The following is a 144179-nucleotide window of genomic DNA, read 5'->3' on the forward strand; positions in this document are numbered from 1 at the left end:
GAATCGAAAACGAATGCTTTATCATTGTCGTTTTTGTGGTAACATATCCAATGCGTGCCTGGATTTTCTTGACCGTCCAAGTTGACTACTCCGCATTCTCTTCTTTTAACGCTTGAAGGTAACGAGTCGGACATGAAAACTCCTCTGAAGTGTTTGATTTGTAACGGTTCAATCAGAGATTCAATGTCTCGGTTGGTGAGTGCTTCTGTTTCTTTTTTTTATATTTCTTCAAAGCATCGAGGTTGCTTTTTTGTTTTTTGGTTATACCTTTCCCCTTCTTCTCCATGGCCAGGTTGTGACGTTTCTGTTCTTCCAATTCCGCCTTGTTCTTCTTCGAGTCGATGACGGTTTTCGCAATGGCGGCACTTCCGCCGGCCAAACTTCCAACGGCCCCCAATGCTGCCAGGATGGCCGGGATGCTGAATATGAAACCTCCGATCTTTTGCTGTTTCCGCGAACGCTGCAATCTTTTCAATTGAGGTGTGCTGAGCAGCAATTTCATTCCGTGTCCTTTCGACAAGCAAGAACGTTTCTTTTCGCGTTGTTTCTTGGTGAGTAACCCATCGAGAGCACCTAGATTTTTAAGATTGGAGTATGGTATCTGGTACACGACACCCTTGGGCTTCATGTTGATGCTCTATGTGTTATTTTCACGGTATGTTATTTATATATATATTCTGAGATTTTTTCTTGTGTAGTTTTTTTACGGTATGTTATTTATATATTTTCAAGGCTTCGCAGTCGTTACACAAATTCTATTACGTGCTTCGTTTTCTTACCAAGAAGTTCCTTTGTCCCCTTGTACACGATTCGAGTTTTGTTCTCGATTAAAATAGATAGCTTCTCGTCAGATAACATGTTAGCGTATCGATCTGGTAAAAATAGACTGTATTGTGCGTTGAGCAACAGGCGTACCTTGGGACCATACTGGGTAGAAACGATTGAACCGGAAGTTATCGTGTAAGATTTGTCGACTTCCAATTCCCGAATTTTTACATACTCAAATGACAAATTTAGCATTTGTTTTAATGCTTGGAGATCACTCATTTTTTCGGTTGTCATATCGAAGAAGAGAAAATTTTCAGTGTGTATGTTAGAGAGAAATTTAATTGCTTTTTTTTTCACGATGTGTGTTATTTATATATACCGAAGATTATTTTTTTCACGATGTGTGTTATTTATATATCAAGTTTTTTTTTGGCACGTATATATATTATTATTTTTTTAACGGAGGAAGAAAGTTCGTGCTTCGGAAAACGCGAGGATGTGCGTAAGGATATCTTCCTTCTCCTGCATAGACTTGTACCAATCATCAGTATACTGTCTTCTTCCCTGCATCGCCTCGTACAGTTCGTCCGACCTATCGTTTAATTTTTCCCCTGCAGCCGAAAGCAGAATGTTGAGATCATCGCACCTCAGGCCGCTGATCTCCCGAAGAAGGTCCTTGAGAACCATTTCACAAGGGATGCGAAATTCCGGCATTGTTTTTGCCATGCTTACAAGTTTATTAACATCTCCGTTAACTACTTTCTTGAATATTTTAGATAGTAGCTCGGGTGGCAAATTAGTTATGTAATCCATGTTGTTTTTTTTACGGTATGTTATTTATATACCCCACCCCAATTTTTGTTTCGTGTTCATGGCGATGGTGGTGCCTAGTGCGGCGACCCGTTCACCCAACGATGCGTCTCTGCTCACGAACCTTTCGAAAGCTGCATGTTCCAATTTTTTGTCTGCTTCGTGACGTGCATCCAGATCCGTCTGCGTGGTGTTGTAGGCGATGTCGTGATCTTTGCATGCCGCGTCCAACGGATTCACACCCTTGTCTCCTCTCTCCAATCTTTTCTCGAGTTTGGTACCCGGTCCGCAGTACTGGTAGCCAGGTAGATGCATCTCGAAAGGTAACTTGTTGATGATGTCGTTCACGAGTCCCTTTCCTTCGGCCACGTTCCAAAATTTCGGAGGCAGCGTGTTGATGATTTTGATCAGGTAACCTATGCCCTTGTCGTCGTTCACGATGAAGTTGGAAAGTTTCGTGCTGATCATGTCCACGATGCCAACCTTCTCGTTGTAGAAATTACGGTTGCCTGCATTCTCCTCGCCGGCTATCACCAACAATCGGTCCACGAGTTTCCTAACGTCGTCCACCCAAACGAATTCTTTGGGTAGCGTGTTGTAGCGTTTGACGCCGCTGCCCGTTTTGACCTGGTTCCAAATCGGTTTGATGAGATTCCTGTACTTCTCGCCGCTGCTCGATTTCACCCTATTCTGCGAGGCGTCGTTGTTCTGGTACAAGGCATCCGTCATGATCAGAATTTCCTTGTAACTTTGGTAATCTTCGTCGGTGTAATCTTTCGGCTGCTTTTTGGCGACGAGTTCCCACAGTCCCACCGTACCCGGATACCTGGTCCAACTATCCTTGTCGCCTAAATTGACTTTAATGTCGTTGCCTTCGAAGGTCACCTTCGATTTCCCAATCTTCCACACCACACCGCCGCCTTCGCTGGTTTCCATGCTGGGATACAATCCGAACACTTCATCCTTGTCGAATTTCCCCGTGCTCAGGTAGTCTCGTGCCAAAGGTCCCAACTCGATTTTATCCGAAGACGACGTGCTACCAATGGCTCGACGTCGTGCCGGTGCATCCTTCAGTTCGAACGGCGTCGAAGGAATGCTCGAAATGGGCGTGGGTACGGCGTAACTTTTAGCTGCGAGCGGTACGAGTTCATTAATCAAATTTTTATTTTGTTCCGTGACACTTTTAATTTCTTTACCTAGACTGCTGATGGCATCGATCACAGGTTGATCCTGACGTTTCTTCTCTTCGTAGAATCCGCGATTCTCGGATTTCCAACCTTTGAAGCGTTTCGCGAGGTATTTTCGCAACTTGAGATTTTCGTCTTCGATTTTTCGTTTCGTCATGACGTTATTTATATACGTCGTTTCTCACAACGTTGCAACGTTTAGAAAGTCGTTGATTTTGTTTCTGTATTTTCCATCGTTGGGTTTTCTCGTCATGTCGATCGTCACAAATCCGAAATCGTCACCGTTCCAGCAAGTAGAGCAGCAGCCTTCCGAAAATTGATTGTAGTTCATGTCTCCGCCTACGTAGTCATCGTACGCGTGCTTGAGGTTGGTGTGATCTTGACGAAACAAACATATGAAATTGGCGTTGTCGCGCACTAACTGTTTTGGAATTTTGGAAAACGTTTGAGCCAGGTAAAAACAATCCATTCCTTTGTGACGACCTTGCGTGAAAAAGTTGCGAATTTCATTTTGATTTTCCAGGATGGCGTCGTCGAACACAACGACTGAATTTTCACGACAATCGTCGAGTGGTTTTATTTCCGAGGCGAACGTTGCAATGTCCAGACCATCGTACAGTTTCATCAGTTGCTGGTATTTGGATTGCTCCAAACTTTTCGAGAACACGTACAGGTGCCTGTTCTTCCAATTTAACCAATTCGGTGCGAGGAGAAAATTGTCCACGAGCAGTGTCGTTTTCCCACACCCCGAAGGACCTACGATCAGACAGCGGATGCTGTCGGGAAGCAACTCGCCGTTCTTTTTCTTCGTTTGACTTTCCGGATCCGGTAGACGCTTCACCACGTTCCACGTACTCACAAGATCACTTCGTCCGCGTCGATCCAACTCTTTTCCGGAAGTCCCAGCCATTTGACAAACAGTTTGTCACCTTTCCTACGCAATACTTTCTCGATGAGGTACGTGTCGGGGTGTTTTGTTTTAGAGAGTTCCTCTTCGTAAAATCTTCCTTTCAAAATCTCGCCGCTACTATCTTTTATTATATACGTGTGTCGGTTTCCGGGTAGAACTCGAACCACCGTAAAGAGTTCCGTGCTCCAATTTTTTGTGAACCCCTTCTCGAAGGTGCGTTTGAATTTGCTGACCCTCACCTGGTCTCCAATTTTGTATTTACCTTTTTTTGTCGTGGGTGTGTACTTTGGACAGTAAACGGTAGAAATTAAACGCTGCTCGTCAGATTTCGTAACGTCGGCTGGCTTCATGCCTATCGTTCTGTGTACTGTATCATTATAGGTGTCGACGAGTTCCGGCAGGATGTCGACCCATTTGTAATTTCCCCGAAGCGTGAATCGTTTCCACATGTGTGTTTTCAAGGTTCGATTGAATCTTTCCACGATGCTGGCTTTGATGTGACTGAAGGTCGAATAATGTCGAATCTTGTGTTTTTGAATAAACTTTTGGAATACGGAGTTGTAAAATTCTTTACCGTTGTCCGTTTGCAGAAACCGAGGTCGTCTGCCGCCGCTTTCGCGAAAAATTAATTTGAATGCTTCCGTGACGCATGTCCCCGTTTTGGCTTTCAAAGGTAGAGCCCATGCGAATTTCGAAAACGTGTCTATGACGGTGAGGAGGTACTTGCTGCCCTTGTTCAATTTATGCACGTTTTTCAAATTGCCGCTACTCATCTCCACGAGGTCGCTTTGCCAGAGGTCGTCGATGCCCTTGGTTACCACAGCCAAACGTTCGTAGTTACGGCGTGCAGGTTTATGCAATTCTTCGACGATGGCTTGCCTAGACATTTTTTCTTAGAGATTACGTTTCAAGAGAAGCACAAGCGTGATGGGATTCAAAGAGGGTGGCACCTCACCTGTGTTTTGAATGATCAGCTTATCGCCGGCGCTCACGTCGAAAACGGTGAGATCTTCGTCTTCGTGTATTTCATATATGTTGCGCGTTTCGTTCCAACGTGCCAGAGGAATGTTTCCTGCTTTCTGGACACCACGATTCGATATCAAAGTCATGGTGGGAACGCTAGCTTTTCTACCGTGAGACCAGTACGAAAATTCGTTTATCTGAATCGTGCCATCGAGGAGAAACTTGTAGTACGGATGATAAGGATGCAACATGTACAGTTTGTTACCTTCGACGAACGTGGAGATTCTCTGTTGATTGGGTACGCTGTTGATTTCGATGGCTTGCAGAGAATGCAGTTTAGCGAATTTAGTGTCGACGCCGAGCAGATTACTGTGAACTTGTCCGAGTTTATTTTCGATGGGCAGCAAATGCTCGATTATGGTATCCGTTACGGCAGAAAACGACGGTTTGATTTTCACTTCCACGTTCAACTGCTTGTAGTTTTCGTTGAGTTCTTGCAACTTGGCACCGAAAGAGGCCAGCGTCGATTCCTGCGTGGATTCCAGCACTCCAACTTGATCTCTGATATTGACCACAATGTTCTGAAGGTTCTCAATTTGATTCAATTTCGAGCTCTTCTCGGTAAGATCGTTCACGATGCTTCGCATCTCTGTAAACTGCGTGTGAAGGTCGGCTACGCTCTGGGAAGTGGGCAGCGTCGACACCAGCGAAGCAAGTTCGTCTCGAATCTGTTCCACGTTCGCCGTTTCCGTTTCCAGTCGTTTCAGCATTCGAGATATGTTTCTTTTCAAAGCGTGCAATTCTTTGGAGGTGGGGAGATTGGCCACTTTACTCTCGAGATCGCTCAACGAACTTTTGATGTCGCTCGAATCTGATAGTGCCGTCACCGCCGTTTTCAATTTTTCCAAATCTTCGCTCGAAGGCACGCTCGTTCGTAACGATTCCAAGTCACCCTGTATGTTGTCCAGTACGTGATGAAAATGAGCGAGATTCGTTTCGACGTTTAAATTTTCTAAATATTCGATCTTCTGCTGAACCGTGCTCAACGTGTCTTGAATGCTCGTCAACGCTCTCGCTTCGGCGTGAATATTTTTAATTTCTTCGTTGATCAATTCCAAGGACGCCTGAAGTGTAGCGATGGTGGTTTGAATGTGTTCGAAATCTTGATAGGCCTCCAATTGAATTTTTATGTTCGCGACGCTTTTACCGATGACCTGCAGTTCGTCCGACGATGGTAGGTTCGTCATTGTATCTTCCAAAGTCTGCAACTTGGATTTAATTTCTTCCAACGTGCTGGTGAATTCTTCTTGTAATTTGGAAACGACGACATGCAAGCGTTCTGCGTCTATATCGTTCACCACGGTTTGAAGTTCAGAGAAATTCTTTTCTATTGCGGAAGTTCGTTCTTCGATTTCGAGTTTCAATTTTTCCAAATCTTCATTTTTCGATTGAAATTGCTGTAATTTGGCCAAATCATTTTGAAGCGAATCCACGCTCAACTGTATATTTTGAACGCTGTCGTAAGAAGGTACGTCGACATAATTTTTTATCAGCGTTTTCAGTTCGGAATCGATTTTCAGAATGGGGTCGAGACATTGCGTTTGGAGCGTAGCGATTTCCGACTCTAAACTTTTTTTTAAGGTTTCCTGCAAAGCGATCAAATCGGTCCTCAACTTCTTAACTCGAATGTCCAACATGAGAATCTCTTCTGCGTGGTCCACACGCTTGGTGTTGCCGAAAATGTCGTTAGGCATTTTGTTAACGGTTATTTATAATAGGATAGACGATTCGTAATTCTACGAAGAGAGGAATAAGTTTGTCGTAATCTCCGAGGAGTTCCATGTAAAAATAATCTCCTGCAGACACATCGTACGTAATGTTAGAAAGCATCTTGTCGTGCTTGATTCGAAAAATGTTCTTGCCGGTAGAAATTTTGATTTCGCCTGCGTTCACCGGATTCACGGTGATTTGAAGTTTCCCGTCGATCGGAATTTCGTAGAAATGTAAATTGTTATTAAAAACATAAAACATCTTGCCCAAATCGTCATTCAGTTTCGTCCAAATGCTGTTGAGATGAATGATCAACAGACCGTTGAGTTTAGGTAACACGGAAGGTAAGACTTCATGATCTGGTATGGTTTCCATAATGATCTGTTTTTTGAAACCGAACAAATTCATAGGCATGCTGGTTATTTAAGAATACGGTCAAAGTTTTTTTGTAATGACAGTCAAAGTGTTTTTTTTTTTTTTTTTTTTTTGTTTTGTTTTATGAATCTTCTGTTGAAGATGGACATATGTTGCAGGTTTTGCTTTCTTCTAAGCTATAGTGCCCCCACGGCAATGTGTGAATACCACACTTGAGGACGCACCTCTTATCGTCGTTGGGATCCAGGGCAATTTTTCTAACTTTGTTTGTGGTGATGATATGGTCGACGCTCTGGATACGCTGTTCTACTCTTAGAACCGACGATCTGGTCTTGAGGCAATCGACGAAGTCCTCGAATGCGAGATGCTCCCGAACCACCTGTCTGCCGACACCCTTGGCCTTCTTGGTAACGCTGCCCTCGGCTTTGATGGCATAGGCCTTGGCGCGAAGACCTGCAAACTCGAGAATTACATCACCGTCCATCTCGTCTTTGAGTTTGCCAGGTACTTTTTTGTTTCGGGGCAGGATGCCGTACTGGTTCGGCTGGGGATAGCCCGAGGTGTCGAAGAGGTTAACCAAAGATGGAACCGTGGCCATGTCCTTGTACGCGTCGGCTGAGTGGACGTGGTACACCAAGCTGTCCGTGTCCGTGTAGAGAAGCGAGATGTTGTGGCTATAATGTGGACGTAATATGTCGTAGTACGTCTCGAACATGTGCAGCTTGCTCAGGTCTAATACTGAGGCACCAACATAAATTGGCTTGTCGAGTTTTACCTCACCCTTCCTCATATGCACCAGAGCAAGCTGCTCGTTATAAATGGTCCTCGATTTGAATAACGGGTTCGCTACGAGCCTGCGACATTGTGCTTTCCTCGTTACCAATTTTATGTCCATACGATTCCGTACATTCTCCATAGTTTTGCCAAACACCGCATTGTTCATAAGCTTGAAGAAATCCTTATCAAGCTCGGACGTGGCTGCGGTGCGGTGTTTGGTGTTGACTTCAATATATGGCTTCAACCATGGAGAATGCTCGAACTTGAGGATGCGGTGAACTGCGCGGACTGCAACCCCTCGCTGCATCAACCACCGGAGATTCTGGTAGTGTAGGACGTAACGCTCTTTGGGCTCGAAATCCATGACGAGCTTCTTCTGGTTGGAATCGGGTGGACACTTGAACTCGGGTGCAGGGGGGAGATCGCTGAACAAATCCTGCAGCTTCTCGGAGAACTCAAGGTCCACCTCGGCGAAGAATCCATGTTCCGAATCGTCGAAGCTTTCGACGTCGAAGTTGGAAGGGTCAGCCCACTCGAAGCCTCTAAAAGGGAGTGACTGCATCATGGAGTGCCCGTAGAGGTTATTGACGTCCGTGTACATGATGTAGCTGGACGGTTGTGAGGGGTCGTAGCCGGTGGCCATGTGGTGATTGTTGGCGCGCGAGTGTCGCTGCGACACCTGGACCATTCCACCCCGCACGGCGCGTTCCACAAACAGCATCATGTCCACGTCCGAAAGAAGCTCCAGCTTGATCTTCGTCACCAGAAACATGGCTGACCACGCCAGTCCGGGGAGACTGTAGAAGTAGGCGGGGTCCAGCTTGTAGATCTTCATTGCGGTCGCACGGAACGTCTGGAACACGTCGGCGAGGAGCGTCACGTCAAGTCTGAGGTAGACGTCGTGGTAGTCCCCGAGAGTTCGACAGCCCAGCTCGCGCCACATGGACTGGGCGTGGTGATATTCCTCGTCGGTGATGTTCGACCCTCGCAGCTGACTGTAGAACTTCGCCTGGGGAGGTAGCGTCGTCTCCGCGAACTTGGAAGGGTCTGTGACGTATTCGTAGGGATAGACTCCCTTACGCTTGAAGAGGCCGGCGTCCAAGTTCGGAAAATTTCCGGAGGTAATAAGCATTTGCTCGTCGCTAAGCTTCCCTGCGAGAGCATCGAGGCTGGCCGGGAGGAACCTCAGGGAGTCGAGGAAGCGAAGCTCGACGGTGGAGTGTGATCCTGAAATTCGCACCCACTTGCTCACACTGATGTAACGCTCCTCGTTCTGCGCCAGGACGTTGATTCGCATGTCGTCGTACCCAAGATGCTTGACGAGGTGGTGGAAGTCGTATCCCGAGCCATTGTGAAAAAACACAGGGATAAATCGCGGGTCCCGGGCCATGAGGTTGCATCCGTTGCACCAAGGACCAACATACCTACCGTTAAAGTGATCGTGGTGTTGGACTTTACGGTTGTTGGTGGTGTACTCCTTGACGCAGACAGGGCAAGCGATGGCCTCGTCGTGTCTACGTTGATCGTCGGGGGACAGTGGGAGTATAGATTTGGGGGCCAACAGTACCTTCCCTATCTCGTTGGCCTCGACAACCATCCTCTCGAGGAAGTGTTTGGCTGCGTCGGGACCGCGATACACGTAGGGCTCGGGGGCAATGTGCTGGTCACGTCGCACCACAACGTATGCATAACTCGAAGCCTCGTGGAGTTGGTAAGGGGTGGTGGAAGAAACTTCAGGGTCGGGATCGCAAGTGGACAGGGGTTTGAGGAAGGCCTCGAAATCCGCGATGATGATAGCGGGGTGCTCCACCATGGCACCGTGCATGTGGAAACGCTCCACGGTGCCAGGTTTGGGCAAGACTGTCACACCCGGCTCGTTGGCATTGCAGTAGATCTTGTGGCTGGCAAGCTTCTCTGCAGCGATGTTGGGACCTCCGATGCGCTGGTAATCCTGCTGTTCTCGATCATCAAAAATTGACAAGCACCTGCGACAAACTTCTATGCTACCATGATGCTTGCTTTTTTGGCTCGAAACAAGTCTAGAGAGCGAGCGAATAAGAGTGTAGTGGTGATGGGTCTCGTCCTTGATAAGTAGGAGATGGATTTCCTGCGCACCATCAACGTTTACGTCACTCACCCGGATGGGGTACACCGCATTTTCGTCAGTGAGACCGTAAACGTTGATGGCCAACCGCGCACGAGCCTCGAACTTTCGAATATCCGTGACCTCTACCGGGTAGTCGATCCCAACCATCGCATCTTCCAGTTCCGACTCGTAGGGTAGGTAGTGGTTAACTCGGCGTGGTTGGTTTTTCCAGTGGACAGGGTGTAATGCTGCAAGCACCGACCAGAGAAAGCACTTGGCATCACTGTTTTGAATGTTCAGGACAGCCTTCTTTGCCGCAATGGTAGGTGGTAAGGGGACGTAGCTGGAGGCGGAGAGAGGTATGAACTTGCAAAGTTTGACGCACAGTTCGTGAGGCTCGCCACACAGCGAACCCCCCGAGCCTTTAGCTTGATGTTCTTCTTGTTTTGCCACCAGCTCATCGGCAAACTGGTTGTAGATGACCTCGAGGTTGTCGACATCCGCCAGATGCAGCGTCTTCGCCTTGGTGTTGTGGCAGAAGCTGTAAATTTCGTCGGACGGCTTCTTGTACTGGCAACGTAGCGATGCGTAGAATTTGGTGGAGTGCATTGCAAGCGCATCGCCGAGGATGGAAATGATTTTGGCTTGCACGTTCTCCAAAAAGCTACGCACGTCGCATGAGCCCTCCGAAGTGATGACAAAGTCCTCTAACAACCGCTCGAAAGCAGTCTGGTTAGCTTTCGCCACAGGCTTGACGCGTTTGGCGGATGGTGGCGAGTCGGCTTCCGCTTTCCTCTTGGTCGAGCTGGTCGACGGTTGGGGAACAGGTGCTCCGACGACAACTTTGCATGATGTTATATGCCTCTTCAAATTATTAATAGTAATAGGTATACCGCACCTGGGACATGGTTTTTTAGCGGTTACACGCTTACCAGGTGCGCAGGTACGACAATGTCTTGCAAAATGTGCGCTTGATATGGCTATCTTGCACACAGGGCAACTTTTCTCAGATTGCATCTTGTTGAAAATATTTGTGGGTATGTTATTATATATATATAGTGGAGTGCCACAAAATAAATACTGTGCAATAATTCACAATAGTGTTGGGTTTGATGGGAGTGTGCTATTTATGCTACTTCTTGCTTCTTAATGAATCCTGTAAATAATTGAAAAAAAAAAATAGTTAAGCTTGTGTATAGAAAACACGAAAATATTATGTGTGCATAATTCTACCAAACAATCTTTTTTTTTTCTAACCCTCAGCCCTCTTGGCGTATGAAGTATAAATCATAATTTCAGAAAACATGGTTATTTTCCGCTCGCCATTTTAAAAAATCAAACCATAAGCATTATTTATGTTTATAGTATTCGTCGAGCGATAGCAGATAGAGCAAGAATCGTTTTCCTACAACCCATAGTTGATGAATTACAAAACATCTTAGAAATTACATCTTGAAATTTTAATCCAAAATAACTCGAAAACAGCAGGCAGTAGTCATCATCCCTCCAATAAGTTGTAGAGTACTTCTAATTTTGTATCGAATGCTATTAAAATTTTCGAATTAGGGCAAAAACTAAGCCAGAAATCAAGTTTCTCAAAAAAATAAAAAATTGTCTGTATTTCCGAAACTTGAGGGGGTAGAAACGATTTTATTTGCTAGTCGAATAGTTATCGTCGAATCCTATCCAACAAACCTAAAATCATCATCCTAGCTCAATTAGGAGCCGAGAAAATCAATGTCTTGGAAAACGTCTTAAGATTTTTGTCTTAAGAAAATTTTCTTGACAGACCGGAAGTAACATCTTGAGATACCGGAAGTCGACTTTCTTAAAGATTGAGATATTTGTCTTAAGACATTTTCCAAGACATTGATTTTCTCGGCTCCTGTGAGGCCTAGAACCATGTAACTTTGATCTATGTATATACCAACACTTGCCCGACCCTGTGGCCGAGTGGTTAGTACATCACGCTGTGACGCCAAGGGTCCCGGGTTCGAATCCTGGTCAGGCTTGGTTGTTTGTGAATGTCCATTTCATCACTCATCCCCAATATTCGCAAATTAGCTAAGAGGCACAAAATGCGAAGTTAAAATAAACTAAATTAATCAATCATTAAGTTCGTGTTGTAATCATGAAATTAAATTTTAATTAATTTCTTCCTATCCATCTCTCAAATCTATATAGCCTGTTCATATTTGGCATGTCGACCATTTTGTTTACGTAGCAAAAAAAATCTCAAGCCATTTTTTGCGAATGCTCGTTGTAGCCATAAGTATATTTGGATATAATTGTCGGATTTTATTTAACATTAGGTTTAAAAATTAATAAGCCTGCATAAAAAAAAAAAACTAAATATTTTAAATAAATTAGATTCGAATAACTATGTACTTCCATTAGTTTTTGCAATGGTGTAGTGGTAGCATTGTAATCAAAAATTCGATATCCGCACAAGTGGTTTTTGAAACTGTAGGTCCAGTCCCGATTAACCTTACGTGCATAAAATGGACTTAAAACATCAAATCTATCAGTACTTCCACTAGCCTCTGCAATAGTACTGTAATAGTTTTGTAATTGAAAGTTTAATATCCGCACAAGTGGTTTTTGAAACTGTAGGTCCAGTCCCGATTAACCTTACTGTACATAAAATAGACTTAAAACATCAAATCCAACCCAGTGTACACGCGTCAATACTATCCACTATAAGTAAACTAACATGATCATAACTAACAGTTATGTTATTCGCAATGAAGAATAGTTTTTTTTTAAGCGCATGTTATATATGCTCATATTTTTTGTTTAGCATAATTTCGTTGTTTAATGAAGACAACACTTTCTGTTCACTGACACCACTTGCAATTATTATTAACACATACACATGTAAAAAATAATAAAAAAAACAAAACAAAACTTACCTACAAAAAGCTGCTAGCAATTTAACACACACGAAACAGTAGTATAATTGCGTAAATTTTAGTTTTATAGCTGGTCAAGCTACTTGTGTGTATATAACTTATGCTGATATGGTACACACCTGACAGACCAAACTAATTCGGTTTCTATTACACTTGATATTCCACTTGATATAGCAAACACTTTTATACGACTATCTAGTAGCAATACTCGACTGCAACTGATGTGCGCGAGGTTTCTAATAGAAACTTATACCTGCCGGCAGCTAAACTTTCAAGGTTGGTTCGAGCTATGCGTGAACGCCCTTTCCTAGAAAAAATATCGTTGACGCCCAGCTGTATTCTAGCGAAAACAAGTAGAACTTGTTTCGTGCACAATTTATGACAGCTGTGTGAGTGATTGCTTCCTGTAGTCACCCAGTAGATTTGAATCTTGTGTGCCCTTTAGTGCAATCCAGAAAAAAAATATCGTTGAGTTTATCGCACAGTCTGGGTGCGACTGCAGGAAGCTGTCAATCACATAGCCGTCGCAAAAGCTGAGAATTTGCACAGTTTCCGGCAGTAACAAATAATCTTGATTTTTGTCGAGTAATGATACCATCAACTCGATGGACAGCTTCCTGCAGTCACACCCCAGGCGATTGACAGCTTCCTGTTGTGTGATTGATGGTTTCCCATAGTTACCCGCCCAAGTTTCCACATAACATAGTTGAGTTGACCACAGATTTTCAGCTTATCCTGTCAGTCACCCCCAACAGTCGATGAAAATTGTAGATAGGCTGTGATTGATGGCTTCCCGCAGTCACCCACCCAAAGTTTTTACATGGTTGAGTTAACTACAGATTTTCAGCTTGCCCTTCAGTCACTTCAGTAGATGAAAATACAGAAATAAAGAGAAGTACGTACGTGTGTGTGTGGTGCATCGTTGTCGCGAGAAAGGTTTGCAAAAATCATGATATACATTGGCGCTCGGGACTTGGAAATAATACGTATTCGCTCACCACTGTTGCCAGCTTAGTCTCTCTCTTTATCTTACAGCAACATTGGCATCTCTATTTTTTTAGTTATAAGCGAGTTGCCAACACACTCTAGTTAATAATACTACATATTCCATCCATCCCTCTCTCTCTTTTACGGCAGTGCCCGCTTTCCTTGTTTAGTATATGTAGGTTGGCAAAAATTGCTTTATGCGCTGTAAGGCAAGCCTCAAGCAAAGTTGCCAGCCCCTTGCTTTAGGCTAGGTTAGACAAAAAAAAAGCTGTAGGTAGGCTGTCGGTTGTTTAACTCTTCCCTCCCTCTCTTCTCTCTCTTTTTTTGTAAAAAGCTATGGCAAAAGTACCAGTAGGTTGGCAACCTTGCTTTAGGTTACGTTAGACCAAAAACCTTGGTGATTTTTTTTTGAGTAAGATGTTGGTAATACTGTGTCCGAAAATAGGGGGGGGGTTATGTCTTACAAGAGCAAACCATTAAAGCAAGCCCCACAGAGCTTTACTTTCGGGTGTAGTGTTGCCAACACTGCGAGAAAAAAATTGCCAGCTCCTTGCTTTAGGTTATGTTACCCCAAAAACCTTGGTGATTTTTTCGAGTGAGGAGCTGGCAACACTGCGAGAAAAAGGTTGCCAGCTCCTTGTTTTAGGTTAGGTTACCCCAAAAACCTTGGTGATTTTTTCAAGTAAGGAGCTAGCAACACTGCACCATCAAATAGAGCTCTTGCCTTACAAGAAAAATCCATTAAGGCAAGCTCACCACTTCAGCTCACCACAAGAGGTTTGTGAACTCCCCCACTTGCACTACTAGTCTTGACATCCAATGTATTCCTGCAAAGTTTGGTGAAGATCTGAGTATGTAGTTTTTGACCTCATCTGGAACCTCCTATCTGAAAATTTGAAAATTCCTAAAAAATCCGTCCAAAATCTTGATGACCCCAATCTCTTGTTTTGTACGTTTTTTCCACGTGTCTTGACATCCAATGTATCCATGCAAAGTTTGGTGAAGATCTGAGTATGTCGTTTTTGACCTTATCTGGAACATCCTTTCTGAAAATTTGAAAATTCTTAAAAAATTCGTCCAAAATCTTGATGTCTCCAATCTCTTGTTTTGTACTTTTTTTCCACGTGTCTTGACACATAATGTATCCATGCAAAGTTTGGTGAAGATCTGAGTATGTAGTTTTTGACCTTATATGGAACCTCCTATCTGAAAATTTGAAAATTCTTAAAAAATTCGTCCAAAATCTTGATGACCCCAATCTCTTGTTTTGTACGTTTTTTCCACGTGTCTTGACACATAATGTATCCATGCAAAGTTTGGTGAAGATCTGAGTATGTAGTTTTTGACCTTATATGGAACCTCCTATCTGAAAATTTGAAAATTCTTAAAAAATTCGTCCAAAATCTTGATGTCTCCAATCTCTTGTTTTGTACGTTTTTTCCACGTGTCTTGACATCCAATGTATCCCTGCAAAGTTTGGTGAAGATCTGAGTATGTAGTTTTTGACCTTATCTGGAACCTCCCATCTGAAAATTTGAAAATTCCTAAAAAATCCGTGCAAAATCTTGATGACTCCAATCTCTTGTTTTGTACGTTTTTTCCACGTGTCTTGACATCCAATGTATCCATGCAAAGTTTGGTGAAGATCTGAGTATGTCGTTTTTGACCTTATCTGGAACATCCTTTCTGAAAATTTGAAAATTGTTAAAAAATTCGTCCAAAATTTTGATGTCTCCAATCTCTTGTTTTGTACGTTTTTTCCACGTGTCTTGACATCCAATGTATTCCTGCAATGTTTGGTGAAGATCTGAGTATGTAGTTTTTGACCTTATATGGAACCTCCTATCTGAAAATTTGAAAATTCTTAAAAAATTCGACCAAAATCTTGATGTTCCGAATCCTATGTTTTGTATGTTTTTTCCACGTGTCTTGACATCCAATGTATCCATGCAAAGTTTGGTGAAGATCTGAGTATGTAGTTTTTGACCTTATATTGAACCTCCCATCTGAAAATTTGAAAATTGTTAAAAAATTCGTCCAAAATCTTGATGTCTCCAATCTCTTTTTTGTACGTTTTTTCCACGTGTCTTGACATCCAATGTATCCCTGCAAAGTTTGGTGAAGATCTGAGTATGTAGTTTTTGACCTTATCTGGAACCTCCCATCTGAAAATTTGAAAATTCTTAAAAAATTCGACCAAAATCTTGATGTCTCCAATCTTTTGTTTTGTACGTTTTTTCCACGTGTCTTGACACATAATGTATCCATGCAAAGTTTGGTGAAGATCTGAGTATGTAGTTTTTGACCTTATATGGAACCTCCTATCTGAAAATTTGAAAATTCTTAAAAAATTCGTCCAAAATCTTGATGTCTCCAATCTCTTGTTTTGTACGTTTTTTCCACGTGTCTTGACATCCAATGTATCCCTGCAATGTTTGGTGAAGATCTGAGTATGTAGTTTTTGACCTTATCTGGAACCTCCCATCTGAAAATTTGAAAATTCTTAAAAAATTCGTCCAAAATCTTGATGACCCCAATCTCTTGTTTTGTACGTTTTTTCCACGTGTCTTGACATCCAAAGTATCCCTGCAAAGTTTGGTGAAGATCTGAGTATGTAGTTTTTGACCTTATATGGAACCTCCTTTCTGAAAATTTGAGAATTCTTAAAGAATTCGTCCAAAATCTTGATGTCTCCAATCTCTTGTTTTGTACGTTTTTTCCACGTGTCTTGACATCCAATGTATCCATGCAAAGTTTGGTGAAGATCTGAGTATGTCGTTTTTGACCTTATCTGGAACCTCCCATCTGAAAATTTGAAAATTCTTAAAAAATTCGTCGAAAATCTTGATGTCTCCAATCTTTTGTTTTGTACGTTTTTTCCACGTGTCTTGACATGCAAAGTATCCCTGCAACGTTTGGTGAAGATCTGAGTATGTAGTTTTTGACCTTATATGGAACCTCCTTTCTGAAAATTTGAGAATTCTTAAAAAATTCGTCCAAAATCTTGATGTCTCCAATCTCTTGTTTTGTACGTTTTTTCCACGTGTCTTGACATCCAATGTATCCCTGCAAAGTTTGGTGAAGATCTGAGTATGTAGTTTTTGACCTTATCTGGAACATCCTTTCTGAAAATTTGAAAATTGTTAAAAAATTCGTCCAAAATCTTGATGTCTCCAATCTCTTTTTTGTACGTTTTTTCCACGTGTCTTGACATCCAATGTATCCCTGCAAAGTTTGGTGAAGATCTGAGTATGTAGTTTTTGACCTTATCTGGAACCTCCCATCTGAAAATTTGAAAATTCTTAAAAAATTCGACCAAAATCTTGATGTTTCCAATCTTTTGTTTTGTACGTTTTTTCCACGTGTCTTGACACATAATTTATCCATGCAAAGTTTGGTGAAGATCTGAGTATGTAGTTTTTGACCTTATATGGAACCTCCTATCTGAAAATTTGAAAATTCTTAAAAAATTCGTCCAAAATCTTGATGTCTCCAATCTCTTGTTTTGTACGTTTTTTCCACGTGTCTTGACATCCAATGTATCCCTGCAAAGTTTGGTGAAGATCTGAGTATGTAGTTTTTGACCTTATCTGGAACCTCCCATCTGAAAATTTGAAAATTCCTAAAAAATCCGTGCAAAATCTTGATGACCCCAATCTCTTGTTTTGTACGTTTTTTCCACGTGTCTTGACATCCAATGTATTCCTGCAATGTTTGGTGAAGATCTGAGTATGTAGTTTTTGACCTTATATGGAACCTCCTATCTGAAAATTTGAAAATTCTTAAAAAATTCGACCAAAATCTTGATGTTCCGAATCCTATGTTTTGTATGTTTTTTCCACGTGTCTTGACATCCAATGTATCCATGCAAAGTTTGGTGAAGATCTGAGTATGTAGTTTTTGACCTTATATTGAACCTCCCATCTGAAAATTTGAAAATTCTTAAAAAATTCGTCCAAAATCTTGATGACCCCAATCTCTTGTTTTGTACGTTTTTTCCACGTGTCTTGACATCCAAAGTATCCCTGCAAAGTTTGGTGAAGATCTGAGTATGTAGTTTTTGACCTTATATTGAACCTCCCATCTGAAAATTTGAAAATTCTTAAAAAATTCGTCCAAAATCTTGATGTCTCCAATCTCTTGTTTTGTACGTTTTTTCCACGTGTCTTGACATCCAATGTATCCATGCAAAGTTTGGTGAAGATCTGAGTATGTCGTTTTTGACCTTATCTGGAACCTCCCATCTGAAAATTTGAAAATTCTTAAAAAATTCGTCGAAAATCTTGATGTCTCCAATCTTTTGTTTTGTACGTTTTTTCCACGTGTCTTGACATGCAAAGTATCCCTGCAACGTTTGGTGAAGATCTGAGTATGTAGTTTTTGACCTTATCTGGAACCTCCTATCTGAAAATTTGAAAATTCTTCAAAAATTCGTCGAAAATCTTGATGTCTCCAATCTCTTGTTTTGTACGTTTTTTCCACGTGTCTTGACATCCAATGTATTCCTGCAATGTTTGGTGGAGATCTGAGTATGTAGTTTTAGACCTTATCTGGAACCTCCTATCTGAAAATTTGAAAATTCTTCAAAAATTCGTCCAAAATCTTGATGTCTCCAATCTCTTGTTTTGTACGTTTTTTCCACGTGTCTCGACCTCCAATGGATCCCTGCAAAGTTTGGTGAAGATCTGAGTATGTCGTTTTTGACCTTATCTGGAACATCCTTTCTGAAAATTTGAAAATTCTTAAAAAATTCGTCGAAAATCTTGATGTCTCCAATCTCTTGTTTTGTACGTTTTTTCCACGTGTCTTGACATCCAATGTATCCCTGCAAAGTTTGGTGAAGATCTGAGTATGTAGTTTTTGACCTTATATGGAACCTCCTATCTGAAAATTTGAAAATTCTTAAAAAATTCGTCCAAAATCTTGATGTCTCCAATCTCTTGTTTTGTACGTTTTTTCCACGTGTCTCGACCTCCAATGGATCCCTGCAAAGTTTGGTGAAGATCTGAGTATGTCGTTTTTGACCTTATCTGGAACCTCCCATCTGAAAATTTGAAAATTCTTAAAAAATTCGTCGAAAATCTTGATGTTTCCGATCTCTTGTTTTGTACGTTTTTTCCACGTGTCTTGACATGCAAAGTATTCCTGCAAAGTTTGGTGAAGATCTGAGTATGTAGTTTTTGACCTCATCTGGAACCTCCTATCTGAAAATTTGAAAATTCTTAAAAAATTCGTCCAAAATCTTGATGTCTCCAATCTCTTGTTTTGTACGTTTTTTCCACGTGTCTTGACATCCAATGTATCCCTGCAATGTTTGGTGAAGATCTGAGTATGTAGTTTTTGACCTTATCTGGAACCTCCCATCTGAAAATTTGAAAATTCCTAAAAAATCCGTCCAAAATCTTGATGACCCCAATCTCTTGTTTTGTACTTTTTTTCCACGTGTCTCGACCTCCAATGTATCCCTGCAAAGTTTGGTGAAGATCTGAGTATGTAGTTTTTGACCTTATATGGAACCTCCTATCTGAAAATTTGAAAATTCTTAAAAAATTCGTCCAAAATCTTGATGTCACCAATCCTATGTTTTGTATGTTTTTTCCACGTGTCTTGACATCCAATGTATCCATGCAAAGTTTGGTGAAGATCTGAGTATGTAGTTTTTGACCTCATCTGGAACCTCCTATCTGAAAATTTGAAAATTCTTAAAAAATTCGTCCAAAATTTTGATGTCTCCAATCTCTTGTTTTGTACGTTTTTTCCACGTGTCTTGACATCCAATGTATCCCTGCAATGTTTGGTGAAGATCTGAGTATGTAGTTTTTGACCTTATCTGGAACCTCCCATCTGAAAATTTGAAAATTCCTAAAAAATCCGTCCAAAATCTTGATGACCCCAATCTCTTGTTTTGTACGTTTTTTCCACGTGTCTTGACATCCAATGTATCCCTGCAAAGTTTGGTGAAGATCTGAGTATGTAGTTTTTGACCTTATCTGGAACCTCCTATCTGAAAATTTGAAAATTCTTAAAAAATTCGTCCAAAATCTTGATGTCTCCAATCTCTTGTTTTGTACGTTTTTTCCACGTGTCTTGATATCCAATGTATCCCTGCAAAGTTTGGTGAAGATCTGAGTATGTAGTTTTTGACCTTATATGGAACCTCCTATCTGAAAATTTGAAAATTCTTAAAAAATTCGTCCAAAATCTTGATGTCTCCAAACTCTTGTTTTGAACGTTTTTTCCACGTGTCTTGACATCCAATGTATCCCTGCAAAGTTTGGTGAAGATCTGAGTATGTAGTTTTTGACCTTATATTGAACCTCCCATCTGAAAATTTGAAAATTCTTAAAAAATTCGTCCAAAATCTTGATGTCTCCAATCTCTTGTTTTGTACGTTTTTTCCACGTGTCTTGATATCCAATGTATCCCTGCAAAGTTTGGTGAAGATCTGAGTATGTAGTTTTTGACCTTATATGGAACCTCCTATCTGAAAATTTGAAAATTCTTAAAAAATTCGTCCAAAATTTTGATGTCTCCAATCTCTTGTTTTGTACGTTTTTTCCACGTGTCTTGACATCCAATGTATTCCTGCAAAGTTTGGTGAAGATCTGAGTATGTAGTTTTTGACCTCATCTGGAACCTCCTATCTGAAAATTTGAAAATTCCTAAAAAATCCGTCCAAAATCTTGATGACCCCAATCTCTTGTTTTGTACGTTTTTTCCACGTGTCTTGACATCCAATGTATCCATGCAAAGTTTGGTGAAGATCTGAGTATGTCGTTTTTGACCTTATCTGGAACATCCTTTCTGAAAATTTGAAAATTCTTAAAAAATTCGTCCAAAATCTTGATGTCTCCAATCTCTTGTTTTGTACTTTTTTTCCACGTGTCTTGACACATAATGTATCCATGCAAAGTTTGGTGAAGATCTGAGTATGTAGTTTTTGACCTTATATGGAACCTCCTATCTGAAAATTTGAAAATTCTTAAAAAATTCGTCCAAAATCTTGATGACCCCAATCTCTTGTTTTGTACGTTTTTTCCACGTGTCTTGACACATAATGTATCCATGCAAAGTTTGGTGAAGATCTGAGTATGTAGTTTTTGACCTTATATGGAACCTCCTATCTGAAAATTTGAAAATTCTTAAAAAATTCGTCCAAAATCTTGATGTCTCCAATCTCTTGTTTTGTACGTTTTTTCCACGTGTCTTGACATCCAATGTATCCCTGCAAAGTTTGGTGAAGATCTGAGTATGTAGTTTTTGACCTTATCTGGAACCTCCCATCTGAAAATTTGAAAATTCCTAAAAAATCCGTGCAAAATCTTGATGACTCCAATCTCTTGTTTTGTACGTTTTTTCCACGTGTCTTGACATCCAATGTATCCATGCAAAGTTTGGTGAAGATCTGAGTATGTCGTTTTTGACCTTATCTGGAACATCCTTTCTGAAAATTTGAAAATTGTTAAAAAATTCGTCCAAAATTTTGATGTCTCCAATCTCTTGTTTTGTACGTTTTTTCCACGTGTCTTGACATCCAATGTATTCCTGCAATGTTTGGTGAAGATCTGAGTATGTAGTTTTTGACCTTATATGGAACCTCCTATCTGAAAATTTGAAAATTCTTAAAAAATTCGACCAAAATCTTGATGTTCCGAATCCTATGTTTTGTATGTTTTTTCCACGTGTCTTGACATCCAATGTATCCATGCAAAGTTTGGTGAAGATCTGAGTATGTAGTTTTTGACCTTATATTGAACCTCCCATCTGAAAATTTGAAAATTGTTAAAAAATTCGTCCAAAATCTTGATGTCTCCAATCTCTTTTTTGTACGTTTTTTCCACGTGTCTTGACATCCAATGTATCCCTGCAAAGTTTGGTGAAGATCTGAGTATGTAGTTTTTGACCTTATCTGGAACCTCCCATCTGAAAATTTGAAAATTCTTAAAAAATTCGACCAAAATCTTGATGTCTCCAATCTTTTGTTTTGTACGTTTTTTCCACGTGTCTTGACACATAATGTATCCATGCAAAGTTTGGTGAAGATCTGAGTATGTAGTTTTTGACCTTATATGGAACCTCCTATCTGAAAATTTGAAAATTCTTAAAAAATTCGTCCAAAATCTTGATGTCTCCAATCTCTTGTTTTGTACGTTTTTTCCACGTGTCTTGACATCCAATGTATCCCTGCAATGTTTGGTGAAGATCTGAGTATGTAGTTTTTGACCTTATCTGGAACCTCCCATCTGAAAATTTGAAAATTCTTAAAAAATTCGTCCAAAATCTTGATGACCCCAATCTCTTGTTTTGTACGTTTTTTCCACGTGTCTTGACATCCAAAGTATCCCTGCAAAGTTTGGTGAAGATCTGAGTATGTAGTTTTTGACCTTATATGGAACCTCCTTTCTGAAAATTTGAGAATTCTTAAAGAATTCGTCCAAAATCTTGATGTCTCCAATCTCTTGTTTTGTACGTTTTTTCCACGTGTCTTGACATCCAATGTATCCATGCAAAGTTTGGTGAAGATCTGAGTATGTCGTTTTTGACCTTATCTGGAACCTCCCATCTGAAAATTTGAAAATTCTTAAAAAATTCGTCGAAAATCTTGATGTCTCCAATCTTTTGTTTTGTACGTTTTTTCCACGTGTCTTGACATCCAAAGTATCCCTGCAAAGTTTGGTGAAGATCTGAGTATGTAGTTTTTGACCTTATCTGGAACATCCTTTCTGAAAATTTGAAAATTGTTAAAAAATTCGTCCAAAATCTTGATGTCTCCAATCTCTTTTTTGTACGTTTTTTCCACGTGTCTTGACATCCAATGTATCCCTGCAAAGTTTGGTGAAGATCTGAGTATGTAGTTTTTGACCTTATCTGGAACCTCCCATCTGAAAATTTGAAAATTCTTAAAAAATTCGACCAAAATCTTGATGTTTCCAGTCTTTTGTTTTGTACGTTTTTTCCACGTGTCTTGACACATAATTTATCCATGCAAAGTTTGGTGAAGATCTGAGTATGTAGTTTTTGACCTTATATGGAACCTCCTATCTGAAAATTTGAAAATTCTTAAAAAATTCGTCCAAAATCTTGATGTCTCCAATCTCTTGTTTTGTACGTTTTTTCCACGTGTCTTGACATCCAATGTATCCCTGCAAAGTTTGGTGAAGATCTGAGTATGTAGTTTTTGACCTTATCTGGAACCTCCCATCTGAAAATTTGAAAATTCCTAAAAAATCCGTGCAAAATCTTGATGACCCCAATCTCTTGTTTTGTACGTTTTTTCCACGTGTCTTGACATCCAATGTATTCCTGCAATGTTTGGTGAAGATCTGAGTATGTAGTTTTTGACCTTATATGGAACCTCCTATCTGAAAATTTGAAAATTCTTAAAAAATTCGACCAAAATCTTGATGTTCCGAATCCTATGTTTTGTATGTTTTTTCCACGTGTCTTGACATCCAATGTATCCATGCAAAGTTTGGTGAAGATCTGAGTATGTAGTTTTTGACCTTATATTGAACCTCCCATCTGAAAATTTGAAAATTCTTAAAAAATTCGTCCAAAATCTTGATGACCCCAATCTCTTGTTTTGTACGTTTTTTCCACGTGTCTTGACATCCAAAGTATCCCTGCAAAGTTTGGTGAAGATCTGAGTATGTAGTTTTTGACCTTATATTGAACCTCCCATCTGAAAATTTGAAAATTCTTAAAAAATTCGTCCAAAATCTTGATGTCTCCAATCTCTTGTTTTGTACGTTTTTTCCACGTGTCTTGACATCCAATGTATCCATGCAAAGTTTGGTGAAGATCTGAGTATGTCGTTTTTGACCTTATCTGGAACCTCCCATCTGAAAATTTGAAAATTCTTAAAAAATTCGTCGAAAATCTTGATGTCTCCAATCTTTTGTTTTGTACGTTTTTTCCACGTGTCTTGACATGCAAAGTATCCCTGCAACGTTTGGTGAAGATCTGAGTATGTAGTTTTTGACCTTATCTGGAACCTCCTATCTGAAAATTTGAAAATTCTTCAAAAATTCGTCGAAAATCTTGATGTCTCCAATCTCTTGTTTTGTACGTTTTTTCCACGTGTCTTGACATCCAATGTATTCCTGCAATGTTTGGTGGAGATCTGAGTATGTAGTTTTAGACCTTATCTGGAACCTCCTATCTGAAAATTTGAAAATTCTTCAAAAATTCGTCCAAAATCTTGATGTCTCCAATCTCTTGTTTTGTACGTTTTTTCCACGTGTCTCGACCTCCAATGGATCCCTGCAAAGTTTGGTGAAGATCTGAGTATGTCGTTTTTGACCTTATCTGGAACATCCTTTCTGAAAATTTGAAAATTCTTAAAAAATTCGTCGAAAATCTTGATGTCTCCAATCTCTTGTTTTGTACGTTTTTTCCACGTGTCTTGACATCCAATGTATCCCTGCAAAGTTTGGTGAAGATCTGAGTATGTAGTTTTTGACCTTATATGGAACCTTTTATCTGAAAATTTGAAAATTCTTAAAAAATTCGTCCAAAATCTTGATGTCTCCAATCTCTTGTTTTGTACGTTTTTTCCACGTGTCTCGACCTCCAATGGATCCCTGCAAAGTTTGGTGAAGATCTGAGTATGTCGTTTTTGACCTTATCTGGAACCTCCCATCTGAAAATTTGAAAATTCTTAAAAAATTCGTCGAAAATCTTGATGTCTCCGATCTCTTGTTTTGTACGTTTTTTCCACGTGTCTTGACATGCAAAGTATTCCTGCAAAGTTTGGTGAAGATCTGAGTATGTAGTTTTTGACCTCATCTGGAACCTCCTATCTGAAAATTTGAAAATTCTTAAAAAATTCGTCCAAAATCTTGATGTCTCCAATCTCTTGTTTTGTACGTTTTTTCCACGTGTCTTGACATCCAATGTATCCCTGCAATGTTTGGTGAAGATCTGAGTATGTAGTTTTTGACCTTATCTGGAACCTCCCATCTGAAAATTTGAAAATTCCTAAAAAATCCGTCCAAAATCTTGATGACCCCAATCTCTTGTTTTGTACTTTTTTTCCACGTGTCTCGACCTCCAATGTATCCCTGCAAAGTTTGGTGAAGATCTGAGTATGTAGTTTTTGACCTTATATGGAACCTCCTATCTGAAAATTTGAAAATTCTTAAAAAATTCGTCCAAAATCTTGATGTCACCAATCCTATGTTTTGTATGTTTTTTCCACGTGTCTTGACATCCAATGTATCCATGCAAAGTTTGGTGAAGATCTGAGTATGTAGTTTTTGACCTTATCTGGAACCTCCTATCTGAAAATTTGAAAATTCTTCAAAAATTCGTCGAAAATCTTGATGTCTCCAATCTCTTGTTTTGTACGTTTTTTCCACGTGTCTTGACATCCAATGTATCCCTGCAATGTTTGGTGGAGATCTGAGTATGTAGTTTTTGACCTTATCTGGGACCTCCTATCAGAAAATTTGAAAATTCTTCAAAAATTCGTCCAAAATCTTGATGTCTCCAATCTCTTGTTTTGTACGTTTTTTCCACGTGTCTCGACCTCCAATGTATCCCTGCAAAGTTTGGTGAAGATCTGAGTATGTCGTTTTTGACCTTATCTGGAACATCCTTTCTGAAAATTTTAAAATTCTTAAAAAATTCGTCGAAAATCTTGATGTCTCCAATCTCTTGTTTTGTACGTTTTTTCCACGTGTCTTGACATCCAATGTATCCCTGCAAAGTTTGGTGAAGATCTGAGTATGTAGTTTTTGACCTTATATGGAACCTCCTTTCTGAAAATTTGAAAATTCTCAAAAAATTCGTCCATAATCTTGATGTCTCCAATCTCTTGTTTTGTACGTTTTTTCCACGTGTCTTGACATCCAATGTATCCCTGCAAAGTTTGGTGAAGATCTGAGTATGTAGTTTTTGACCTTATCTGGAACCTCCCATCTGAAAATTTGAAAATTCTTAAAAAATTCGACCAAAATCTTGATGTCTCCAATCTCTTGTTTTGTACGTTTTTTCCACGTGTCTCGACCTCCAATGGATCCCTGCAAAGTTTGGTGAAGATCTGAGTATGTCGTTTTTGACCTTATCTGGAACCTCCCATCTGAAAATTTGAAAATTCTTAAAAAATTCGTCGAAAATCTTGATGTCTCCGATCTCTTGTTTTGTACGTTTTTTCCACGTGTCTTGACATGCAAAGTATTCCTGCAAAGTTTGGTGAAGATCTGAGTATGTAGTTTTTGACCTCATCTGGAACCTCCTATCTGAAAATTTGAAAATTCTTAAAAAATTCGTCCAAAATCTTGATGTCTCCAATCTCTTGTTTTGTACGTTTTTTCCACGTGTCTTGACATCCAATGTATCCCTGCAATGTTTGGTGAAGATCTGAGTATGTAGTTTTTGACCTTATCTGGAACCTCCCATCTGAAAATTTGAAAATTCCTAAAAAATCCGTCCAAAATCTTGATGACCCCAATCTCTTGTTTTGTACTTTTTTTCCACGTGTCTCGACCTCCAATGTATCCCTGCAAAGTTTGGTGAAGATCTGAGTATGTAGTTTTTGACCTTATATGGAACCTCCTATCTGAAAATTTGAAAATTCTTAAAAAATTCGTCGAAAATCTTGATGTCTCCGATCTCTTGTTTTGTACGTTTTTTCCACGTGTCTTGACATGCAAAGTATCCCTGCAACGTTTGGTGAAGATCTGAGTATGTAGTTTTTGACCTTATCTGGAACCTCCTATCTGAAAATTTGAAAATTCTTCAAAAATTCGTCGAAAATCTTGATGTCTCCAATCTCTTGTTTTGTACGTTTTTTCCACGTGTCTTGACATCCAATGTATCCCTGCAATGTTTGGTGGAGATCTGAGTATGTAGTTTTTGACCTTATCTGGGACCTCCTATCAGAAAATTTGAAAATTCTTCAAAAATTCGTCCAAAATCTTGATGTCTCCAATCTCTTGTTTTGTACGTTTTTTCCACGTGTCTCGACCTCCAATGTATCCCTGCAAAGTTTGGTGAAGATCTGAGTATGTCGTTTTTGACCTTATCTGGAACATCCTTTCTGAAAATTTTAAAATTCTTAAAAAATTCGTCGAAAATCTTGATGTCTCCAATCTCTTGTTTTGTACGTTTTTTCCACGTGTCTTGACATCCAATGTATCCCTGCAAAGTTTGGTGAAGATCTGAGTATGTAGTTTTTGACCTTATATGGAACCTCCTTTCTGAAAATTTGAAAATTCTCAAAAAATTCGTCCATAATCTTGATGTCTCCAATCTCTTGTTTTGTACGTTTTTTCCACGTGTCTTGACATCCAATGTATCCCTGCAAAGTTTGGTGAAGATCTGAGTATGTAGTTTTTGACCTTATCTGGAACCTCCCATCTGAAAATTTGAAAATTCTTAAAAAATTCGACCAAAATCTTGATGTCTCCAATCTCTTGTTTTGTACGTTTTTTCCACGTGTCTTGACATCCAATGTATCCCTGCAAAGTTTGGTGAAGATCTGAGTATGTAGTTTTTGACCTTATCTGGAACCTCCCATCTGAAAATTTGAAAATTCTTAAAAAATTCGTCGAAAATCTTGATGTCTCCAATCTTTTGTTTTGTACGTTTTTTCCACGTGTCTTGACATGCAAAGTATCCCTGCAACGTTTGGTGAAGATCTGAGTATGTAGTTTTTGACCTTTTCTGGAACCTCCTATCTGAAAATTTGAAAATTCTTCAAAAATTCGTCGAAAATCTTGATGTCTCCAATCTCTTGTTTTGTACGTTTTTTCCACGTGTCTTGACATCCAATGTATTCCTGCAATGTTTGGTGGAGATCTGAGTATGTAGTTTTAGACCTTATCTGGAACCTCCTATCTGAAAATTTGAAAATTCTTCAAAAATTCGTCCAAAATCTTGATGTCTCCAATCTCTTGTTTTGTACGTTTTTTCCACGTGTCTCGACCTCCAATGGATCCCTGCAAAGTTTGGTGAAGATCTGAGTATGTCGTTTTTGACCTTATCTGGAACATCCTTTCTGAAAATTTGAAAATTCTTAAAAAATTCGTCGAAAATCTTGATGTCTCCAATCTCTTGTTTTGTACGTTTTTTCCACGTGTCTTGACATCCAATGGATCCCTGCAAAGTTTGGTGAAGATCTGAGTATGTCGTTTTTGACCTTATCTGGAACATCCTTTCTGAAAATTTGAAAATTCTTAAAAAATTCGTCGAAAATCTTGATGTCTCCAATCTCTTGTTTTGTACGTTTTTCCACGTGTCTTGACATCCAATGTATCCCTGCAAAGTTTGGTGAAGATCTGAGTATGTAGTTTTTGACCTTATATTGAACCTCCCATCTGAAAATTTGAAAATTCTTAAAAAATTCGTCCAAAATCTTGATGACCCCAATCTCTTGTTTTGTACGTTTTTTCCACGTGTCTTGACATCCAAAGTATCCCTGCAAAGTTTGGTGAAGATCTGAGTATGTAGTTTTTGACCCTATATTGAACCTCCCATCTGAAAATTTGAAAATTCTTCAAAAATTCGTCCAAAATCTTGATGTCTCCAATCTCTTGTTTTGTACGTTTTTTCCACGTGTCTTGACATCCAATGTATTCCTGCAATGTTTGGTGGAGATCTGAGTATGTAGTTTTAGACCTTATCTGGAACCTCCTATCTGAAAATTTGAAAATTCTTCAAAAATTCGTCCAAAATCTTGATGTCTCCAATCTCTTGTTTTGTACGTTTTTTCCACGTGTCTCGACCTCCAATGGATCCCTGCAAAGTTTGGTGAAGATCTGAGTATGTCGTTTTTGACCTTATCTGGAACATCCTTTCTGAAAATTTGAAAATTCTCAAAAAATTCGTCCAAAATCTTGATGTCTCCAATCTCTTGTTTTGTACGTTTTTTCCACGTGTCTCGACCTCCAATGGATCCCTGCAAAGTTTGGTGAAGATCTGAGTATGTCGTTTTTGACCTTATCTGGAACATCCTTTCTGAAAATTTGAAAATTCTTAAAAAATTCGTCGAAAATCTTGATGTCTCCAATCTCTTGTTTTGTACGTTTTTTCCACGTGTCTTGACATCCAATGTATCCCTGCAAAGTTTGGTGAAGATCTGAGTATGTAGTTTTTGACCTTATCTGGAACCTCCTATCTGAAAATTTGAAAATTCTTCAAAAATTCGTCGAAAATCTTGATGTCTCCAATCTCTTGTTTTGTACGTTTTTTCCACGTGTCTTGACATCCAATGTATTCCTGCAATGTTTGGTGGAGATCTGAGTATGTAGTTTTAGACCTTATCTGGAACTTCCTATCTGAAAATTTGAAAATTCTTCAAAAATTCTTCCAAAATCTTGATGTCTCCAATCTCTTGTTTTGTACGTTTTTTCCACGTGTCTCGACCTCCAATGGATCCCTGCAAAGTTTGGTGAAGATCTGAGTATGTCGTTTTTGACCTTATCTGGAACATCCTTTCTGAAAATTTGAAAATTCTTAAAAAATTCGTCGAAAATCTTGATGTCTCCAATCTCTTGTTTTGTACGTTTTTTCCACGTGTCTTGACATCCAATGTATCCCTGCAAAGTTTGGTGAAGATCTGAGTATGTAGTTTTTGACCTTATATGGAACCTCCTATCTGAAAATTTGAAAATTCTTCAAAAATTCGTCCAAAATCTTGATGTCTCCAATCTCTTGTTTTGTACGTTTTTTACACGTGTCTCGACCTCCAATGGATCCCTGCAAAGTTTGGTGAAGATCTGAGTATGTCGTTTGTGACCTTATCTGGAACCTCCCATCTGAAAATTTGAAAATTCTTAAAAAATTCGTCGAAAATCTTGATGTCTCCGATCTCTTGTTTTGTACGTTTTTTCCACGTGTCTTGACATGCAAAGTATTCCTGCAAAGTTTGGTGAAGATCTGAGTATGTAGTTTTTGACCTCATCTGGAACCTCCTATCTGAAAATTTGAAAATTCTTAAAAAATCCGTGCAAAATCTTGATGACCCCAATCTCTTGTTTTGTACGTTTTTTCCACGTGTCTTGACATCCAATGTATTCCTGCAATGTTTGGTGAAGATCTGAGTATGTAGTTTTTGACCTTATATGGAACCTCCTATCTGAAAATTTGAAAATTCTTAAAAAATTCGACCAAAATCTTGATGTTCCGAATCCTATGTTTTGTATGTTTTTTCCACGTGTCTTGACATCCAATGTATCCATGCAAAGTTTGGTGAAGATCTGAGTATGTAGTTTTTGACCTTATATTGAACCTCCCATCTGAAAATTTTAAAATTCTTAAAAAATTCGTCCAAAATCTTGATGACCCCAATCTCTTGTTTTGTGCGTTTTTTCCACGTGTCTTGACATCCAAAGTATCCCTGCAAAGTTTGGTGAAGATCTGAGTATGTAGTTTTTGACCTTATATGGAACCTCCTTTCTGAAAATTTGAGAATTCTTAAAAAATTCGTCCAAAATCTTGATGTTTCCAATCTCTTGTTTTGTACGTTTTTTCCACGTGTCTTGACATCCAATGTATCCCTGCAAAGTTTGGTGAAGATCTGAGTATGTAGTTTTTGACCTTATCTGGAACATCCTTTCTGAAAATTTGAAAATTGTTAAAAAATTCGTCCAAAATCTTGATGTCTCCAATCTCTTTTTTGTACGTTTTTTCCACGTGTCTTGACATCCAATGTATCCCTGCAAAGTTTGGTGAAGATCTGAGTATGTAGTTTTTGACCTTATCTGGAACCTCCCATCTGAAAATTTGAAAATTCTTAAAAAATTCGACCAAAATCTTGATGTCTCCAATCTTTTGTTTTGTACGTTTTTTCCACGTGTCTTGACACATAATGTATCCCTGCAGAGTTTGGTGAAGATCTGAGTATGTAGTTTTTGACCTTATATGGAACCTCCTATCTGAAAATTTGAAAATTCTTAAAAAATTCGTCCAAAATCTTGATGTCTCCAATCTCTTGTTTTGTACGTTTTTTCCACGTGTCTTGACATCCAATGTATCCCTGCAAAGTTTGGTGAAGATCTGAGTATGTAGTTTTTGACCTTATCTGGAACCTCCCATCTGAAAATTTGAAAATTCCTAAAAAATCCGTGCAAAATCTTGATGACCCCAATCTCTTGTTTTGTACGTTTTTTCCACGTGTCTTGACATCCAATGTATTCCTGCAATGTTTGGTGAAGATCTGAGTATGTAGTTTTTGACCTTATATGGAACCTCCTATCTGAAAATTTGAAAATTCTTAAAAAATTCGACCAAAATCTTGATGTTCCGAATCCTATGTTTTGTATGTTTTTTCCACGTGTCTTGACATCCAATGTATCCATGCAAAGTTTGGTGAAGATCTGAGTATGTAGTTTTTGACCTTATATTGAACCTCCCATCTGAAAATTTGAAAATTCTTAAAAAATTCGTCCAAAATCTTGATGACCCCAATCTCTTGTTTTGTACGTTTTTTCCACGTGTCTTGACATCCAAAGTATCCCTGCAAAGTTTGGTGAAGATCTGAGTATGTAGTTTTTGACCTTATATTGAACCTCCCATCTGAAAATTTGAAAATTCTTAAAAAATTCGTCCAAAATCTTGATGTCTCCAATCTCTTGTTTTGTACGTTTTTTCCACGTGTCTTGACATCCAATGTATCCATGCAAAGTTTGGTGAAGATCTGAGTATGTCGTTTTTGACCTTATCTGGAACCTCCCATCTGAAAATTTGAAAATTGTTAAAAAATTCGTCGAAAATCTTGATGTCTCCAATCTTTTGTTTTGTACGTTTTTTCCACGTGTCTTGACATGCAATGTATCCCTGCAAAGTTTGGTGAAGATCTGAGTATGTAGTTTTTGACCTTATCTGGAACCTCCCATCTGAAAATTTGAAAATTCTTAAAAAATTCGACCAAAATCTTGATGTCTCCAATCTTTTGTTTTGTACGTTTTTTCCACGTGTCTTGACACATAATGTATCCATGCAAAGTTTGGTGAAGATCTGAGTATGTAGTTTTTGACCTTATATGGAACCTCCTATCTGAAAATTTGAAAATTCTTAAAAAATTCGTCCAAAATTTTGATGTCTCCAATCTCTTGTTTTGTACGTTTTTTCCACGTGTCTTGACATCCAATGTATCCCTGCAATGTTTGGTGAAGATCTGAGTATGTATTTTTTGACCTTATATGGAACCTCCTATCTGAAAATTTGAAAATTCTTAAAAAATTCGTCGAAAATCTTGATGTCTCCGATCTCTTGTTTTGTACGTTTTTTCCACGTGTCTTGACATGCAAAGTATTCCTGCAAAGTTTGGTGAAGATCTGAGTATGTAGTTTTTGACCTTATCTGGAACCTCCCATCTGAAAATTTGAAAATTCCTAAAAAATCCGTCCAAAATCTTGATGACCCCAATCTCTTGTTTTGTACGTTTTTTCCACGTGTCTTGACATCCAATGTATCCCTGCAATGTTTGGTGAAGATCTGAGTATGTCGTTTTTGACCTTATCTGGAACCTCCCATCTGAAAATTTGAAAATTCTTAAAAAATTCGTCGAAAATCTTGATGTCTCCAATCTTTTGTTTTGTAGGTTTTTTCCACGTGTCTTGACATGCAAAGTATCCCTGCAACGTTTGGTGAAGATCTGAGTATGTAGTTTTTGACCTTATCTGGAACCTCCTATCTGAAAATTTGAAAATTCTTCAAAAATTCGTCGAAAATCTTGATGTCTCCAATCTCTTGTTTTGTACGTTTTTTCCACGTGTCTTGACATCCAATGTATTCCTGCAATGTTTGGTGGAGATCTGAGTATGTAGTTTTAGACCTTATCTGGAACCTCCTATCTGAAAATTTGAAAATTCTTCAAAAATTCGTCGAAAATCTTGATGTCTCCAATCTCTTTTTTGTACGTTTTTTCCACGTGTCTTGACATCCAATGTATCCCTGCAAAGTTTGGTGAAGATCTGAGTATGTCGTTTTTGACCTTATCTGGAACATCCTTTCTGAAAATTTGAAAATTCTTAAAAAATTCGTCGAAAATCTTGATGTCTCCAATCTCTTGTTTTGTACGTTTTTTCCACGTGTCTTGACATCCAATGTATCCCTGCAAAGTTTGGTGAAGATCTGAGTATGTAGTTTTTGACCTTATATGGAACCTCCTATCTGAAAATTTGAAAATTCTTAAAAAATTCGTCCAAAATCTTGATGTCTCCAATCTCTTGTTTTGTACGTTTTTTCCACGTGTCTCGACCTCCAATGGATCCCTGCAAAGTTTGGTGAAGATCTGAGTATGTCGTTTTTGACCTTATCTGGAACCTCCCATCTGAAAATTTGAAAATTCTTAAAAAATTCGTCGAAAATCTTGATGTCTCCGATCTCTTGTTTTGTACGTTTTTTCCACGTGTCTTGACATGCAAAGTATTCCTGCAAAGTTTGGTGAAGATCTGAGTATGTAGTTTTTGACCTCATCTGGAACCTCCTATCTGAAAATTTGAAAATTCTTAAAAAATTCGTCCAAAATCTTGATGTCTCCAATCTCTTGTTTTGTACGTTTTTTCCACGTGTCTTGACATCCAATGTATCCCTGCAATGTTTGGTGAAGATCTGAGTATGTAGTTTTTGACCTTATCTGGAACCTCCCATCTGAAAATTTGAAAATTCTTAAAAAATCCGTCCAAAATCTTGATGACCCCAATCTCTTGTTTTGTACTTTTTTTCCACGTGTCTCGACCTCCAATGTATCCCTGCAAAGTTTTTGAAGATCTGAGTATGTAGTTTTTGACCTTATATGGAACCTCCTATCTGAAAATTTGAAAATTCTTAAAAAATTCGTCCAAAATCTTGATGTCACCAATCCTATGTTTTGTATGTTTTTTCCACGTGTCTTGACATCCAATGTATCCATGCAAAGTTTGGTGAAGATCTGAGTATGTCGTTTTTGACCTTATCTGGAACCTCCCATCTGAAAATTTGAAAATTCTTAAAAAATTCGTCGAAAATCTTGATGTCTCCGATCTCTTGTTTTGTACGTTTTTTCCACGTGTCTTGACATGCAAAGTATTCCTGCAAAGTTTGGTGAAGATCTGAGTATGTAGTTTTTGACCTCATCTGGAACCTCCTATCTGAAAATTTGAAAATTCTTAAAAAATTCGTCCAAAATCTTGATGTCTCCAATCTCTTGTTTTGTACGTTTTTTCCACGTGTCTTGACATCCAATGTATCCCTGCAATGTTTGGTGAAGATCTGAGTATGTAGTTTTTGACCTTATCTGGAACCTCCCATCTGAAAATTTGAAAATTCCTAAAAAATCCGTCCAAAATCTTGATGACCCCAATCTCTTGTTTTGTACTTTTTTTCCACGTGTCTTGACATCCAATGTATCCCTGCAAAGTTTGGTGAAGATCTGAGTATGTAGTTTTTGATCTTATCTGGAACCTCCTATCTGAAAATTTGAAAATTCTTAAAAAATTCGTCCAAAATCTTGATGTCTCCAATCTCTTGTTTTGTACGTTTTTTCCACGTGTCTTGATATCCAATGTATCCCTGCAAAGTTTGGTGAAGATCTGAGTATGTTGTTTTTGACCTTATCTGGAACATCCTTTCTGAAAATTTGAAAATTGTTAAAAAATTCGTCCAAAATCTTGATGTCTCCTATCTCTTGTTTTGTACGTTTTTTCCACGTGTCTTGACATCCAATGTATCCCTGCAAAGTTTGGTGAAGATCTGAGTATGTAGTTTTTGACCTTATCTGGAACCTCCCATCTGAAAATTTGAAAATTCTTAAAAAATTCGACCAATATCTTGATGTCTCCAATCTCTTGTTTTGTACGTTTTTTCCACGTGTCTTGACACATAATGTATCCATGCAAAGTTTGGTGAAGATCTGAGTATGTAGTTTTTGACCTTATATGGAACCTCCTATCTGAAAATTTAAAAATTCTTAAAAAATTCGTCCAAAATCTTGATGTCTCCAATCTCTTGTTTTGTACGTTTTTTCCACGTGTCTTGACATCCAATGTATCCCTGCAAAGTTTGGTGAAGATCTGAGTATGTAGTTTTTGACCTTATCTGGAACCTCCCATCTGAAAATTTGAAAATTCTTAAAAAATTCGACCAAAATCTTGATGTCTCCAATCTTTTGTTTTGTACGTTTTTTCCACGTGTCTTGACACATAATGTATCCATGCAAAGTTTGGTGAAGATCTGAGTATGTAGTTTTTGACCTTATATGGAACCTCCTATCTGAAAATTTGAAAATTCTTAAAAAATTCGTCCAAAATCTTGATGTCTCCAATCTCTTGTTTTGTACGTTTTTTCCACGTGTCTTGACATCCAATGTATCCCTGCAAAGTTTGGTGAAGATCTGAGTATGTAGTTTTTGACCTTATCTGGAACCTCCCATCTGAAAATTTGAAAATTCCTAAAAAATCCGTGCAAAATCTTGATGACCCCAATCTCTTGTTTTGTACGTTTTTTCCACGTGTCTTGACATCCAATGTATCCATGCAAAGTTTGGTGAAGATCTGAGTATGTCGTTTTTGACCTTATCTGGAACCTCCCATCTGAAAATTTGAAAATTCTTAAAAAATTCGTCGAAAATCTTGATGTCTCCAATCTTTTGTTTTGTACGTTTTTTCCACGTGTCTTGACATGCAAAGTATCCCTGCAACGTTTGGTGAAGATCTGAGTATGTAGTTTTTGACCTTATCTGGAACCTCCCATCTGAAAATTTGAAAATTCCTAAAAAATCCGTCCAAAATCTTGATGACCCCAATCTCTTGTTTTGTACGTTTTTTCCACGTGTCTTGACATCCAATGTATCCCTGCAAAGTTTGGTGAAGATCTGAGTATGTAGTTTTTGACCTTATCTGGAACCTCCTATCTGAAAATTTGAAAATTCTTAAAAAATTCGTCCAAAATCTTGATGTCTCCAATCTCTTGTTTTGTACGTTTTTTCCACGTGTCTTGATATCCAATGTATCCCTGCAAAGTTTGGTGAAGATCTGAGTATGTCGTTTTTGACCTTATCTGGAACATCCTTTCTGAAAATTTGAAAATTGTTAAAAAATTCGTCCAAAATCTTGATGTCTCCTATCTCTTGTTTTGTACGTTTTTTCCACGTGTTTTGACATCCAATGTATCCCTGCAAAGTTTGGTGAAGATCTGAGTATGTAGTTTTTGACCATATCTGGAACCTCCCATCTGAAAATTTGAAAATTCTTAAAAAATTCGACCAAAATCTTGATGTCTCCAATCTCTTCTTTTGTACGTTTTTTCTACGTGTCTTGACACATAATGTATCCATGCAAAGTTTGGTGAAGATCTGAGTATGTAGTTTTTGACCTTATATGGAACCTCCTATCTGAAAATTTGAAAATTCTTAAAAAATTTGACCAAAATCTTGATGTCCCCAATCCTATGTTTTGTATGTTTTTTCCACGTGTCTTGACATGCAAAGTATCCCTGCAACGTTTGGTGAAGATCTGAGTATGTAGTTTTTGACCTTATATTGAACCTCCCATCTGAAAATTTGAAAATTCTTAAAAAATTCGTCCAAAATCTTGATGACCCCAATCTCTTGTTTTGTACGTTTTTTCCACGTGTCTTGACATCCAAAGTATCCCTGCAAAGTTTGGTGAAGATCTGAGTCTGTAGTTTTTGACCTTATATTGAACCTCCCATCTGAAAATTTGAAAATTCTTAAAAAATTCGTCCAAAATCTTCATGTCTCCAATCTCTTGTTTTGTACGTTTTTTCCACGTGTCTTGACATCCAATGTATCCATGCAAAGTTTGGTGAAGATCTGAGTATGTCGTTTTTGACCTTATCTGGAACCTCCCATCTGAAAATTTGAAAATTCTTAAAAAATTCGTCGAAAATCTTGATGTCTCCAATCTTTTGTTTTGTACGTTTTTTCCACGTGTCTTGACATGCAAAGTATCCCTGCAACGTTTGGTGAAGATCTGAGTATGTAGTTTTTGACCTTATCTGGAACCTCCTATCTGAAAATTTGAAAATTCTTCAAAAATTCGTCGAAAATCTTGATGTCTCCAATCTCTTGTTTTGTACGTTTTTTCCACGTGTCTTGACATCCAATGTATTCCTGCAATGTTTGGTGGAGATCTGAGTATGTAGTTTTAGACCTTATCTGGAACCTCCTATCTGAAAATTTGAAAATTCTTCAAAAATTCGTCCAAAATCTTGATGTCTCCAATCTCTTGTTTTGTACGTTTTTTCCACGTGTCTCGACCTCCAATGGATCCCTGCAAAGTTTGGTGAAGATCTGAGTATGTCGTTTGTGACCTTATCTGGAACCTCCCATCTGAAAATTTGAAAATTCTTAAAAAATTCGTCGAAAATCTTGATGTCTCCGATCTCTTGTTTTGTACGTTTTTTCCACGTGTCTTGACATGCAAAGTATTCCTGCAAAGTTTGGTGAAGATCTGAGTATGTAGTTTTTGACCTCATCTGGAACCTCCTATCTGAAAATTTGAAAATTCTTAAAAAATCCGTGCAAAATCTTGATGACCCCAATCTCTTGTTTTGTACGTTTTTTCCACGTGTCTTGACATCCAATGTATTCCTGCAATGTTTGGTGAAGATCTGAGTATGTAGTTTTTGACCTTATATGGAACCTCCTATCTGAAAATTTGAAAATTCTTAAAAAATTCGACCAAAATCTTGATGTTCCGAATCCTATGTTTTGTATGTTTTTTCCACGTGTCTTGACATCCAATGTATCCATGCAAAGTTTGGTGAAGATCTGAGTATGTAGTTTTTGACCTTATATTGAACCTCCCATCTGAAAATTTGAAAATTCTTAAAAAATTCGTCCAAAATCTTGATGACCCCAATCTCTTGTTTTGTACGTTTTTTCCACGTGTCTTGACATCCAAAGTATCCCTGCAAAGTTTGGTGAAGATCTGAGTATGTAGTTTTTGACCTTATATGGAACCTCCTTTCTGAAAATTTGAGAATTCTTAAAAAATTCGTCCAAAATCTTGATGTCTCCAATCTCTTGTTTTGTACGTTTTTTCCACGTGTCTTGACATCCAATGTATCCCTGCAAAGTTTGGTGAAGATCTGAGTATGTAGTTTTTGACCTTATCTGGAACATCCTTTCTGAAAATTTGAAAATTGTTAAAAAATTCGTCCAAAATCTTGATGTCTCCAATCTCTTTTTTGTACGTTTTTTCCACGTGTCTTGACATCCAATGTATCCCTGCAAAGTTTGGTGAAGATCTGAGTATGTAGTTTTTGACCTTATCTGGAACCTCCCATCTGAAAATTTGAAAATTCTTAAAAAATTCGACCAAAATCTTGATGTCTCCAATCTTTTGTTTTGTACGTTTTTTCCACGTGTCTTGACACATAATGTATCCCTGCAGAGTTTGGTGAAGATCTGAGTATGTAGTTTTTGACCTTATATGGAACCTCCTATCTGAAAATTTGAAAATTCTTAAAAAATTCGTCCTAAATCTTGATGTCTCCAATCTCTTGTTTTGTACGTTTTTTCCACGTGTCTTGACATCCAATGTATCCCTGCAAAGTTTGGTGAAGATCTGAGTATGTAGTTTTTGACCTTATCTGGAACCTCCCATCTGAAAATTTGAAAATTCCTAAAAAATCCGTGCAAAATCTTGATGACCCCAATCTCTTGTTTTGTACGTTTTTTCCACGTGTCTTGACATCCAATGTATTCCTGCAATGTTTGGTGAAGATCTGAGTATGTAGTTTTTGACCTTATATGGAACCTCCTATCTGAAAATTTGAAAATTCTTAAAAAATTCGACCAAAATCTTGATGTTCCGAATCCTATGTTTTGTATGTTTTTTCCACGTGTCTTGACATCCAATGTATCCATGCAAAGTTTGGTGAAGATCTGAGTATGTAGTTTTTGACCTTATATTGAACCTCCCATCTGAAAATTTGAAAATTCTTAAAAAATTCGTCCAAAATCTTGATGACCCCAATCTCTTGTTTTGTACGTTTTTTCCACGTGTCTTGACATCCAAAGTATCCCTGCAAAGTTTGGTGAAGATCTGAGTATGTAGTTTTTGACCTTATATTGAACCTCCCATCTGAAAATTTGAAAATTCTTAAAAAATTCGTCCAAAATCTTGATGTCTCCAATCTCTTGTTTTGTACGTTTTTTCCACGTGTCTTGACATCCAATGTATCCATGCAAAGTTTGGTGAAGATCTGAGTATGTCGTTTTTGACCTTATCTGGAACCTCCCATCTGAAAATTTGAAAATTCTTAAAAAATTCGTCGAAAATCTTGATGTCTCCAATCTTTTGTTTTGTACGTTTTTTCCACGTGTCTTGACATGCAAAGTATCCCTGCAACGTTTGGTGAAGATCTGAGTATGTAGTTTTTGACCTTATCTGGAACCTCCTATCTGAAAATTTGAAAATTCTTCAAAAATTCGTCGAAAATCTTGATGTCTCCAATCTCTTGTTTTGTACGTTTTTTCCACGTGTCTTGACATCCAATGTATTCCTGCAATGTTTGGTGGAGATCTGAGTATGTAGTTTTAGACCTTATCTGGAACCTCCTATCTGAAAATTTGAAAATTCTTCAAAAATTCGTCCAAAATCTTGATGTCTCCAATCTCGTGTTTTGTACGTTTTTTCCACGTGTCTCGACCTCCAATGGATCCCTGCAAAGTTTGGTGAAGATCTGAGTATGTCGTTTTTGACCTTATCTGGAACATCCTTTCTGAAAATTTGAAAATTGTTAAAAAATTCGTCCAAAATCTTGATGTCTCCAATCTCTTTTTTGTACGTTTTTTCCACGTGTCTTGACATCCAATGTATCCCTGCAAAGTTTGGTGAAGATCTGAGTATGTAGTTTTTGACCTTATCTGGAACCTCCCATCTGAAAATTTGAAAATTCTTAAAAAATTCGACCAAAATCTTGATGTCTCCAATCTTTTGTTTTGTACGTTTTTTCCACGTGTCTTGACACATAATGTATCCATGCAAAGTTTGGTGAAGATCTGAGTATGTAGTTTTTGACCTTATATGGAACCTCCTATCTGAAAATTTGAAAATTCTTAAAAAATTCGTCCAAAATTTTGATGTCTCCAATCTCTTGTTTTGTACGTTTTTTCCACGTGTCTTGACATCCAATGTATCCCTGCAATGTTTGGTGAAGATCTGAGTATGTAGTTTTTGACCTTATATGGAACCTCCTATCTGAAAATTTGAAAATTCTTAAAAAATTCGTCGAAAATCTTGATGTCTCCGATCTCTTGTTTTGTACGTTTTTTCCACGTGTCTTGACATGCAAAGTATTCCTGCAAAGTTTGGTGAAGATCTGAGTATGTAGTTTTTGACCTTATCTGGAACCTCCCATCTGAAAATTTGAAAATTCCTAAAAAATCCGTCCAAAATCTTGATGACCCCAATCTCTTGTTTTGTACGTTTTTTCCACGTGTCTTGACATCCAATGTATCCCTGCAATGTTTGGTGAAGATCTGAGTATGTCGTTTTTGACCTTATCTGGAACCTCCCATCTGAAAATTTGAAAATTCTTAAAAAATTCGTCGAAAATCTTGATGTCTCCAATCTTTTGTTTTGTACGTTTTTTCCACGTGTCTTGACATGCAAAGTATCCCTGCAACGTTTGGTGAAGATCTGAGTATGTAGTTTTTGACCTTATCTGGAACCTCCTATCTGAAAATTTGAAAATTCTTCAAAAATTCGTCGAAAATCTTGATGTCTCCAATCTCTTGTTTTGTACGTTTTTTCCACGTGTCTTGACATCCAATGTATTCCTGCAATGTTTGGTGGAGATCTGAGTATGTAGTTTTAGACCTTATCTGGAACCTCCTATCTGAAAATTTGAAAATTCTTCAAAAATTCGTCGAAAATCTTGATGTCTCCAATCTCTTTTTTGTACGTTTTTTCCACGTGTCTTGACATCCAATGTATCCCTGCAAAGTTTGGTGAAGATCTGAGTATGTCGTTTTTGACCTTATCTGGAACATCCTTTCTGAAAATTTGAAAATTCTTAAAAAATTCGTCGAAAATCTTGATGTCTCCAATCTCTTGTTTTGTACGTTTTTTCCACGTGTCTTGACATCCAATGTATCCCTGCAAAGTTTGGTGAAGATCTGAGTATGTAGTTTTTGACCTTATATGGAACCTCCTATCTGAAAATATGAAAATTCTTAAAAAATTCGTCCAAAATCTTGATGTCTCCAATCTCTTGTTTTGTACGTTTTTTCCACGTGTCTCGACCTCCAATGGATCCCTGCAAAGTTTGGTGAAGATCTGAGTATGTCGTTTTTGACCTTATCTGGAACCTCCCATCTGAAAATTTGAAAATTCTTAAAAAATTCGTCGAAAATCTTGATGTCTCCGATCTCTTGTTTTGTACGTTTTTTCCACGTGTCTTGACATGCAAAGTATTCCTGCAAAGTTTGGTGAAGATCTGAGTATGTAGTTTTTGACCTCATCTGGAACCTCCTATCTGAAAATTTGAAAATTCTTAAAAAATTCGTCCAAAATCTTGATGTCTCCAATCTCTTGTTTTGTACGTTTTTTCCACGTGTCTTGACATCCAATGTATCCCTGCAATGTTTGGTGAAGATCTGAGTATGTAGTTTTTGACCTTATCTGGAACCTCCCATCTGAAAATTTGAAAATTCTTAAAAAATCCGTCCAAAATCTTGATGACCCCAATCTCTTGTTTTGTACTTTTTTTCCACGTGTCTCGACCTCCAATGTATCCCTGCAAAGTTTTTGAAGATCTGAGTATGTAGTTTTTGACCTTATATGGAACCTCCTATCTGAAAATTTGAAAATTCTTAAAAAATTCGTCCAAAATCTTGATGTCACCAATCCTATGTTTTGTATGTTTTTTCCACGTGTCTTGACATCCAATGTATCCATGCAAAGTTTGGTGAAGATCTGAGTATGTCGTTTTTGACCTTATCTGGAACCTCCCATCTGAAAATTTGAAAATTCTTAAAAAATTCGTCGAAAATCTTGATGTCTCCGATCTCTTGTTTTGTACGTTTTTTCCACGTGTCTTGACATGCAAAGTATTCCTGCAAAGTTTGGTGAAGATCTGAGTATGTAGTTTTTGACCTCATCTGGAACCTCCTATCTGAAAATTTGAAAATTCTTAAAAAATTCGTCCAAAATCTTGATGTCTCCAATCTCTTGTTTTGTACGTTTTTTCCACGTGTCTTGACATCCAATGTATCCCTGCAAAGTTTGGTGAAGATCTGAGTATGTAGTTTTTGACCTTATCTGGAACCTCCCATCTGAAAATTTGAAAATTCTTAAAAAATTCGACCAATATCTTGATGTCTCCAATCTCTTGTTTTGTACGTTTTTTCCACGTGTCTTGACACATAATGTATCCATGCAAAGTTTGGTGAAGATCTGAGTATGTAGTTTTTGACCTTATATGGAACCTCCTATCTGAAAATTTAAAAATTCTTAAAAAATTCGTCCAAAATCTTGATGTCTCCAATCTCTTGTTTTGTACGTTTTTTCCACGTGTCTTGACATCCAATGTATCCCTGCAAAGTTTGGTGAAGATCTGAGTATGTAGTTTTTGACCTTATCTGGAACCTCCCATCTGAAAATTTGAAAATTCTTAAAAAATTCGACCAAAATCTTGATGTCTCCAATCTTTTGTTTTGTACGTTTTTTCCACGTGTCTTGACACATAATGTATCCATGCAAAGTTTGGTGAAGATCTGAGTATGTAGTTTTTGACCTTATATGGAACCTCCTATCTGAAAATTTGAAAATTCTTAAAAAATTCGTCCAAAATCTTGATGTCTCCAATCTCTTGTTTTGTACGTTTTTTCCACGTGTCTTGACATCCAATGTATCCCTGCAAAGTTTGGTGAAGATCTGAGTATGTAGTTTTTGACCTTATCTGGAACCTCCCATCTGAAAATTTGAAAATTCCTAAAAAATCCGTGCAAAATCTTGATGACCCCAATCTCTTGTTTTGTACGTTTTTTCCACGTGTCTTGACATCCAATGTATCCATGCAAAGTTTGGTGAAGATCTGAGTATGTCGTTTTTGACCTTATCTGGAACCTCCCATCTGAAAATTTGAAAATTCTTAAAAAATTCGTCGAAAATCTTGATGTCTCCAATCTTTTGTTTTGTACGTTTTTTCCACGTGTCTTGACATGCAAAGTATCCCTGCAACGTTTGGTGAAGATCTGAGTATGTAGTTTTTGACCTTATCTGGAACCTCCTATCTGAAAATTTGAAAATTCTTAAAAAATTCGTCGAAAATCTTGATGTCTCCGATCTCTTGTTTTGTACGTTTTTTCCACGTGTCTTGACATGCAAAGTATTCCTGCAAAGTTTGGTGAAGATCTGAGTATGTAGTTTTTGACCTCATCTGGAACCTCCTATCTGAAAATTTGAAAATTCTTAAAAAATCCGTGCAAAATCATGATGACCCCAATCTCTTGTTTTGTACGTTTTTTCCACGTGTCTTGACATCCAATGTATTCCTGCAATGTTTGGTGAAGATCTGAGTATGTAGTTTTTGACCTTATATGGAACCTCCTATCTGAAAATTTGAAAATTCTTAAAAAATTCGACCAAAATCTTGATGTTCCGAATCCTATGTTTTGTATGTTTTTTCCACGTATCTTGACATCCAATGTATCCATGCAAAGTTTGGTGAAGATCTGAGTATGTAGTTTTTGACCTTATATTGAACCTCCCATCTGAAAATTTGAAAATTCTTAAAAAATTCGTCCAAAATCTTGATGACCCCAATCTCTTGTTTTGTACGTTTTTTCCACGTGTCTTGACATCCAAAGTATCCCTGCAAAGTTTGGTGAAGATCTGAGTATGTAGTTTTTGACCTTATATGGAACCTCCTTTCTGAAAATTTGAGAATTCTTAAAAAATTCGTCCAAAATCTTGATGTCTCCAATCTCTTGTTTTGTACGTTTTTTCCACGTGTCTTGACATCCAATGTATCCCTGCAAAGTTTGGTGAAGATCTGAGTATGTAGTTTTTGACCTTATCTGGAACATCCTTTCTGAAAATTTGAAAATTGTTAAAAAATTCGTCCAAAATCTTGATGTCTCCAATCTCTTTTTTGTACGTTTTTTCCACGTGTCTTGACATCCAATGTATCCCTGCAAAGTTTGGTGAAGATCTGAGTATGTAGTTTTTGACCTTATCTGGAACCTCCCATCTGAAAATTTGAAAATTCTTAAAAAATTCGACCAAAATCTTGATGTCTCCAATCTTTTGTTTTGTACGTTTTTTCCACGTGTCTTGACACATAATGTATCCCTGCAGAGTTTGGTGAAGATCTGAGTATGTAGTTTTTGACCTTATATAGAACCTCCTATCTGAAAATTTGAAAATTCTTAAAAAATTCGTCCAAAATCTTGATGTCTCCAATCTCTTGTTTTGTACGTTTTTTCCACGTGTCTTGACATCCAATGTATCCCTGCAAAGTTTGGTGAAGATCTGAGTATGTAGTTTTTGACCTTATCTGGAACCTCCCATCTGAAAATTTGAAAATTCCTAAAAAATCCGTGCAAAATCTTGATGACCCCAATCTCTTGTTTTGTACGTTTTTTCCACGTGTCTTGACATCCAATGTATTCCTGCAATGTTTGGTGAAGATCTGAGTATGTAGTTTTTGACCTTATATGGAACCTCCTATCTGAAAATTTGAAAATTCTTAAAAAATTCGACCAAAATCTTGATGTTCCGAATCCTATGTTTTGTATGTTTTTTCCACGTGTCTTGACATCCAATGTATCCATGCAAAGTTTGGTGAAGATCTGAGTATGTAGTTTTTGACCTTATATTGAACCTCCCATCTGAAAATTTGAAAATTCTTAAAAAATTCGTCCAAAATCTTGATGACCCCAATCTCTTGTTTTGTACGTTTTTTCCACGTGTCTTGACATCCAAAGTATCCCTGCAAAGTTTGGTGAAGATCTGAGTATGTAGTTTTTGACCTTATATTGAACCTCCCATCTGAAAATTTGAAAATTCTTAAAAAATTCGTCCAAAATCTTGATGTCTCCAATCTCTTGTTTTGTACGTTTTTTCCACGTGTCTTGACATCCAATGTATCCATGCAAAGTTAGGTGAAGATCTGAGTATGTCGTTTTTGACCTTATCTGGAACCTCCCATCTGAAAATTTGAAAATTCTTAAAAAATTCGTCGAAAATCTTGATGTCTCCAATCTTTTGTTTTGTACGTTTTTTCCACGTGTCTTGACATGCAAAGTATCCCTGCAACGTTTGGTGAAGATCTGAGTATGTAGTTTTTGACCTTATCTGGAACCTCCTATCTGAAAATTTGAAAATTCTTCAAAAATTCGTCGAAAATCTTGATGTCTCCAATCTCTTGTTTTGTACGTTTTTTCCACGTGTCTTGACATCCAATGTATTCCTGCAATGTTTGGTGGAGATCTGAGTATGTAGTTTTAGACCTTATCTGGAACCTCCTATCTGAAAATTTGAAAATTCTTAAAAAATTCGTCCAAAATCTTGATGTCTCCAATCTCTTGTTTTGTACGTTTTTTCCACGTGTCTCGACCTCCAATGGATCCCTGCAAAGTTTGGTGAAGATCTGAGTATGTCGTTTTTGACCTTATCTGGAACATCCTTTCTGAAAATTTGAAAATTGTTAAAAAATTCGTCCAAAATCTTGATGTCTCCAATCTCTTTTTTGTACGTTTTTTCCACGTGTCTTGACATCCAATGTATCCCTGCAAAGTTTGGTGAAGATCTGAGTATGTAGTTTTTGACCTTATCTGGAACCTCCCATCTGAAAATTTGAAAATTCTTAAAAAATTCGACCAAAATCTTGATGTCTCCAATCTTTTGTTTTGTACGTTTTTTCCACGTGTCTTGACACATAATGTATCCATGCAAAGTTTGGTGAAGATCTGAGTATGTAGTTTTTGACCTTATATGGAACCTCCTATCTGAAAATTTGAAAATTCTTAAAAAATTCGTCCAAAATTTTGATGTCTCCAATCTCTTGTTTTGTACGTTTTTTCCACGTGTCTTGACATCCAATGTATCCCTGCAATGTTTGGTGAAGATCTGAGTATGTAGTTTTTGACCTTATATGGAACCTCCTATCTGAAAATTTGAAAATTCTTAAAAAATTCGTCGAAAATCTTGATGTCTCCGATCTCTTGTTTTGTACGTTTTTTCCACGTGTCTTGACATGCAAAGTATTCCTGCAAAGTTTGGTGAAGATCTGAGTATGTAGTTTTTGACCTTATCTGGAACCTCCCATCTGAAAATTTGAAAATTCCTAAAAAATCCGTCCAAAATCTTGATGACCCCAATCTCTTGTTTTGTACGTTTTTTCCACGTGTCTTGACATCCAATGTATCCCTGCAATGTTTGGTGAAGATCTGAGTATGTCGTTTTTGACCTTATCTGGAACCTCCCATCTGAAAATTTGAAAATTCTTAAAAAATTCGTCGAAAATCTTGATGTCTCCAATCTTTTGTTTTGTACGTTTTTTCCACGTGTCTTGACATGCAAAGTATCCCTGCAACGTTTGGTGAAGATCTGAGTATGTAGTTTTTGACCTTATCTGGAACCTCCTATCTGAAAATTTGAAAATTCTTCAAAAATTCGTCGAAAATCTTGATGTCTCCAATCTCTTGTTTTGTACGTTTTTTCCACGTGTCTTGACATCCAATGTATTCCTGCAATGTTTGGTGGAGATCTGAGTATGTAGTTTTAGACCTTATCTGGAACCTCCTATCTGAAAATTTGAAAATTCTTCAAAAATTCGTCGAAAATCTTGATGTCTCCAATCTCTTTTTTGTACGTTTTTTCCACGTGTCTTGACATCCAATGTATCCCTGCAAAGTTTGGTGAAGATCTGAGTATGTCGTTTTTGACCTTATCTGGAACATCCTTTCTGAAAATTTGAAAATTCTTAAAAAATTCGTCGAAAATCTTGATGTCTCCAATCTCTTGTTTTGTACGTTTTTTCCACGTGTCTTGACATCCAATGTATCCCTGCAAAGTTTGGTGAAGATCTGAGTATGTAGTTTTTGACCTTATATGGAACCTCCTATCTGAAAATTTGAAAATTCTTAAAAAATTCGTCCAAAATCTTGATGTCTCCAATCTCTTGTTTTGTACGTTTTTTCCACGTGTCTCGACCTCCAATGGATCCCTGCAAAGTTTGGTGAAGATCTGAGTATGTCGTTTTTGACCTTATCTGGAACCTCCCATCTGAAAATTTGAAAATTCTTAAAAAATTCGTCGAAAATCTTGATGTCTCCGATCTCTTGTTTTGTACGTTTTTTCCACGTGTCTTGACATGCAAAGTATTCCTGCAAAGTTTGGTGAAGATCTGAGTATGTAGTTTTTGACCTCATCTGGAACCTCCTATCTGAAAATTTGAAAATTCTTAAAAAATTCGTCCAAAATCTTGATGTCTCCAATCTCTTGTTTTGTACGTTTTTTCCACGTGTCTTGACATCCAATGTATCCCTGCAATGTTTGGTGAAGATCTGAGTATGTAGTTTTTGACCTTATCTGGAACCTCCCATCTGAAAATTTGAAAATTCTTAAAAAATCCGTCCAAAATCTTGATGACCCCAATCTCTTGTTTTGTACTTTTTTTCCACGTGTCTCGACCTCCAATGTATCCCTGCAAAGTTTTTGAAGATCTGAGTATGTAGTTTTTGACCTTATATGGAACCTCCTATCTGAAAATTTGAAAATTCTTAAAAAATTCGTCCAAAATCTTGATGTCACCAATCCTATGTTTTGTATGTTTTTTCCACGTGTCTTGACATCCAATGTATCCATGCAAAGTTTGGTGAAGATCTGAGTATGTCGTTTTTGACCTTATCTGGAACCTCCCATCTGAAAATTTGAAAATTCTTAAAAAATTCGTCGAAAATCTTGATGTCTCCGATCTCTTGTTTTGTACGTTTTTTCCACGTGTCTTGACATGCAAAGTATTCCTGCAAAGTTTGGTGAAGATCTGAGTATGTAGTTTTTGACCTCATCTGGAACCTCCTATCTGAAAATTTGAAAATTCTTAAAAAATTCGTCCAAAATCTTGATGTCTCCAATCTCTTGTTTTGTACGTTTTTTCCACGTGTCTTGACATCCAATGTATCCCTGCAATGTTTGGTGAAGATCTGAGTATGTAGTTTTTGACCTTATCTGGAACCTCCCATCTGAAAATTTGAAAATTCCTAAAAAATCCGTCCAAAATCTTGATGACCCCAATCTCTTGTTTTGTACTTTTTTTCCACGTGTCTTGACATCCAATGTATCCCTGCAAAGTTTGGTGAAGATCTGAGTATGTAGTTTTTGATCTTATCTGGAACCTCCTATCTGAAAATTTGAAAATTCTTAAAAAATTCGTCCAAAATCTTGATGTCTCCAATCTCTTGTTTTGTACGTTTTTTCCACGTGTCTTGATATCCAATGTATCCCTGCAAAGTTTGGTGAAGATCTGAGTATGTTGTTTTTGACCTTATCTGGAACATCCTTTCTGAAAATTTGAAAATTGTTAAAAAATTCGTCCAAAATCTTGATGTCTCCTATCTCTTGTTTTGTACGTTTTTTCCACGTGTCTTGACATCCAATGTATCCCTGCAAAGTTTGGTGAAGATCTGCGTATGTAGTTTTTGACCTTATCTGGAACCTCCCATCTGAAAATTTGAAAATTCTTAAAAAATTCGACCAATATCTTGATGTCTCCAATCTCTTGTTTTGTACGTTTTTTCCACGTGTCTTGACACATAATGTATCCATGCAAAGTTTGGTGAAGATCTGAGTATGTAGTTTTTGACCTTATATGGAACCTCCTATCTGAAAATTTAAAAATTCTTAAAAAATTCGTCCAAAATCTTGATGTCTCCAATCTCTTGTTTTGTACGTTTTTTCCACGTGTCTTGACATCCAATGTATCCCTGCAAAGTTTGGTGAAGATCTGAGTATGTAGTTTTTGACCTTATCTGGAACCTCCCATCTGAAAATTTGAAAATTCTTAAAAAATTCGACCAAAATCTTGATGTCTCCAATCTTTTGTTTTGTACGTTTTTTCCACGTGTCTTGACACATAATGTATCCATGCAAAGTTTGGTGAAGATCTGAGTATGTAGTTTTTGACCTTATATGGAACCTCCTATCTGAAAATTTGAAAATTCTTAAAAAATTCGTCCAAAATCTTGATGTCTCCAATCTCTTGTTTTGTACGTTTTTTCCACGTGTCTTGACATCCAATGTATCCCTGCAAAGTTTGGTGAAGATCTGAGTATGTAGTTTTTGACCTTATCTGGAACCTCCCATCTGAAAATTTGAAAATTCCTAAAAAATCCGTGCAAAATCTTGATGACCCCAATCTCTTGTTTTGTACGTTTTTTCCACGTGTCTTGACATCCAATGTATCCATGCAAAGTTTGGTGAAGATCTGAGTATGTCGTTTTTGACCTTATCTGGAACCTCCCATCTGAAAATTTGAAAATTCTTAAAAAATTCGTCGAAAATCTTGATGTCTCCAATCTTTTGTTTTGTACGTTTTTTCCACGTGTCTTGACATGCAAAGTATCCCTGCAACGTTTGGTGAAGATCTGAGTATGTAGTTTTTGACCTTATCTGGAACCTCCCATCTGAAAATTTGAAAATTCCTAAAAAATCCGTCCAAAATCTTGATGACCCCAATCTCTTGTTTTGTACGTTTTTTCCACGTGTCTTGACATCCAATGTATCCCTGCAAAGTTTGGTGAAGATCTGAGTATGTAGTTTTTGACCTTATCTGGAACCTCCTATCTGAAAATTTGAAAATTCTTAAAAAATTCGTCCAAAATCTTGATGTCTCCAATCTCTTGTTTTGTACGTTTTTTCCACGTGTCTTGATATCCAATGTATCCCTGCAAAGTTTGGTGAAGATCTGAGTATGTCGTTTTTGACCTTATCTGGAACATCCTTTCTGAAAATTTGAAAATTGTTAAAAAATTCGTCCAAAATCTTGATGTCTCCTATCTCTTGTTTTGTACGTTTTTTCCACGTGTCTTGACATCCAATGAATCCCTGCAAAGTTTGGTGAAGATCTGAGTATGTAGTTTTTGACCATATCTGGAACCTCCCATCTGAAAATTTGAAAATTCATAAAAAATTCGACCAAAATCTTGATGTCTCCAATCTCTTCTTTTGTACGTTTTTTCTACGTGTCTTGACACATAATGTATCCATGCAAAGTTTGGTGAAGATCTGAGTATGTAGTTTTTGACCTTATATGGAACCTCCTATCTGAAAATTTGAAAATTCTTAAAAAATTTGACCAAAATCTTGATGTCCCCAATCCTATGTTTTGTATGTTTTTTCCACGTGTCTTGACATCCAATGTATCCCTGCAGAGTTTGGTGAAGATCTGAGTATGTAGTTTTTGACCTTATCTGGAACCTCCCATCTGAAAATTTGAAAATTCTTAAAAAATTCGTCGAAAATCTTGATGTCTCCAATCTCTTGTTTTGTACGTTTTTTCCACGTGTCTTGACATGCAAAGTATCCCTGCAACGTTTGGTGAAGATCTGAGTATGTAGTTTTTGACCTTATCTGGAACCTCCTATCTGAAAATTTGAAAATTCTTAAAAAATTCGTCCAAAATCTTGATGTCTCCAATCTCTTGTTTTGTACGTTTTTTCCACGTGTCTTGACATCCAATGTATCCCTGCAATGTTTGGTGAAGATCTGAGTATGTAGTTTTTGACCTTATATGGAACCTCCTATCTGAAAATTTGAAAATTCTTAAAAAATTCGTCCAAAATCTTGATGTCTCCAATCTCTTGTTTTGTACGTTCTTTCCACGTGTCTTGACATCCAATGTATCCCTGCAATGTTTGGTGAAGATCTGAGTATGTAGTTTTTGACCTTATATGGAACCTCCTATCTGAAAATTTGAAAATTCTTAAAAAAATTTAACAAAATCTTGATGTCCCCAATCCTATGTTTTGTATGTTTTTTCCACGTGTCTTGACATACAATGTATCCCTGCAGAGTTTGGTGAAGATCTGAGTATGTAGTTTTTGACCTTATCTGGAACCTCCCATCTGAAAATTTGAAAATTCCTAAAAAATCCGTCCAAAATTTTGTTGACCCCAATCTCTTGTTTTGTACGTTTTTTCCACGTGTCTTGACATCCAATGTATCCCTGCAAAGTTTGGTGAAGATCTGAGTATGTAGTTTTTGACCTTATCTGGAACCGCATTTCTGAAAATTTGAAAATTCTTAAAAAAATCGTCCAAAATCTTGATGTCTCCAATCTCTTGTTTTGTACGTTTTTTCCACGTGTCTTGACATCCAATGTATCCCTGCAAAGTTTGGTGAAGATCTGAGTATGTAGTTTTTGACCTTATCTGGAACCTCCTATCTGAAAATTTGAAAATTCTTAAAAAATTCGTCCAAAATCTTGATGTCTCCAATCTCTTGTTTTGTACGTTTTTTCCACGTGTCTTGATATCCAATGTATCCCTGCAAAGTTTGGTGAAGATCTGAGTACGTCGTTTTTGACCTTATCTGGAACATCCTTTCTGAAAATTTGAAAATTGTTAAAAAATTCGTCCAAAATCTTGATGTCTCCTATCTCTTGTTTTGTACGTTTTTTCCACGTGTCTTGACATCCAATGTATCCCTGCAAAGTTTGGTGAAGATCTGAGTATGTAGTTTTTGACCTTATCTGGAACCTCCCATCTGAAAATTTGAAAATTCTTAAAAAATTCGACCAAAATCTTGATGTCTCCAATCTCTTGTTTTGTACGTTTTTTCCACGTATCTTGACACATAATGTATCCATGCAAAGTTTGGTGAAGATCTGAGTATGTAGTTTTTGACCTTATATGGAACCTCCTATCTGAAAATTTGAAAATTCTTAAAAAATTTGACCAAAATCTTGATGTCCCCAATCCTATGTTTTGTATGTTTTTTCCACGTGTCTTGACATCCAATATATCCATGCAAAGTTTGGTGAAGATCTGAGTATGTAGTTTTTGACCTTATCTGGAACCTCCCATCTGAAAATTTGAAAATTCTTAAAAAATTCGTCGAAAATCTTGATGTCTCCAATCTCTTGTTTTGTACGTTTTTTCCACGTGTCTTGACATGCAAAGTATCCCTGCAACGTTTGGTGAAGATCTGAGTATGTAGTTTTTGACCTTATCTGGAACCTCCTATCTGAAAATTTGAAAATTCTTAAAAAATTCGTCCAAAATCTTGATGTCTCCAATCTCTTGTTTTGTACGTTTTTTCCACGTGTCTTGACATCCAATGTATCCCTGCAATGTTTGGTGAAGATCTGAGTATGTAGTTTTTGACCTTATATGGAGCCTCCTATCTGAAAATTTGAAAATTCTTAAAAAATTCGTCTAAAATCTTGATGTCTCCAATCTCTTGTTTTGTACGTTCTTTCCACGTGTCTTGACATCCAATGTATCCCTGCAATGTTTGGTGAAGATCTGAGTATGTAGTTTTTGACCTTATATGGAACCTCCTATCTGAAAATTTGAAAATTCTTAAAAGAATTTAACAAAATCTTGATGTCTCCAATCCTATGTTTTGTATGTTTTTTCCACGTGTCTTGACATACAATGTATCCCTGCAGAGTTTGGTGAAGATCTGAGTATGTAGTTTTTGACCTTATCTGGAACCTCCCATCTGAAAATTTGAAAATTCCTAAAAAATCCGTCCAAAATCTTGTTGACCCGAATCTCTTGTTTTGTACGTTTTTTCCACGTGTCTTGACATCCAATGTATCCCTGCAAAGTTTGGTGAAGATCTGAGTATGTAGTTTTTGACCTTATATGGAACCTCCTATCTGAAAATTTGAAAATTCTTAAAAAATTCGTCCAAAATCTTGATGTCTCCAATCTCTTGTTTTGTACGTTTTTTCCACGTGTCTCGACCTCCAATGGATCCCTGCAAATTTTGGTGAAGATCTGAGTATGTCGTTTTTGACCTTATCTGGAACCTCCCATCTGAAAATTTGAAAATTCTTAAAAAATTCGTCGAAAATCTTGATGTCTCCGATCTCTTGTTTTGTACGTTTTTTCCACGTGTCTTGACATGCAAAGTATTCCTGCAAAGTTTGGTGAAGATCTGAGTATGTAGTTTTTGACCTCATCTGGAACCTCCTATCTGAAAATTTGAAAATTCTTAAAAAATTCGTCGAAAATCTTGATGTCTCCAATCTCTTGTTTTGTACGTTTTTTCCACGTGTCTTGACATCCAATGTATCCCTGCAAAGTTTGGTGAAGATCTGAGTATGTAGTTTTTGATCTTATCTGGAACCTCCTATCTGAAAATTTGAAAATTCTTAAAAAATTCGTCCAAAATCTTGATGTCTCCAATCTCTTGTTTTGTACGTTTTTTCCACGTGTCTTGATATCCAATGTATCCCTGCAAAGTTTGGTGAAGATCTGAGTATGTCGTTTTTGACCTTATCTGGAACATCCTTTCTGAAAATTTGAAAATTGTTAAAAAATTCGTCCAAAATCTTGATGTCTCCTATCTCTTGTTTTGTACGTTTTTTCCACGTGTCTTGACATCCAATGTATCCCTGCAAAGTTTGGTGAAGATCTGAGTATGTAGTTTTTGACCTTATCTGGAACCTCCCATCTGAAAATTTGAAAATTCTTAAAAAATTCGACCAAAATCTTGATGTCTCCAATCTCTTGTTTTGTACGTTTTTTCCACGTGTCTTGACACATAATGTATCCATGCAAAGTTTGGTGAAGATCTGAGTATGTAGTTTTTGACCTTATATGGAACCTCCTATCTGAAAATTTGAAAATTCTTAAAAAATTCGTCCAAAATCTTGATGTCTCCAATCTCTTGTTTTGTACGTTTTTTCCACGTGTCTTGACATCCAATGTATCCCTGCAAAGTTTGGTGAAGATCTGAGTATGTAGTTTTTGACCTTATCTGGAACCTCCCATCTGAAAATTTGAAAATTCCTAAAAAATCCGTCCAAAATCTTGATGACCACAATCTCTTGTTTTGTACGTTTTTTCCACGTGTCTTGACATTCAATGTATCCCTGCAAAGTTTGGTGAAGATCTGAGTATGTAGTTTTTGACCTTATATGGAACCTCCTTTCTGAAAATTTGAAAATTCTTAAAAAATTCGTCCAAAATCTTGAAGACCCCAATCTCTTGTTTTGTACGATTTTTCCACGTGTCTTGACATCCAATGTATCCCTGCAAAGTTTGGTGAAGATCTGAGTATGTAGTTTTTGACCTTATATGGAACCTCCTTTCTGAAAATTTGAGAATTCTTAAAAAATTCGTCCAAAATCTTGATGTCTCCAATCTCTTGTTTTGTACGTTTTTTCCACGTGTCTTGACATCCAATGTATCCATGCAAAGTTTGGTGAAGATCTGAGTATGTCGTTTTTGACCTTATCTGGAACCTCCCATCCGAAAATTTGAAAATTCTTAAAAAATTCGTCGAAAATCTTGATGTCTCCAATCTCTTGTTTTGTACGTTTTTTCCACGTGTCTTGACATCCAATGTATCCCTGCAATGTTTGGTGAAGATCTGAGTATGTAGTTTTTGACCTTATATGGAACCTCCTATCTGAAAATTTGAAAATTCTTAAAAAATTCGTCCAAAATCTTGATGTCTCCAATCTCTTGTTTTGTACGTTCTTTCCACGTGTCTTGACATCCAATGTATCCCTGCAATGTTTGGTGAAGATCTGAGTATGTAGTTTTTGACCTTATATGGAACCTCCTATCTGAAAATTTGAAAATTCTTAAAAAAATTTAACAAAATCTTGATGTCCCCAATCCTATGTTTTGTATGTTTTTTCCACGTGTCTTGACATACAATGTATCCCTGCAGAGTTTGGTGAAGATCTGAGTATGTAGTTTTTGACCTTATCTGGAACCTCCCATCTGAAAATTTGAAAATTCGTAAAAAATCCGTCCAAAATTTTGTTGACCCCAATCTCTTGTTTTGTACGTTTTTTCCACGTGTCTTGACATCCAATGTATCCCTGCAAAGTTTGGTGAAGATCTGAGTATGTAGTTTTTGACCTTATCTGGAACCGCATTTCTGAAAATTTGAAAATTCTTAAAAAAATCGTCCAAAATCTTGATGTCTCCAATCTCTTGTTTTGTACGTTTTTTCCACGTGTCTTGACATCCAATGTATCCCTGCAAAGTTTGGTGAAGATCTGAGTATGTAGTTTTTGACCTTATCTGGAACCTCCTATCTGAAAATTTGAAAATTCTTAAAAAATTCGTCCAAAATCTTGATGTCTCCAATCTCTTGTTTTGTACGTTTTTTCCACGTGTCTTGATATCCAATGTATCCCTGCAAAGTTTGGTGAAGATCTGAGTACGTCGTTTTTGACCTTATCTGGAACATCCTTTCTGAAAATTTGAAAATTGTTAAAAAATTCGTCCAAAATCTTGATGTCTCCTATCTCTTGTTTTGTACGTTTTTTCCACGTGTCTTGACATCCAATGTATCCCTGCAAAGTTTGGTGAAGATCTGAGTATGTAGTTTTTGACCTTATCTGGAACCTCCCATCTGAAAATTTGAAAATTCTTAAAAAATTCGACCAAAATCTTGATGTCTCCAATCTCTTGTTTTGTACGTTTTTTCCACGTGTCTTGACACATAATGTATCCATGCAAAGTTTGGTGAAGATCTGAGTATGTAGTTTTTGACCTTATATGGAACCTCCTATCTGAAAATTTGAAAATTCTTAAAAAATTTGACCAAAATCTTGATGTCCCCAATCCTATGTTTTGTATGTTTTTTCCACGTGTCTTGACATCCAATATATCCATGCAAAGTTTGGTGAAGATCTGAGTATGTAGTTTTTGACCTTATCTGGAACCTCCCATCTGAAAATTTGAAAATTCTTAAAAAATTCGTCGAAAATCTTGATGTCTCCAATCTCTTGTTTTGTACGTTTTTTCCACGTGTCTTGACATGCAAAGTATCCCTGCAACGTTTGGTGAAGATCTGAGTATGTAGTTTTTGACCTTATCTGGAACCTCCTATCTGAAAATTTGAAAATTCTTAAAAAATTCGTCCAAAATCTTGATGTCTCCAATCTCTTGTTTTGTACGTTTTTTCCACGTGTCTTGACATCCAATGTATCCCTGCAATGTTTGGTGAAGATCTGAGTATGTAGTTTTTGACCTTATATGGAGCCTCCTATCTGAAAATTTGAAAATTCTTAAAAAATTCGTCCAAAATCTTGATGTCTCCAATCTCTTGTTTTGTACGTTCTTTCCACGTGTCTTGACATCCAATGTATCCCTGCAATGTTTGGTGAAGATCTGAGTATGTAGTTTTTGACCTTATATGGAACCTCCTATCTGAAAATTTGAAAATTCTTAAAAGAATTTAACAAAATCTTGATGTCTCCAATCCTATGTTTTGTATGTTTTTTCCACGTGTCTTGACATACAATGTATCCCTGCAGAGTTTGGTGAAGATCTGAGTATGTAGTTTTTGACCTTATCTGGAACCTCCCATCTGAAAATTTGAAAATTCCTAAAAAATCCGTCCAAAATCTTGTTGACCCGAATCTCTTGTTTTGTACGTTTTTTCCACGTGTCTTGACATCCAATGTATCCCTGCAAAGTTTGGTGAAGATCTGAGTATGTAGTTTTTGACCTTATATGGAACCTCCTATCTGAAAATTTGAAAATTCTTAAAAAATTCGTCCAAAATCTTGATGTCTCCAATCTCTTGTTTTGTACGTTTTTTCCACGTGTCTCGACCTCCAATGGATCCCTGCAAAGTTTGGTGAAGATCTGAGTATGTCGTTTTTGACCTTATCTGGAACCTCCCATCTGAAAATTTGAAAATTCTTAAAAAATTCGTCGAAAATCTTGATGTCTCCGATCTCTTGTTTTGTACGTTTTTTCCACGTGTCTTGACATGCAAAGTATTCCTGCAAAGTTTGGTGAAGATCTGAGTATGTAGTTTTTGACCTCATCTGGAACCTCCTATCTGAAAATTTGAAAATTCTTAAAAAATTCGTCGAAAATCTTGATGTCTCCAATCTCTTGTTTTGTACGTTTTTTCCACGTGTCTTGACATCCAATGTATCCCTGCAAAGTTTGGTGAAGATCTGAGTATGTAGTTTTTGACCTTATCTGGAACCTCCTATCTGAAAATTTGAAAATTCTTAAAAAATTCGTCCAAAATCTTGATGTCTCCAATCTCTTGTTTTGTACGTTTTTTCCACGTGTCTTGATATCCAATGTATCCCTGCAAAGTTTGGTGAAGATCTGAGTATGTCGTTTTTGACCTTATCTGGAACATCCTTTCTGAAAATTTGAAAATTGTTAAAAAATTCGTCCAAAATCTTGATGTCTCCTATCTCTTGTTTTGTACGTTTTTTCCACGTGTCTTGACATCCAATGTATCCCTGCAAAGTTTGGTGAAGATCTGAGTATGTAGTTTTTGACCTTATCTGGAACCTCCCATCTGAAAATTTGAAAATTCTTAAAAAATTCGACCAAAATCTTGATGTCTCCAATCTCTTGTTTTGTACGTTTTTTCCACGTGTCTTGACACATAATGTATCCATGCAAAGTTTGGTGAAGATCTGAGTATGTAGTTTTTGACCTTATATGGAACCTCCTATCTGAAAATTTGAAAATTCTTAAAAAATTCGTCCAAAATCTTGATGTCTCCAATCTCTTGTTTTGTACGTTTTTTCCACGTGTCTTGACATCCAATGTATCCCTGCAAAGTTTGGTGAAGATCTGAGTATGTAGTTTTTGACCTTATCTGGAACCTCCCATCTGAAAATTTGAAAATTCCTAAAAAATCCGTCCAAAATCTTGATGACCACAATCTCTTGTTTTGTACGTTTTTTCCACGTGTCTTGACATTCAATGTATCCCTGCAAAGTTTGGTGAAGATCTGAGTATGTAGTTTTTGACCTTATATGGAACCTCCTTTCTGAAAATTTGAAAATTCTTAAAAAATTCGTCCAAAATCTTGAAGACCCCAATCTCTTGTTTTGTACGTTTTTTCCACGTGTCTTGACATCCAATGTATCCCTGCAAAGTTTGGTGAAGATCTGAGTATGTAGTTTTTGACCTTATATGGAACCTCCTTTCTGAAAATTTGAGAATTCTTAAAAAATTCGTCCAAAATCTTGATGTCTCCAATCTCTTGTTTTGTACGTTTTTTCCACGTGTCTTGACATCCAATGTATCCATGCAAAGTTTGGTGAAGATCTGAGTATGTCGTTTTTGACCTTATCTGGAACCTCCCATCCGAAAATTTGAAAATTCTTAAAAAATTCGTCGAAAATCTTGATGTCTCCAATCTCTTGTTTTGTACGTTTTTTCCACGTGTCTTGACATGCAAAGTATCCCTGCAACGTTTGGTGAAGATCTGAGTATGTAGTTTTTGACCTTATCTGGAACCTCCTATCTGAAAATTTGAAAATTCTTCAAAAATTCGTCGAAAATCTTGATGTCTCCAATCTCTTGCTTTGTACGTTTTTTCCACGTGTCTTGACATCCAATGTATCCCTGCAATGTTTGGTGGAGATCTGAGTATGTAGTTTTTGACCTTATCTGGAACCTCCTATCTGAAAATTTGAAAATTCTTCAAAAATTCGTCCAAAATCTTGATGTCTCCAATCTCTTGTTTTGTACGTTTTTTCCACGTGTCTCGACCTCCAATGTATCCCTGCAAAGTTAGTGAAGATCTGAGTATGTCGTTTTTGACCTTATCTGGAACATCCTTTCTGAAAATTTGAAAATTCTTAAAAAATTCGTCGAAAATCTTGATGTCTCCAATCTCTTGTTTTGTACGTTTTTTCCACGTTTCTTGACATCCAATGTATTCCTGCAAAGTTTGGTGAAGATCTGAGTATGTAGTTTTTGACCTTATATGGAACCTCCTTTCTGAAAATTTGAAAATTCTCAAAAAATTCGTCCATAATCTTGATGTCTCCAATCTCTTGTTTTGTACGTTTTTTCCACGTGTCTTGACATCCAATGTATCCCTGCAAAGTTTGGTGAAGATCTGAGCATGTAGTTTTTGACCTTATATGGAACCTCCTATCTGAAAATTTGAAAATTCTTAAAAAATTCGTCGAAAATCTTGATGTCTCCAATCTTTTGTTTTGTACGTTTTTTCCACGTGTCTTGACATGCAAAGTATCCCTGCAACGTTTGGTGAAGATCTGAGTATGTAGTTTTTGACCTTATCTGGAACCTCCTATCTGAAAATTTGAGAATTCTTAAAAAATTCGTCCAAAATCTTGATGTCTCCAATCTCTTGTTTTGTACGTTTTTTCCACGTGTCTTGACATCCAATGTATTCCTGCAATGTTTGGTGGAGATCTGAGTATGTAGTTTTAGACCTTATCTGGAACCTCCTATCTGAAAATTTGAAAATTCTTCAAAAATTCGTCCAAAATCTTGATGTCTCCAATCTCTTGTTTTGTACGTTTTTTCCACGTGTCTCGACCTCCAATGGATCCCTGCAAAGTTTGGTGAAGATCTGAGTATGTCGTTTTTGACCTTATCTGGAACATCCTTTCTGAAAATTTGAAAATTCTTAAAAAATTCGTCGAAAATCTTGATGTCTCCAATCTCTTGTTTTGTACGTTTTTTCCACGTGTCTTGACATCCAATGTATCCCTGCAAAGTTTGGTGAAGATCTGAGTATGTAGTTTTTGACCTTATATGGAACCTCCTATCTGAAAATTTGAAAATTCTTAAAAAATTCGTCCAAAATCTTGATGTCTCCAATCTCTTGTTTTGTACGTTTTTTCCACGTGTCTCGACCTCCAATGGATCCCTGCAAAGTTTGGTGAAGATCTGAGTATGTCGTTTTTGACCTTATCTGGAACCTCCCATCTGAAAATTTGAAAATTCTTAAAAAATTCGTCGAAAATCTTGATGTCTCCGATCTCTTGTTTTGTACGTTTTTTCCACGTGTCTTGACATGCAAAGTATTCCTGCAAAGTTTGGTGAAGATCTGAGTATGTAGTTTTTGACCTCATCTGGAACCTCCTATCTGAAAATTTGAAAATTCTTAAAAAATTCGTCCAAAATCTTGATGTCTCCAATCTCTTGTTTTGTACGTTTTTTCCACGTGTCTTGACATCCAATGTATCCCTGCAATGTTTGGTGAAGATCTGAGTATGTAGTTTTTGACCTTATCTGGAACCTCCCATCTGAAAATTTGAAAATTCCTAAAAAATCCGTCCAAAATCTTGATGACCCCAATCTCTTGTTTTGTACTTTTTTTCCACGTGTCTTGACATCCAATGTATCCCTGCAAAGTTTGGTGAAGATCTGAGTATGTAGTTTTTGATCTTATCTGGAACTTCCTAACTGAAAATTTGAAAATTCTTAAAAAATTCGTCCAAAATCTTGATGTCTCCAATCTCTTGTTTTGTACGTTTTTTCCACGTGTCTTGATATCCAATGTATCCCTGCAAAGTTTGGTGAAGATCTGAGTATGTTGTTTTTGACCTTATCTGGAACATCCTTTCTGAAAATTTGAAAATTGTTAAAAAATTCGTCCAAAATCTTGATGTCTCCTATCTCTTGTTTTGTACGTTTTTTCCACGTGTCTTGACATCCAATGTATCCCTGCAAAGTTTGGTGAAGATCTGAGTATGTAGTTTTTGACCTTATCTGGAACCTCCCATCTGAAAATTTGAAAATTCTTAAAAAATTCGACCAATATCTTGATGTCTCCAATCTTTTGTTTTGTACGTTTTTTCCACGTGTCTTGACACATAATGTATCCATGCAAAGTTTGGTGAAGATCTGAGTATGTAGTTTTTGACCTTATATGGAACCTCCTATCTGAAAATTTGAAAATTCTTAAAAAATTCGTCCAAAATCTTGATGTCTACAATCTCTTGTTTTGTACGTTTTTTCCACGTGTCTTGACATCCAATGTATCCCTGCAAAGTTTGGTGAAGATCTGAGTATGTAGTTTTTGACCTTATCTGGAACCTCCCATCTGAAAATTTGAAAATTCCTAAAAAATCCGTGCAAAATCTTGATGACCCCAATCTCTTGTTTTGTACGTTTTTTCCACGTGTCTTGACATCCAATGTATTCCTGCAATGTTTGGTGAAGATCTGAGTATGTAGTTTTTGACCTTATATGGAACCTCCTATCTGAAAATTTGAAAATTCTTAAAAAATTCGACCAAAATCTTGATGTTCCGAATCCTATGTTTTGTATGTTTTTTCCACGTGTCTTGACATCCAATGTATCCATGCAAAGTTTGGTGAAGATCTGAGTATGTAGTTTTTGACCTTATATTGAACCTCCCATCTGAAAATTTGAAAATTCTTAAAAAATTCGTCCAAAATCTTGTTGACCCGAATCTCTTGTTTTGTACGTTTTTTCCACGTGTCTTGACATCCAATGTATCCCTGCAAAGTTTGGTGAAGATCTGAGTATGTAGTTTTTGACCTTATCTGGAACCGCATTTCTGAAAATTTGAAAATTTTTAAAAAAATCGTCCAAAATCTTGATGTCTCCAATCTCTTGTTTTGTACGTTTTTTCCACGTGTCTTGACATCCAATGTATCCCTGCAAAGTTTGGTGAAGATCTGAGTATGTAGTTTTTGACCTTATATGGAACCTCCTATCTGAAAATTTGAAAATTCTTAAAAAATTCGTCCAAAATCTTGATGTCTCCAATCTCTTGTTTTGTACGTTTTTTCCACGTGTCTCGACTTCCAATGGATCCCTGCAAAGTTTGGTGAAGATCTGAGTATGTCGTTTTTGACCTTATCTGGAACCTCCAATCTGAAAATTTGAAAATTCTTAAAAAATTCGTCGAAAATCTTGATGTCTCCGATCTCTTGTTTTGTACGTTTTTTCCACGTGTCTTGACATGCAAAGTATTCCTGCAAAGTTTGGTGAAGATCTGAGTATGTAGTTTTTAACCTCATCTGGAACCTCCTATCTGAAAATTTGAAAATTCTTAAAAAATTCGTCCAAAATCTTGATGTCTCCAATCTCTTGTTTTGTACGTTTTTTCCACGTGTCTTGACATCCAATGTATCCCTGCAAAGTTTGGTGAAGATCTGAGTATGTAGTTTTTGACCTTATCTGGAACCTCCTATCTGAAAATTTGAAAATTCTTAAAAAATTCTTCCAAAATCTTGATGTCTCCAATCTCTTGTTTTGTACCTTTTTTTCCACGTGTCTTGATATCCAATGTATCCCTGCAAAGTTTGGTGAAGATCTGAGTATGTCGTTTTTGACCTTATCTGGAACATCCTTTCTGAAAATTTGAAAATTGTTAAAAAATTCGTCCAAAATCTTGATGTCTCCTATCTCTTGTTTTGTACGTTTTTTCCACGTGTCTTGACATCCAATGTATCAATGCAAAGTTTGGTGAAGATCTGAGTATGTAGTTTTTGACCTTATCTGGAACCTCCCATCTGAAAATTTGAAAATTCTTAAAAAATTCGACCAAAATCTTGATGTCTCCAATCTCTTGTTTTGTACGTTTTTTCCACGTGTCTTGACACATAATGTATCCATGCAAAGTTTGGTGAAGATCTGAGTATGTAGTTTTTGACCTTATATGGAACCTCCTATCTGAAAATTTGAAAATTCTTAAAAAATTCGTCCAAAATCTTGATGTCTCCAATCTCTTGTTTTGTACGTTTTTTCCACGTGTCTTGACATCCAATGTATCCCTGCAAAGTTTGGTGAAGATCTGAGTATGTAGTTTTTGACCTTATCTGGAACCTCCCATCTGAAAATTTGAAAATTCCTAAAAAATCCGTCCAAAATCTTGATGACCACAATCTCTTGTTTTGTACGTTTTTTCCACGTGTCTTGACATTCAATGTATCCCTGCAAAGTTTGGTGAAGATCTGAGTATGTAGTTTTTGACCTTATATGGAACCTCCTTTCTGAAAATTTGAAAATTCTTAAAAAATTCGTCCAAAATCTTGAAGACCCCAATCTCTTGTTTTGTACGTTTTTTCCACGTGTCTTGACATCCAATGTATCCCTGCAAAGTTTGGTGAAGATCTGAGTATGTAGTTTTTGACCTTATATGGAACCTCCTTTCTGAAAATTTGAGAATTCTTAAAAAATTCGTCCAAAATCTTGATGTCTCCAATCTCTTGTTTTGTACGTTTTTTCCACGTGTCTTGACATCCAATGTATCCATGCAAAGTTTGGTGAAGATCTGAGTATGTCGTTTTTGACCTTATCTGGAACCTCCCATCCGAAAATTTGAAAATTCTTAAAAAATTCGTCGAAAATCTTGATGTCTCCAATCCCTTGTTTTGTACGTTTTTTCCACGTGTCTTCACATGCAAAGTATCCCTGCAACGTTTGGTGAAGATCTGAGTATGTAGTTTTTGACCTTATCTGGAACCTCCTATCTGAAAATTTGAAAATTCTTCAAAAATTCGTCGAAAATCTTGATGTCTCCAATCTCTTGCTTTGTACGTTTTTTCCACGTGTCTTGACATCCAATGTATCCCTGCAATGTTTGGTGGAGATCTGAGTATGTAGTTTTTGACCTTATCTGGAACCTCCTATCTGAAAATTTGAAAATTCTTCAAAAATTCGTCCAAAATCTTGATGTCTCCAATCTCTTGTTTTGTACGTTTTTTCCACGTGTCTCGACCTCCAATGTATCCCTGCAAAGTTAGTGAAGATCTGAGTATGTCGTTTTTGACCTTATCTGGAATATCCTTTCTGAAAATTTGAAAATTCTTAAAAAATTCGTCGAAAATCTTGATGTCTCCAATCTCTTGTTTTGTACGTTTTTTCCACGTGTCTTGACATGCAAAGTATCCCTGCAACGTTTGGTGAAGATCTGAGTATGTAGTTTTTGACCTTATCTGGAACCTCCTATCTGAAAATTTGAAAATTCTTCAAAAATTCGTCGAAAATCTTGATGTCTCCAATCTCTTGCTTTGTACGTTTTTTCCACGTTTCTTGACATCCAATGTATCCCTGCAAAGTTTGGTGAAGATCTGAGTATGTAGTTTTTGACCTTATATGGAACCTCCTTTCTGAAAATTTGAAAATTCTCAAAAAATTCGTCCATAATCTTGATGTCTCCAATCTCTTATTTTGTACGTTTTTTCCACGTGTCTTGACATCCAATGTATCCCTGCAAAGTTTGGTGAAGATCTGAGCATGTAGTTTTTGACCTTATATGGAACCTCCTATCTGAAAATTTGAAAATTCTTAAAAAATTCGTCGAAAATCTTGATGTCACCAATCCTATGTTTTGTATGTTTTTTCCACGTGTCTTGACATCCAATGTATCCATGCAAAGTTTGGTGAAGATCTGAGTATGTCGTTTTTGACCTTATCTGGAACCTCCCATCTGAAAATTTGAAAATTCTTAAAAAATTCGTCGAAAATCTTGATGTCTCCGATCTCTTGTTTTGTACGTTTTTTCCACGTGTCTTGACATGCAAAGTATTCCTGCAAAGTTTGGTGAAGATCTGAGTATGTAGTTTTTGACCTCGTCTGGAACCTCCTATCTGAAAATTTGAAAATTCTTAAAAAATTCGTCCAAAATCTTGATGTCTCCAATCTCTTGTTTTGTACGTTTTTTCCACGTGTCTTGACATCCAATGTATCCCTGCAATGTTTGGTGAAGATCTGAGTATGTAGTTTTTGACCTTATCTGGAACCTCCCATCTGAAAATTTGAAAATTCCTAAAAAATCCGTCCAAAATCTTGATGACCCCAATCTCTTGTTTTGTACGTTTTTTCCACGTGTCTTGACATCCAATGTATCCCTGCAAAGTTTGGTGAAGATCTGAGTATGTAGTTTTTGACCTTATCTGGAACCTCCTATCTGAAAATTTGAAAATTCTTAAAAAATTCGTCCAAAATCTTGATGTCTCCAATCTCTTGTTTTGTACGTTTTTTCCACGTGTCTTGATATCCAATGTATCCCTGCAAAGTTTGGTGAAGATCTGAGTATGTCGTTTTTGACCTTATCTGGAACATCCTTTCTGAAAATTTGAAAATTCTTAAAAAATTCGACCAAAATCTTGATGTTCCGAATCCTATGTTTTGTATGTTTTTTCCACGTGTCTTGACATCCAATGTATCCATGCAAAGTTTGGTGAAGATCTGAGTATGTAGTTTTTGACCTTATATTGAACCTCCCATCTGAAAATTTGAAAATTCTTAAAAAATTCGTCCAAAATCTTGATGACCCCAATCTCTTGTTTTGTACGTTTTTTCCACGTGTCTTGACATCCAAAGTATCCCTGCAAAGTTTGGTGAAGATCTGAGTATGTAGTTTTTGACCTTATATGGAACCTCCTTTCTGAAAATTTGAGAATTCTTAAAAAATTCGTCCAAAATCTTGATGTCTCCAATCTCTTGTTTTGTACGTTTTTTCCACGTGTCTTGACATCCAATGTATCCATGCAAAGTTTGGTGAAGATCTGAGTATGTCGTTTTTGACCTTATCTGGAACATCCCATCTGAAAATTTGAAAATTCTTAAAAAATTCGTCGAAAATCTTGATGTCTCCAATCTTTTGTTTTGTACGTTTTTTCCACGTGTCTTGACATGCAAAGTATCCCTCCAACGTTTGGTGAAGATCTTAATTTTTAGTTTTTGACCTTATCTGGAACCTCCTATCTGAAAATTTGAAAATTCTTCAAAAATTCGTCGAAAATCTTGATGTCTCCAATCTCTTGTTTTGTACGTTTTTTCCACGTGTCTTGACATCCAATGTATTCCTGCAATGTTTGGTGGAGTTCTGAGTATGTAGTTTTAGACCTTATCTGGAACCTCCTATCTGAAAATTTGAAAATTCTTCAAAAATTCGTCCAAAATCTTGATGTCTCCAATCTCTTGTTTTGTACGTTTTTTCCACGTGTCTCGACCTCCAATGGATCCCTGCAAAGTTTGGTGAAGATCTGAGTATGTCGTTTTTGACCTTATCTGGAACATCCTTTCTGAAAATTTGAAAATTCTTAAAAAATTCGTCGAAAATCTTGATGTCTCCAATCTCTTGTTTTGTACGTTTTTTCCACGTGTCTTGACATCCAATGTATCCCTGCAAAGTTTGGTGAAGATCTGAGTATGTAGTTTTTGACCTTATATGGAACCTCCTATCTGAAAATTTGAAAATTCTTAAAAAATTCGTCCAAAATCTTGATGTCTCCAATCTCTTGTTTTGTACGTTTTTTCCACGTGTCTCGACCTCCAATGGATCCCTGCAAAGTTTGGTGAAGATCTGAGTATGTCGTTTTTGACCTTATCTGGAACCTCCCATCTGAAAATTTGAAAATTCTTAAAAAATTCGTCGAAAATCTTGATGTCTCCGATCTCTTGTTTTGTACGTTTTTTCCACGTGTCTTGACATGCAAAGTATTCCTGCAAAGTTTGGTGAAGATCTGAGTATGTAGTTTTTGACCTCATCTGGAACCTCCTATCTGAAAATTTGAAAATTCTTAAAAAATTCGTCCAAAATCTTGATGTCTCCAATCTCTTGTTTTGTACGTTTTTTCCACGTGTCTTGACATCCAATGTATCCCTGCAATGTTTGGTGAAGATCTGAGTATGTAGTTTTTGACCTTATCTGGAACCTCCCATCTGAAAATTTGAAAATTCCTAAAAAATCCGTCCAAAATCTTGATGACCCCAATCTCTTGTTTTGTACTTTTTTTCCACGTGTCTTGACATCCAATGTATCCCTGCAAAGTTTGGTGAAGATCTGAGTATGTAGTTTTCGATCTTATCTGGAACCTCCTATCTGAAAATTTGAAAATTCTTAAAAAATTCGTCCAAAATCTTGATGTCTCCAATCTCTTGTTTTGTACGTTTTTTCCACGTGTCTTGACATCCAATGTATCCCTGCAAAGTTTGGTGAAGATCTGAGTATGTAGTTTTTGACCTTATCTGGAACCTCCCATCTGAAAATTTGAAAATTCTTAAAAAATTCGACCAATATCTTGATGTCTCCAATCTTTTGTTTTGTACGTTTTTTCCACGTGTCTTGACACATAATGTATCCATGCAAAGTTTGGTGAAGATCTGAGTATGTAGTTTTTGACCTTATATGGAACCTCCTATCTGAAAATTTGAAAATTCTTAAAAAATTCGTCCAAAATCTTGATGTCTCCAATCTCTTGTTTTGTACGTTTTTTCCACGTGTCTTGACATCCAATGTATCCCTGCAAAGTTTGGTGAAGATCTGAGTATGTAGTTTTTGACCTTATCTGGAACCTCCCATCTGAAAATTTGAAAATTCCTAAAAAATCCGTGCAAAATCTTGATGACCCCAATCTCTTGTTTTGTACGTTTTTTCCACGTGTCTTGACATCCAATGTATTCCTGCAATGTTTGGTGAAGATCTGAGTATGTAGTTTTTGACCTTATATGGAACCTCCTATCTGAAAATTTGAAAATTCTTAAAAAATTCGACCAAAATCTTGATGTTCCGAATCCTATGTTTTGTATGTTTTTTCCACGTGTCTTGACATCCAATGTATCCATGCAAAGTTTGGTGAAGATCTGAGTATGTAGTTTTTGACCTTATATTGAACCTCCCATCTGAAAATTTGAAAATTCTTAAAAAATTCGTCCAAAATCTTGATGACCCCAATCTCTTGTTTTGTACGTTTTTTCCACGTGTCTTGACATCCAAAGTATCCCTGCAAAGTTTGGTGAAGATCTGAGTATGTAGTTTTTGACCTTATATGGAACCTCCTTTCTGAAAATTTGAGAATTCTTAAAAAATTCGTCCAAAATCTTGATGTCTCCAATCTCTTGTTTTGTACGTTTTTTCCACGTGTCTTGACATCCAATGTATCCCTGCAAAGTTTGGTGAAGATCTGAGTATGTAGTTTTTGACCTTATATGGAACCTCCTATCTGAAAATTTGAAAATTCTTAAAAAATTCGTCCAAAATCTTGATGCCTCCAATCTCTTGTTTTGTACGTTTTTTCCACGTGTCTTGATATCCAATGTATCCCTGCAAAGTTTGGTGAAGATCTGAGTACGTCGTTTTTGACCTTATCTGGAACATCCTTTCTGAAAATTTGAAAATTGTTAAAAAATTCGTCCAAAATCTTGATGTCTCCTATCTCTTGTTTTGTACGTTTTTTCCACGTGTCTTGACATCCAATGTATCCCTGCAAAGTTTGGTGAAGATCTGAGTATGTAGTTTTTGACCTTATCTGGAACCTCCCATCTGAAAATTTGAAAATTCTTAAAAAATTCGACCAAAATCTTGATGTCTCCAATCTCTTGTTTTGTACGTTTTTTCCACGTGTCTTGACACATAATGTATCCATGCAAAGTTTGGTGAAGATCTGAGTATGTAGTTTTTGACCTTATATGGAACCTCCTATCTGAAAATTTGAAAATTCTTAAAAAATTTGACCAAAATCTTGATGTCCCCAATCCTATGTTTTGTATGTTTTTTCCACGTGTCTTGACATCCAATGTATCCATGCAAAGTTTGGTGAAGATCTGAGTATGTAGTTTTTGACCTTATCTGGAACCTCCCATCTGAAAATTTGAAAATTCTTAAAAAATTCGTCGAAAATCTTCATGTCTCCAATCTCTTGTTTTGTACGTTTTTTCCACGTGTCTTGACATGCAAAGTATCCCTGCAAAGTTTGGTGAAGATCTGAGTATGTAGTTTTTGACCTTATCTGGAACCTCCTATCTGAAAATTTGAAAATTCTTAAAAAATTCGTCCAAAATCTTGATGTCTCCAATCTCTTGTTTTGTACGTTTTTTCCACGTGTCTAGACATCCAATGTATCCCTGCAAAGTTTGGTGAAGATCTGAGTATGTAGTTTTTGACCTTATCTGGAACCTCCCATCTGAAAATTTGAAAATTCTTAAAAAATTCGACCAAAATCTTGATGTTCCGAATCCTATGTTTTGTATGTTTTTTCCACGTGTCTTGACATCCAATGTATCCATGCAAAGTTTGGTGAAGATCTGAGTATGTAGTTTTTGACCTTATATTGAACCTCCCATCTGAAAATTTGAAAATTCTTAAAAAATTCGTCCAAAATCTTGTTGACCCGAATCTCTTGTTTTGTACGTTTTTTCCACGTGTCTTGACATCCAATGTATCCCTGCAAAGTTTGGTGAAGATCTGAGTATGTAGTTTTTGACCTTATCTGGAACCGCATTTCTGAAAATTTGAAAATTTTTAAAAAAATCGTCCAAAATCTTGATGTCTCCAATCTCTTGTTTTGTACGTTTTTTCCACGTGTCTTGACATCCAATGTATCCCTGCAAAGTTTGGTGAAGATCTGAGTAGTAGTTTTTGACCTTATATGGAACCTCCTATCTGAAAATTTGAAAATTCTTAAAAAATTCGTCCAAAATCTTGATGTCTCCAATCTCTTGTTTTGTACGTTTTTTCCACGTGTCTCGACCTCCAATGGATCCCTGCAAAGTTTGGTGAAGATCTGAGTATGTCGTTTTTGACCTTATCTGGAACCTCCCATCTGAAAATTTGAAAATTCTTAAAAAATTCGTCGAAAATCTTGATGTCTCCGATCTCTTGTTTTGTACGTTTTTTCCACGTGTCTTGACATGCAAATTATTCCTGCAAAGTTTGGTGAAGATCTGAGTATGTAGTTTTTGACCTCATCTGGAACCTCCTATCTGAAAATTTGAAAATTCTTAAAAAATTCGTCCAAAATCTTGATGTCTCCAATCTCTTGTTTTGTACGTTTTTTCCACGTGTCTTGACATCCAATGTATCCCTGCAAAGTTTGGTGAAGATCTGAGTATGTAGTTTTTGACCTTATCTGGAACCTCCTATCTGAAAATTTGAAAATTCTTAAAAAATTCGTCCAAAATCTTGATGTCTCCAATCTCTTGTTTTGTACGTTTTTTCCACGTGTCTTGATATCCAATGTATCCCTGCAAAGTTTGGTGAAGATCTGAGTATGTCGTTTATGACCTTATCTGGAACATCCTTTCTGAAAATTTGAAAATTGTTAAAAAATTCGTCCAAAATCTTGATGTCTCCTATCTCTTGCTTTGTACGTTTTTTCCACGTGTCTTGACATCCAATGTATCCCTGCAAAGTTTGGTGAAGATCTGAGTATGTAGTTTTTGACCTTATCTGGAACCTCCCATCTGAAAATTTGAAAATTCTTAAAAAATTCGACCAAAATCTTGATGTCTCCAATCTCTTGTTTTGTACGTTTTTTCCACGTGTCTTGACACATAATGTATCCATGCAAAGTTTGGTGAAGATCTGAGTATGTAGTTTTTGACCTTATATGGAACCTCCTATCTGAAAATTTGAAAATTCTTAAAAAATTCGTCCAAAATCTTGATGTCTCCAATCTCTTGTTTTGTACGTTTTTTCCACGTGTCTTGACATCCAATGTATCCCTGCAAAGTTTAGTGAAGATCTGAGTATGTAGTTTTTGACCTTATCTGGAACCTCCTATCTGAAAATTTGAAAATTCTTAAAAAATTCGTCCAAAATCTTGATGTCTCCAATCTCTTGTTTTGTACGTTTTTTCCACGTGTCTTGATATCCAATGTATCCCTGCAAAGTTTGGTGAAGATCTGAGTATGTCGTTTTTGACCTTATCTGGAACATCCTTTCTGAAAATTTGAAAATTGTTAAAAAATTCGTCCAAAATCTTGATGTCTCCTATCTCTTGTTTTGTACGTTTTTTCCACGTGTCTTGACATCCAATGTATCCCTGCAAAGTTTGGTGAAGATCTGAGTATGTAGTTTTTGACCTTATCTGGAACCTCCCATCTGAAAATTTGAAAATTCTTAAAAAATTCGACCAAAATCTTGATGTCTCCAATCTCTTGTTTTGTACGTTTTTTCCACGTGTCTTGACACATAATGTATCCATGCAAAGTTTGGTGAAGATCTGAGTATGTAGTTTTTGACCTTATATGGAACCTCCTATCTGAAAATTTGAAAATTCTTAAAAAATTCGTCCAAAATCTTGATGTCTCCAATCTCTTGTTTTGTACGTTTTTTCCACGTGTCTTGACATCCAATGTATCCCTGCAAAGTTTGGTGAAGATCTGAGTATGTAGTTTTTGACCTTATATGGAACCTCCTTTCTGAAAATTTGAGAATTCTTAAAAAATTCGTCCAAAATCTTGATGTCTCCAATCTCTTGTTTTGTACGTTTTTTCCACGTGTCTTGACATCCAATGTATCCATGCAAAGTTTGGTGAAGATCTGAGTATGTCGTTTTTGACCTTATCTGGAACCTCCCATCCGAAAATTTGAAAATTCTTAAAAAATTCGTCGAAAATCTTGATGTCTCCAATCTCTTGTTTTGTACGTTTTTTCCACGTGTCTTGACATGCAAAGTATCCCTGCAACGTTTGGTGAAGATCTGAGTATGTAGTTTTTGACCTTATCTGGAACCTCCTATCTGAAAATTTGAAAATTCTTCAAAAATTCGTCGAAAATCTTGATGTCTCCAATCTCTTGCTTTGTACGTTTTTTCCACGTGTCTTGACATCCAATGTATCCCTGCAATGTTTGGTGGAGATCTGAGTATGTAGTTTTTGACCTTATCTGGAACCTCCTATCTGAAAATTTGAAAATTCTTCAAAAATTCGTCCAAAATCTTGATGTCTCCAATCTCTTGTTTTGTACGTTTTTTCCACGTGTCTCGACCTCCAATGTATCCCTGCAAAGTTAGTGAAGATCTGAGTATGTCGTTTTTGACCTTATCTGGAACATCCTTTCTGAAAATTTGAAAATTCTTAAAAAATTCGTCGAAAATCTTGATGTCTCCAATCTCTTGTTTTGTACGTTTTTTCCACGTTTCTTGACATCCAATGTATCCCTGCAAAGTTTGGTGAAGATCTGAGTATGTAGTTTTTGACCTTATATGGAACCTCCTTTCTGAAAATTTGAAAATTCTCAAAAAATTCGTCCATAATCTTGATGTCTCCAATCTCTTGTTTTGTACGTTTTTTCCACGTGTCTTGACATCCAATGTATCCCTGCAAAGTTTGGTGAAGATCTGAGCACGTAGTTTTTGACCTTATATGGAACCTCCTATCTGAAAATTTGAAAATTCCTAAAAAATTCGTCGAAAATCTTGATGTCACCAATCCTATGTTTTGTATGTTTTTTCCACGTGTCTTGACATCCAATGTATCCATGCAAAGTTTGGTGAAGATCTGAGTATGTCGTTTTTGACCTTATCTGGAACCTCCCATCTGAAAATTTGAAAATTCTTAAAAAATTCGTCGAAAATCTTGATGTCTCCGATCTCTTGTTTTGTACGTTTTTTCCACGTGTCTTGACATGCAAAGTATTCCTGCAAAGTTTGGTGAAGATCTGAGTATGTAGTTTTTGACCTCATCTGGAACCTCCTATCTGAAAATTTGAAAATTCTTAAAAAATTCGTCCAAAATCTTGATGTCTCCAATCTCTTGTTTTGTACGTTTTTTCCACGTGTCTTGACATCCAATGTATCCCTGCAATGTTTTTTGAAGATCTGAGTATGTAGTTTTTGACCTTATCTGGAACCTCCCATCTGAAAATTTGAAAATTCCTAAAAAATCCGTCCAAAATCTTGATGACCCCAATCTCTTGTTTTGTACGTTTTTTCCACGTGTCTTGACATCCAATGTATCCCTGCAAAGTTTGGTGAAGATCTGAGTATGTAGTTTTTGACCTTATCTGGAACCTCCTATCTGAAAATTTGAAAATTCTTAAAAAATTCGTCCAAAATCTTGATGTCTCCAATCTCTTGTTTTGTACGTTTTTTCCACGTGTCTTGATATCCAATGTATCCCTGCAAAGTTTGGTGAAGATCTGAGTATGTCGTTTTTGACCTTATCTGGAACATCCTTTCTGAAAATTTGAAAATTCTTAAAAAATTCGACCAAAATCTTGATGTTCCGAATCCTATGTTTTGTATGTTTTTTCCACGTGTCTTGACATCCAATGTATCCATGCAAAGTTTGGTGAAGATCTGAGTATGTAGTTTTTGACCTTATATTGAACCTCCCATCTGAAAATTTGAAAATTCTTAAAAAATTCGTCCAAAATCTTGATGACCCCAATCTCTTGTTTTGTACGTTTTTTCCACGTGTCTTGACATCCAAAGTATCCCTGCAAAGTTTGGTGAAGATCTGAGTATGTAGTTTTTGACCTTATATGGAACCTCCTTTCTGAAAATTTGAGAATTCTTAAAAAATTCGTCCAAAATCTTGATGTCTCCAATCTCTTGTTTTGTACGTTTTTTCCACGTGTCTTGACATCCAATGTATCCATGCAAAGTTTGGTGAAGATCTGAGTATGTCGTTTTTGACCTTATCTGGAACCTCCCATCTGAAAATTTGAAAATTCTTAAAAAATTCGTCGAAAATCTTGATGTCTCCAATCTTTTGTTTTGTACGTTTTTTCCACGTGTCTTGACATGCAAAGTATCCCTCCAACGTTTGGTGAAGATCTGAGTATGTAGTTTTTGACCTTATCTGGAACCTCCTATCTGAAAATTTGAAAATTCTTCAAAAATTCGTCGAAAATCTTGATGTCTCCAATCTCTTGTTTTGTACGTTTTTTCCACGTGTCTTGACATCCAATGTATTCCTGCAATGTTTGGTGGAGATCTGAGTATGTAGTTTTAGACCTTATCTGGAACCTCCTATCTGAAAATTTGAAAATTCTTCAAAAATTCGTCCAAAATCTTGATGTCTCCAATCTCTTGTTTTGTACGTTTTTTCCACGTGTCTCGACCTCCAATGGACCCTGCAAAGTTTGGTGAAGATCTGAGTATGTCGTTTTTGACCTTATCTGGAACATCCTTTCTGAAAATTTGAAAATTCTTAAAAAATTCGTCGAAAATCTTGATGTCTCCAATCTCTTGTTTTGTACGTTTTTTCCACGTGTCTTGACATCCAATGTATCCCTGCAAAGTTTGGTGAAGATCTGAGTATGTAGTTTTTGACCTTATATGGAACCTCCTATCTGAAAATTTGAAAATTCTTAAAAAATTCGTCCAAAATCTTGATGTCTCCAATCTCTTGTTTTGTACGTTTTTTCCACGTGTCTCGACCTCCAATGGATCCCTGCAAAGTTTGGTGAAGATCTGAGTATGTCGTTTTTGACCTTATCTGGAACCTCCCATCTGAAAATTTGAAAATTCTTAAAAAATTCGTCGAAAATCTTGATGTCTCCGATCTCTTGTTTTGTACGTTTTTTCCACGTGTCTTGACATGCAAAGTATTCCTGCAAAGTTTGGTGAAGATCTGAGTATGTAGTTTTTGACCTCATCTGGAACCTCCTATCTGAAAATTTGAAAATTCTTAAAAAATTCGTCCAAAATCTTGATGTCTCCAATCTCTTGTTTTGTACGTTTTTTCCACGTGTCTTGACATCCAATGTATCCCTGCAATGTTTGGTGAAGATCTGAGTATGTAGTTTTTGACCTTATCTGGAACCTCCCATCTGAAAATTTGAAAATTCCTAAAAAATCCGTCCAAAATCTTGATGACCCCAATCTCTTGTTTTGTACTTTTTTTCCACGTGTCTTGACATCCAATGTATCCCTGCAAAGTTTGGTGAAGATCTGAGTATGTAGTTTTTGATCTTATCTGGAACCTCCTATCTGAAAATTTGAAAATTCTTAAAAAATTCGTCCAAAATCTTGATGTCTCCTATCTCTTGCTTTGTACGTTTTTTCCACGTGTCTTGACATCCAATGTATCCCTGCAAAGTTTGGTGAAGATCTGAGTATGTAGTTTTTGACCTTATCTGGAACCTCCCATCTGAAAATTTGAAAATTGTTAAAAAATTCGTCCAAAATCTTGATGTCTCCTATCTCTTGCTTTGTACGTTTTTTCCACGTGTCTTGACATCCAATGTATCCCTGCAAAGTTTGGTGAAGATCTGAGTATGTAGTTTTTGACCTTATCTGGAACCTCCCATCTGAAAATTTGAAAATTCTTAAAAAATTCGACCAAAATCTTGATGTCTCCAATCTCTTGTTTTGTACGTTTTTTCCACGTGTCTTGACACATAATGTATCCATGCAAAGTTTGGTGAAGATCTGAGTATGTAGTTTTTGACCTTATATGGAACCTCCTATCTGAAAATTTGAAAATTCTTAAAAAATTCGTCCAAAATCTTGATGTCTCCAATCTCTTGTTTTGTACGTTTTTTCCACGTGTCTTGACATCCAATGTATCCCTGCAAAGTTTAGTGAAGATCTGAGTATGTAGTTTTTGACCTTATCTGGAACCTCCTATCTGAAAATTTGAAAATTCTTAAAAAATTCGTCCAAAATCTTGATGTCTCCAATCTCTTGTTTTGTACGTTTTTTCCACGTGTCTTGATATCCAATGTATCCCTGCAAAGTTTGGTGAAGATCTGAGTATGTCGTTTTTGACCTTATCTGGAACATCCTTTCTGAAAATTTGAAAATTGTTAAAAAATTCGTCCAAAATCTTGATGTCTCCTATCTCTTGTTTTGTACGTTTTTTCCACGTGTCTTGACATCCAATGTATCCCTGCAAAGTTTGGTGAAGATCTGAGTATGTAGTTTTTGACCTTATCTGGAACCTCCCATCTGAAAATTTGAAAATTCTTAAAAAATTCGACCAAAATCTTGATGTCTCCAATCTCTTGTTTTGTACGTTTTTTCCACGTGTCTTGACACATAATGTATCCATGCAAAGTTTGGTGAAGATCTGAGTATGTAGTTTTTGACCTTATATGGAACCTCCTATCTGAAAATTTGAAAATTCTTAAAAAATTCGTCCAAAATCTTGATGTCTCCAATCTCTTGTTTTGTACGTTTTTTCCACGTGTCTTGACATCCAATGTATCCCTGCAAAGTTTGGTGAAGATCTGAGTATGTAGTTTTTGACCTTATATGGAACCTCCTTTCTGAAAATTTGAGAATTCTTAAAAAATTCGTCCAAAATCTTGATGTCTCCAATCTCTTGTTTTGTACGTTTTTTCCACGTGTCTTGACATCCAATGTATCCATGCAAAGTTTGGTGAAGATCTGAGTATGTCGTTTTTGACCTTATCTGGAACCTCCCATCCGAAAATTTGAAAATTCTTAAAAAATTCGTCGAAAATCTTGATGTCTCCAATCTCTTGTTTTGTACGTTTTTTCCACGTGTCTTGACATGCAAAGTATCCCTGCAACGTTTGGTGAAGATCTGAGTATGTAGTTTTTGACCTTATCTGGAACCTCCTATCTGAAAATTTGAAAATTCTTCAAAAATTCGTCGAAAATCTTGATGTCTCCAATCTCTTGCTTTGTACGTTTTTTCCACGTGTCTTGACATCCAATGTATCCCTGCAATGTTTGGTGGAGATCTGAGTATGTAGTTTTTGACCTTATCTGGAACCTCCTATCTGAAAATTTGAAAATTCTTCAAAAATTCGTCCAAAATCTTGATGTCTCCAATCTCTTGTTTTGTACGTTTTTTCCACGTGTCTCGACCTCCAATGTATCCCTGCAAAGTTAGTGAAGATCTGAGTATGTCGTTTTTGACCTTATCTGGAACATCCTTTCTGAAAATTTGAAAATTCTTAAAAAATTCGTCGAAAATCTTGATGTCTCCAATCTCTTGTTTTGTACGTTTTTTCCACGTTTCTTGACATCCAATGTATCCCTGCAAAGTTTGGTGAAGATCTGAGTATGTAGTTTTTGACCTTATATGGAACCTCCTTTCTGAAAATTTGAAAATTCTCAAAAAATTCGTCCATAATCTTGATGTCTCCAATCTCTTGTTTTGTACGTTTTTTCCACGTGTCTTGACATCCAATGTATCCCTGCAAAGTTTGGTGAAGATCTGAGCACGTAGTTTTTGACCTTATATGGAACCTCCTATCTGAAAATTTGAAAATTCCTAAAAAATTCGTCGAAAATCTTGATGTCACCAATCCTATGTTTTGTATGTTTTTTCCACGTGTCTTGACATCCAATGTATCCATGCAAAGTTTGGTGAAGATCTGAGTATGTCGTTTTTGACCTTATCTGGAACCTCCCATCTGAAAATTTGAAAATTCTTAAAAAATTCGTCGAAAATCTTGATGTCTCCGATCTCTTGTTTTGTACGTTTTTTCCACGTGTCTTGACATGCAAAGTATTCCTGCAAAGTTTGGTGAAGATCTGAGTATGTAGTTTTTGACCTCATCTGGAACCTCCTATCTGAAAATTTGAAAATTCTTAAAAAATTCGTCCAAAATCTTGATGTCTCCAATCTCTTGTTTTGTACGTTTTTTCCACGTGTCTTGACATCCAATGTATCCCTGCAATGTTTGGTGAAGATCTGAGTATGTAGTTTTTGACCTTATCTGGAACCTCCCATCTGAAAATTTGAAAATTCCTAAAAAATCCGTCCAAAATCTTGATGACCCCAATCTCTTGTTTTGTACGTTTTTTCCACGTGTCTTGACATCCAATGTATCCCTGCAAAGTTTGGTGAAGATCTGAGTATGTAGTTTTTGACCTTATCTGGAACCTCCTATCTGAAAATTTGAAAATTCTTAAAAAATTCGTCCAAAATCTTGATGTCTCCAATCTCTTGTTTTGTACGTTTTTTCCACGTGTCTTGATATCCAATGTATCCCTGCAAAGTTTGGTGAAGATCTGAGTATGTCGTTTTTGACCTTATCTGGAACATCCTTTCTGAAAATTTGAAAATTCTTAAAAAATTCGACCAAAATCTTGATGTTCCGAATCCTATGTTTTGTATGTTTTTTCCACGTGTCTTGACATCCAATGTATCCATGCAAAGTTTGGTGAAGATCTGAGTATGTAGTTTTTGACCTTATATTGAACCTCCCATCTGAAAATTTGAAAATTCTTAAAAAATTCGTCCAAAATCTTGATGACCCCAATCTCTTGTTTTGTACGTTTTTTCCACGTGTCTTGACATCCAAAGTATCCCTGCAAAGTTTGGTGAAGATCTGAGTATGTAGTTTTTGACCTTATATGGAACCTCCTTTCTGAAAATTTGAGAATTCTTAAAAAATTCGTCCAAAATCTTGATGTCTCCAATCTCTTGTTTTGTACGTTTTTTCCACGTGTCTTGACATCCAATGTATCCATGCAAAGTTTGGTGAAGATCTGAGTATGTCGTTTTTGACCTTATCTGGAACCTCCCATCTGAAAATTTGAAAATTCTTAAAAAATTCGTCGAAAATCTTGATGTCTCCAATCTTTTGTTTTGTACGTTTTTTCCACGTGTCTTGACATGCAAAGTATCCCTCCAACGTTTGGTGAAGATCTGAGTATGTAGTTTTTGACCTTATCTGGAACCTCCTATCTGAAAATTTGAAAATTCTTCAAAAATTCGTCGAAAATCTTGATGTCTCCAATCTCTTGTTTTGTACGTTTTTTCCACGTGTCTTGACATCCAATGTATTCCTGCAATGTTTGGTGGAGATCTGAGTATGTAGTTTTAGACCTTATCTGGAACCTCCTATCTGAAAATTTGAAAATTCTTCAAAAATTCGTCCAAAATCTTGATGTCTCCAATCTCTTGTTTTGTACGTTTTTTCCACGTGTCTCGACCTCCAATGGACCCTGCAAAGTTTGGTGAAGATCTGAGTATGTCGTTTTTGACCTTATCTGGAACATCCTTTCTGAAAATTTGAAAATTCTTAAAAAATTCGTCGAAAATCTTGATGTCTCCAATCTCTTGTTTTGTACGTTTTTTCCACGTGTCTTGACATCCAATGTATCCCTGCAAAGTTTGGTGAAGATCTGAGTATGTAGTTTTTGACCTTATATGGAACCTCCTATCTGAAAATTTGAAAATTCTTAAAAAATTCGTCCAAAATCTTGATGTCTCCAATCTCTTGTTTTGTACGTTTTTTCCACGTGTCTCGACCTCCAATGGATCCCTGCAAAGTTTGGTGAAGATCTGAGTATGTCGTTTTTGACCTTATCTGGAACCTCCCATCTGAAAATTTGAAAATTCTTAAAAAATTCGTCGAAAATCTTGATGTCTCCGATCTCTTGTTTTGTACGTTTTTTCCACGTGTCTTGACATGCAAAGTATTCCTGCAAAGTTTGGTGAAGATCTGAGTATGTAGTTTTTGACCTCATCTGGAACCTCCTATCTGAAAATTTGAAAATTCTTAAAAAATTCGTCCAAAATCTTGATGTCTCCAATCTCTTGTTTTGTACGTTTTTTCCACGTGTCTTGACATCCAATGTATCCCTGCAATGTTTGGTGAAGATCTGAGTATGTAGTTTTTGACCTTATCTGGAACCTCCCATCTGAAAATTTGAAAATTCCTAAAAAATCCGTCCAAAATCTTGATGACCCCAATCTCTTGTTTTGTACTTTTTTTCCACGTGTCTTGACATCCAATGTATCCCTGCAAAGTTTGGTGAAGATCTGAGTATGTAGTTTTTGATCTTATCTGGAACCTCCTATCTGAAAATTTGAAAATTCTTAAAAAATTCGTCCAAAATCTTGATGTCTCCAATCTCTTGTTTTGTACGTTTTTTCCACGTGTCTTGACATCCAATGTATCCCTGCAAAGTTTGGTGAAGATCTGAGTATGTAGTTTTTGACCTTATCTGGAACCTCCCATCTGAAAATTTGAAAATTCTTAAAAAATTCGACCAATATCTTGATGTCTCCAATCTTTTGTTTTGTACGTTTTTTCCACGTGTCTTGACACATAATGTATCCATGCAAAGTTTGGTGAAGATCTGAGTATGTAGTTTTTGACCTTATATGGAACCTCCTATCTGAAAATTTGAAAATTCTTAAAAAATTCGTCCAAAATCTTGATGTCTCCAATCTCTTGTTTTGTACGTTTTTTCCACGTGTCTTGACATCCAATGTATCCCTGCAAAGTTTGGTGAAGATCTGAGTATGTAGTTTTTGACCTTATCTGGAACCTCCCATCTGAAAATTTGAAAATTCCTAAAAAATCCGTGCAAAATCTTGATGACCCCAATCTCTTGTTTTGTACGTTTTTTCCACGTGTCTTGACATCCAATGTATTCCTGCAATGTTTGGTGAAGATCTGAGTATGTAGTTTTTGACCTTATATGGAACCTCCTATCTGAAAATTTGAAAATTCTTAAAAAATTCGACCAAAATCTTGATGTTCCGAATCCTATGTTTTGTATGTTTTTTCCACGTGTCTTGACATCCAATGTATCCATGCAAAGTTTGGTGAAGATCTGAGTATGTAGTTTTTGACCTTATATTGAACCTCCCATCTGAAAATTTGAAAATTCTTAAAAAATTCGTCCAAAATCTTGATGACCCCAATCTCTTGTTTTGTACGTTTTTTCCACGTGTCTTGACATCCAAAGTATCCCTGCAAAGTTTGGTGAAGATCTGAGTATGTAGTTTTTGACCTTATATGGAACCTCCTTTCTGAAAATTTGAGAATTCTTAAAAAATTCGTCCAAAATCTTGATGTCTCCAATCTCTTGTTTTGTACGTTTTTTCCACGTGTCTTGACATCCAATGTATCCCTGCAAAGTTTGGTGAAGATCTGAGTATGTAGTTTTTGACCTTATATGGAACCTCCTATCTGAAAATTTGAAAATTCTTAAAAAATTCGTCCAAAATCTTGATGTCTCCAATCTCTTGTTTTGTACGTTTTTTCCACGTGTCTTGATATCCAATGTATCCCTGCAAAGTTTGGTGAAGATCTGAGTACGTCGTTTTTGACCTTATCTGGAACATCCTTTCTGAAAATTTGAAAATTGTTAAAAAATTCGTCCAAAATCTTGATGTCTCCTATCTCTTGTTTTGTACGTTTTTTCCACGTGTCTTGACATCCAATGTATCCCTGCAAAGTTTGGTGAAGATCTGAGTATGTAGTTTTTGACCTTATCTGGAACCTCCCATCTGAAAATTTGAAAATTCTTAAAAAATTCGACCAAAATCTTGATGTCTCCAATCTCTTGTTTTGTACGTTTTTTCCACGTGTCTTGACACATAATGTATCCATGCAAAGTTTGGTGAAGATCTGAGTATGTAGTTTTTGACCTTATATGGAACCTCCTATCTGAAAATTTGAAAATTCTTAAAAAATTTGACCAAAATCTTGATGTCCCCAATCCTATGTTTTGTATGTTTTTTCCACGTGTCTTGACATCCAATGTATCCATGCAAAGTTTGGTGAAGATCTGAGTATGTAGTTTTTGACCTTATCTGGAACCTCCCATCTGAAAATTTGAAAATTCTTAAAAAATTCGTCGAAAATCTTCATGTCTCCAATCTCTTGTTTTGTACGTTTTTTCCACGTGTCTTGACATGCAAAGTATCCCTGCAAAGTTTGGTGAAGATCTGAGTATGTAGTTTTTGACCTTATCTGGAACCTCCTATCTGAAAATTTGAAAATTCTTAAAAAATTCGTCCAAAATCTTGATGTCTCCAATCTCTTGTTTTGTACGTTTTTTCCACGTGTCTTGACATCCAATGTATCCCTGCAAAGTTTGGAGAAGATCTGAGTATGTAGTTTTTGACCTTATCTGGAACCTCCCATCTGAAAATTTGAAAATTCTTAAAAAATTCGACCAAAATCTTGATGTTCCGAATCCTATGTTTTGTATGTTTTTTCCACGTGTCTTGACATCCAATGTATCCATGCAGTTTGGTGAAGATCTGAGTATGTAGTTTTTGACCTTATATTGAACCTCCCATCTGAAAATTTGAAAATTCTTAAAAAATTCGTCCAAAATCTTGTTGACCCGAATCTCTTGTTTTGTACGTTTTTTCCACGTGTCTTGACATCCAATGTATCCCTGCAAAGTTTGGTGAAGATCTGAGTATGTAGTTTTTGACCTTATCTGGAACCGCATTTCTGAAAATTTGAAAATTTTTAAAAAAATCGTCCAAAATCTTGATGTCTCCAATCTCTTGTTTTGTACGTTTTTTCCACGTGTCTTGACATCCAATGTATCCCTGCAAAGTTTGGTGAAGATCTGAGTATGTAGTTTTTGACCTTATATGGAACCTCCTATCTGAAAATTTGAAAATTCTTAAAAAATTCGTCCAAAATCTTGATGTCTCCAATCTCTTGTTTTGTACGTTTTTTCCACGTGTCTCGACCTCCAATGGATCCCTGCAAAGTTTGGTGAAGATCTGAGTATGTCGTTTTTGACCTTATCTGGAACCTCCCATCTGAAAATTTGAAAATTCTTAAAAAATTCGTCGAAAATCTTGATGTCTCCGATCTCTTGTTTTGTACGTTTTTTCCACGTGTCTTGACATGCAAATTATTCCTGCAAAGTTTGGTGAAGTTCTGAGTAGGTAGTTTTTGACCTCATCTGGAACCTCCTATCTGAAAATTTGAAAATTCTTAAAAAATTCGTCCAAAATCTTGATGTCTCCAATCTCTTGTTTTGTACGTTTTTTCCACGTGTCTTGACATCCAATGTATCCCTGCAAAGTTTGGTGAAGATCTGAGTATGTAGTTTTTGACCTTATCTGGAACCTCCTATCTGAAAATTTGAAAATTCTTAAAAAATTCGTCCAAAATCTTGATGTCTCCAATCTCTTGTTTTGTACGTTTTTTCCACGTGTCTTGATATCCAATGTATCCCTGCAAAGTTTGGTGAAGATCTGAGTATGTCGTTTTTGACCTTATCTGGAACATCCTTTCTGAAAATTTGAAAATTGTTAAAAAATTCGTCCAAAATCTTGATGTCTCCTATCTCTTGCTTTGTACGTTTTTTCCACGTGTCTTGACATCCAATGTATCCCTGCAAAGTTTGGTGAAGATCTGAGTATGTAGTTTTTGACCTTATCTGGAACCTCCCATCTGAAAATTTGAAAATTCTTAAAAAATTCGACCAAAATCTTGATGTCTCCAATCTCTTGTTTTGTACGTTTTTTCCACGTGTCTTGACACATAATGTATCCATGCAAAGTTTGGTGAAGATCTGAGTATGTAGTTTTTGACCTTATATGGAACCTCCTATCTGAAAATTTGAAAATTCTTAAAAAATTCGTCCAAAATCTTGATGTCTCCAATCTCTTGTTTTGTACGTTTTTTCCACGTGTCTTGACATCCAATGTATCCCTGCAAAGTTTGGTGAAGATCTGAGTATGTAGTTTTTGACCTTATCTGGAACCTCCCATCTGAAAATTTGAAAATTCCTAAAAAATCCGTCCAAAATCTTGATGACCACAATCTCTTGTTTTGTACGTTTTTTCCACGTGTCTTGACATTCAATGTATCCCTGCAAAGTTTGGTGAAGATCTGAGTATGTAGTTTTTGACCTTATATGGAACCTCCTTTCTGAAAATTTGAAAATTCTTAAAAAATTCGTCCAAAATCTTGAAGACCCCAATCTCTTGTTTTGTACGTTTTTTCCACGTGTCTTGACATCCAATGTATCCCTGCAAAGTTTGGTGAAGATCTGAGTATGTAGTTTTTGACCATATATGGAACCTCCTTTCTGAAAATTTGAGAATTCTTAAAAAATTCGTCCAAAATCTTGATGTCTCCAATCTCTTGTTTTGTACGTTTTTTCCACGTGTCTTGACATCCAATGTATCCATGCAAAGTTTGGTGAAGATCTGAGTATGTCGTTTTTGACCTTATCTGGAACCTCCCATCCGAAAATTTGAAAATTCTTAAAAAATTCGTCGAAAATCTTGATGTCTCCAATCTCTTGTTTTGTACGTTTTTTCCACGTGTCTTGACATGCAAAGTATCCCTGCAACGTTTGGTGAAGATCTGAGTATGTAGTTTTTGACCTTATCTGGAACCTCCTATCTGAAAATTTGAAAATTCTTCAAAAATTCGTCGAAAATCTTGATGTCTCCAATCTCTTGCTTTGTACGTTTTTTCCACGTGTCTTGACATCCAATGTATCCCTGCAATGTTTGGTGGAGATCTGAGTATGTAGTTTTTGACCTTATCTGGAACCTCCTATCTGAAAATTTGAAAATTCTTCAAAAATTCGTCCAAAATCTTGATGTCTCCAATCTCTTGTTTTGTACGTTTTTTCCACGTGTCTCGACCTCCAATGTATCCCTGCAAAGTTAGTGAAGATCTGAGTATGTCGTTTTTGACCTTATCTGGAACATCCTTTCTGAAAATTTGAAAATTCTTAAAAAATTCGTCGAAAATCTTGATGTCTCCAATCTCTTGTTTTGTACGTTTTTTCCACGTTTCTTGACATCCAATGTATCCCTGCAAAGTTTGGTGAAGATCTGAGTATGTAGTTTTTGACCTTATATGGAACCTCCTTTCTGAAAATTTGAAAATTCTCAAAAAATTCGTCCATAATCTTGATGTCTCCAATCTCTTGTTTTGTACGTTTTTTCCACGTGTCTTGACATCCAATGTATCCCTGCAAAGTTTGGTGAAGATCTGAGCATGTAGTTTTTGACCTTATATGGAACCTCCTATCTGAAAATTTGAAAATTCTTAAAAAATTCGTCGAAAATCTTGATGTCACCAATCCTATGTTTTGTATGTTTTTTCCACGTGTCTTGACATCCAATGTATCCATGCAAAGTTTGGTGAAGATCTGAGTATGTCGTTTTTGACCTTATCTGGAACCTCCCATCTGAAAATTTGAAAATTCTTAAAAAATTCGTCGAAAATCTTGATGTCTCCGATCTCTTGTTTTGTACGTTTTTTCCACGTGTCTTGACATGCAAAGTATTCCTGCAAAGTTTGGTGAAGATCTGAGTATGTAGTTTTTGACCTCATCTGGAACCTCCTATCTGAAAATTTAAAAATTCTTAAAAAATTCGTCCAAAATCTTGATGTCTCCAATCTCTTGTTTTGTACGTTTTTTCCACGTGTCTTGACATCCAATGTATCCCTGCAATGTTTGGTGAAGATCTGAGTATGTAGTTTTTGACCTTATCTGGAACCTCCCATTTGAAAATTTGAAAATTCCTAAAAAATCCGTCCAAAATCTTGATGACCCCAATCTCTTGTTTTGTACGTTTTTTCCACGTGTCTTGACATCCAATGTATCCCTGCAAAGTTTGGTGAAGATCTGAGTATGTAGTTTTTGACCTTATCTGGAACCTCCTATCTGAAAATTTGAAAATTCTTAAAAAATTCGTCCAAAATCTTGATGTCTCCAATCTCTTGTTTTGTACGTTTTTTCCACGTGTCTTGATATCCAATGTATCCCTGCAAAGTTTGGTGAAGATCTGAGTATGTCGTTTTTGACCTTATCTGGAACATCCTTTCTGAAAATTTGAAAATTCTTAAAAAATTCGACCAAAATCTTGATGTTCCGCATCCTATGTTTTGTATGTTTTTTCCACGTGTCTTGACATCCAATGTATCCATGCAAAGTTTGGTGAAGATCTGAGTATGTAGTTTTTGACCTTATATTGAACCTCCCATCTGAAAATTTGAAAATTCTTAAAAAATTCGTCCAAAATCTTGATGACCCCAATCTCTTGTTTTGTACGTTTTTTCCACGTGTCTTGACATCCAAAGTATCCCTGCAAAGTTTGGTGAAGATCTGAGTATGTAGTTTTTGACCTTATATGGAACCTCCTTTCTGAAAATTTGAGAATTCTTAAAAAATTCATCCAAAATCTTGATGTCTCCAATCTCTTGTTTTGTACGTTTTTTCCACGTGTCTTGACATCCAATGTATCCATGCAAAGTTTGGTGAAGATCTGAGTATGTCGTTTTTGACCTTATCTGGAACCTCCCATCTGAAAATTTGAAAATTCTTAAAAAATTCGTCGAAAATCTTGATGTCTCCAATCTTTTGTTTTGTACGTTTTTTCCACGTGTCTTGACATGCAAAGTATCCCTCCAACGTTTGGTGAAGATCTGAGTATGTAGTTTTTGACCTTATCTGGAACCTCCTATCTGAAAATTTGAAAATTCTTCAAAAATTCGTCGAAAATCTTGATGTCTCCAATCTCTTGTTTTGTACGTTTTTTCCACGTGTCTTGACATCCAATGTATTCCTGCAATGTTTGGTGGAGATCTGAGTATGTAGTTTTAGACCTTATCTGGAACCTCCTATCTGAAAATTTGAAAATTCTTCAAAAATTCGTCCAAAATCTTGATGTCTCCAATCTCTTGTTTTGTACGTTTTTTCCACGTGTCTCGACCTCCAATGGATCCCTGCAAAGTTTGGTGAAGATCTGAGTATGTCGTTTTTGACCTTATCTGGAACATCCTTTCTGAAAATTTGAAAATTCTTAAAAAATTCGTCGAAAATCTTGATGTCTCCAATCTCTTGTTTTGTACGTTTTTTCCACGTGTCTTGACATCCAATGTATCCCTGCAAAGTTTGGTGAAGATCTGAGTATGTAGTTTTTGACCTTATATGGAACCTCCTATCTGAAAATTTGAAAATTCTTAAAAAAATCGTCCAAAATCTTGATGTCTCCAATCTCTTGTTTTGTACGTTTTTTCCACGTGTCTCGACCTCCAATGGATCCCTGCAAAGTTTGGTGAAGATCTGAGTATGTCGTTTTTGACCTTATCTGGAACCTCCCATCTGAAAATTTGAAAATTCTTAAAAAATTCGTCGAAAATCTTGATGTCTCCGATCTCTTGTTTTGTACGTTTTTTCCACGTGTCTTGACATGCAAAGTATTCCTGCAAAGTTTGGTGAAGATCTGAGTATGTAGTTTTTGACCTCATCTGGAACCTCCTATCTGAAAATTTGAAAATTCTTAAAAAATTCGTCCAAAATCTTGATGTCTCCAATCTCTTGTTTTGTACGTTTTTTCCACGTGTCTTGACATCCAATGTATCCCTGCAATGTTTGGTGAAGATCTGAGTATGTAGTTTTTGACCTTATCTGGAACCTCCCATCTGAAAATTTGAAAATTCCTAAAAAATCCGTCCAAAATCTTGATGACCCCAATCTCTTGTTTTGTACTTTTTTTCCACGTGTCTTGACATCCAATGTATCCCTGCAAAGTTTGGTGATGATCTGAGTATGTAGTTTTTGATCTTATCTGGAACCTCCTATCTGAAAATTTGAAAATTCTTAAAAAATTCGTCCAAAATCTTGATGTCTCCAATCTCTTGTTTTGTACGTTTTTTCCACGTGTCTTGACATCCAATGTATCCCTGCAAAGTTTGGTGAAGATCTGAGTATGTAGTTTTTGACCTTATCTGGAACCTCCCATCTGAAAATTTGAAAATTCTTAAAAAATTCGACCAATATCTTGATGTCTCCAATCTTTTGTTTTGTACGTTTTTTCCACGTGTCTTGACACATAATGTATCCATGCAAAGTTTGGTGAAGATCTGAGTATGTAGTTTTTGACCTTATATGGAACCTCCTATCTGAAAATTTGAAAATTCTTAAAAAAATCGTCCAAAATCTTGATGTCTCCAATCTCTTGTTTTGTACGTTTTTTCCACGTGTCTTGACATCCAATGTATCCCTGCAAAGTTTGGTGAAGATCTGAGTATGTAGTTTTTGACCTTATCTGGAACCTCCCATCTGAAAATTTGAAAATTCCTAAAAAATCCGTGCAAAATCTTGATGACCCCAATCTCTTGTTTTGTACGTTTTTTCCACGTGTCTTGACATCCAATGTATTCCTGCAATGTTTGGTGAAGATCTGAGTATGTAGTTTTTGACCTTATATGGAACCTCCTATCTGAAAATTTGAAAATTCTTAAAAAATTCGACCAAAATCTTGATGTTCCGAATCCTATGTTTTGTATGTTTTTTCCACGTGTCTTGACATCCAATGTATCCATGCAAAGTTTGGTGAAGATCTGAGTATGTAGTTTTTGACCTTATATTGAACCTCCCATCTGAAAATTTGAAAATTCTTAAAAAATTCGTCCAAAATATTGATGACCCCAATCTCTTGTTTTGTACGTTTTTTCCACGTGTCTTGACATCCAAAGTATCCATGCAAAGTTTGGTGAAGATCTGAGTATGTAGTTTTTGACCTTATATGGAACCTCCTATCTGAAAATTTGAAAATTCTTAAAAAATTTGACCAAAATCTTGATGTCCCCAATCCTATGTTTTGTATGTTTTTTCCACGTGTCTTGACATCCAATGTATCCATGCAAAGTTTGGTGAAGATCTGAGTATGTAGTTTTTGACCTTATCTGGAACCTCCCATCTGAAAATTTGAAAATTCTTAAAAAATTCGTCGAAAATCTTCATGTCTCCAATCTCTTGTTTTGTACGTTTTTTCCACGTGTCTTGACATGCAAAGTATCCCTGCAAAGTTTGGTGAAGATCTGAGTATGTAGTTTTTGACCTTATCTGGAACCTCCTATCTGAAAATTTGAAAATTCTTAAAAAATTCGTCCAAAATCTTGATGTCTCCAATCTCTTGTTTTGTACGTTTTTTCCACGTGTCTTGACATCCAATGTATCCCTGCAATGTTTGGTGAAGATCTGAGTATGTAGTTTTTGACCTTATATGGAGCCTCCTATCTGAAAATTTGAAAATTCTTAAAAAATTCGTCCAAAATCTTGATGTCTCCAATCTCTTGTTTTGTACGTTCTTTCCACGTGTCTTGACATCCAATGTATCCCTGCAATGTTTGGTGAAGATCTGAGTATGTAGTTTTTGACCTTATATGGAACCTCCTATCTGAAAATTTGAAAATTCTTAAAAGAATTTAACAAAATCTTGATGTCCCCAATCCTATGTTTTGTATGTTTTTCCACGTGTCTTGACATACAATGTATCCCTGCAGAGTTTGGTGAAGATCTGAGTATGTAGTTTTTGACCTTATCTGGAACCTCCCATCTGAAAATTTGAAAATTCCTAAAAAATCCGTCCAAAATCTTGTTGACCCGAATCTCTTGTTTTGTACGTTTTTTCCACGTGTCTTGACATCCAATGTATCCCTGCAAAGTTTGGTGAAGATCTGAATATGTAGTTTTTGACCTTATCTGGAACCGCATTTCTGAAAATTTGAAAATTTTTAAAAAAATCGTCCAAAATCTTGATGTCTCCAATCTCTTGTTTTGTACGTTTTTTCCACGTGTCTTGACATCCAATGTATCCCTGCAAAGTTTGGTGAAGATCTGAGTATGTAGTTTTTGACCTTATATGGAACCTCCTATCTGAAAATTTGAAAATTCTTAAAAAATTCGTCCAAAATCTTGATGTCTCCAATCTCTTGTTTTGTACGTTTTTTCCACGTGTCTCGACCTCCAATGGATCCCTGCAAAGTTTGGTGAAGATCTGAGTATGTCGTTTTTGACCTTATCTGGAACCTCCCATCTGAAAATTTGAAAATTCTTAAAAAATTCGTCGAAAATCTTGATGTCTCCGATCTCTTGTTTTGTACGTTTTTTCCACGTGTCTTGACATGCAAAGTATTCCTGCAAAGTTTGGTGAAGATCTGAGTATGTAGTTTTTGACCTCATCTGGAACCTCCTATCTGAAAATTTGAAAATTCTTAAAAAAATTCGTCCAAAATCTTGATGTCTCCAATCTCTTGTTTTGTACGTTTTTTCCACGTGTCTTGACATCCAATGTATCCCTGCAAAGTTTGGTGAAGATCTGAGTATGTAGTTTTTGACCTTATCTGGAACCTCCTATCTGAAAATTTGAAAATTCTTAAAAAATTCGTCCAAAATCTTGATGTCTCCAATCTCTTGTTTTGTACGTTTTTTCCACGTGTCTTGATATCCAATGTATCCCTGCAAAGTTTGGTGAAGATCTGAGTATGTCGTTTTTGACCTTATCTGGAACATCCTTTCTGAAAATTTGAAAATTGTTAAAAAATTCGTCCAAAATCTTGATGTCTCCTATCTCTTGTTTTGTACGTTTTTTCCACGTGTCTTGACATCCAATGTATCCCTGCAAAGTTTGGTGAAGATCTGAGTATGTAGTTTTTGACCTTATCTGGAACCTCCCATCTGAAAATTTGAAAATTCTTAAAAAATTCGACCAAAATCTTGATGTCTCCAATCTCTTGTTTTGTACGTTTTTTCCACGTGTCTTGACACATAATGTATCCATGCAAAGTTTGGTGAAGATCTGAGTATGTAGTTTTTGACCTTATATGGAACCTCCTATCTGAAAATTTGAAAATTCTTAAAAAATTCGTCCAAAATCTTGATGTCTCCAATCTCTTGTTTTGTACGTTTTTTCCACGTGTCTTGACATCCAATGTATCCCTGCAAAGTTTGGTGAAGATCTGAGTATGTAGTTTTTGAACTTATCTGGAACCTCCCATCTGAAAATTTGAAAATTCCTAAAAAATCCGTCCAAAATCTTGATGACCACAATCTCTTGTTTTGTACGTTTTTTCCACGTGTCTTGACATTCAATGTATCCCTGCAAAGTTTGGTGAAGATCTGAGTATGTCGTTTTTGACCTTATCTGGAACCTCCCATCCGAAAATTTGAAAATTCTTAAAAAATTCGTCGAAAATTTTGATGTCTCCAATCTCTTGTTTTGTACGTTTTTTCCACGTGTCTTGACATGCAAAGTATCCCTGCAACGTTTGGTGAAGATCTGAGTATGTAGTTTTTGACCTTATATTGAACCTCCTATCTGAAAATTTGAAAATTCTTCAAAAATTCGTCGAAAATCTTGATGTCTCCAATCTCTTGCTTTGTACGTTTTTTCCACGTGTCTGGACATCCAATGTATCCCTGCAATGTTTGGTGGAGATCTGAGTATGTAGTTTTTGACCTTATCTGGAACCTCCTATCTGAAAATTTGAAAATTCTTCAAAAATTCGTCCAAAATCTTGATGTCTCCCATCTCTTGTTTTGTGCGTTTTTTCCACGTGTCTCGACCTCCAATGTATCCCTGCAAAGTTAGTGAAGATCTGAGTATGTCGTTTTTGACCTTATCTGGAACATCCTTTCTGAAAATTTGAAAATTCTTAAAAAATTCGTCGAAAATCTTGATGTCTCCAATCTCTTGTTTTGTACGTTTTTTCCACGTTTCTTGACATCCAATGTATCCCTGCAAAGTTTGGTGAAGATCTGAGTATGTAGTTTTTGACCTTATATGGAACCTCCTTTCTGAAAATTTGAAAATTCTCAAAAAATTCGTCCATAATCTTGATGTCTCCAATCTCTTGTTTTGTACGTTTTTTCCACGTGTCTTGACATCCAATGTATCCCTGCAAAGTTTGGTGAAGATCTGAGCATGTAGTTTTTGACCTTATATGGAACCTCCTATCTGAAAATTTGAAAATTCTTAAAAAATTCGTCGAAAATCTTGATGTCACCAATCCTATGTTTTGTATGTTTTTTCCACGTGTCTTGACATCCAATGTATCCATGCAAAGTTTGGTGAAGATCTGAGTATGTCGTTTTTGACCTTATCTGGAACCTCCCATCTGAAAATTTGAAAATTCTTAAAAAATTCGTCGAAAATCTTGATGTCTCCGATCTCTTGTTTTGTACGTTTTTTCCACGTGTCTTGACATGCAAAGTATTCCTGCAAAGTTTGGTGAAGATCTGAGTATGTAGTTTTTGACCTCATCTGGAACCTCCCATCTGAAAATTTGAAAATTCTTAAAAAATTCGTCCAAAATCTTGATGTCTCCAATCTCTTGTTTTGTACGTTTTTTCCACGTGTCTTGACATCCAATGTATCCCTGCAATGTTTGGTGAAGATCTGAGTATGTAGTTTTTGACCTTATCTGGAACTTCCCATCTGAAAATTTGAAAATTCCTAAAAAATCCGTCCAAAATCTTGATGACCCCAATCTCTTGTTTTGTACGTTTTTTCCACGTGTCTTGACATCCAATGTATCCCTGCAAAGTTTGGTGAAGATCTGAGTATGTAGTTTTTGACCTTATCTGGAACCTCCCATCTGAAAATTTGAAAATTCTTAAAAAATTCGACCAAAATCTTGATGTTCCGAATCCTATGTTTTGTATGTTTTTTCCACGTGTCTTGACATCCAATGTATCCATGCAAAGTTTGGTGAAGATCTGAGTATGTAGTTTTTGACCTTATATTGAACCTCCCATCTGAAAATTTGAAAATTCTTAAAAAATTCGTCCAAAATCTTGATGACCCCAATCTCTTGTTTTGTACGTTTTTTCCACGTGTCTTGACATCCAAAGTATCCCTGCAAAGTTTGGTGAAGATCTGAGTATGTAGTTTTTGACCTTATATGGAACATCCTTTCTGAAAATTTGAGAATTCTTAAAAAATTCGTCCAAAATCTTGATGTCTCCAATCTCTTGTTTTGTACGTTTTTTCCACGTGTCTTGACATCCAATGTATCCATGCAAAGTTTGGTGAAGATCTGAGTATGTCGTTTTTGACCTTATCTGGAACCTCCCATCTGAAAATTTGAAAATTCTTAAAAAATTCGTCGAAAATCTTGATGTCTCCAATCTTTTGTTTTGTACGTTTTTTCCACGTGTCTTGACATGCAAAGTATCCCTGCAACGTTTGGTGAAGATCTGAGTATGTAGTTTTTGACCTTATCTGGAACCTCCTATCTGAAAATTTGAAAATTCTTCAAAAATTCGTCGAAAATCTTGATGTCTCCAATCTCTTGTTTTGTACGTTTTTTCCACGTGTCTTGACATCCAATGTATTCCTGCAATGTTTGGTGGAGATCTGAGTATGTAGTTTTAGACCTTATCTGGAACCTCCTATCTGAAAATTTGAAAATTCTTCAAAAATTCGTCCAAAATCTTGATGTCTCCAATCTCTTGTTTTGTACGTTTTTTCCACGTGTCTCGACCTCCAATGGATCCCTGCAAAGTTTGGTGAAGATCTGAGTATGTAGTTTTTGACCTTATCTGGAACATCCTTTCTGAAAATTTGAAAATTCTTAAAAAATTCGTCGAAAATCTTGATGTCTCCAATCTCTTGTTTTGTACGTTTTTTCCACGTGTCTTGACATCCAATGTATCCCTGCAAAGTTTGGTGAAGATCTGAGTATGTAGTTTTTGACCTTATATGGAACCTCCTATCTGAAAATTTGAAAATTCTTAAAAAATTCGTCGAAAATCTTGATGTCTCCAATCTCTTGTTTTGTACGTTTTTTCCACGTGTCTTGACATGCAAAGTATTCCTGCAAAGTTTGGTGAAGATCTGAGTATGTAGTTTTTGACCTCATCTGGAACCTCCTATCTGAAAATTTGAAAATTCTTAAAAAATTCGTCCAAAATCTTGATGTCTCCAATCTCTTGTTTTGTACGTTTTTTCCACGTGTCTTGACATCCAATGTATCCCTGCAATGTTTGGTGAAGATCTGAGTATGTAGTTTTTGACCTTATCTGGAACCTCCCATCTGAAAATTTGAAAATTCCTAAAAAATCCGTCCAAAATCTTGATGACCCCAATCTCTTGTTTTGTACTTTTTTTCCACGTGTCTTGACATCCAATGTATCCCTGCAAAGTTTGGTGATGATCTGAGTATGTAGTTTTTGATCTTATCTGGAACCTCCTATCTGAAAATTTGAAAATTCTTAAAAAATTCGTCCAAAATCTTGATGTCTCCAATCTCTTGTTTTGTACGTTTTTTCCACGTGTCTTGACATCCAATGTATCCCTGCAAAGTTTGGTGAAGATCTGAGTATGTAGTTTTTGACCTTATCTGGAACCTCCCATCTGAAAATTTGAAAATTCTTAAAAAATTCGACCAATATCTTGATGTCTCCAATCTTTTGTTTTGTACGTTTTTTCCACGTGTCTTGACACATAATGTATCCATGCAAAGTTTGGTGAAGATCTGAGTATGTAGTTTTTGACCTTATATGGAACCTCCTATCTGAAAATTTGAAAATTCTTAAAAAAATCGTCCAAAATCTTGATGTCTCCAATCTCTTGTTTTGTACGTTTTTTCCACGTGTCTTGACATCCAATGTATCCCTGCAAAGTTTGGTGAAGATCTGAGTATGTAGTTTTTGACCTTATCTGGAACCTCCCATCTGAAAATTTGAAAATTCCTAAAAAATCCGTGCAAAATCTTGATGACCCCAATCTCTTGTTTTGTACGTTTTTTCCACGTGTCTTGACATCCAATGTATTCCTGCAATGTTTGGTGAAGATCTGAGTATGTAGTTTTTGACCTTATATGGAACCTCCTATCTGAAAATTTGAAAATTCTTAAAAAATTCGACCAAAATCTTGATGTTCCGAATCCTATGTTTTGTATGTTTTTTCCACGTGTCTTGACATCCAATGTATCCATGCAAAGTTTGGTGAAGATCTGAGTATGTAGTTTTTGACCTTATATTGAACCTCCCATCTGAAAATTTGAAAATTCTTAAAAAATTCGTCCAAAATCTTGATGACCCCAATCTCTTGTTTTGTACGTTTTTTCCACGTGTCTTGACATCCAAAGTATCCCTGCAAAGTTTGGTGAAGATCTGAGTATGTAGTTTTTGACCTTATCTGGAACATCCTTTCTGAAAATTTGAAAATTGTTAAAAAATTCGTCCAAAATCTTGATGTCTCCTATCTCTTGTTTTGTACGTTTTTTCCACGTGTCTTGACATCCAATGTATCCCTGCAAAGTTTGGTGAAGATCTGAGTATGTAGTTTTTGACCTTATCTGGAACCTCCCATCTGAAAATTTGAAAATTCTTAAAAAATTCGACCAAAATCTTGATGTCTCCAATCTCTTGTTTTGTACGTTTTTTCCACGTGTCTTGACACATAATGTATCCATGCAAAGTTTGGTGAAGATCTGAGTATGTAGTTTTTGACCTTATATGGAACCTCCTATCTGAAAATTTGAAAATTCTTAAAAAATTTGACCAAAATCTTGATGTCCCCAATCCTATGTTTTGTATGTTTTTTCCACGTGTCTTGACATCCAATGTATCCATGCAAAGTTTGGTGAAGATCTGAGTATGTAGTTTTTGACCTTATCTGGAACCTCCCATCTGAAAATTTGAAAATTCTTAAAAAATTCGTCGAAAATCTTCATGTCTCCAATCTCTTGTTTTGTACGTTTTTTCCACGTGTCTTGACATGCAAAGTATCCCTGCAAAGTTTGGTGAAGATCTGAGTATGTAGTTTTTGACCTTATCTGGAACCTCCTATCTGAAAATTTGAAAATTCTTAAAAAATTCGTCCAAAATCTTGATGTCTCCAATCTCTTGTTTTGTACGTTTTTTCCACGTGTCTTGACATCCAATGTATCCCTGCAATGTTTGGTGAAGATCTGAGTATGTAGTTTTTGACCTTATATGGAGCCTCCTATCTGAAAATTTGAAAATTCTTAAAAAATTCGTCCAAAATCTTGATGTCTCCAATCTCTTGTTTTGTACGTTCTTTCCACGTGTCTTGACATCCAATGTATCCCTGCAATGTTTGGTGAAGATCTGAGTATGTTGTTTTTGACCTTATATGGAACCTCCTATCTGAAAATTTGAAAATTCTTAAAAGAATTTAACAAAATCTTGATGTCCCCAATCCTATGTTTTGTATGTTTTTTCCACGTGTCTTGACATACAATGTATCCCTGCAGAGTTTGGTGAAGATCTGAGTATGTAGTTTTTGACCTTATCTGGAACCTCCCATCTGAAAAATTTGAAAATTCCTAAAAAATCCGTCCAAAATCTTGTTGACCCGAATCTCTTGTTTTGTACGTTTTTTCCACGTGTCTTGACATCCAATGTATCCCTGCAAAGTTTGGTGAAGATCTGAATATGTAGTTTTTGACCTTATCTGGAACCGCATTTCTGAAAATTTGAAAATTTTTAAAAAAATCGTCCAAAATCTTGATGTCTCCAATCTCTTGTTTTGTACGTTTTTTCCACGTGTCTTGACATCCAATGTATTCCTGCAAAGTTTGGTGAAGATCTGAGTATGTAGTTTTTGACCTTATATGGAACCTCCTATCTGAAAATTTGAAAATTCTTAAAAAATTCGTCCAAAATCTTGATGTCTCCAATCTCTTGTTTTGTACGTTTTTTCCACGTGTCTCGACCTCCAATGGATCCCTGCAAAGTTTGGTGAAGATCTGAGTATGTCGTTTTTGACCTTATCTGGAACCTCCCATCTGAAAATTTGAAAATTCTTAAAAAATTCGTCGAAAATCTTGATGTCTCCGATCTCTTGTTTTGTACGTTTTTTCCACGTGTCTTGACATGCAAAGTATTCCTGCAAAGTTTGGTGAAGATCTGAGTATGTAGTTTTTGACCTCATCTGGAACCTCCTATCTGAAAATTTGAAAATTCTTAAAAAATTCGTCCAAAATCTTGATGTCTCCAATCTCTTGTTTTGTACGTTTTTTCCACGTGTCTTGACATCCAATGTATCCCTGCAAAGTTTGGTGAAGATCTGAGTATGTAGTTTTTGACCTTATCTGGAACCTCCTATCTGAAAATTTGAAAATTCTTAAAAAATTCGTCCAAAATCTTGATGTCTCCAATCTCTTGTTTTGTACGTTTTTTCCACGTGTCTTGATATCCAATGTATCCCTGCAAAGTTTGGTGAAGATCTGAGTATGTCGTTTTTGACCTTATCTGGAACATCCTTTCTGAAAATTTGAAAATTGTTAAAAAATTCGTCCAAAATCTTGATGTCTCCTATCTCTTGTTTTGTACGTTTTTTCCACGTGTCTTGACATCCAATGTATCCCTGCAAAGTTTGGTGAAGATCTGAGTATGTAGTTTTTGACCTTATCTGGAACCTCCCATCTGAAAATTTGAAAATTCTTAAAAAATTCGACCAAAATCTTGATGTCTCCAATCTCTTGTTTTGTACGTTTTTTCCACGTGTCTTGACACATAATGTATCCATGCAAAGTTTGGTGAAGATCTGAGTATGTAGTTTTTGACCTTATATGGAACCTCCTATCTGAAAATTTGAAAATTCTTAAAAAATTCGTCCAAAATCTTGATGTCTCCAATCTCTTGTTTTGTACGTTTTTTCCACGTGTCTTGACATCCAATGTATCCCTGCAAAGTTTGGTGAAGATCTGAGTATGTAGTTTTTGACCTTATCTGGAACCTCCCATCAGAAAATTTGAAAATTCCTAAAAAATCCGTCCAAAATCTTGATGACCACAATCTCTTGTTTTGTACGTTTTTTCCACGTGTCTTGACATTCAATGTATCCCTGCAAAGTTTGGTGAAGATCTGAGTATGTCGTTTTTGACCTTATCTGGAACCTCCCATCCGAAAATTTGAAAATTCTTAAAAAATTCGTCGAAAATCTTGATGTCTCCAATCTCTTGTTTTGTACGTTTTTTCCACGTGTCTTGACATGCAAAGTATTCCTGCAAAGTTTGGTGAAGATCTGAGTATGTAGTTTTTGACCTCATCTGGAACCTCCTATCTGAAAATTTGAAAATTCTTAAAAAATTCGTCCAAAATCTTGATGTCTCCAATCTCTTGTTTTGTACGTTTTTTCCACGTGTCTTGACATCCAATGTATCCCTGCAATGTTTGGTGAAGATCTGAGTATGTAGTTTTTGACCTTATCTGGAACCTCCCATCTGAAAATTTGAAAATTCCTAAAAAATTTGTCCAAAATCTTGATGACCCCAATCTCTTGTTTTGTACTTTTTTTCCAAGTGTCTTGACATCCAATGTATCCCTGCAAAGTTTGGTGAAGATCTGAGTATGTAGTTTTTGATCTTATCTGGAACCTCCTATCTGAAAATTTGAAAATTCTTAAAAAATTCGTCCAAAATCTTGATGTCTCCAATCTCTTGTTTTGTACGTTTTTTCCACGTGTCTTGATATCCAATGTATCCCTGCAAAGTTTGGTGAAGATCTGAGTATGTTGTTTTTGACCTTATCTGGAACATCCTTTCTGAAAATTTGAAAATTGTTAAAAAATTCGTCCAAAATCTTGATGTCTCCTATCTCTTGTTTTGTACGTTTTTTCCACGTGTCTTGACATCCAATGTATCCCTGCAAAGTTTGGTGAAGATCTGAGTATGTAGTTTTTGACCTTATCTGGAACCTCCCATCTGAAAATTTGAAAATTCTTAAAAAATTCGACCAATATCTTGATGTCTCCAATCTTTTGTTTTGTACGTTTTTTCCACGTGTCTTGACACATAATGTATCCATGCAAAGTTTGGTGAAGATCTGAGTATGTAGTTTTAGACCTTATATGGAACCTCCTATCTGAAAATTTGAAAATTCTTAAAAAATTCGTCCAAAATCTTGATGTCTCCAATCTCTTGTTTTGTACGTTTTTTCCACGTGTCTTGACATCCAATGTATCCCTGCAAAGTTTGGTGAAGATCTGAGTATGTAGTTTTTGACCTTATCTGGAACCTCCCATCTGAAAATTTGAAAATTCCTAAAAAATCCGTGCAAAATCTTGATGACCCCAATCTCTTGTTTTGTACGTTTTTTCCACGTGTCTTGACATCCAATGTATTCCTGCAATGTTTGGTGAAGATCTGAGTATGTAGTTTTTGACCTTATATGGAACCTCCTATCTGAAAATTTGAAAATTCTTGAAAAATTCGACCAAAATCTTGATGTTCCGAATCCTATGTTTTGTATGTTTTTTCCACGTGTCTTGACATCCAATGTATCCATGCAAAGTTTGGTGAAGATCTGAGTATGTAGTTTTTGACCTTATATTGAACCTCCCATCTGAAAATTTGAAAATTCTTAAAAAATTCGTCCAAAATCTTGATGACCCCAATCTCTTGTTTTGTACGTTTTTTCCACGTGTCTTGACATCCAAAGTATCCCTGCAAAGTTTGGTGAAGATCTGAGTATGTAGTTTTTGACCTTATATGGAACCTCCTTTCTGAAAATTTGAGAATTCTTAAAAAATTCGTCCAAAATCTTGATGTCTCCAATCTCTTGTTTTGTACGTTTTTTCCACGTGTCTTGACATCCAATGTATCCATGCAAAGTTTGGTGAAGATCTGAGTATGTCGTTTTTGACCTTATCTGGAACCTCCCATCTGAAAATTTGAAAATTCTTAAAAAATTCGTCGAAAATCTTGATGTCTCCAATCTTTTGTTTTGTACGTTTTTTCCACGTGTCTTGACATGCAAAGTATCCCTGCAACGTTTGGTGAAGATCTGAGTATGTAGTTTTTGACCTTATCTGGAACCTCCTATCTGAAAATTTGAAAATTCTTCAAAAATTCGTCGAAAATCTTGATGTCTCCAATCTCTTGTTTTGTACGTTTTTTCCACGTGTCTTGACATCCAATGTATTCCTGCAATGTTTGGTGGAGATCTGAGTATGTAGTTTTAGACCTTATCTGGAACCTCCTATCTGAAAATTTGAAAATTCTTCAAAAATTCGTCCAAAATCTTGATGTCTCCAATCTCTTGTTTTGTACGTTTTTTCCACGTGTCTCGACCTCCAATGGATCCCTGCAAAGTTTGGTGAAGATCTGAGTATGTCGTTTTTGACCTTATCTGGAACATCCTTTCTGAAAATTTGAAAATTCTTAAAAAATTCGTCCAAAATCTTGATGTCTCCAATCTCTTGTTTTGTACGTTTTTTCCACGTGTCTCGACCTCCAATGGATCCCTGCAAAGTTTGGTGAAGATCTGAGTATGTCGTTTTTGACCTTATCTGGAACCTCCCATCTGAAAATTTGAAAATTCTTAAAAAATTCGTCGAAAATCTTGATGTCTCCGATCTCTTGTTTTGTACGTTTTTTCCACGTGTCTTGACATGCAAAGTATTCCTGCAAAGTTTGGTGAAGATCTGAGTATGTAGTTTTTGACCTCATCTGGAACCTCCTATCTGAAAATTTGAAAATTCTTAAAAAATTCGTCCAAAATCTTGATGTCTCCAATCTCTTGTTTTGTACGTTTTTTCCACGTGTCTTGACATCCAATGTATCCCTGCAATGTTTGGTGAAGATCTGAGTATGTAGTTTTTGACCTTATCTGGAACCTCCCATCTGAAAATTTGAAAATTCCTAAAAAATCCGTCCAAAATCTTGATGACCCCAATCTCTTGTTTTGTACTTTTTTTCCACGTGTCTAGACCTCCAATGTATCCCTGCAAAGTTTGGTGAAGATCTGAGTATGTAGTTTTTGACCTTATATGGAACCTCCTATCTGAAAATTTGAAAATTCTTAAAAAATTCGTCCAAAATCTTGATGTCACCAATCCTATGTTTTGTATGTTTTTTCCACGTGTCTTGACATCCAATGTATCCATGCAAAGTTTGGTGAAGATCTGAGTATGTCGTTTTTGACCTTATCTGGAACCTCCCATCTGAAAATTTGAAAATTCTTAAAAAATTCGTCGAAAATCTTGATGTCTCCGATCTCTTGTTTTGTACGTTTTTTCCACGTGTCTTGATATCCAATGTATCCCTGCAAAGTTTGGTGAAGATCTGAGTATGTCGTTTTTGACCTTATCTGGAACATCCTTTCTGAAAATTTGAAAATTGTTAAAAAATTCGTCCAAAATCTTGATGTCTCCAATCTCTTTTTTGTACGTTTTTTCCACGTGTCTTGACATCCAATGTATCCCTGCAAAGTTTGGTGAAGATCTGAGTATGTAGTTTTTGACCTTATCTGGAACCTCCCATCTGAAAATTTGAAAATTCTTAAAAAATTCGACCAAAATCTTGATGTCTCCAATCTTTTGTTTTGTACGTTTTTTCCACGTGTCTTGACACATAATGTATCCATGCAAAGTTTGGTGAAGATCTGAGTATGTAGTTTTTGACCTTATCTGGAACCTCCCATCTGAAAATTTGAAAATTCTTAAAAAATCCGTGCAAAATCTTGATGACCCCAATCTCTTGTTTTGTACGTTTTTTCCACGTGTCTTGACATCCAATGTATCCATGCAAAGTTTGGTGAAGATCTGAGTATGTCGTTTTTGACCTTATCTGGAACCTCCCATCTGAAAATTTGAAAATTCTTAAAAAATTCGTCGAAAATCTTGATGTCTCCAATCTCTTGTTTTGTACGTTTTTTCCACGTGTCTTGACATCCAATGTATCCCTGCAATGTTTGGTGGAGATCTGAGTATGTAGTTTTTGACCTTATCTGGGACCTCCTATCAGAAAATTTGAAAATTCTTCAAAAATTCGTCCAAAATCTTGATGTCTCCAATCTCTTGTTTTGTACGTTTTTTCCACGTGTCTCGACCTCCAATGTATCCCTGCAAAGTTTGGTGAAGATCTGAGTATGTCGTTTTTCACCTTATCTGGAACATCCTTTCTGAAAATTTGAAAATTCTTAAAAAATTCGTCGAAAATCTTGATGTCTCCAATCTCTTGTTTTGTACGTTTTTTCCACGTGTCTTGACATGCAAAGTATTCCTGCAAAGTTTGGTGAAGATCTGAGTATGTAGTTTTTGACCTTATATGGAACCTCCTATCTGAAAATTTGAAAATTCTTAAAAAATTCGTCCAAAATCTTGATGTCTCCAATCTCTTGTTTTGTACGTTTTTTCCACGTGTCTTGACATCCAATGTATCCCTGCAAAGTTTGGTGAAGATCTGAGTATGTAGTTTTTGACCTTATCTGGAACCTCCCATCTGAAAATTTGAAAATTCCTAAAAAATCCGTGCAAAATCTTGATGACCCCAATCTCTTGTTTTGTACGTTTTTTCCACGTGTCTTGACATCCAATGTATCCATGCAAAGTTTGGTGAAGATCTGAGTATGTCGTTTTTGACCTTATCTGGAACCTCCCATCTGAAAATTTGAAAATTCTTAAAAAATTCGTCGAAAATCTTGATGTCTCCAATCTCTTGTTTTGTACGTTTTTTCCACGTGTCTTGACATGCAAAGTATCCCTGCAACGTTTGGTGAAGATCTGAGTATGTAGTTTTTGACCTTATCTGGAACCTCCTATCTGAAAATTTGAAAATTCTTCAAAAATTCGTCGAAAATCTTGATGTCTCCAATCTCTTGTTTTGTACGTTTTTTCCACGTGTCTTGACATCCAATGTATCCCTGCAATGTTTGGTGGAGATCTGAGTATGTAGTTTTTGACCTTATCTGGGACCTCCTATCAGAAAATTTGAAAATTCTTCAAAAATTCGTCCAAAATCTTGATGTCTCCAATCTCTTGTTTTGTACGTTTTTTCCACGTGTCTCGACCTCCAATGTATCCCTGCAAAGTTTGGTGAAGATCTGAGTATGTAGTTTTTGACCTTATATGGAACCTCCTTTCTGAAAATTTGAAAATTCTCAAAAAATTCGTCCATAATCTTGATGTCTCCAATCTCTTGTTTTGTACGTTTTTTCCACGTGTCTTGACATCCAATGTATCCCTGCAAAGTTTGGTGAAGATCTGAGTATGTAGTTTTTGACCTTATATGGAACCTCCTATCTGAAAATTTGAAAATTCTTAAAAAATTCGTCCAAAATCTTGATGTCACCAATCCTATGTTTTGTATGTTTTTTCCACGTGTCTTGACATCCAATGTATCCATGCAAAGTTTGGTGAAGATCTGAGTATGTCGTTTTTGACCTTATCTGGAACCTCCCATCTGAAAATTTGAAAATTCTTAAAAAATTCGTCGAAAATCTTGATGTCTCCGATCTCTTGTTTTGTACGTTTTTTCCACGTGTCTTGACATGCAAAGTATTCCTGCAAAGTTTGGTGAAGATCTGAGTATGTAGTTTTTGACCTCATCTGGAACCTCCTATCTGAAAATTTGAAAATTTTTAAAAAATTCGTCCAAAATTTTGATGTCTCCAATCTCTTGTTTTGTACGTTTTTTCCACGTGTCTTGACATCCAATGTATCCCTGCAATGTTTGGTGAAGATCTGAGTATGTAGTTTTTGACCTTATCTGGAACCTCCCATCTGAAAATTTGAAAATTCCTAAAAAATCCGTCCAAAATCTTGATGACCCCAATCTCTTGTTTTGTACGTTTTTTCCACGTGTCTTGACATCCAATGTATCCCTGCAAAGTTTGGTGAAGATCTGAGTATGTAGTTTTTGACCTTATCTGGAACCTCCTATCTGAAAATTTGAAAATTCTTAAAAAATTCGTCCAAAATCTTGATGTCTCCAATCTCTTGTTTTGTACGTTTTTTCCACGTGTCTTGATATCCAATGTATCCCTGCAAAGTTTGGTGAAGATCTGAGTATGTCGTTTTTGACCTTATCTGGAACATCCTTTCTGAAAATTTGAAAATTGTTAAAAAATTCGTCCAAAATCTTGATGTCTCCAATCTCTTTTTTGTACGTTTTTTCCACGTGTCTTGACATCCAATGTATCCCTGCAAAGTTTGGTGAAGATCTGAGTATGTAGTTTTTGACCTTATCTGGAACCTCCCATCTGAAAATTTGAAAATTCTTAAAAAATTCGACCAAAATCTTGATGTCTCCAATCTTTTGTTTTGTACGTTTTTTCCACGTGTCTTGACACATAATGTATCCATGCAAAGTTTGGTGAAGATCTGAGTATGTAGTTTTTGACCTTATATGGAACCTCCTATCTGAAAATTTGAAAATTCTTAAAAAATTCGTCCAAAATCTTGATGTCTCCAATCTCTTGTTTTGTACGTTTTTTCCACGTGTCTTGACATCCAATGTATCCCTGCAAAGTTTGGTGAAGATCTGAGTATGTAGTTTTTGACCTTATCTGGAACCTCCCATCTGAAAATTTGAAAATTCCTAAAAAATCCGTGCAAAATCTTGATGACCCCAATCTCTTGTTTTGTACGTTTTTTCCACGTGTCGACATCCAATGTATTCCTGCAATGTTTGGTGAAGATCTGAGTATGTAGTTTTTGACCTTATATGGAACCTCCTATCTGAAAATTTGAAAATTCTTAAAAAATTCGACCAAAATCTTGATGTTCCGAATCCTATGTTTTGTATGTTTTTTCCACGTGTCTTGACATCCAATGTATCCATGCAAAGTTTGGTGAAGATCTGAGTATGTAGTTTTTGACCTTATATTGAACCTCCCATCTGAAAATTTGAAAATTCTTAAAAAATTCGTCCAAAATCTTGATGACCCCAATCTCTTGTTTTGTACGTTTTTTCCACGTGTCTTGACATCCAAAGTATCCCTGCAAAGTTTGGTGAAGATCTGAGTATGTAGTTTTTGACCTTATATGGAACCTCCTTTCTGAAAATTTGAGAATTCTTAAAAAATTCGTCCAAAATCTTGATGTCTCCAATCTCTTGTTTTTTACGTTTTTTCCACGTGTCTTGACATCCAATGTATCCATGCAAAGTTTGGTGAAGATCTGAGTATGTCGTTTTTGACCTTATCTGGAACCTCCCATCTGAAAATTTGAAAATTCTTAAAAAATTCGTCGAAAATCTTGATGTCTCCAATCTTTTGTTTTGTACGTTTTTTCCACGTGTCTTGACATGCAAAGTATCCCTGCAACGTTTGGTGAAGATCTGAGTATGTAGTTTTTGACCTCATCTGGAACCTCCCATCTGAAAATTTGAAAATTCTTAAAAAATTCGTCCAAAATTTTGATGTCTCCAATCTCTTGTTTTGTACGTTTTTTCCACGTGTCTTGACATCCAATGTATCCCTGCAATGTTTGGTGAAGATCTGAGTATGTAGTTTTTGACCTTATCTGGAACCTCCCATCTGAAAATTTGAAAATTCCTAAAAAATCCATCCAAAATCTTGATGACCCCAATCTCTTGTTTTGTACGTTTTTTCCACGTGTCTTGACATCCAATGTATCCCTGCAAAGTTTGGTGAAGATCTGAGTATGTAGTTTTTGACCTTATCTGGAACCTCCTATCTGAAAATTTGAAAATTCTTAAAAAATTCGTCCAAAATCTTGATGTCTCCAATCTCTTGTTTTGTACGTTTTTTCCACGTGTCTTGATATCCAATGTATCCCTGCAAAGTTTGGTGAAGATCTGAGTATGTCGTTTTTGACCTTATCTGGAACATCCTTTCTGAAAATTTGAAAATTGTTAAAAAATTCGTCCAAAATCTTGATGTCTCCAATCTCTTTTTTGTACGTTTTTTCCACGTGTCTTGACATCCAATATATCCCTGCAAAGTTTGGTGAAGATCTGAGTATGTAGTTTTTGACTTTATCTGGAACCTCCCATCTGAAAATTTGAAAATTCTTAAAAAATTCGACCAAAATCTTGATGTCTCCAATCTTTTGTTTTGTACGTTTTTTCCACGTGTCTTGACACATAATGTATCCATGCAAAGTTTGGTGAAGATCTGAGTATGTAGTTTTTGACCTTATCTGGAACCTCCCATCTGAAAATTTGAAAATTCTTAAAAAATCCGTGCAAAATCTTGATGACCCCAATCTCTTGTTTTGTACGTTTTTTCCACGTGTCTTGACATCCAATGTATCCATGCAAAGTTTGGTGAAGATCTGAGTATGTCGTTTTTGACCTTATCTGGAACCTCCCATCTGAAAATTTGAAAATTCTTAAAAAATTCGTCGAAAATCTTGATGTCTCCAATCTCTTGTTTTGTACGTTTTTTTCCACGTGTCTTGACATCCAATGTATCCCTGCAATGTTTGGTGGAGATCTGAGTATGTAGTTTTTGACCTTATCTGGGACCTCCTATCAGAAAATTTGAAAATTCTTCAAAAATTCGTCCAAAATCTTGATGTCTCCAATCTCTTGTTTTGTACGTTTTTTCCACGTGTCTCGACCTCCAATGTATCCCTGCAAAGTTTGGTGAAGATCTGAGTATGTCGTTTTTCACCTTATCTGGAACATCCTTTCTGAAAATTTGAAAATTCTTAAAAAATTCGTCGAAAATCTTGATGTCTCCAATCTCTTGTTTTGTACGTTTTTTCCACGTGTCTTGACATCCAATGTATCCCTGCAAAGTTTGGTGAAGATCTGAGTATGTAGTTTTTGACCTTATATGGACCCTCCTTTCTCAAAATTTGAAAATTCTCAAAAAATTCGTCCATAATCTTGATGTCTCCAATCTCTTGTTTTGTACGTTTTTTCCACGTGTCTTGACATCCAATGTATCCCTGCAAAGTTTTGTGAAGATCTGAGTATGTAGTTTTTGACCTTATATGGAACCTCCTATCTGAAAATTTGAAAATTCTTAAAAAATTCGTCCAAAATCTTGATGTCACCAATCCTATGTTTTGTATGTTTTTTCCACGTGTCTTGACATCCAATGTATCCATGCAAAGTTTGGTGAAGATCTGAGTATGTCGTTTTTGACCTTATCTGGAACCTCCCATCTGAAAATTTGAAAATTCTTAAAAAATTCGTCGAAAATCTTGATGTCTCCGATCTCTTGTTTTGTACGTTTTTTCCACGTGTCTTGACATGCAAAGTATTCCTGCAAAGTTTGGTGAAGATCTGAGTATGTAGTTTTTGACCTTATATGGAACCTCCTATCTGAAAATTTGAAAATTCTTAAAAAATTCGTCCAAAATCTTGATGTCTCCAATCTCTTGTTTTGTACGTTTTTTCCACGTGTCTTGACATCCAATGTATCCCTGCAAAGTTTGGTGAAGATCTGAGTATGTAGTTTTTGACCTTATCTGGAACCTCCCATCTGAAAATTTGAAAATTCCTAAAAAATCCGTGCAAAATCTTGATGACCCCAATCTCTTGTTTTGTACGTTTTTTCCACGTGTCTTGACATCCAATGTATCCATGCAAAGTTTGGTGAAGATCTGAGTATGTCGTTTTTGACCTTATCTGGAACCTCCCATCTGAAAATTTGAAAATTCTTAAAAAATTCGTCGAAAATCTTGATGTCTCCAATCTCTTGTTTTGTACGTTTTTTCCACGTGTCTTGACATGCAAAGTATCCCTGCAACGTTTGGTGAAGATCTGAGTATGTAGTTTTTGACCTTATCTGGAACCTCCTATCTGAAAATTTGAAAATTCTTCAAAAATTCGTCGAAAATCTTGATGTCTCCAATCTCTTGTTTTGTACGTTTTTTCCACGTGTCTTGACATCCAATGTATCCCTGCAATGTTTGGTGGAGATCTGAGTATGTAGTTTTTGACCTTATCTGGGACCTCCTATCAGAAAATTTGAAAATTCTTCAAAAATTCGTCCAAAATCTTGATGTCTCCAATCTCTTGTTTTGTACGTTTTTTCCACGTGTCTCGACCTCCAATGTATCCCTGCAAAGTTTGGTGAAGATCTGAGTATGTAGTTTTTGACCTTATATGGAACCTCCTTTCTGAAAATTTGAAAATTCTCAAAAAATTCGTCCATAATCTTGATGTCTCCAATCTCTTGTTTTGTACGTTTTTTCCACGTGTCTTGACATCCAATGTATCCCTGCAAAGTTTGGTGAAGATCTGAGTATGTAGTTTTTGACCTTATATGGAACCTCCTATCTGAAAATTTGAAAATTCTTAAAAAATTCGTCCAAAATCTTGATGTCACCAATCCTATGTTTTGTATGTTTTTTCCACGTGTCTTGACATCCAATGTATCCATGCAAAGTTTGGTGAAGATCTGAGTATGTCGTTTTTGACCTTATCTGGAACCTCCCATCTGAAAATTTGAAAATTCTTAAAAAATTCGTCGAAAATCTTGATGTCTCCGATCTCTTGTTTTGTACGTTTTTTCCACGTGTCTTGACATGCAAAGTATTCCTGCAAAGTTTGGTGAAGATCTGAGTATGTAGTTTTTGACCTTATATGGAACCTCCTTTCTGAAAATTTGAAAATTCTCAAAAAATTCGTCCAAAATCTTGATGTCTCCAATCTCTTGTTTTGTACGTTTTTTCCACGTGTCTTGACATCCAATGTATCCCTGCAAAGTTTGGTGAAGATCTGAGTATGTAGTTTTTGACCTTATATGGAACCTCCTATCTGAAAATTTGAAAATTCTTAAAAAATTCGTCCAAAATCTTGATGTCACCAATCCTATGTTTTGTATGTTTTTTCCACGTGTCTTGACATCCAATGTATCCATGCAAAGTTTGGTGAAGATCTGAGTATGTCGTTTTTGACCTTATCTGGAACCTCCCATCTGAAAATTTGAAAATTCTTAAAAAATTCGTCGAAAATCTTGATGTCTCCGATCTCTTGTTTTGTACGTTTTTTCCACGTGTCTTGACATGCAAAGTATTCCTGCAAAGTTTGGTGAAGATCTGAGTATGTAGTTTTTGACCTCATCTGGAACCTCCTATCTGAAAATTTGAAAATTCTTAAAAAATTCGTCCAAAATTTTGATGTCTCCAATCTCTTGTTTTGTACGTTTTTTCCACGTGTCTTGACATCCAATGTATCCCTGCAATGTTTGGTGAAGATCTGAGTATGTAGTTTTTGACCTTATCTGGAACCTCCCATCTGAAAATTTGAAAATTCCTAAAAAATCCGTCCAAAATCTTGATGACCCCAATCTCTTGTTTTGTACGTTTTTTCCACGTGTCTTGACATCCAATGTATCCCTGCAAAGTTTGGTGAAGATCTGAGTATGTAGTTTTTGACCTTATCTGGAACCTCCTATCTGAAAATTTGAAAATTCTTAAAAAATTCGTCCAAAATCTTGATGTCTCCAATCTCTTGTTTTGTACGTTTTTTCCACGTGTCTTGATATCCAATGTATCCCTGCAAAGTTTGGTGAAGATCTGAGTATGTCGTTTTTGACCTTATCTGGAACATCCTTTCTGAAAATTTGAAAATTGTTAAAAAATTCGTCCAAAATCTTGATGTCTCCAATCTCTTTTTTGTACGTTTTTTCCACGTGTCTTGACATCCAATGTATCCCTGCAAAGTTTGGTGAAGATCTGAGTATGTAGTTTTTGACCTTATCTGGAACCTCCCATCTGAAAATTTGAAAATTCTTAAAAAATTCGACCAAAATCTTGATGTCTCCAATCTTTTGTTTTGTACGTTTTTTCCACGTGTCTTGACACATAATGTATCCATGCAAAGTTTGGTGAAGATCTGAGTATGTAGTTTTTGACCTTATATGGAACCTCCTATCTGAAAATTTGAAAATTCTTAAAAAATTCGTCCAAAATCTTGATGTCTCCAATCTCTTGTTTTGTACGTTTTTTCCACGTGTCTTGACATCCAATGTATCCCTGCAAAGTTTGGTGAAGATCTGAGTATGTAGTTTTTGACCTTATCTGGAACCTCCCATCTGAAAATTTGAAAATTCCTAAAAAATCCGTGCAAAATCTTGATGACCCCAATCTCTTGTTTTGTACGTTTTTTCCACGTGTCGACATCCAATGTATTCCTGCAATGTTTGGTGAAGATCTGAGTATGTAGTTTTTGACCTTATATGGAACCTCCTATCTGAAAATTTGAAAATTCTTAAAAAATTCGACCAAAATCTTGATGTTCCGAATCCTATGTTTTGTATGTTTTTTCCACGTGTCTTGACATCCAATGTATCCATGCAAAGTTTGGTGAAGATCTGAGTATGTAGTTTTTGACCTTATATTGAACCTCCCATCTGAAAATTTGAAAATTCTTAAAAAATTCGTCCAAAATCTTGATGACCCCAATCTCTTGTTTTGTACGTTTTTTCCACGTGTCTTGACATCCAAAGTATCCCTGCAAAGTTTGGTGAAGATCTGAGTATGTAGTTTTTGACCTTATATGGAACCTCCTTTCTGAAAATTTGAGAATTCTTAAAAAATTCGTCCAAAATCTTGATGTCTCCAATCTCTTGTTTTTTACGTTTTTTCCACGTGTCTTGACATCCAATGTATCCATGCAAAGTTTGGTGAAGATCTGAGTATGTCGTTTTTGACCTTATCTGGAACCTCCCATCTGAAAATTTGAAAATTCTTAAAAAATTCGTCGAAAATCTTGATGTCTCCAATCTTTTGTTTTGTACGTTTTTTCCACGTGTCTTGACATGCAAAGTATCCCTGCAACGTTTGGTGAAGATCTGAGTATGTAGTTTTTGACCTCATCTGGAACCTCCCATCTGAAAATTTGAAAATTCTTAAAAAATTCGTCCAAAATTTTGATGTCTCCAATCTCTTGTTTTGTACGTTTTTTCCACGTGTCTTGACATCCAATGTATCCCTGCAATGTTTGGTGAAGATCTGAGTATGTAGTTTTTGACCTTATCTGGAACCTCCCATCTGAAAATTTGAAAATTCCTAAAAAATCCGTCCAAAATCTTGATGACCCCAATCTCTTGTTTTGTACGTTTTTTCCACGTGTCTTGACATCCAATGTATCCCTGCAAAGTTTGGTGAAGATCTGAGTATGTAGTTTTTGACCTTATCTGGAACCTCCTATCTGAAAATTTGAAAATTCTTAAAAAATTCGTCCAAAATCTTGATGTCTCCAATCTCTTGTTTTGTACGTTTTTTCCACGTGTCTTGATATCCAATGTATCCCTGCAAAGTTTGGTGAAGATCTGAGTATGTCGTTTTTGACCTTATCTGGAACATCCTTTCTGAAAATTTGAAAATTGTTAAAAAATTCGTCCAAAATCTTGATGTCTCCAATCTCTTTTTTGTACGTTTTTTCCACGTGTCTTGACATCCAATATATCCCTGCAAAGTTTGGTGAAGATCTGAGTATGTAGTTTTTGACCTTATCTGGAACCTCCCATCTGAAAATTTGAAAATTCTTAAAAAATTCGACCAAAATCTTGATGTCTCCAATCTTTTGTTTTGTACGTTTTTTCCACGTGTCTTGACACATAATGTATCCATGCAAAGTTTGGTGAAGATCTGAGTATGTAGTTTTTGACCTTATCTGGAACCTCCCATCTGAAAATTTGAAAATTCTTAAAAAATCCGTGCAAAATCTTGATGACCCCAATCTCTTGTTTTGTACGTTTTTTCCACGTGTCTTGACATCCAATGTATCCATGCAAAGTTTGGTGAAGATCTGAGTATGTCGTTTTTGACCTTATCTGGAACCTCCCATCTGAAAATTTGAAAATTCTTAAAAAATTCGTCGAAAATCTTGATGTCTCCAATCTCTTGTTTTGTACGTTTTTTCCACGTGTCTTGACATCCAATGTATCCCTGCAATGTTTGGTGGAGATCTGAGTATGTAGTTTTTGACCTTATCTGGGACCTCCTATCAGAAAATTTGAAAATTCTTCAAAAATTCGTCCAAAATCTTGATGTCTCCAATCTCTTGTTTTGTACGTTTTTTCCACGTGTCTCGACCTCCAATGTATCCCTGCAAAGTTTGGTGAAGATCTGAGTATGTCGTTTTTCACCTTATCTGGAACATCCTTTCTGAAAATTTGAAAATTCTTAAAAAATTCGTCGAAAATCTTGATGTCTCCAATCTCTTGTTTTGTACGTTTTTTCCACGTGTCTTGACATCCAATGTATCCCTGCAAAGTTTGGTGAAGATCTGAGTATGTAGTTTTTGACCTTATATGGACCCTCCTTTCTCAAAATTTGAAAATTCTCAAAAAATTCGTCCATAATCTTGATGTCTCCAATCTCTTGTTTTGTACGTTTTTTCCACGTGTCTTGACATCCAATGTATCCCTGCAAAGTTTTGTGAAGATCTGAGTATGTAGTTTTTGACCTTATATGGAACCTCCTATCTGAAAATTTGAAAATTCTTAAAAAATTCGTCCAAAATCTTGATGTCACCAATCCTATGTTTTGTATGTTTTTTCCACGTGTCTTGACATCCAATGTATCCATGCAAAGTTTGGTGAAGATCTGAGTATGTCGTTTTTGACCTTATCTGGAACCTCCCATCTGAAAATTTGAAAATTCTTAAAAAATTCGTCGAAAATCTTGATGTCTCCGATCTCTTGTTTTGTACGTTTTTTCCACGTGTCTTGACATGCAAAGTATTCCTGCAAAGTTTGGTGAAGATCTGAGTATGTAGTTTTTGACCTTATATGGAACCTCCTATCTGAAAATTTGAAAATTCTTAAAAAATTCGTCCAAAATCTTGATGTCTCCAATCTCTTGTTTTGTACGTTTTTTCCACGTGTCTTGACATCCAATGTATCCCTGCAAAGTTTGGTGAAGATCTGAGTATGTAGTTTTTGACCTTATCTGGAACCTCCCATCTGAAAATTTGAAAATTCCTAAAAAATCCGTGCAAAATCTTGATGACCCCAATCTCTTGTTTTGTACGTTTTTTCCACGTGTCTTGACATCCAATGTATCCATGCAAAGTTTGGTGAAGATCTGAGTATGTCGTTTTTGACCTTATCTGGAACCTCCCATCTGAAAATTTGAAAATTCTTAAAAAATTCGTCGAAAATCTTGATGTCTCCAATCTCTTGTTTTGTACGTTTTTTCCACGTGTCTTGACATGCAAAGTATCCCTGCAACGTTTGGTGAAGATCTGAGTATGTAGTTTTTGACCTTATCTGGAACCTCCTATCTGAAAATTTGAAAATTCTTCAAAAATTCGTCGAAAATCTTGATGTCTCCAATCTCTTGTTTTGTACGTTTTTTCCACGTGTCTTGACATCCAATGTATCCCTGCAATGTTTGGTGGAGATCTGAGTATGTAGTTTTTGACCTTATCTGGGACCTCCTATCAGAAAATTTGAAAATTCTTCAAAAATTCGTCCAAAATCTTGATGTCTCCAATCTCTTGTTTTGTACGTTTTTTCCACGTGTCTCGACCTCCAATGTATCCCTGCAAAGTTTGGTGAAGATCTGAGTATGTAGTTTTTGACCTTATATGGAACCTCCTTTCTGAAAATTTGAAAATTCTCAAAAAATTCGTCCATAATCTTGATGTCTCCAATCTCTTGTTTTGTACGTTTTTTCCACGTGTCTTGACATCCAATGTATCCCTGCAAAGTTTGGTGAAGATCTGAGTATGTAGTTTTTGACCTTATATGGAACCTCCTATCTGAAAATTTGAAAATTCTTAAAAAAATCGTCCAAAATCTTGATGTCACCAATCCTATGTTTTGTATGTTTTTTCCACGTGTCTTGACATCCAATGTATCCATGCAAAGTTTGGTGAAGATCTGAGTATGTCGTTTTTGACCTTATCTGGAACCTCCCATCTGAAAATTTGAAAATTCTTAAAAAATTCGTCGAAAATCTTGATGTCTCCGATCTCTTGTTTTGTACGTTTTTTCCACGTGTCTTGACATGCAAAGTATTCCTGCAAAGTTTGGTGAAGATCTGAGTATGTAGTTTTTGACCTCATCTGGAACCTCCTATCTGAAAATTTGAAAATTCTTAAAAAATTCGTCCAAAATTTTGATGTCTCCAATCTCTTGTTTTGTACGTTTTTTCCACGTGTCTTGACATCCAATGTATCCCTGCAATGTTTGGTGAAGATCTGAGTATGTAGTTTTTGACCTTATCTGGAACCTCCCATCTGAAAATTTGAAAATTCCTAAAAAATCCGTCCAAAATCTTGATGACCCCAATCTCTTGTTTTGTACGTTTTTTCCACGTGTCTTGACATCCAATGTATCCCTGCAAAGTTTGGTGAAGATCTGAGTATGTAGTTTTTGACCTTATCTGGAACCTCCTATCTGAAAATTTGAAAATTCTTAAAAAATTCGTCCAAAATCTTGATGTCTCCAATCTCTTGTTTTGTACGTTTTTTCCACGTGTCTTGATATCCAATGTATCCCTGCAAAGTTTGGTGAAGATCTGAGTATGTCGTTTTTGACCTTATCTGGAACATCCTTTCTGAAAATTTGAAAATTGTTAAAAAATTCGTCCAAAATCTTGATGTCTCCAATCTCTTTTTTGTACGTTTTTTCCACGTGTCTTGACATCCAATGTATCCCTGCAAAGTTTGGTGAAGATCTGAGTATGTAGTTTTTGACCTTATCTGGAACCTCCCATCTGAAAATTTGAAAATTCTTAAAAAATTCGACCAAAATCTTGATGTCTCCAATCTTTTGTTTTGTACGTTTTTTCCACGTGTCTTGACACATAATGTATCCATGCAAAGTTTGGTGAAGATCTGAGTATGTAGTTTTTGACCTTATATGGAACCTCCTATCTGAAAATTTGAAAATTCTTAAAAAATTCGTCCAAAATCTTGATGTCTCCAATCTCTTGTTTTGTACGTTTTTTCCACGTGTCTTGACATCCAATGTATCCCTGCAAAGTTTGGTGAAGATCTGAGTATGTAGTTTTTGACCTTATCTGGAACCTCCCATCTGAAAATTTGAAAATTCCTAAAAAATCCGTGCAAAATCTTGATGACCCCAATCTCTTGTTTTGTACGTTTTTTCCACGTGTCTTGACATCCAATGTATTCCTGCAATGTTTGGTGAAGATCTGAGTATGTAGTTTTTGACCTTATATGGAACCTCCTATCTGAAAATTTGAAAATTCTTAAAAAATTCGACCAAAATCTTGATGTTCCGAATCCTATGTTTTGTATGTTTTTTCCACGTGTCTTGACATCCAATGTATCCATGCAAAGTTTGGTGAAGATCTGAGTATGTAGTTTTTGACCTTATATTGAACCTCCCATCTGAAAATTTGAAAATTCTTAAAAAATTCGTCCAAAATCTTGATGACCCCAATCTCTTGTTTTGTACGTTTTTTCCACGTGTCTTGACATCCAAAGTATCCCTGCAAAGTTTGGTGAAGATCTGAGTATGTAGTTTTTGACCTTATATGGAACCTCCTTTCTGAAAATTTGAGAATTCTTAAAAAATTCGTCCAAAATCTTGATGTCTCCAATCTCTTGTTTTGTACGTTTTTTCCACGTGTCTTGACATCCAATGTATCCATGCAAAGTTTGGTGAAGATCTGAGTATGTCGTTTTTGACCTTATCTGGAACCTCCCATCTGAAAATTTGAAAATTCTTAAAAAATTCGTCGAAAATCTTGATGTCTCCAATCTTTTGTTTTGTACGTTTTTTCCACGTGTCTTGACATGCAAAGTATCCCTGCAACGTTTGGTGAAGATCTGAGTATGTAGTTTTTGACCTCATCTGGAACCTCCCATCTGAAAATTTGAAAATTCTTAAAAAATTCGTCCAAAATTTTGATGTCTCCAATCTCTTGTTTTGTACGTTTTTTCCACGTGTCTTGACATCCAATGTATCCCTGCAATGTTTGGTGAAGATCTGAGTATGTAGTTTTTGACCTTATCTGGAACCTCCCATCTGAAAATTTGAAAATTCCTAAAAAATCCGTCCAAAATCTTGATGACCCCAATCTCTTGTTTTGTACGTTTTTTCCACGTGTCTTGACATCCAATGTATCCCTGCAAAGTTTGGTGAAGATCTGAGTATGTAGTTTTTGACCTTATCTGGAACCTCCTATCTGAAAATTTGAAAATTCTTAAAAAATTCGTCCAAAATCTTGATGTCTCCAATCTCTTGTTTTGTACGTTTTTTCCACGTGTCTTGATATCCAATGTATCCCTGCAAAGTTTGGTGAAGATCTGAGTATGTCGTTTTTGACCTTATCTGGAACATCCTTTCTGAAAATTTGAAAATTGTTAAAAAATTCGTCCAAAATCTTGATGTCTCCAATCTCTTTTTTGTACGTTTTTTCCACGTGTCTTGACATCCAATGTATCCCTGCAAAGTTTGGTGAAGATCTGAGTATGTAGTTTTTGACCTTATCTGGAACCTCCCATCTGAAAATTTGAAAATTCTTAAAAAATTCGACCAAAATCTTGATGTCTCCAATCTTTTGTTTTGTACGTTTTTTCCACGTGTCTTGACACATAATGTATCCATGCAAAGTTTGGTGAAGATCTGAGTATGTAGTTTTTGACCTTATATGGAACCTCCTATCTGAAAATTTGAAAATTCTTAAAAAATTCGTCCAAAATCTTGATGTCTCCAATCTCTTGTTTTGTACGTTTTTTCCACGTGTCTTGACATCCAATGTATCCCTGCAAAGTTTGGTGAAGATCTGAGTATGTAGTTTTTGACCTTATCTGGAACCTCCCATCTGAAAATTTGAAAATTCCTAAAAAATCCGTGCAAAATCTTGATGACCCCAATCTCTTGTTTTGTACGTTTTTTCCACGTGTCTTGACATCCAATGTATTCCTGCAATGTTTGGTGAAGATCTGAGTATGTAGTTTTTGACCTTATATGGAACCTCCTATCTGAAAATTTGAAAATTCTTAAAAAATTCGACCAAAATCTTGATGTTCCGAATCCTATGTTTTGTATGTTTTTTCCACGTGTCTTGACATCCAATGTATCCATGCAAAGTTTGGTGAAGATCTGAGTATGTAGTTTTTGACCTTATATTGAACCTCCCATCTGAAAATTTGAAAATTCTTAAAAAATTCGTCCAAAATCTTGATGACCCCAATCTCTTGTTTTGTACGTTTTTTCCACGTGTCTTGACATCCAAAGTATCCCTGCAAAGTTTGGTGAAGATCTGAGTATGTAGTTTTTGACCTTATATGGAACCTCCTTTCTGAAAATTTGAGAATTCTTAAAAAATTCGTCCAAAATCTTGATGTCTCCAATCTCTTGTTTTGTACGTTTTTTCCACGTGTCTTGACATCCAATGTATCCATGCAAAGTTTGGTGAAGATCTGAGTATGTCGTTTTTGACCTTATCTGGAACCTCCTATCTGAAAATTTGAAAATTCTTAAAAAATTCGTCCAAAATCTTGATGTCTCCAATCTCTTGTTTTGTACGTTTTTTCCACGTGTCTCGACCTCCAATGGATCCCTGCAAAGTTTGGTGAAGATCTGAGTATGTCGTTTTTGACCTTATCTGGAACCTCCCATCTGAAAATTTGAAAATTCTTAAAAAATTCTTCGAAAATCTTGATGTCTCCGATCTCTTGTTTTGTACGTTTTTTCCACGTGTCTTGACATGCAAAGTATTCCTGCAAAGTTTGGTGAAGATCTGAGTATGTAGTTTTTGACCTCATCTGGAACCTCCTATCTGAAAATTTGAAAATTCTTAAAAAATTCGTCCAAAATCTTGATGTCTCCAATCTCTTGTTTTGTACGTTTTTTCCACGTGTCTTGACATCCAATGTATCCCTGCAATGTTTGGTGAAGATCTGAGTATGTAGTTTTTGACCTTATCTGGAACCTCCCATCTGAAAATTTGAAAATTCCTAAAAAATCCGTCCAAAATCTTGATGACCCCAATCTCTTGTTTTGTACTTATTTTCCACGTGTCTTGACATCCAATGTATCCCTGCAAAGTTTGGTGAAGATCTGAGTATGTAGTTTTTGATCTTATCTGGAACCTCCTATCTGAAAATTTGAAAATTCTTAAAAAATTCGTCCAAAATCTTGATGTCTCCAATCTCTTGTTTTGTACGTTTTTTCCACGTGTCTTGATATCCAATGTATCCCTGCAAAGTTTGGTGAAGATCTGAGTATGTTGTTTTTGACCTTATCTGGAACATCCTTTCTGAAAATTTGAAAATTGTTAAAAAATTCGTCCAAAATCTTGATGTCTCCTATCTCTTGTTTTGTACGTTTTTTCCACGTGTCTTGACATCCAATGTATCCCTGCAAAGTTTGGTGAAGATCTGAGTATGTAGTTTTTGACCTTATCTGGAACCTCCCATCTGAAAATTTGAAAATTCTTAAAAAATTCGACCAATATCTTGATGTCTCCAATCTCTTGTTTTGTACGTTTTTTCCACGTGTCTTGACACATAATGTATCCATGCAAAGTTTGGTGAAGATCTGAGTATGTAGTTTTTGACCTTATATGGAACCTCCTATCTGAAAATTTAAAAATTCTTAAAAAATTCGTCCAAAATCTTGATGTCTCCAATCTCTTGTTTTGTACGTTTTTTCCACGTGTCTTGACATCCAATGTATCCCTGCAAAGTTTGGTGAAGATCTGAGTATGTAGTTTTTGACCTTATCTGGAACCTCCCATCTGAAAATTTGAAAATTCTTAAAAAATTCGACCAAAATCTTGATGTCTCCAATCTTTTGTTTTGTACGTTTTTTTCACGTGTCTTGACACATAATGTATCCATGCAAAGTTTGGTGAAGATCTGAGTATGTAGTTTTTGACCTTATATGGAACCTCCTATCTGAAAATTTGAAAATTCTTAAAAAATTCGTCCAAAATCTTGATGTCTCCAATCTCTTGTTTTGTACGTTTTTTCCACGTGTCTTGACATCCAATGTATCCCTGCAAAGTTTGGTGAAGATCTGAGTATGTAGTTTTTGACCTTATCTGGAACCTCCCATCTGAAAATTTGAAAATTCCTAAAAAATCCGTGCAAAATCTTGATGACCCCAATCTCTTGTTTTGTACGTTTTTTCCACGTGTCTTGGCATCCAATGTATCCATGCAAAGTTTGGTGAAGATCTGAGTATGTCGTTTTTGACCTTATCTGGAACCTCCCATCTGAAAATTTGAAAATTCTTAAAAAATTCGTCGAAAATCTTGATGTCTCCAATCTTTTGTTTTGTACGTTTTTTCCACGTGTCTTGACATGCAAAGTATCCCTGCAACGTTTGGTGAAGATCTGAGTATGTAGTTTTTGACCTTATCTGGAACCTCCCATCTGAAAATTTGAAAATTCCTAAAAAATCCGTCCAAAATCTTGATGACCCCAATCTCTTGTTTTGTACGTTTTTTCCACGTGTCTTGACATCCAATGTATCCCTGCAAAGTTTGGTGAAGATCTGAGTATGTAGTTTTTGACCTTATCTGGAACCTCCTATCTGAAAATTTGAAAATTCTTAAAAAATTCGTCCAAAATCTTGATGTCTCCAATCTCTTGTTCTGTACGTTTTTTCCACGTGTCTTGATATCCAATGTATCCCTGCAAAGTTTGGTGAAGATCTGAGTATGTCGTTTTTGACCTTATCTGGAACATCCTTTCTGAAAATTTGAAAATTGTTAAAAAATTCGTCCAAAATCTTGATGTCTCCTATCTCTTGTTTTGTACGTTTTTTCCACGTGTCTTGACATCCAATGTATCCCTGCAAAGTTTGGTGAAGATCTGAGTATGTAGTTTTTGACCTTATCTGGAACCTCCCATCAGAAAATTTGAAAATTCTTAAAAAATTTGACCAAAATCTTGATGTCCCCAATCCTATGTTTTGTATGTTTTTTCCACGTGTCTTGACATCCAATGTATCCCTGCAGAGTTTGGTGAAGATCTGAGTATGTAGTTTTTGACCTTATCTGGAACCTCCCATCTGAAAATTTGAAAATTCTTAAAAAATTCGTCGAAAATCTTGATGTCTCCAATCTCTTGTTTTGTACGTTTTTTCCACGTGTCTTGACATGCAAAGTATCCCTGCAACGTTTGGTGAAGATCTGAGTATGTAGTTTTTGACCTTATCTGGAACCTCCTATCTGAAAATTTGAAAATTCTTAAAAAATTCGTCCAAAATCTTGATGTCTCCAATCTCTTGTTTTGTACGTTTTTTCCACGTGTCTTGACATCCAATGTATCCCTGCAATGTTTGGTGAAGATCTGAGTATGTAGTTTTTGACCTTATATGGAACCTCCTATCTGAAAATTTGAAAATTCTTAAAAAATTCGTCCAAAATCTTGATGTCTCCAATCTCTTGTTTTGTACGTTCTTTCCACGTGTCTTGACATCCAATGTATCCCTGCAATGTTTGGTGAAGATCTGAGTATGTAGTTTTTGACCTTATATGGAACCTCCTATCTGAAAATTTGAAAATTCTTAAAAAAATTTAACAAAATCTTGATGTCCCCAATCCTATGTTTTGTATGTTTTTTCCACGTGTCTTGACATACAATGTATCCCTGCAGAGTTTGGTGAAGATCTGAGTATGTAGTTTTTGACCTTATCTGGAACCTCCCATCTGAAAATTTGAAAATTCCTAAAAAATCCGTCCAAAATTTTGTTGACCCCAATCTCTTGTTTTGTACGTTTTTTCCACGTGTCTTGACATCCAATGTATCCCTGCAAAGTTTGGTGAAGATCTGAGTATGTAGTTTTTGACCTTATCTGGAACCGCATTTCTGAAAATTTGAAAATTCTTAAAAAAATCGTCCAAAATCTTGATGTCTCCAATCTCTTGTTTTGTACGTTTTTTCCACGTGTCTTGACATCCAATGTATCCCTGCAAAGTTTGGTGAAGATCTGAGTATGTAGTTTTTGACCTTATCTGGAACCTCCTATCTGAAAATTTGAAAATTCTTAAAAAATTCGTCCAAAATCTTGATGTCTCCAATCTCTTGTTTTGTACGTTTTTTCCACGTGTCTCGATATCCAATGTATCCCTGCAAAGTTTGGTGAAGATCTGAGTACGTCGTTTTTGACCTTATCTGGAACATCCTTTCTGAAAATTTGAAAATTGTTAAAAAATTCGTCCAAAATCTTGATGTCTCCTATCTCTTGTTTTGTACGATTTTTCCACGTGTCTTGACATCCAATGTATCCCTGCAAAGTTTGGTGAAGATCTGAGTATGTAGTTTTTGACCTTATCTGGAACCTCCCATCTGAAAATTTGAAAATTCTTAAAAAATTCGACCAAAATCTTGATGTCTCCAATGTCTTGTTTTGTACGTTTTTTCCACGTGTCTTGACACATAATGTATCCATGCAAAGTTTGGTGAAGATCTGAGTATGTAGTTTTTGACCTTATATGGAACCTCCTATCTGAAAATTTGAAAATTCTTAAAAAATTTGACCAAAATCTTGATGTCCCCAATCCTATGTTTTGTATGTTTTTTCCACGTGTCTTGACATCCAATGTATCCATGCAAAGTTTGGTGAAGATCTGAGTATGTAGTTTTTGACCTTATCTGGAACCTCCCATCTGAAAATTTGAAAATTCTTAAAAAATTCGTCGAAAATCTTGATGTCTCCAATCTCTTGTTTTGTACGTTTTTTCCACGTGTCTTGACATGCAAAGTATCCCTGCAACGTTTGGTGAAGATCTGAGTATGTAGTTTTTGACCTTATCTGGAACCTCCTATCTGAAAATTTGAAAATTCTTAAAAAATTCGTCCAAAATCTTGATGTCTCCAATCTCTTGTTTTGTACGTTTTTTCCACGTGTCTTGACATCCAATGTATCCCTGCAATGTTTGGTGAAGATCTGAGTATGTAGTTTTTGACCTTATATGGAGCCTCCTATCTGAAAATTTGAAAATTCTGAAAAAATTCGTCCAAAATCTTGATGTCTCCAATCTCTTGTTTTGTACGTTCTTTCCACGTGTCTTGACATCCAATGTATCCCTGCAATGTTTGGTGAAGATCTGAGTATGTAGTTTTTGACCTTATATGGAACCTCCTATCTGAAAATTTGAAAATTCTTAAAAGAATTTAACAAAATCTTGATGTCCCCAATCCTATGTTTTGTATGTTTTTTCCACGTGTCTTGACATGCAATGTATCCCTGCAGAGTTTGGTGAAGATCTGAGTATGTAGTTTTTGACCTTATCTGGAACCTCCCATCTGAAAATTTGAAAATTCCTAAAAAATCCGTCCAAAATCTTGTTGACCCGAATCTCTTGTTTTGTACGTTTTTTCCACGTGTCTTGACATCCAATGTATCCCTGCAAAGTTTGGTGAAGATCTGAGTATGTCGTTTTTGACCTTATCTGGAACCTCCCATCTGAAAATTTGAAAATTCTTAAAAAATTCGTCGAAAATCTTGATGTCTCCAATCTTTTGTTTTGTACGTTTTTTCCACGTGTCTTGACATGCAAAGTATCCCTGCAACGTTTGGTGAAGATCTGAGTATGTAGTTTTTGACCTCATCTGGAACCTCCCATCTGAAAATTTGAAAATTCTTAAAAAATTCGTCCAAAATTTTGATGTCTCCAATCTCTTGTTTTGTACGTTTTTTCCACGTGTCTTGACATCCAATGTATCCCTGCAATGTTTGGTGAAGATCTGAGTATGTAGTTTTTGACCTTATCTGGAACCTCCCATCTGAAAATTTGAAAATTCCTAAAAAATCCGTCCAAAATCTTGATGACCCCAATCTCTTGTTTTGTACGTTTTTTCCACGTGTCTTGACATCCAATGTATCCCTGCAAAGTTTGGTGAAGATCTGAGTATGTAGTTTTTGACCTTATCTGGAACCTCCTATCTGAAAATTTGAAAATTCTTAAAAAATTCGTCCAAAATCTTGATGTCTCCAATCTCTTGTTTTGTACGTTTTTTCCACGTGTCTTGATATCCAATGTATCCCTGCAAAGTTTGGTGAAGATCTGAGTATGTCGTTTTTGACCTTATCTGGAACATCCTTTCTGAAAATTTGAAAATTGTTAAAAAATTCGTCCAAAATCTTGATGTCTCCAATCTCTTTTTTGTACGTTTTTTCCACGTGTCTTGACATCCAATGTATCCCTGCAAAGTTTGGTGAAGATCTGAGTATGTAGTTTTTGACCTTATCTGGAACCTCCCATCTGAAAATTTGAAAATTCTTAAAAAATTCGACCAAAATCTTGATGTCTCCAATCTTTTGTTTTGTACGTTTTTTCCACGTGTCTTGACACATAATGTATCCATGCAAAGTTTGGTGAAGATCTGAGTATGTAGTTTTTGACCTTATATGGAACCTCCTATCTGAAAATTTGAAAATTCTTAAAAAATTCGTCCAAAATCTTGATGTCTCCAATCTCTTGTTTTGTACGTTTTTTCCACGTGTCTTGACATCCAATGTATCCCTGCAAAGTTTGGTGAAGATCTGAGTATGTAGTTTTTGACCTTATCTGGAACCTCCCATCTGAAAATTTGAAAATTCCTAAAAAATCCGTGCAAAATCTTGATGACCCCAATCTCTTGTTTTGTACGTTTTTTCCACGTGTCTTGACATCCAATGTATTCCTGCAATGTTTGGTGAAGATCTGAGTATGTAGTTTTTGACCTTATATGGAACCTCCTATCTGAAAATTTGAAAATTCTTAAAAAATTCGACCAAAATCTTGATGTTCCGAATCCTATGTTTTGTATGTTTTTTCCACGTGTCTTGACATCCAATGTATCCATGCAAAGTTTGGTGAAGATCTGAGTATGTAGTTTTTGACCTTATATTGAACCTCCCATCTGAAAATTTGAAAATTCTTAAAAAATTCGTCCAAAATCTTGATGACCCCAATCTCTTGTTTTGTACGTTTTTTCCACGTGTCTTGACATCCAAAGTATCCCTGCAAAGTTTGGTGAAGATCTGAGTATGTAGTTTTTGACCTTATATGGAACCTCCTTTCTGAAAATTTGAGAATTCTTAAAAAATTCGTCCAAAATCTTGATGTCTCCAATCTCTTGTTTTGTACGTTTTTTCCACGTGTCTTGACATCCAATGTATCCATGCAAAGTTTGGTGAAGATCTGAGTATGTCGTTTTTGACCTTATCTGGAACCTCCTATCTGAAAATTTGAAAATTCTTAAAAAATTCGTCCAAAATCTTGATGTCTCCAATCTCTTGTTTTGTACGTTTTTTCCACGTGTCTCGACCTCCAATGGATCCCTGCAAAGTTTGGTGAAGATCTGAGTATGTCGTTTTTGACCTTATCTGGAACCTCCCATCTGAAAATTTGAAAATTCTTAAAAAATTCTTCGAAAATCTTGATGTCTCCGATCTCTTGTTTTGTACGTTTTTTCCACGTGTCTTGACATGCAAAGTATTCCTGCAAAGTTTGGTGAAGATCTGAGTATGTAGTTTTTGACCTCATCTGGAACCTCCTATCTGAAAATTTGAAAATTCTTAAAAAATTCGTCCAAAATCTTGATGTCTCCAATCTCTTGTTTTGTACGTTTTTTCCACGTGTCTTGACATCCAATGTATCCCTGCAATGTTTGGTGAAGATCTGAGTATGTAGTTTTTGACCTTATCTGGAACCTCCCATCTGAAAATTTGAAAATTCCTAAAAAATCCGTCCAAAATCTTGATGACCCCAATCTCTTGTTTTGTACTTATTTTCCACGTGTCTTGACATCCAATGTATCCCTGCAAAGTTTGGTGAAGATCTGAGTATGTAGTTTTTGATCTTATCTGGAACCTCCTATCTGAAAATTTGAAAATTCTTAAAAAATTCGTCCAAAATCTTGATGTCTCCAATCTCTTGTTTTGTACGTTTTTTCCACGTGTCTTGATATCCAATGTATCCCTGCAAAGTTTGGTGAAGATCTGAGTATGTTGTTTTTGACCTTATCTGGAACATCCTTTCTGAAAATTTGAAAATTGTTAAAAAATTCGTCCAAAATCTTGATGTCTCCTATCTCTTGTTTTGTACGTTTTTTCCACGTGTCTTGACATCCAATGTATCCCTGCAAAGTTTGGTGAAGATCTGAGTATGTAGTTTTTGACCTTATCTGGAACCTCCCATCTGAAAATTTGAAAATTCTTAAAAAATTCGACCAATATCTTGATGTCTCCAATCTCTTGTTTTGTACGTTTTTTCCACGTGTCTTGACACATAATGTATCCATGCAAAGTTTGGTGAAGATCTGAGTATGTAGTTTTTGACCTTATATGGAACCTCCTATCTGAAAATTTAAAAATTCTTAAAAAATTCGTCCAAAATCTTGATGTCTCCAATCTCTTGTTTTGTACGTTTTTTCCACGTGTCTTGACATCCAATGTATCCCTGCAAAGTTTGGTGAAGATCTGAGTATGTAGTTTTTGACCTTATCTGGAACCTCCCATCTGAAAATTTGAAAATTCTTAAAAAATTCGACCAAAATCTTGATGTCTCCAATCTTTTGTTTTGTACGTTTTTTCCACGTGTCTTGACACATAATGTATCCATGCAAAGTTTGGTGAAGATCTGAGTATGTAGTTTTTGACCTTATATGGAACCTCCTATCTGAAAATTTGAAAATTCTTAAAAAATTCGTCCAAAATCTTGATGTCTCCAATCTCTTGTTTTGTACGTTTTTTCCACGTGTCTTGACATCCAATGTATCCCTGCAAAGTTTGGTGAAGATCTGAGTATGTAGTTTTTGACCTTATCTGGAACCTCCCATCTGAAAATTTGAAAATTCCTAAAAAATCCGTGCAAAATCTTGATGACCCCAATCTCTTGTTTTGTACGTTTTTTCCACGTGTCTTGACATCCAATGTATCCATGCAAAGTTTGGTGAAGATCTGAGTATGTCGTTTTTGACCTTATCTGGAACCTCCCATCTGAAAATTTGAAAATTCTTAAAAAATTCGTCGAAAATCTTGATGTCTCCAATCTTTTGTTTTGTACGTTTTTTCCACGTGTCTTGACATGCAAAGTATCCCTGCAACGTTTGGTGAAGATCTGAGTATGTAGTTTTTGACCTTATCTGGAACCTCCCATCTGAAAATTTGAAAATTCCTAAAAAATCCGTCCAAAATCTTGATGACCCCAATCTCTTGTTTTGTACGTTTTTTCCACGTGTCTTGACATCCAATGTATCCCTGCAAAGTTTGGTGAAGATCTGAGTATGTAGTTTTTGACCTTATCTGGAACCTCCTATCTGAAAATTTGAAAATTCTTAAAAAATTCGTCCAAAATCTTGATGTCTCCAATCTCTTGTTTTGTACGTTTTTTCCACGTGTCTTGATATCCAATGTATCCCTGCAAAGTTTGGTGAAGATCTGAGTATGTCGTTTTTGACCTTATCTGGAACATCCTTTCTGAAAATTTGAAAATTGTTAAAAAATTCGTCCAAAATCTTGATGTCTCCTATCTCTTGTTTTGTACGTTTTTTCCACGTGTCTTGACATCCAATGTATCCCTGCAAAGTTTGGTGAAGATCTGAGTATGTAGTTTTTGACCTTATCTGGAACCTCCCATCTGAAAATTTGAAAATTCTTAAAAAATTCGACCAAAATCTTGATGTCTCCAATCTCTTCTTTTGTACGTTTTTTCCACGTGTCTTGACACATAATGTATCCATGCAAAGTTTGGTGAAGATCTGAGTATGTAGTTTTTGACCTTATATGGAACCTCCTATCTGAAAATTTGAAAATTCTTAAAAAATTTGACCAAAATCTTGATGTCCCCAATCCTATGTTTTGTATGTTTTTTCCACGTGTCTTGACATCCAATGTATCCCTGCAGAGTTTGGTGAAGATCTGAGTATGTAGTTTTTGACCTTATCTGGAACCTCCCATCTGAAAATTTGAAAATTCTTAAAAAATTCGTCGAAAATCTTGATGTCTCCAATCTCTTGTTTTGTACGTTTTTTCCACGTGTCTTGACATGCAAAGTATCCCTGCAACGTTTGGTGAAGATCTGAGTATGTAGTTTTTGACCTTATCTGGAACCTCCTATCTGAAAATTTGAAAATTCTTAAAAAATTCGTCCAAAATCTTGATGTCTCCAATCTCTTGTTTTGTACGTTTTTTCCACGTGTCTTGACATCCAATGTATCCCTGCAATGTTTGGTGAAGATCTGAGTATGTAGTTTTTGACCTTATATGGAACCTCCTATCTGAAAATTTGAAAATTCTTAAAAAATTCGTCCAAAATCTTGATGTCTCCAATCTCTTGTTTTGTACGTTCTTTCCACGTGTCTTGACATCCAATGTATCCCTGCAATGTTTGGTGAAGATCTGAGTATGTAGTTTTTGACCTTATATGGAACCTCCTATCTGAAAATTTGAAAATTCTTAAAAAAATTTAACAAAATCTTGATGTCCCCAATCCTATGTTTTGTATGTTTTTTCCACGTGTCTTGACATACAATGTATCCCTGCAGAGTTTGGTGAAGATCTGAGTATGTAGTTTTTGACCTTATCTGGAAACTCCCATCTGAAAATTTGAAAATTCCTAAAAAATCCGTCCAAAATTTTGTTGACCCCAATCTCTTGTTTTGTACGTTTTTTCCACGTGTCTTGACATCCAATGTATCCCTGCAAAGTTTGGTGAAGATCTGAGTATGTAGTTTTTGACCTTATCTGGAACCGCATTTCTGAAAATTTGAAAATTCTTAAAAAAATCGTCCAAAATCTTGATGTCTCCAATCTCTTGTTTTGTACGTTTTTTCCACGTGTCTTGACATCCAATGTATCCCTGCAAAGTTTGGTGAAGATCTGAGTATGTAGTTTTTGACCTTATCTGGAACCTCCTATCTGAAAATTTGAAAATTCTTAAAAAATTCGTCCAAAATCTTGATGTCTCCAATCTCTTGTTTTGTACGTTTTTTCCACGTGTCTCGATATCCAATGTATCCCTGCAAAGTTTGGTGAAGATCTGAGTACGTCGTTTTTGACCTTATCTGGAACATCCTTTCTGAAAATTTGAAAATTGTTAAAAAATTCGTCCAAAATCTTGATGTCTCCTATCTCTTGTTTTGTACGTTTTTTCCACGTGTCTTGACATCCAATGTATCCCTGCAAAGTTTGGTGAAGATCTGAGTATGTAGTTTTTGACCTTATCTGGAACCTCCCATCTGAAAATTTGAAAATTCTTAAAAAATTCGACCAAAATCTTGATGTCTCCAATCTCTTGTTTTGTACGTTTTTTGCACGTGTCTTGACACATAATGTATCCATGCAAAGTTTGGTGAAGATCTGAGTATGTAGTTTTTGACCTTATATGGAACCTCCTATCTGAAAATTTGAAAATTCTTAAAAAATTTGACCAAAATCTTGATGTCCCCAATCCTATGTTTTGTATGTTTTTTCCACGTGTCTTGACATCCAATGTATCCATGCAAAGTTTGGTGAAGATCTGAGTATGTAGTTTTTGACCTTATCTGGAACCTCCCATCTGAAAATTTGAAAATTCCTAAAAAATCCGTCCAAAATCTTGATGACCACAATCTCTTGTTTTGTACGTTTTTTCCACGTGTCTTGACATTCAATGTATCCCTGCAAAGTTTGGTGAAGATCTGAGTATGTAGTTTTTGACCTTATATGGAACCTCCTTTCTGAAAATTTGAAAATTCTTAAAAAATTCGTCCAAAATCTTGAAGACCCCAATCTCTTGTTTTGTACGTTTTTTCCACGTGTCTTGACATCCAATGTATCCCTGCAAAGTTTGGTGAAGATCTGAGTATGTAGTTTTTGACCTTATATGGAACCTCCTTTCTGAAAATTTGAGAATTCTTAAAAAATTCGTCCAAAATCTTGATGTCTCCAATCTCTTGTTTTGTACGTTTTTTCCACGTGTCTTGACATCCAATGTATCCATGCAAAGTTTGGTGAAGATCTGAGTATGTCGTTTTTGACCTTATCTGGAACCTCCCATCCGAAAATTTGAAAATTCTTAAAAAATTCGTCGAAAATCTTGATGTCTCCAATCTCTTGTTTTGTACGTTTTTTCCACGTGTCTTGACATGCAAAGTATCCCTGCAACGTTTGGTGAAGATCTGAGTATGTAGTTTTTGACCTTATCTGGAACCTCCTATCTGAAAATTTGAAAATTCTTCAAAAATTCGTCGAAAATCTTGATGTCTCCAATCTCTTGCTTTGTACGTTTTTTCCACGTGTCTTGACATCCAATGTATCCCTGCAATGTTTGGTGGAGATCTGAGTATGTAGTTTTTGACCTTATCTGGAACCTCCTATCTGAAAATTTGAAAATTCTTCAAAAATTCGTCCAAAATCTTGATGTCTCCAATCTCTTGTTTTGTACGTTTTTTCCACGTGTCTCGACCTCCAATGTATCCCTGCAAAGTTAGTGAAGATCTGAGTATGTCGTTTTTGACCTTATCTGGAACATCCTTTCTGAAAATTTGAAAATTCTTAAAAAATTCGTCGAAAATCTTGATGTCTCCAATCTCTTGTTTTGTACGTTTTTTCCACGTTTCTTGACATCCAATGTATCCCTGCAAAGTTTGGTGAAGATCTGAGTATGTAGTTTTTGACCTTATATGGAACCTCCTTTCTGAAAATTTGAAAATTCTCAAAAAATTCGTCCATAATCTTGATGTCTCCAATCTCTTGTTTTGTACGTTTTTTCCACGTGTCTTGACATCCAATGTATCCCTGCAAAGTTTGGTGAAGATCTGAGCATGTAGTTTTTGACCTTATATGGAACCTCCTATCTGAAAATTTGAAAATTCTTAAAAAATTCGTCGAAAATCTTGATGTCACCAATCCTATGTTTTGTATGTTTTTTCCACGTGTCTTGACATCCAATGTATCCCTGCAATGTTTGGTTGAGATCTGAGTATGTAGTTTTTGACCTTATCTGGAACCTCCTATCTGAAAATTTGAAAATTCTTCAAAAATTCGTCCAAAATCTTGATGTCTCCAATCTCTTGTTTTGTACGTTTTTTCCACGTGTCTCGACCTCCAATGTATCCCTGCAAAGTTTGGTGAAGATCTGAGTATGTCGTTTTTGACCTTATCTGGAACATCCTTTCTGAAAATTTGAAAATTCTTAAAAAATTCGTCGAAAATCTTGATGTCTCCAATCTCTTGTTTTGTACGTTTTTTTCACGTGTCTTGACATCCAATGTATCCCTGCAAAGTTTGGTGAAGATCTGAGTATGTAGTTTTTGACCTTATATGGAACCTCCTATCTGAAAATTTGAAAATTCTTAAAAAATTCGTCCAAAATCTTGATGTCACCAATCCTATGTTTTGTATGTTTTTTCCACGTGTCTTGACATCCAATGTATCCATGCAAAGTTTGGTGAAGATCTGAGTATGTCGTTTTTGACCTTATCTGGAACCTCCCATCTGAAAATTTGAAAATTCTTAAAAAATTCGTCGAAAATCTTGATGTCTCCGATCTCTTGTTTTGTACGTTTTTTCCACGTGTCTTGACATGCAAAGTATTCCTGCAAAGTTTGGTGAAGATCTGACTATGTAGTTTTTGACCTCATCTGGAACCTCCTATCTGAAAATTTGAAAATTCTTAAAAAATTCGTCCAAAATATTGATGTCTCCAATCTCTTGTTTTGTACGTTTTTTCCACGTGTCTTGACATCCAATGTATCCCTGCAATGTTTGGTGAAGATCTGAGTATGTAGTTTTTAACCTTATCTGGAACCTCCCATCTGAAAATTTGAAAATTCCTAAAAAATCCGTGCAAAATCTTGATGACCCCAATCTCTTGTTTTGTACGTTTTTTCCACGTGTCTTGACATCCAATGTATTCCTGCAATGTTTGGTGAAGATCTGAGTATGTAGTTTTTGACCTTATATGGAACCTCCTATCTGAAAATTTGAAAATTCTTAAAAAATTCGACCAAAATCTTGATGTTCCGAATCCTATGTTTTGTATGTTTTTTCCACGTGTCTTGACATCCAATGTATCCATGCAAAGTTTGGTGAAGATCTGAGTATGTAGTTTTTGACCTTATATTGAACCTCCCATCTGAAAATTTGAAAATTCTTAAAAAATTCGTCCAAAATCTTGATGACCCCAATCTCTTGTTTTGTACGTTTTTTCCACGTGTCTTGACATCCAAAGTATCCCTGCAAAGTTTGGTGAAGATCTGAGTATGTAGTTTTTGACCTTATATGGAACCTCCTTTCTGAAAATTTGAGAATTCTTAAAAAATTCGTCCAAAATCTTGATGTCTCCAATCTCTTGTTTTGTACGTTTTTTCCACGTGTCTTGACATCCAATGTATCCATGCAAAGTTTGGTGAAGATCTGAGTATGTCGTTTTTGACCTTATCTGGAACCTCCCATCTGAAAATTTGAAAATTCTTAAAAAATTCGTCGAAAATCTTGATGTCTGCAATCTTTTGTTTTGTACGTTTTTTCCACGTGTCTTGACATGCAAAGTATCCCTGCAACGTTTGGTGAAGATCTGAGTATGTAGTTGTTGACCTTATCTGGAACCTCCTATCTGAAAATTTGAAAATTCTTAAAAAATTCGTCGAAAATCTTGATGTCTCCAATCTCTTGTTTTGTACGTTTTTTCCACGTGTCTTGATATCCAATGTATCCCTGCAAAGTTTGGTGAAGATCTGAGTATGTCGTTTTTGACCTTATCTGGAACATCCTTTCTGAAAATTTGAAAATTGTTAAAAAATTCGTCCAAAATCTTGATGTCTCCAATCTCTTTTTTGTACGTTTTTTCCACGTGTCTTGACATCCAATGTATCCCTGCAAAGTTTGGTGAAGATCTGAGTATGTAGTTTTTGACCTTATCTGGAACCTCCCATCTGAAAATTTGAAAATTCTTAAAAAATTCGTCCAAAATCTTGATGTCTCCAATCTCTTGTTTTGTACGTTTTTTCCACGTGTCTTGACATCCAATGTATCCCTGCAAAGTTTGGTGAAGATCTGAGTTTGTAGTTTTTGACCTTATCTGGAACCTCCTATCTGAAAATTTGAAAATTCCTAAAAAATCCGTGCAAAATCTTGATGACCCCAATCTCTTGTTTTGTACGTTTTTTCCACGTGTCTTGACATCCAATGTATCCATGCAAAGTTTGGTGAAGATCTGAGTATGTCGTTTTTGACCTTATCTGGAACCTCCCATCTGAAAATTTGAAAATTCTTAAAAAATTCGTCGAAAATCTTGATGTCTCCAATCTTTTGTTTTGTACGTTTTTTCCACGTGTCTTGACATGCAAAGTATCCCTGCAACGTTTGGTGAAGATCTGAGTATGTAGTTTTTGACCTTATCTGGAACCTCCCATCTGAAAATTTGAAAATTCCTAAAAAATCCGTCCAAAATCTTGATGACCCCAATCTCTTGTTTTGTACGTTTTTTCCACGTGTCTTGACATCCAATGTATCCCTGCAAAGTTTGGTGAAGATCTGAGTATGTAGTTTTTGACCTTATCTGGAACCTCCTATCTGAAAATTTGAAAATTCTTAAAAAATTCGTCGAAAATCTTGATGTCTCCAATCTCTTGTTTTGTACGTTTTTTCCACGTGTCTTGATATCCAATGTATCCCTGCAAAGTTTGGTGAAGATCTGAGTATGTCGTTTTTGAACTTATCTGGAACATCCTTTCTGAAAATTTGAAAATTGTTAAAAAATTCGTCCAAAATCTTGATGTCTCCTATCTCTTGTTTTGTACGTTTTTTCCACGTGTCTTGACATCCAATGTATCCCTGCAAAGTTTGGTGAAGATCTGAGTATGTAGTTTTTGACCTTATCTGGAACCTCCCATCTGAAAATTTGAAAATTCTTAAAAAATTCGACCAAAATCTTGATGTCTCCAATCTCTTCTTTTGTACGTTTTTTCCACGTGTCTTGACACATAATGTATCCATGCAAAGTTTGGTGAAGATCTGAGTATGTAGTTTTTGACCTTATATGGAACCTCCTATCTGAAAATTTGAAAATTCTTAAAAAATTTGACCAAAATCTTGATGTCCCCAATCCTATGTTTTGTATGTTTTTTCCACGTGTCTTGACATCCAATGTATCCCTGCAGAGTTTGGTGAAGATCTGAGTATGTAGTTTTTGACCTTATCTGGAACCTCCCATCTGAAAATTTGAAAATTCTTAAAAAATTCGTCGAAAATCTTGATGTCTCCAATCTCTTGTTTTGTACGTTTTTTCCACGTGTCTTGACATGCAAAGTATCCCTGCAACATTTGGTGAAGATCTGAGTATGTAGTTTTTGACCTTATCTGGAACCTCCTATCTGAAAATTTGAAAATTCTTAAAAAATTCGTCCAAAATCTTGATGTCTCCAATCTCTTGTTTTGTACGTTTTTTCCACGTGTCTTGACATCCAATGTATCCCTGCAATGTTTGGTGAAGATCTGAGTATGTAGTTTTTGACCTTATATGGAACCTCCTATCTGAAAATTTGAAAATTCTTAAAAAATTCGTCCAAAATCTTGATGTCTCCAATCTCTTGTTTTGTACGTTCTTTCCACGTGTCTTGACATCCAATGTATCCCTGCAATGTTTGGTGAAGATCTGAGTATGTAGTTTTTGACCTTATATGGAACCTCCTATCTGAAAATTTGAAAATTCTTAAAAAAATTTAACAAAATCTTGATGTCCCCAATCCTATGTTTTGTATGTTTTTTCCACGTGTCTTGACATACAATGTATCCCTGCAGAGTTTGGTGAAGATCTGAGTATGTAGTTTTTGACCTTATCTGGAACCTCCCATCTGAAAATTTGAAAATTCCTAAAAAATCCGTCCAAAATTTTGTTGACCCCAATCTCTTGTTTTGTACGTTTTTTCCACGTGTCTTGACATCCAATGTATCCCTGCAAAGTTTGGTGAAGATCTGAGTATGTAGTTTTTGACCTTATCTGGAACCGCATTTCTGAAAATTTGAAAATTCTTAAAAAAATCGTCCAAAATCTTGATGTCTCCAATCTCTTGTTTTGTACGTTTTTTCCACGTGTCTTGACATCCAATGTATCCCTGCAAAGTTTGGTGAAGATCTGAGTATGTAGTTTTTGACCTTATCTGGAACCTCCTATCTGAAAATTTGAAAATTCTTAAAAAATTCGTCCAAAATCTTGATGTCTCCAATCTCTTGTTTTGTACGTTTTTTCCACGTGTCTTGATATCCAATGTATCCCTGCAAAGTTTGGTGAAGATCTGAGTACGTCGTTTTTGACCTTATCTGGAACATCCTTTCTGAAAATTTGAAAATTGTTAAAAAATTCGTCCAAAATCTTGATCTCTTGTTTTGTACGTTTTTTCCACGTGTCTTGACATCCAATGTATCCCTGCAAAGTTTGGTGAAGATCTGAGTATGTAGTTTTTGACCTTATCTGGAACCTCCCATCTGAAAATTTGAAAATTCTTAAAAAATTCGACCAAAATCTTGATGTCTCCAATGTCTTGTTTTGTACGTTTTTTCCACGTGTCTTGACATGCAAAGTATCCCTGCAACGTTTGGTGAAGATCTGAGTATGTAGTTTTTGACCTTATCTGGAACCTCCTATCTGAAAATTTGAAAATTCTTAAAAAATTCGTCCAAAATCTTGATGTCTCCAATCTCTTGTTTTGTACGTTTTTTCCACGTGTCTTGACATCCAATGTATCCCTGCAATGTTTGGTGAAGATCTGAGTATATAGTTTTTGACCTTATATGGAGCCTCCTATCTGAAAATTTGAAAATTCTTAAAAAATTCGTCCAAAATCTTGATGTCTCCAATCTCTTGTTTTGTACGTTCTTTCCACGTGTCTTGACATCCAATGTATCCCTGCAATGTTTGGTGAAGATCTGAGTATGTAGTTTTTGACCTTATATGGAACCTCCTATCTGAAAATTTGAAAATTCTTAAAAGAATTTAACAAAATCTTGATGTCCCCAATCCTATGTTTTGTATGTTTTTTCCACGTGTCTTGACATGCAATGTATCCCTGCAGAGTTTGGTGAAGATCTGAGTATGTAGTTTTTGACCTTATCTGGAACCTCCCATCTGAAAATTTGAAAATTCCTAAAAAATCCGTCCAAAATCTTGTTGACCCGAATCTCTTGTTTTGTACGTTTTTTCCACGTGTCTTGACATCCAATGTATCCCTGCAAAGTTTGGTGAAGATCTGAGTATGTAGTTTTTGACCTTATCTGGAACCGCATTTCTGAAAATTTGAAAATTTTTAAAAAAATCGTCCAAAATCTTGATGTCTCCAATCTCTTGTTTTGTACGTTTTTTCCACGTGTCTTGACATCCAATGTATCCCTGCAAAGTTTGGTGAAGATCTGAGTATGTAGTTTTTGACCTTATATGGAACCTCCTATCTGAAAATTTGAAAATTCTTAAAAAATTCGTCCAAAATCTTGATGTCTCCAATCTCTTGTTTTGTACGTTTTTTCCACGTGTCTCGACCTCCAATGGATCCCTGCAAAGTTTGGTGAAGATCTGAGTATGTCGTTTTTGACCTTATCTGGAACCTCCCATCTGAAAATTTGAAAATTCTTAAAAAATTCGTCGAAAATCTTGATGTCTCCGATCTCTTGTTTTGTACGTTTTTTTCACGTGTCTTGACATGCAAAGTATTCCTGCAAAGTTTGGTGAAGATCTGAGTATGTAGTTTTTGACCTCATCTGGAACCTCCTATCTGAAAATTTGAAAATTCTTAAAAAATTCGTCCAAAATCTTGATGTCTCCAATCTCTTGTTTTGTACGTTTTTTCCACGTGTCTTGACATCCAATGTATCCCTGCAAAGTTTGGTGAAGATCTGAGTATGTAGTTTTTGACCTTATCTGGAACCTCCTATCTGAAAATTTGAAAATTCTTAAAAAATTCGTCCAAAATCTTGATGTCTCCAATCTCTTGTTTTGTACGTTTTTTCCACGTGTCTTGATATCCAATGTATCCCTGCAAAGTTTGGTGAAGATCTGAGTATGTCGTTTTTGACCTTATCTGGAACATCCTTTCTGAAAATTTGAAAATTGTTAAAAAATTCGTCCAAAATCTTGATGTCTCCTATCTCTTGTTTTGTACGTTTTTTCCACGTGTCTTGACATCCAATGTATCCCTGCAAAGTTTGGTGAAGATCTGAGTATGTAGTTTTTGACCTTATCTGGAACCTCCCATCTGAAAATTTGAAAATTCTTAAAAAATTCGACCAAAATCTTGATGTCTCCAATCTCTTGTTTTGTACGTTTTTTCCACGTGTCTTGACACATAATGTATCCATGCAAAGTTTGGTGAAGATCTGAGTATGTAGTTTTTGACTTTATATGGAACCTCCTATCTGAAAATTTGAAAATTCTTAAAAAATTCGTCCAAAATCTTGATGTCTCCAATCTCTTGTTTTGTACGTTTTTTCCACGTGTCTTGACATCCAATGTATCCCTGCAAAGTTTGGTGAAGATCTGAGTATGTAGTTTTTGACCTTATCTGGAACCTCCCATCTGAAAATTTGAAAATTCCTAAAAAATCCGTCCAAAATCTTGATGACCACAATCTCTTGTTTTGTACGTTTTTTCCACGTGTCTTGACATTCAATGTATCCCTGCAAAGTTTGGTGAAGATCTGAGTATGTAGTTTTTGACCTTATATGGAACCTCCTTTCTGAAAATTTGAAAATTCTTAAAAAATTCGTCCAAAATCTTGAAGACCCCAATCTCTTGTTTTGTACGTTTTTTCCACGTGTCTTGACATCCAATGTATCCCTGCAAAGTTTGGTGAAGATCTGAGTATGTAGTTTTTGACCTTATATGGAACCTCCTTTCTGAAAATTTGAGAATTCTTAAAAAATTCGTCCAAAATCTTGATGTCTCCAATCTCTTGTTTTGTACGTTTTTTCCACGTGTCTTGACATCCAATGTATCCATGCAAAGTTTGGTGAAGATCTGAGTATGTCGTTTTTGACCTTATCTGGAACCTCCCATCTGAAAATTTGAAAATTCTTAAAAAATTCGTCGAAAATCTTGATGTCTCCAATCTCTTGTTTTGTACGTTTTTTCCACGTGTCTTGACATGCAAAGTATCCCTGCAACGTTTGGTGAAGATCTGAGTATGTAGTTTTTGACCTTATCTGGAACCTCCTATCTGAAAATTTGAAAATTCTTCAAAAATTCGTCGAAAATCTTGATGTCTCCAATCTCTTGCTTTGTACGTTTTTTTCACGTGTCTTTACATCCAATGTATCCCTGCAATGTTGGGTGGAGATCTGAGTATGTAGTTTTTGACCTTATCTGGAACCTCCTATCTGAAAATTTGAAAATTCTTCAAACATTCGTCCAAAATCTTGATGTCTCCAATCTCTTGTTTTGTACGTTTTTTCCACGTGTCTCGACCTCCAATGTATCCCTGCAAAGTTAGTGAAGATCTGAGTATGTCGTTTTTGACCTTATCTGGAACATCCTTTCTGAAAATTTGAAAATTCTTAAAAAATTCGTCGAAAATCTTGATGTCTCCAATCTCTTGTTTTGTACGTTTTTTCCACGTTTCTTGACATCCAATGTATCCCTGCAAAGTTTGGTGAAGATCTGAGTATGTAGTTTTTGACCTTATATGGAACCTCCTTTCTGAAAATTTGAAAATTCTCAAAAAATTCGTCCACAATCTTGATGTCTCCAATCTCTTGTTTTGTACGTTTTTTCCACGTGTCTTGACATCCAATGTATCCCTGCAAAGTTTGGTGAAGATCTGAGCATGTAGTTTTTGACCTTATATGGAACCTCCTATCTGAAAATTTGAAAATTCTTAAAAAATTCGTCGAAAATCTTGATGTCACCAATCCTATGTTTTGTATGTTTTTTCCACGTGTCTTGACATCCAATGTATCCCTGCAATGTTTGGTTGAGATCTGAGTATGTAGTTTTTGACCTTATCTGGAACCTCCTATCTGAAAATTTGAAAATTCTTCAAAAATTCGTCCAAAATCTTGATGTCTCCAATCTCTTGTTTTGTACGTTTTTTCCACGTGTCTCGACCTCCAATGTATCCCTGCAAAGTTTGGTGAAGATCTGAGTATGTCGTTTTTGACCTTATCTGGAACATCCTTTCTGAAAATTTGAAAATTCTTAAAAAATTCGTCGAAAATCTTGATGTCTCCAATCTCTTGTTTTGTACGTTTTTTCCACGTGTCTTGACATCCAATGTATCCCTGCAAAGTTTGGTGAAGATCTGAGTATGTAGTTTTTGACCTTATATGGAACCTCCTATCTGAAAATTTGAAAATTCTTAAAAAATTCGTCCAAAATCTTGATGTCACCAATCCTATGTTTTGTATGTTTTTTCCACGTGTCTTGACATCCAATGTATCCATGCAAAGTTTGGTGAAGATCTGAGTATGTCGTTTTTGACCTTATCTGGAACCTCCCATCTGAAAATTTGAAAATTCTTAAAAAATTCGTCGAAAATCTTGATGTCTCCGATCTCTTGTTTTGTACGTTTTTTCCACGTGTCTTGACATGCAAAGTATTCCTGCAAAGTTTGGTGAAGATCTGACTATGTAGTTTTTGACCTCATCTGGAACCTCCTATCTGAAAATTTGAAAATTCTTTAAAAATTCGTCCAAAATATTGATGTCTCCAATCTCTTGTTTTGTACGTTTTTTCCACGTGTCTTGACATCCAATGTATCCCTGCAATGTTTGGTGAAGATCTGAGTATGTAGTTTTTGACCTTATCTGGAACCTCCCATCTGAAAATTTCAAAATTCCTAAAAAATCCGTGCAAAATCTTGATGACCCCAATCTCTTGTTTTGTACGTTTTTTCCACGTGTCTTGACATCCAATGTATTCCTGCAATGTTTGGTGAAGATCTGAGTATGTAGTTTTTGACCTTATATGGAACCTCCTATCTGAAAATTTGAAAATTCTTAAAAAATTCGACCAAAATCTTGATGTTCCGAATCCTATGTTTTGTATGTTTTTTCCACGTGTCTTGACATCCAATGTATCCATGCAAAGTTTGGTGAAGATCTGAGTATGTAGTTTTTGACCTTATATTGAACCTCCCATCTGAAAATTTGAAAATTCTTAAAAAATTCGTCCAAAATCTTGATGACCCCAATCTCTTGTTTTGTACGTTTTTTCCACGTGTCTTGACATCCAAAGTATCCCTGCAAAGTTTGGTGAAGATCTGAGTAAGTAGTTTTTGACCTTATATGGAACCTCCTTTCTGAAAATTTGAGAATTCTTAAAAAATTCGTCCAAAATCTTGATGTCTCCAATCTCTTGTTTTGTACGTTTTTTCCACGTGTCTTGACATCCAATGTATCCATGCAAAGTTTGGTGAAGATCTGAGTATGTCGTTTTTGACCTTATCTGGAACTTCCCATCTGAAAATTTGAAAATTCTTAAAAAATTCGTCGAAAATCTTGATGTCTCCAATCTTTTGTTTTGTACGTTTTTTCCACGTGTCTTGACATGCAAAGTATCCCTGCAACGTTTGGTGAAGATCTGAGTATGTAGTTTTTGACCTTATCTGGAACCTCCTATCTGAAAATTTGAAAATTCTTAAAAAATTCGTCGAAAATCTTGATGTCTCCAATCTCTTGTTTTGTACGTTTTTTCCACGTGTCTTGATATCCAATGTATCCCTGCAAAGTTTGGTGAAGATCTGAGTATGTCGTTTTTGACCTTATCTGGAACATCCTTTCTGAAAATTTGAAAATTGTTAAAAAATTCGTCCAAAATCTTGATGTCTCCAATCTCTTTTTTGTACGTTTTTTCCACGTGTCTTGACATCCAATGTATCCCTGCAAAGTTTGGTGAAGATCTGAGTATGTAGTTTTTGACCTTATCTGGAACCTCCCATCTGAAAATTTGAAAATTCTTAAAAAATTCGACCAAAATCTTGATGTCTCCAATCTTTTGTTTTGTACGTTTTTTCCACGTGTCTTGACACATAATGTATCCATGCAAAGTTTGGTGAAGATCTGAGTATGTAGTTTTTGACCTTATATGGAACCTCCTATCTGAAAATTTGAAAATTCTTAAAAAATTCGTCCAAAATCTTGATGTCTCCAATCTCTTGTTTTGTACGTTTTTTCCACGTGTCTTGACATCCAATGTATCCCTGCAAAGTTTGGTGAAGATCTGAGTATGTAGTTTTTGACCTTATCTGGAACCTCCCATCTGAAAATTTGAAAATTCCTAAAAAATCCGTGCAAAATCTTGATGACCCCAATCTCTTGTTTTGTACGTTTTTTCCACGTGTCTTGACATCCAATGTATCCATGCAAAGTTTGGTGAAGATCTGAGTATGTCGTTTTTGACCTTATCTGGAACATCCTTTCTGAAAATTTGAAAATTGTTAAAAAATTCGTCCAAAATCTTGATGTCTCCAATCTCTTTTTTGTACGTTTTTTCCACGTGTCTTGACATCCAATGTATCCCTGCAAAGTTTGGTGAAGATCTGAGTATGTAGTTTTTGACCTTATCTGGAACCTCCCATCTGAAAATTTGAAAATTCTTCAAAAATTCGTCGAAAATCTTGATGTCTCCAATCTCTTGTTTTGTACGTTTTTTCCACGTGTCTCGACCTCCAATGGATCCCTGCAAAGTTTGGTGAAGATCTGAGTATGTCGTTTTTGACCTTATCTGGAACATCCTTTCTGAAAATTTGAAAATTCTTAAAAAATTCGTCGAAAATCTTGATGTCTCCAATCTCTTGTTTTGTACGTTTTTTCCACGTGTCTTGACATCCAATGTATCCCTGCAAAGTTTGGTGAAGATCTGAGTATGTAGTTTTTGACCTTATATGGAACCTCCTATCTGAAAATTTGAAAATTCTTAAAAAATTCGTCCAAAATCTTGATGTCTCCAATCTCTTGTTTTGTACGTTTTTTCCACGTGTCTCGACCTCCAATGGATCCCTGCAAAGTTTGGTGAAGATCTGAGTATGTCGTTTTTGACCTTATCTGGAACCTCCCATCTGAAAATTTGAAAATTCTTAAAAAATTCGTCGAAAATCTTGATGTCTCCAATCTTTTGTTTTGTACGTTTTTTCCACGTGTCTTGACATGCAAAGTATCCCTGCAACGTTTGGTGAAGATCTGAGTATGTAGTTTTTGACCTTATCTGGAACCTCCTATCTGAAAATTTGAAAATTCTTAAAAAATTCGTCGAAAAACTTGATGTCTCCAATCTCTTGTTTTGTACGTTTTTTCCACGTGTCTTGATATCCAATGTATCCCTGCAAAGTTTGGTGAAGATCTGAGTATGTCGTTTTTGACCTTATCTGGAACATCCTTTCTGAAAATTTGAAAATTCTTAAAAAATTCGTCCAAAATCTTGATGTCTCCAATCTCTTGTTTTGTACGTTTTTTCCACGTGTCTTGACACATAATGTATCCATGCAAAGTTTGGTGAAGATCTGAGTATGTAGTTTTTGACCTTATATGGAACCTCCTATCTGAAAATTTGAAAATTCTTAAAAAATTCGTCCAAAATCTTGATGACCCCAATCTCTTGTTTTGTACGTTTTTTCCACGTGTCTTGACACATAATGTATCCATGCAAAGTTTGGTGAAGATCTGAGTATGTAGTTTTTGACCTTATATGGAACCTCCTATCTGAAAATTTGAAAATTCTTAAAAAATTCGTCCAAAATCTTGATGTCTCCAATCTCTTGTTTTGTACGTTTTTTCCACGTGTCTTGACATCCAATGTATCCCTGCAAAGTTTGGTGAAGATCTGAGTATGTAGTTTTTGACCTTATCTGGAACCTCCCATCTGAAAATTTGAAAATTCCTAAAAAATCCGTGCACAATCTTGATGTCTCCAATCTCTTGTTTTGTACGTTTTTTCCACGTGTCTCGACCTCCAATGGATCCCTGCAAAGTTTGGTGAAGATCTGAGTATGTCGTTTTTGACCTTATCTGGAACATCCTTTCTGAAAATTTGAAAATTCTTAAAAAATTCGTCGAAAATCTTGATGTCTCCAATCTCTTGTTTTGTACGTTTTTTCCACGTGTCTTGACATCCAATGTATCCCTGCAAAGTTTGGTGAAGATCTGAGTATGTAGTTTTTGACCTTATATGGAACCTCCTATCTGAAAATTTGAAAATTCTTAAAAAATTCGTCCAAAATCTTGATGTCTCCAATCTCTTGTTTTGTACGTTTTTTCCACGTGTCTCGACCTCCAATGGATCCCTGCAAAGTTTGGTGAAGATCTGAGTATGTCGTTTTTGACCTTATCTGGAACCTCCCATCTGAAATTTGAAAATTCTTAAAAAATTCGTCGAAAATCTTGATGTCTCCGATCTCTTGTTTTGTACGTTTTTTCCACGTGTCTTGACATGCAAAGTATTCCTGCAAAGTTTGGTGAAGATCTGAGTATGTAGTTTTTGACCTCATCTGGAACCTCCTATCTGAAAATTTGAAAATTCTTAAAAAATTCGTCCAAAATCTTGATGTCTCCAATCTCTTGTTTTGTACGTTTTTTCCACGTGTCTTGACATCCAATGTATCCCTGCAATGTTTGGTGAAGATCTGAGTATGTAGTTTTTGACCTTATCTGGAACCTCCCATCTGAAAATTTGAAAATTCCTAAAAAATCCGTCCAAAATCTTGATGACTCCAATCTCTTGTTTTGTACTTTTTTTCCACGTGTCTCGACCTCCAATGTATCCCTGCAAAGTTTGGTGAAGATCTGAGTATGTAGTTTTTGACCTTATATGGAACCTCCTATCTGAAAATTTGAAAATTCTTAAAAAATTCGTCCAAAATCTTGATGTCACCAATCCTATGTTTTGTATGTTTTTTCCACGTGTCTTGACATGCAAAGTATTCCTGCAAAGTTTGGTGAAGATCTGAGTATGTAGTTTTTGACCTCATCTGGAACCTCCTATCTGAAAATTTGAAAATTCTTAAAAAATTCGTCCAAAATCTTGATGTCTCCAATCTCTTGTTTTGTACGTTTTTTCCACGTGTCTTGACATCCAATGTATCCCTGCAATGTTTGGTGAAGTTCTGAGTATGTAGTTTTTGACCTTATCTGGAACCTCCCATCTGAAAATTTGAAAATTCCTAAAAAATCCGTCCAAAATCTTGATGACCCCAATCTCTTGTTTTGTACGTTTTTTCCACGTGTCTTGACATCCAATGTATCCCTGCAAAGTTTGGTGAAGATCTGCGTATGTAGTTTTTGACCTTATATGGAACCTCCCATCTGAAAATTTGAAAATTCCTAAAAAATCCGTCCAAAATCTTGATGACCCCAATCTCTTGTTTTGTACTTTTTTTCCACGTGTCTTGACATCCAATGTATCCCTGCAAAGTTTGGTGAAGATCTGAGTATGTAGTTTTTGATCTTATCTGGAACCTCCTATCTGAAAATTTGAAAATTCTTAAAAAATTCGTCCAAAATCTTGATGTCTCCAATCTCTTGTTTTGTACGTTTTTTCCACGTGTCTTGATATCCAATGTATCCCTGCAAAGTTTGGTGAAGATCTGAGTATGTTGTTTTTGACCTTATCTGGAACATCCTTTCTGAAAATTTGAAAATTCTTAAAAAATTCGTCCAAAATCTTGATGTCTCCAATCTCTTGTTTTGTACGTTTTTTCCACGTGTCTTGACATCCAATGTATCCCTGCAATGTTTGGTGAAGATCTGAGTATGTAGTTTTTGACCTTATCTGGAACCTCCCATCTGAAAATTTGAAAATTCCTAAAAAATCCGTCCAAAATCTTGATGACCCCAATCTCTTGTTTTGTACGTTTTTTCCACGTGTCTTGACATCCAATGTATCCATGCAAAGTTTGGTGAAGATCTGAGTATGTAGTTTTTGACCTTATATTGAACCTCCCATCTGAAAATTTGAAAATTGTTAAAAAATTCGTCCAAAATCTTGATGTCTCCAATCTCTTTTTTGTACGTTTTTTCCACGTGTCTTGACATCCAATGTATCCCTGCAAAGTTTGGTGAAGATCTGAGTATGTAGTTTTTGACCTTATCTGGAACCTCCCATCTGAAAATTTGAAAATTCTTAAAAAATTCGACCAAAATCTTGATGTCTCCAATCTTTTGTTTTGTACGTTTTTTCCACGTGTCTTGACACATAATGTATCCATGCAAAGTTTGGTGAAGATCTGAGTATGTAGTTTTTGACCTTATATGGAACCTCCTATCTGAAAATTTGAAAATTCTTAAAAAATTCGTCCAAAATCTTGATGTCTCCAATCTCTTGTTTTGTACGTTTTTTCCACGTGTCTTGACATCCAATGTATCCCTGCAAAGTTTGGTGAAGATCTGAGTATGTAGTTTTTGACCTTATCTGGAACCTCCCATCTGAAAATTTGAAAATTCCTAAAAAATCCGTGCAAAATCTTGATGACCCCAATCTCTTGTTTTGTACGTTTTTTCCACGTGTCTTGACATCCAATGTATTCCTGCAATGTTTGGTGAAGATCTGAGTATGTAGTTTTTGACCTTATATGGAACCTCCTATCTGAAAATTTGAAAATTCTTAAAAAATTCGACCAAAATCTTGATGTTCCGAATCCTATGTTTTGTATGTTTTTTCCACGTGTCTTGACATCCAATGTATCCACGCAAAGTTTGGTGAAGATCTGAGTATGTAGTTTTTGACCTTATATTGAACCTCCCATCTGAAAATTTGAAAATTCTTAAAAAATTCGTCCAAAATCTTGATGACCCCAATCTCTTGTTTTGTACGTTTTTTCCACGTGTCTTGACATCCAAAGTATCCCTGCAAAGTTTGGTGAAGATCTGAGTATGTAGTTTTTGACCTTATATGGAACCTCCTTTCTGAAAATTTGAGAATTCTTAAAAAATTCGTCCAAAATCTTGATGTCTCCAATCTCTTGTTTTGTACGTTTTTTCCACGTGTCTTGACATCCAATGTATCCATGCAAAGTTTGGTGAAGATCTGAGTATGTCGTTTTTGACCTTATCTGGAACCTCCCATCTGAAAATTTGAAAATTCTTAAAAAATTCGTCGAAAATCTTGATGTCTCCAATCTTTTGTTTTGTACGTTTTTTCCACGTGTCTTGACATGCAAAGTATCCCTGCAACGTTTGGTGAAGATCTGAGTATGTAGTTTTTGACCTTATCTGGAACCTCCTATCTGAAAATTTGAAAATTCTTAAAAAATTCGTCGAAAATCTTGATGTCTCCAATCTCTTGTTTTGTACGTTTTTTCCACGTGTCTTGATATCCAATGTATCCCTGCAAAGTTTGGTGAAGATCTGAGTATGTCGTTTTTGACCTTATCTGGAACATCCTTTCTGAAAATTTGAAAATTGTTAAAAAATTCGTCCAAAATCTTGATGTCTCCAATCTCTTTTTTGTACGTTTTTTCCGCGTGTCTTGACATCCAATGTATCCCTGCAAAGTTTGGTGAAGATCTGAGTATGTAGTTTTTGACCTTATCTGGAACCTCCCATCTGAAAATTTGAAAATTCTTAAAAAATTCGACCAAAATCTTGATGTCTCCAATCTTTTGATTTGTACGTTTTTTCCACGTGTCTTGACACATAATGTATCCATGCAAAGTTTGGTGAAGATCTGAGTATGTAGTTTTTGACCTTATATGGAACCTCCTATCTGAAAATTTGAAAATTCTTAAAAAATTCGTCCAAAATCTTGATGTCTCCAATCTCTTGTTTTGTACGTTTTTTCCACGTGTCTTGACATCCAATGTATCCCTGCAAAGTATGGTGAAGATCTGAGTATGTAATTTTTGACCTTATCTGGAACCTCCCATCTGAAAATTTGAAAATTCCTAAAAAATCCGTGCAAAATCTTGATGACCCCAATCTCTTGTTTTGTACGTTTTTTCCACGTGTCTTGACATCCAATGTATCCATGCAAAGTTTGGTGAAGATCTGAGTATGTCGTTTTTGACCTTATCTGGAACATCCTTTCTGAAAATTTGAAAATTGTTAAAAAATTCGTCCAAAATCTT

This window comes from Lepisma saccharinum, chromosome 24 (genome assembly GCF_977018435.1).
Source record: "Lepisma saccharinum chromosome 24, izLepSacc3.1, whole genome shotgun sequence".
NCBI classification, from domain to species: Eukaryota; Metazoa; Arthropoda; class Insecta; order Zygentoma; family Lepismatidae; genus Lepisma; species Lepisma saccharinum.